This window comes from Ornithodoros turicata, chromosome 9 (assembly GCF_037126465.1).
Source record: "Ornithodoros turicata isolate Travis chromosome 9, ASM3712646v1, whole genome shotgun sequence".
Lineage (NCBI taxonomy): Eukaryota > Metazoa > Arthropoda > Arachnida > Ixodida > Argasidae > Ornithodoros > Ornithodoros turicata.
This window is the reverse complement of record NC_088209.1, coordinates 30172531-30297311: the sequence shown is the minus strand read 5'-3', so window position 1 is coordinate 30297311 and position 124781 is coordinate 30172531. Positions and strand designations below refer to the sequence as shown.

Here is a 124781-nt window from a genome sequence, read left to right as displayed (position 1 = left end):
ATGGGTATGATTGGGAAGTCGAATGTCTTACAATGCCTTGCATTTTTCGAGGGGACGAAGAAAGGTATTCGTCGAGTCAAGTGCTCCTAGCTACCATTTCTTTCGGCACTGGTTCAAATACAAGGTTGCCTCGTTATTTCGAGGTTCGTTAAGAAAGGAGAGACAGGGAATGCTTCCTCATTATACATTCATATATGTATAATGCGATTGCAGACTTAGAGAGTACGTCTGGAAGTCGAGATGTATGAAGGCCTATGCGGTGAAAATATTTAACAGCAGTAACGACAATGTTATGCAGGCAGACTTGTACGTATCTTGAATACGTACTCAAAATACAGTATTTTACATACTTTTTTCTGGTATTTTGGTAGTCTACCCAATACTTCTTGCGATGAGTATTTTGAAAGTATTGAAGATAGTTTCTACGGTATTTGCTACTCAGTACTCAAAACGTATTTCTTCCTCGTCAAACCGTATCCAGCACATTTCCTCTCAATGTCCAGATTTTCAGCTCACTGGAACTTGGCCCCCTTTTTTCTTCATTTTTTTGGGGGAATTCGCGCATCTGTCCTTTATCATCCTGTACAATTAATTGGCTGGGCCTTGCTTGTCAATAGCCCGACCCCTTCGTCAGAAAACGGTTCCTATTTATATTGGATCCTATTCTATTAGGCACAAGAGAATCCCGGCATTTATTTCCTTGGTCCCCAAAGCAATAAACACGCGCCAGAGGTCGAAAGACCCGCGCTGACATACAGGAGGGATTACGAAGTTCTGGGTCCGAACATATCACCAAAGTTCACCAAACATTAATTGACACCAAGAGCTTGCAAATAAGATATGCTTAAGTATGGCGATTGAAGTTTATTCCTTTCATTTGCACGGCCACGTTCAGAATACGCGTTTCACTTACTGCTAATACTAAAGTACTTTAGAGAGTATCTTAAATACTTCTTAGAGTATTTAGTAATCTAACACTAATTACTTTGAGCTTTGGATATTTTGTACTATATTTAAATACTTTTTACGAGGAGTATTTAGTATCTTATTTGAAATACTTTTGCGCAGCATTTTGTACATGTCTGAATGCAGGTACAGCCAATGTCGCCATGAAACAGCATATAGAAAACGGAAACTAAAAATGCAAGCAATATTAGTTAGTCTTCACTTCCCTGGGTAACACTTTCCTCAATCTGGGAAGTTATGCACAAAGGGAGACGCAAATGGACAAGACGAAGCTTATCGAGACTCACGAGAGTGAATATCGTCTGTTCGTGCATGTCTGTTCTTTATGTATGTCTCTCCAGACTCACATATATATTACCAACAGCTAAGCAGCTTATGCCATCATCATCATCATCATCGTGGTCGTGTGTCCAGTTGTCGCAGCTGGCTGCTTCGTGGGAGCCAAAGCGTGAGGGTTACAGAGAACAAGGATGGTAACATGAAGCAAAAGCCCCGTGCAGGCCGGGAGACGGCGATATACCGAATGTTCTTCTATATCTGGCCAGAGGCTTTTGCTTCAATTTACCTTCACCGACCCCTGGATCTTCTATTTTCGAAGCCTGGTAGCGGGTTTGTATCACACTGTGGAAACAAAACGCCCGACGCGAGCAGCATATCCGCGAGCTTGGGGAAATAGGCGAGGGAGCGTAAACAAGGAACGAACAGGACAAGACTCAAGCCCGTTCGACTTATGAACTTATCGTTCACACACGTATACGCAATGACAAAGGGGGAAAAGAAGAAAGAACATTTCGGAAAATGTTTGTGTGCGAGTGAAATTAACAGAGACTTTAAAAATTCAATTACTGGGGATAGGGGGGCTTACGCAAAGAGCTCGCGTACCCTAGTGACGCCACTGTGATGCACGCCACAGTTGTGTTGATGAAATTGTCTACAGGTTCGATATGTCACACACCTGCCTCCCCGTCGAAAAAGTTAAAAGGCGTTTTAAGCAGACGGCGTTAAGAGGGCCGGCACAACGGGCCTTGTGTCTGTACAACTGAGGCGGCGACTGATAAGCCGTTTTCATTTTATCTGGGTGCTTTGACGCGTTTAACACCCTGTATAGAATTATTGGTAATGAATACTTCAATCTGAGGGACTTAACACGATGTTATGTGAAGAATGTGGTCACAGCAACAACAAATCCTGTGGATAATAAGTCTGCGTTCTAGGCCGCGAGGTAATCAAAACCAAACTCCCGTACTCACCAGCAGATAGACTTGCTCATAGAGTCCAGTAAGACAGCAGTTATTTGCCATTTTGCTGTACCAGCTCACGATGTGGTCACTGGCATTCCAATCTGAGTTTACCGAACCCGCGCACAGAATGCAGGCCCAGGCGCGCAGTCAAACACACACAGCACTACATGAAATTCAAACGCATACACCTCCCGACAAGGACTGTACAAGTTACTCTGAGGCCTGTTTGCTTTACCACCACGCTCCATGTCACACCAACCGATAAAGCACAAATGGACGCACAGCTTCGAAAAAATATTTCTCCAATGTCTTTCAGTGTCGTGCGTCTGAGCACGCGTGCTTATCAGTCGGCACCACGTGATAGTAAAGTCATGTACAGGCTGGGTCATGATCGCGGCGAACGGAAACAGAAGCGGCAGCTACTGGTGAATGTTTTATCAGATGACGCAGAGAATTTTTAGGAGGTATATCGCCAACATGATAGCGTCTGGAAAATGAAAGGAAGATCGAGACAAAGTGCGCAGCGGCAGTATCTTTTCCCCTCTCTCTCTCTTTCTTTCTTTCATTCTTGAGTGGTTCTTTTGCCAACGGTCGCTTTTTCCCTCCACTATCAGAGCGGGATTACAGATGTACAGCTTGGTACAAAAGTTAACGGAACACCGGGGTGTCGCAATTCTCCACTGGAGCGACACCCTAGCAGCAAACAGGACCGGGAACAGACACGATACTGAGAGATGGAGAGCGCAGCCGGTCACCCTTCCCTATATATTTGATATTTTCCTGGTAGCTAGCAGGGGAGCGCTCCTATATGAAGAAATACGAGAGTGCCGTGCTTCGTAAACTTTTGTCCCAAGCTGTACTTCCAGCTCCATGTCAGTTGTTATGCGATCTGGAAATATCCGTTGACGATCCACCTTTATCGGGGATTTCCGTGCTACGGACGGCTGTTAATCAAAATGAAACAGTGTGCAGGTAAACATAACGGAGGTGTTTGTACACACATTCTCGATTTGGCATGTGAGACGCGCAACTGCATGACAGAAGGAAGGATACATTGAAATATTGAATGGTATCTAAAATGGGATGAATCACGAAACGTTATGCCCATTCAATGTAGTGCAGACAAACGCAGAGATGTACGCAGCCTGTACACTCGTCACTGTGACGTCATTACAGAAAGACAATGGAAGGATATAAAGTGACGGTGCACTGCTTTCCAAGAAGACATGGCTCGGCGAAGCGGTTTGTCACTGCGCTGAGCACAGCTAAATAAAAAATTTGGGAATTACTCTTGCCAGGCTCGCTATAATGCATCTAATTATGAACTCTTCAAAGCGGCCTTTCCAGGATGGTAATTATACTCGAATGTAACAATGGCGTCAGTAACATTCTGTCACTTTCTGGCATATCTTTACTTCTTCGTATGATCAAGAACAAAAGAATTTCAGTATTCTTTGTCTCTAAGCAGAAAGAAAGGGCGGTCTTGTGATTTCATTACGCGTCTACAGTAGGAGTAAAACGTTCACGTGCCTATCGTGGTCACGTGATCTTCCGTGACGTTGTGTATGTTCCGATGGTTATAGGCGAACTGAAACCTTGTAGACACAATGGCTAGGCTCAACACGTTGCGTTCAGAGGTGTGATTAAACTGTGGCAGAGGTCCTTGGAATAAATACTCTGCCACGTGCCAGGAGCGACTCTGTCCGTATAGAGCCGGGAAAGAAGTAGGATTGCAGGATCTTGTGCTGAGGGATTCCGCGTTTCTAGGGTGAGTACAGACACCCACGTTCAGACGTATAAAACTGTATGAAGCCAGCTATTTTGCAGTAATCTGCAACAACGCCAGCTACACTACACTCTATGGACATGCGCTTTTCGCTAAGTAGAAAGTGATTTGAGGTTTTGTAGCTGGGAGCCCCGCAACTCCGAAATGCCATTACTTTTTTCGTTCATTTCCAAAATGGAAATTTTCGGTTCCACTACCTTTCAAATCGATTTTAAAGCATTTTTCATCTTCAGATTGCGAGTTCGTGTAGACGTTTTATCCGCGTAGACTTTGTATCACCAATTTGGTCTAACGCCTTGGACACCTCAGGCTTCTGTTGGTCTCAGACTGTTAGCATGGAATTTGTATTATACCTTCAACTGAACGTAGTACTATGCTGGGCATCTAAAGCATAGAGCGTCAACGTGTGTCACTTAGATAGGAATAAGCTTTTGTTGACTAGTAGACTTGGTTTCCCCGGACGCTTTCTTTGCGGTAACATTCCAGGTTGAGTGTCCCATCGTTCTGTTCCATACCAACAGGCATCCGATTTGATTACATTCATTTGCATTTATGCAACAACATCTTCACTACTGACAATGAAGGGGTTTATGCGAGAATATCTCACACAAAACATACGAAAAAAAGATACGGACGTATTTTTTCCGCAATATACCACCGTTGATTTTCTGACTGTGATATGATACCTGCATATGTACCCTTCATTGCGGCGATATATATTTCACTTTGTCACAGGTGAAAAATTGCGTGAGGTTACTTCCATAAGAGGACGAGATGGTATCGAAACCGAGAGATTTTCGAGAATGATAAGTTGATAAGCAAATTTTTAAAAAATATTTGAAAATTTTCTGCTTCCTTAATCATTTCATATTGTGATATACAGACATTGGTAGTCAGAGGCGCATTACTCTACTACATGTTATGACCTTCTTATCAAGACCTGTTTAACACAAATTTACTAAGGAAATTAGATGGACAATTATATGATTATTAGTGTACACCGCCACACCAGGAACATTCATGCAAAATTCAAGCGAAGAAAATGCAAACGGTTGTCCTGGACAAATATGTTTGCATATAAGGAAACTCGTTACATGCAGTACAAGCAATAAACATTCCGTAACTATAAACTTGGATGCATTCAACTATCGGACCCATCGAATGAGCCCTCATACTTAGGTTTCCGAAACGGAGTACTATATACTTTTTTCTGTGATCGTCGATTATTTTTCTGAAAGTGGCCGGCATCAGCCCCATCTCATCATCATTTCTTTATGTATGTTTGTGTGTGTGTGTGTGTGTGTGTGTGTGTCCGAGCGTGGTAGTGAAATCGTATTCGAAGAAAACATTTCACGAGGTTGATATCCCCCCCAGATATGGTACTGTACATCTCTACCCCTGCCTCGACCTCCTTCTCCACAATTTAGCAAATATTTGCCGAACGTGACTGCCACCACGGCCTTCCCAGAAACCTTGGTATAAGCAGGGCGCTTCAGCCAAAGACAGTCAAACATTACAACACCACCTTTTATCATTTTTTAGTGCGAACTCGTGTAGAAAGGTTGAAGTCACGCAGACATATAAAATATTCCATCATCCCGATAGTACGAAGGGCATTATTATCCTTACTTCCTGACTTCCTGATTTCGGCGAATGACTGGCCAATTTATTTAACGCCTCTGAAGTTGAAACAGTTCCTTGAAAAGTGCGTGGAAGGAGCCCTTTTCTTTCTTTCTTTTTTTTTTCATCTCCCACACCCACCACACACCCAATGGACCTCTCCCTATTTACAAACAAATGACGTCAGATGACACAACAGCGCCGCCAACTTGGTAGACTGGAACTACTATAGCAAAAAAATGAGTACCAAGAATGCCACGTTTAAATATAGCTTTTGATATTGTAAGATTTTTATGTAATGGACCTTTTTTCACAACGGCTTATGCGCATGCACATGACCTTGAGGCGCCGGAGAGGGTTACCCCCGTCTTCATTAGATGGCGCAGTATAGGGACGACAGAAGTGGGGAACAGTGGGGAGACCGCACGAACGGCGCGAGCTCACCGGCCCCACTCTGGACCGATGTTGGTCCTTTGTGCTACCAACGCGTGTTTGTTTTGACGCGCTCCGAGCGTGGCTCGCTGGCGAGCCGCCAGGATAACACGCGTATGTGAAAAAGGCCAATTCCTCACATATTATTAGTTGTATGGCCTTGTTCTGCTCCATTCTAACGGCTAAAGATGGCTACCGGGTTCTTCCATCTTGAGGAGCCTGAAGGGCACGAGTTTCTCTTGGAGCACGCGTTGTAGCCTCTATACAAAGCAAGCGCGAGCTAAGTCGTAATAACAAGCCACATGCACGGAATTACAACATTGACTTTGAAGACGGTGCAACCCTTGGGTGGAGCAGTCATAGGCGGAGAGTTTTCGATTTGCCGGAGGGGGCCGGGACACAACGCCCCCCGTTTCATGAACAGTGGTTGGGCAGTGTGCCGGGAATTCCGTGTTGCGACGTTGTGAGGCAAATTTTTACCGGATTTTCATGTTCACTCGCATGAAACACGCGATTCTTAGGATATCTCTCGAAACTTTCATATTGAGTGCCAGCTGGGTAGACTTCCAGGAGGGGGCTTGGCCCTCCTGGGAAAGTTCCGGGCTTGGGGGCTCAGGCACCCCCTCCCGCAGTCAGCGCTATGGGTGGAGCCTTCTCTTCTTTCCGCGGGGGACTGAGAACGCGAGTGAAGACACCAAAGTATGAATGAATACGACTTTGTGAAACTACCACCGTCACGATTACGTCATGGCGACGTTTCTTCGGTAGAGGTCTATTCCACACTCCCCTTTAGGTTGCGCTTCTTCGCGTCGTATCCAGTGGGTTTAGTACCGACAAACGCGTAACCTTTAATTCGTCCGGGCTGTATTTACCAGTGCCTTGTATAATACACAACACGAGCAAACACATCACCGCTACCGCTCACGCACCGCATAACGATATAGTTCCCTGTGAGGTCTCCCGAGGTCGCAACAAGTATCATTAGCTCTCACATTTTCTTGAACCAGTTGTTGGACCGAAGTTAAAGCATGGCCATGCACATTTGGTGTCGATTCATGCATAAATAATACCGGATAATGCATGCAGTGAAGTCTGGAGGGGACATTCGGTGTTGAGACGCGAATGTCTTTTGTCATGCTTCCGGGCACCGCTGTGGCACGTATATCCGTACCATGATGAGCCGACCTCATCGTCCAGCATGAACATCCCTACGGCTTGGAGTACGAACATCTCCTTAGGAAAGAGCTGAGTTGATTTGCTACTTAGTGGCTCAAGGTAATGAGTCCAGAACATGCGTTTTGTTTGCAGCGCCGTCACGAACTGGTCTTGATCCTCAAATTTCTAAGGGACACTCGTCGTCTTTACACCTGGACACGTAGTGCGACTTTTGTACCCTTGTGCACTGACATTATATGACGATGAGAGCTTCGTGTCATAGGAAGGACAATGGTGTATTATTCACTCATCACCTCATCATTTCATATCTCATGTACTAGCTAGTGTGTCCTGCGGCGTAGTGAGCTTTGGCGAACCGAACTTCCTCACTCATCGCCACTACATGTACTGTATTTGTTATTGTTGCCGCTGTTGTTGCCTGTGAATATGTGCAATGAAATAAAGCATATAAACGCTGGGTATCTACTGCGTATTATGGGATAATTATATAAGAAATGCAACAAGAATCGTCGTAACAAAAATCTACGGGTCCCTCTTTTGTGCAACCTTAAAGGGACCTTCAAGCGATCCATGAAAATGTGAGTTCTCGGTCGAGAATGGCTTTCAAGCGTGACTGTACCCATTCGAGGATCATCTTCAATGTGCTAGTGACGCCCATTCCGGAGGAGGGGGGGGGGGGGGCGAGGATGTTGCGGAATGAGGACCTGACCGTGCTCGTTTTAGACATCCATTGATTGAACGACGATGATGTTGCTTGAACCTTTGGAATTTTTGTTTCTTTGTGTTGTAAGTCGTAAAAGACGAGGAAGAGATACTTTGTGTTTAAATCTTGGAACGGCTGTGTTGAGTCCTTCTTTAGCTCATCCAATGTCCTGTGTCACTGTGATCTAAACGAAATCCAATTAGCAGTTACCCATCTGACCATAACATATTAAGGAGATGGCATCACCAACAACATCATGGTGATGGCATCGCCATCACCAATGTATCGCCCCATTATATGAAACTCCCGATTCATCTTCTTAAAAACAAAGTCGTTGTTATCTGAAATATATCCGATTTTTGCGTTATCGAATTCAACATGGGAGCAGTTCACGCGCAACGCGTTCAGCAGTCGTGCGACACCCCCCTACACAACTGCCCTGACGTCACTTGCACCATTTGCTCGCTCCAGGGTTGCACCGAGCCAGTCCGCCCACGGGGAAGATCATCTGCTTGTAACGCGCATTTAGTTTCTCCGTCGCGCCAGCTACGGTAGGGGCGCAGCAGTCGCCTTTTTTGGCCCTGGGTTTTAGTCAATATCTCCGTTATTCTAACCAATACTTGGTTAATACTCCGCATGGTGAATGTATTAGCATCCAGGGATGCTTACAGAGGGTTGCAATATGGTTGCACCAAGGTTCCGGGAAAGGTGTTTACCGCAATGCAGTGGAAGAGTCGAGTATCATAAAAGTGTACCAAATAAGCAGCCTATTACACGTTCTATTTATAACTGCCGTTTACTTACTGCGCGATTATAAGACATTAAATAATCGTTACTGTATATCCTTTTCATTCGCAGTGCAGAAGATGCCCCCGCAGAGTCAGCACGATGTCCTCGAAAGGAGCCCTGATGCTGAAATAAAACCTCCAGAAGGAAGAGCGGTCATTGTTTGGGGAAACGTAGCATTGTTTGCGTTCCTGCACATTGGGGCACTCTACGGACTTTACATCGCATGCTTCTACGCAAAGTGGGGTAGCATCGTCTTCAGTAAGTGTTACTTGTGACGTGAGCGATGCATATAACGTGACCCTATAATAAAAGCCGTCAAACAACGCAGTTCTCATCGCCCTTGAGGTGAGTGGACTAGGAGTAACCGCTGGAGCACACAGGCTGTGGTGCCACAGAGCTTACAAGGCCAAGTTTCCTCTACGTGTCTTCCTCATGCTATGCAACAACATTGCGCTCCAGGTACGTACTTCATGGCTGCACACTTATTATCAGACTCAGGTTACCTATGGAAGGAAATACTGACACCCCTAAGCAACCACCCCCGAAAGGCTCAACAATCTTTGTGGCCACATAAAATTCCACTATGATTCTTTAAAAGGTCGTAGCCATTACTAACTAAAAGGTAAGCAAGTACTTGTCGCATATGTTACTAGGATCCATGATTCTCTCGAAAGTGTGTGGGGGGGCGGGTGGGGGGGGGGGGTAATGACAGAATGGACTCGCCCTTGTTGGCCACAGAGAAGTGGGCATCGTCACGACTATAGCACACAAAAAATATAACAACGGATGGATAATGAAGGGTGGAGATGCATAGAGGGTGCGTGAGTCCGTCCAGGAGTGCAAAGGGCTAGAGGGGTCATTGGGCAAGACCAGCCTCCTGCAGAAAGAGAACAAGGTTTCTTGTTTTAGCGGAACGTTCGGCATAAGAACCACCGGGGTCCAGGATGTCCGCTAGCGTGCCAGGGCTGGGGGGAGGGGGCTGGGATCTTAAATAGTTGTGAGTTGGTGAACGCAGATCCAGTGCGTAGTCATGGAGCCTATGAGCACACGTAACTGGGACGTACATCGCGAATAAGAAGTCAGCCAATGAATGAAATGGCTAGAATTGTGCCTATCATGTGACAACGCATGGTCATCCCATTTTCGAAAGTATATGTATAGATCGTCTCAGTGGGTTAGTCGATCACACCAAAGCATTAAACTGATCAAGAACTCACTCTCAACACATATGTAGATGGGGTAACTTCGCCGATAATGCCGGCGGTTACCTTGGTACAGGGAGCATCCCAATGAAGACTACTGAGGGATGCTCGGATGTTTTCTTTGGTGGGTAGTTCTCTTGGACTATACCCATCAGAGCAAGAGGGTTAGCACACCCCCTCCCTCTCCTGTGCCATCATCATCTCTCCCCTCCCTCTTTCACCCTCCCCTGGGTGCACCGACTCGCTTCTACAGAGCAGGCTAAGAAACCTTCCCCCTATACATCATAACCCCACCCACCACCCACCAACACATAATATAGAGGAGATCTCCATGCTCCGCGGAACCTCATGCTACTAGTACATTAGAGAGCAAAGTACCTGTATATCACAAATTGTTGCATCTCTTCGCCTTTCAGAACTCAGTGTATGAATGGTCAAGAGATCATCGTGTGCACCACAAGTTCTCTGAGACGGACGCCGATCCAACGAACATCAAACGTGGACTCTTCTTTTCCCACATTGGGTGGCTCATGAGCAAGAAGCACCCCGAAGTGATACGCAAAGGAAAAACAATTGACTGCTCCGACTTGCTTCAGGATCCCGTATTAATCTTCCAACGCAGGTAAGCTTCACCACAAAAACACAAATACTATGATACATAATTTGCAGTTAAAAGCGTCGTCGTCGTGTCAAGTTCGATTATATCAGCCATATCTTATAGGGACCTCATTTCTCAGCAGTATACAGTGACACAATTACAAAGATATAGTACCCACATAGACTGTAAGAAAAATATCCGTAATTTTACTGCATATGCGCCGTAACCTATATGCTGTACAAAATCCGTTAGGTGTGCACACTGCACAGTTCCGGACTGGGTTTTCGCAGTTGGATATCCCTTTAATATAAGTAGCTCTGTTTTCGCTTATCGAAGCTGTGCAGTGTGCACTCCAAACAATTATTTTTGCAATAACTACTTTATGGCACATATGCCGACAACACAGTTAGCAGTCACTTCTGTGTATAGTGTATGGGCATATGAGCACGCCAGCAAATCTTTTGCCTTTCATAACAAACATATCTGTGTGTCTCTTATAATTCAAGCTCAACACATGTGTAATGTAACTTTCTCTGACAAGCGTGTGGTGACAACAACCTCGTGATGATGTGTTTCATTTCATGTTTATGTTCGCTTATGATTTCGTGCACCACCCAGAAGGATATTTCCCTTCGTGTACACTTTGAAATAAATAAATAAACAAAAATACCCCTAATATGATAATGCGTTGATAACTCGTGACTTTACGTCACGGGACAACTCCCAATCATGAGCGCAGTCACGGGGGGGGGGGGGGCGTTGCCACTCTCCCCTGGCTTCCTGACCCGCAGGGTTTCTAAGCCAAGGCAATGTAGTTGCGAGCGCAGTTAACGTCCCCCCCCCCCCCCGTGGAAAAAATCCTGGCGACGCTCCTGCTCCCAATACGAGCACGTACAAAGATCGGCGATATATTATCACGGTGCGTCTGGTAGACATATTTGAAGCCTATATAGCTACACAAATGCATTACATTCGCAGGTACTACGTTCCACTTGCAACAACGTTCTGCTTCATTCTTCCCACTGTCATTCCTCACTGGCTTTTTGACGAATCCTATTGGAACGCGTTCTTCGCCTGTGCCATGTTTCGCTACGTGCTATCACTACATGTCACGTGGCTTGTCAACGGAGTGGCCCATCTGTGGGGCACCCGGCCGTACGACAAAAGTATAGCACCTGCAGAGAACATCCTCGTTTCTGCGGTAGCTGCTGGCGAAGGATTTCACAACTACCATCACGCGTTTCCTTGGGACTACTCGACGAGTGAAATGGGATGGAAGTGGAATATCACCACCATGTTCATAGACGCGATGGCTGCATTAGGTTTGGCCTACGACCTCAAGACTGCTTCCAAGAGTATGGTGCAGGACAGGATAAACAGGACGGGAGATGGAATGAAGAAGAACTGACTGGTGATAGGTTGGTTACAACCTGATTGTGATTACAGAGGCAGATAGACTCAGTGCCAGTGGAGGTGTAGAAAGCCGTGGAAAGCGTGTTCCTTGGGTGGCCCTCAATCTTCATTGTGTTCCGTCGCCTGTCACCCAGAGAAACGTCAAGAAGTAGGATTACAGAAGCATTGAACGTTTGGAAGGCATTTGGGGGAGGAGCCCTAGGAGACTGGTGGTCAAGAAGAACTTTCTTCCTTAGGCAAAATGTCCTCCAACCATAGGATATTAGCCTTGTTGTTAAGTATCGTTCACTACATGTTATATTACGTTTTCTGAAAAGAATTAAAAGCCTCAAATTTTGCCCTTTCTTCCTTTAAGCTACACATTGCCTGTCATCTAGAGCCAGTGCTAGTGTGTCAGTGATGCAAAGGCTCTGATTCAATGATGTAGACGTTTTGGAAAGATTCGTCCTGCCTTAACCTGCCCTAACCTTGTTGTGTCTCTCTTTCTTTCTCCTTTCGCTCGGATTTTTGTTTTATTTATCATGTGACGAAGATACGCTCTGCAGAGCACATTCTTTGCAAAAGAAAGACGAAGTGCCATAGTGGAGCTTTGGTTACTATTACCATGGGGGGGCGGGGGGGGGGGGGTTATTGAACAAAAAGAAAGGAAAGGTTGGTCCGGCGTAGGCCGACTTGTTAATTCCTTTAAAAAAAAGAAGAAAGGAAAGAAAAAAAAAACACACACACGCAAAAGGGGGCCTTAGAGGCCGGTCGAGAGGCCGGAATCACGAAGAAAACTCAAGACGGTGGGCGTAACCGCCTCCTGGTTGCCAATGCCGGCCATAGCGAAGCGTAGCGTGCGAAAGTCATGAGGTAAGGCGACGCGACGAAAAGCGAGGGCCCGCTTTCACGAACGTTGAGGAAATTCTTCAGTGGCGTCCTCAGTAGCTTTTCCTACGCTTTCCGCACGACCAGCGTTGAGGACTGTAGCGCGTGCCCGAAGCCCTACCGAAGCTACTGAGGATACCACCGAGGATTCTCCTCAACGTTCCTGAGAGAGGGTTCAGATGCTAAAGTACTGAGGCCATCCCTACTCCAGGAGTGTGAAAATACAAGAGAAAAGCAGACAAGAGGAGAGGTGCGAGGATGAAAAAATGGTGGGATGAAAAGTACTTTTTTTGATACGCCTCACTTAAACTCACCTCCTCTTCCAGGTGGACAACAGCGAATGTTATGACGTTTCCATGGTGTAAGCCTACAGCTTAAGTCTAATGTGCTGTTAAAGTTAATGAGTGCTGTCACCCCCTTCTCCTGCTGCTTCTGCGCTGACATTTTAATGCGAAAATCACCTACGTTATCCGTAAAGCTCCCCCAAATGTTCTCTTGAGTAGTAATGCGTCCCTCCAAGCGGGACACCGTACTGCGTCGCCGCTCTATCGGAGAACGCTGAGCAAACGTACTCGTCCCAGTTTCCACCTTCAGTTCAAGGCGAATCACTTGCTCCTCCGGAGCGTTACGTTATGATGTAATCTCTCTTTCAACGTTTCACTTATGTCAGCCTCGTTCGAACGGAACTCGCTAAGCAATACCACCTGGAGATGTTTGACTTGCGCGTAGGTGTCGCTAAACATATAGACGCCGCAGTGGTCGGTCTGTGGATTAATTTTACCCACCAGGAAAATACGGTAATTGAGAAAATACAAATTTTATTTAAAAAATATTTAATGCAGATCAGTGGCAGTGGCACCGCTGTCTTTCAGCTGCAAACAATGGTCCGCGCACCTGAGCGGTAATAAAAAAGAACGGGGTCCAGTCATATCGCTGCATGGGTTTATAAACGGCTGCCTTTTATTTTTATTTTTTATTTTTTCATCTTTCACAGGCGAATTGAACTGGATAGTATTTGCTTAGGCAGTGGAGGCCCGAGTATTCGGGTTTTCTATTCGTATGCTATCTTCTCCAGCTTGGTTGCTTTCGATTCGAGCAGAATTCGTTGCGTCCAATCCAATCCATGATGATGATGGTGACCATAAAAAGATTAGAAAAAGAGGGGACGTAAGTCAACATAATCCACTTTGAGCTGTTCTTCAGGATTACTTGTTTCCAGAAAGCGATTAAATCCTTCTTTGTTTTTTTCTTTGTTCATTTTTATTTATTTTTGTTTTTATTTTATTTTATTTCTTTCATTTTTTTTATCTTGTCCTTACAAAACGGACATTATGCGGACCAAATGCAGCGCTGTCTTCCCTGTTTATACGAAACTACGATTGTGACCGCACCCTCCTAGACCTATGTCGGACACGTTTACGCTGAGACCGATACTCGATTGCTTACGCAAATGAAATGTGTGCGATTGCAAAACTATCCACCAGCTACCGTGGCTAGTGGTTAGGATGATCGCTATCCACCCATTTTTTCTTCAATCACATCACACACCGAGACTGGGACGTGACGCAAATTCAAATCACGGCACCGGTTGTGCTGTCTGAGGTTTCCCCTGGGTTTTCCGACAGACTTCCCAGATGAATGTCGGCACAGTTCCTCCTGAAGTCGGCCCGGGACGCATACTGTCCCCCACTCCTTTCTGCTGTCCTCTCTCCATCTGTACACCGCCCATAGCCACAGTTGCCTCGCGGCCGCTAACACAGAATTAAAAAAACTCTCCCCTAATCGTATTGTCTTTTTTTATGCATTAATAAATGAAAGAACGTCATCACTGTGTTACGTCCACGACCTACTAGATTATAACGACCATGTCATAATCGGCATCCCCTATGAGGAGCCCGTCCGCACAATCCGCTAGGGGCGCTACTCATCGGCACGCGAGATCTGCATCACGATTGGACGATGGAAATTTGAATTCTGAACGCGCAGAAGCGTACGTACGACTACTGTAGCAGACGACAGCAATAGCTCCTATGAAAACGCTAGAATGATGCTGGTAATCAACCTCAGAATGAAACATCTTCTGCGTAATATCCACCGTTTGTACAGAAATACTAAGGTAAGCTGGAGTACAAAGTATTGTAGAAGTTGAGGAAGCAATAACTGGGACGATGAGTAGCGCCACCGCTAGCTTCCAAATGCGGCGCTGGGAAGGGGCGCCTATGACATGGTCGTTATAATCTAGTAGGTCGTGGTTACGTCGGCTGCCTGTTCTGCCAAGACACCAAGCGATTAGAGATTATAGGCGAACGCTTTACCCAAGGGCTGAAACCAGAAAGTCAAAAAGCCAGTCAAAAGCCAGCCAAAGCCAATTTGCGGTTGTGTCACGCATTAAGGGTGGCTAAATAAACAACGAAGTTGTGTACCGTCATTTGCCGCAGGGAAGATTGCAGTCATTCAACCCCGTTGTGTCGTGCGTTGGCCCACATCTTGGCAGTGGTTCAAGGCTTCTCTGCCGCTGCCGCCGCGTGGTGTTGCTTTCAGGTCGATGCTTTCAAACGGGAATTGAGCAACGGGACTTTCACTGTCTATCGATAATTTTCCAGGCGCACACCTGCTCTTATTTCCGAACGCCTGCCCTGCATGGCCCCGTGCGCCATTTCTTCTGGTCATTGCAGCATATTCTACAAATACGGTTCCACCGAAACGGTTCAGGGGAACGACACCGTATCAATGCGTGAGTGAAATGTCACAACGCGCAATGTCATAGGAAGTATGCCGTGAACTTACGACCTAAAGTGATAGTGCTCGGAGACGCACCGGGTTCCGCAAAGTGTAGGAAGGTGTGATTTCTGTGATCTACACTAAGTAAAACGCATTTCCTTTTCCGTGGAGTCCTTCTTCTTTATTTAGCTGCATGTTTGGTAACTGCTAAGCGTTCTAAGGTTGCTGGTCAGACGTATGATGAAGATTCATACCATTCAGTGTTCCCCTCCATATCAACAAAATCGACCAATAGCTAGCATATTAGACCAGGCACAATGAATCATAATTTTAAACGTGTTAAATTATTAGCACTCTCAAAGGTACATAGGCGGTATGTTTCCAGAAGGAGTCTGAACCACAGGAAACCTTTTCTTGTGAAATCAAGAAAAATTCAGCAAAAAGCAAAATTCAGTAGCACGACACTTCAAGTCCAATGAACCTAATAGTAGATACAAAAAAAAAAAAAAACGCGTACCGACCTTGCGCAGAGAGTATTGAAAAAAAAGCACACACACAACATCAGGTACATCAATGATCAGGACGAAATTCAATATACAGAAGTGTCCACCTAAAGAACTAGCAGCACAGACAGAAAACAGCACCAGCAATTCCGGAAAAACTAACAAATAGGTAAAATGGCACAAACACAAGCTAGGTGGTGGACGAAATTCATAATGTAACAAGCCTGAGTAATGGGCAACACGAATCAGACGAAAAAAGCCACGTCCCTACTAAAACAACTCCATATCCTGTTCGTCTGGCTTGAACTTTTTCCTGGTACTGCACAATCTTGTATCTACAAATTTGCATAGCTCTTAGCTTTATACACCCTTAACTGGATCAACGACATTTCAGACTGCATACCCATATATCTACTGCCAGATCAGCTAAGTGTGCATCTCAACTCCGCCGAGCATGAACAAGGTCTAGGACAAGCCGTGCGGTAGCTGTAGCAAGGACTCTTAAAAACAGAACCTTAACACCGAGACTGTATTCTTATGAAATGGTAATGTATTGTATCTCGCGTAAACATACGTCGCGATACCTCCATGATTCACAATCAGGACAGTCACTTGCAATTGTGTATACGGTGTATATACTGACACAAGGTGTAACACGGGCAACGTTTTTTTCTCGATTATCACTCCTCAGTTTTTCTTTTTTGTCTTTCAATACATGCGCAGAACAACCATTTGCGAGAACAACTTTCCACATTGCTATGCTCTAAACACACCTTATACATGTCACGGTTACAGCATTGAGTGTCATAAAGTATTGAAAACTACATTGCACTACATATTCATTTTCTAACGTTCTTAGACAGCGTATCTCTTCCACATCTTACCGAAAAATTTTCCAACAACAACGGCGGACATCACAACCAGCTTGTCACTATTTTTTCTATTTTAACAACGGCGGAGGAGGGGGGGGATTGTTTATTGAAAACAGAAAGGGAGGAAAGGTTAGTCAGGCTTAGGCCGACTTGCTATTCTTTAAAAAAAAAAAAAAAGAAGACAAACAACAAAAAACAAAAAAACTGGGCCTCACCTTGCTGGTACTTGAAACGTGACTTCCACACTCAATGCATGCCTACCAGCATAAATATATCCCACGGCATTTGCACGTTAGAAAGAGCAAGGCCTAACGTAATACGGATTCAAAATTTTATTTTTTTAAGCTCTGCTACGAAGACCTCCCAAAAGCAGGCCGGGACAGCATCCCAACACCATGATGCCGCATCATGTAAACGATCATGCTAGCATGTTCCAAGCTAATAACAGAGTAGTATACGCATAGCTAGACTTCCAATGAACTGACACAATGATAAGTGTGTCGCCGCATGTTGCACGAATTTCTGAGTGTGCAAAACTTCATATATAGATATACTCCGAAATCTAATTCCCCTCTGATATCAATATCACACAAGTACAACCCAAAAGAACGAAAAACAGCCCCCCCCCTCCGAGATACCTTTAGCAGCTCCATAACCACTTGTTTTCTTCTCCCCCAGCCATGTTGTCTGGGTAGATGAAGCTCGTTGACCCTATAAGTTCCGTAACGCTGACTAACGGATCCCGTATTACATAAGTACGCCGCTGGACAGACACACCTAAGAAAAAGAGACGGAGAGGGAAAGAACCTGCACGATGGAGGCGAAGGAAGCGACAAAGGTTCTCAATTTCTGGGGCATCGGGTCGAGGTCTTCGCTTCCCTCGCAAGTTTGGGCTGTCCCTACGTAGTGCATTAAACTGTGGGCTTTCGAAACAGAACCACACGGTGACTTTCGTGACGATTCTGCCGAGAAGGAGTTAGTGTTACGTAACTACACTTCACTTTCGCCGAGGAGGTCCTGGTGCGGGTCCTGGATTTTTTACCAGGGGAAAGGTGTTCGAATACCCTCTCGCCCTCTTTTTCGTATGGGTGTAAACGTGGTGTGACTCGGCGGCAGCTGCAAACGTCTGTTCAGTGTTACCGGAACTCGGAGGTGTACTTCGTTGAGCAACGACCTTCACAGTCGCAGGTAAGGTTTGCGAAGCTGACGTGTTGATGAAAGATGTCGGTGTACGCATGATACGTGTGATGTTGCGTATTACGTAAAGGTAGCTTCGGAACGAAATACGTTACGTGAGATCGGCTTGCCGTTGTTGGCCTCACTCGTGCGTTTTGTGAAAGTGTGTTTACAGCGCAGGTTTTTACCGAACGCGATATCGGCTCGGCTTTCCACGCTGTATCCTCCACGTAATTAACAGAATAGCTTCCTAGGCGAAAATTTTGGTTGTTTGAACGGCATAGATCTGTAACGTTCCAGTACAGAAAGCCGAGCTCGTCAGTCGCCGTGTCAAATAATTTACTCCGCGATGCCCTGTAGTTTGGCTGCTCGTCACCAGGAACAGCTCCAATGGAGCGGTGATGACTTCCTTGAGTCGGTCTTCTCGTTCACTTTCTATGTCTCTAACTACATGCGTGACCTTGTGTTTCGTTGCAACGAATTGAAGTGAGCGACAGCGAGGAATTAAGTATAAATGGTCGGGTTCAATTGTGGTACGAACGTGTATGCTTCCGAAATTAATTATTCGTTTATTTCTTTTTTTTTTCTCTACTAGATCTGGAGTAGCTTGTCCCACGGTGAGCGGGCTCATACCCCCCCTTTTTTTTTCTACTACCATCATCATCATCGCCATCATCGTTTATCTAGAATCCCACCAGGGCCCTGAAGCCAATCGTTTATGAAAAAAAACGTCGTAATAAGCTATAACGGCCTCTTATTTTTATTCGTGTAATTTTGTCTCTCAGTCTATTAGCTGGTGGACTAGGTGTTTCACTTTTCTTCTTTAGATTATTTTTTATTTGCTCCTCTTTTTTCTTTTTGTGTCCTTGTTCGCATGCGATACACACATCTCTTTTATTTATTGAACTGCTTGATCTGATATCTGCATTTTTTTTTCATATTCACAATAGTTAAACTTCGTCGTTTTTACATCTTTAACTCTTTAGCAAGGTCGTTTCGAACTTGAAAAATATTGAGATCACGTGCAGGGCGCGCATGTCACTGGGTGACAGGGTTATTTTCACGAAAAGAAATAAAAAAAAAAAAAGAGCGAAAGGTCAGGAACAAAGCGATGTCACTCGAGGAACGACTCCCATGGGTCGTGTCGCCTCCGTTCTCGAATAGCAGAAGAGACTAAACGCCCGTGCTGTGAGAATATAGCGACCGCCGTTGTGACGCAAATAAGCGTTCCCACACTCGAGTGAACGCCCGACTACACACCCGCGAGCGATCCGGCATGCCAGGGGTGTGGGTCTCGTTCAGAATGTTGCTTTTGTCACTTTACAACAAGAACTATTTTTTTTTGTGTGTGTGTGTGTGTGTGCAAAAATATAAAATAATGTGCCATATATAGGGGTAGAGACCTAAATAATTATCTTTCTTTCTGCACAGTTTTGTGCCAGTGACATACAGTGGGTCGCGACGTCGATATGTTCATTGAAGTGCATGGGGTCGAATTATCTCAATGTTGATGCCAATGATGATGATGATCATGATGACGATAGTCAAAAATGGTAATGCAAGCCCTACGTAACGTGAGACCGGTTACTGCGGAGCGAGCAATAGCACATTAATAAAAGATCTTATAAGGGACCGGGAGGGATGATGTTTTTCTCTCTTTATTTTTTCATCTCTTCATTTTTCTTTTTCCTTTCTGTTGGGGTTCATCCATTTATGGCTTCGTTATGGGGGTAGCAGTTTCTTCCCCTTTTTTTACATAAGCTCGACTCATCGTATAAGATATTTTTCTTCTTCATAATCGATCAATCAATCATCTTATAATGAAGTCTCCTTCTCGTGACATGAATTGACGTTGCGTAGCTTGTCGATAGTCTCTATGGTTAAAAAACCGATGTAAATGAAATTCAGGACACTGTGTACTTCTTCTTTCTTTTTCTTTTTTTTTTTTTTTTTTTGTCTTGCACTGGCCGATAGTTTCACCGTAATATTTCGACGTATCTTCTTGTTTTCTGTCTATACGCGATAAAAAAAATACCCACCGCCTACGTATCATGTCATTGGCTAGTAGCAAACTAGCAGGTAGCTGGTGGTTCAACACTGCTATTTTCACTTTATTTCTTCGTTCCCCTCGCAAACCGCAACGAATAGTTCGGCAGGCTCTCGCGACCTCATATGGATGAAATCTTCACGGTGTACGTGTGTCTGACATCGATTCCCACAGCGCATTACAAAAATCACTCCTGCTCAAACACGCGGAAATCGGGGCTACCTTCAAATCCACGTACTAATGCACCGCAATCGTCATCATCAGCCGCATCACAGGGTCAAGGTTAACCTTATTTTTTTCTTGTTTAGTACCCGGTACCGGAAGGAGTAGATGCATGTCAAGCGGTCAGGAGCTCAATGGACAACGGTACCATCCGTCCGTGCATTCCCAATAATATCTTTTCGCACCTGGAGGCATATCACGATGGCCTTCATTCAGGATGCATCTTGGTTATTTCTTTTGCTCTCTATGCCGTCTTCCGGTTTCAAGGCTACACATTCTGTTAGCCGGTCCTATCCTCCCTTGGGCCATTGTTTGGAAGGCCCGAAACTGGACCAGGCTGCGACTGACCCTTCCCTTACCCAAATCCAGGACCCGTTTTCAAACTGGTCACCGATAGGATGCCGGCTCGGAAGAGATGCAGCGGCGATAGCATCATTCTTCATTTAAGCGTTTTGTCCTTATTTGCTGTTCGCGTTTCAGGTTGGCTGATATGCCTGCGGGTGGTTACGTCAGGGGAAGCGTGATGTCAGACTACTGAGCGCCGCAATTGCTTATTTATTTTTGTTACCGTGTTTTATTTATGTTGTTTTATTCATATATGTTTATGTATGTGCTTTATTTATTTTACCCTCGCAGCTTTGTAGCGTTACAGAAGAGAGCGGGAATACAAGGATCAAGTAGAAAATAATAAACATTCCTGTAAATATACGCACAGAAAACCAGCACTGTTACAAGTAATGGTCAAGCTTCGCTAACACTCCTGGTGCAGCTGTGGTTCCCTTCATCGGACTGCACACATTCTATAGTCTGTTTGAGCGGATTGTGTGCGGGATTCTAAGACGTCGGTGCATATTCCAATTGAGGGCGGACTGACGTTTTATGTAAAGTGAACTTTAGGTCAACAAATGTCATCTGGTAATTGCGTATTATGTCTATTATTCTCTTATGTCATCACACTGGAGTTCATTTTATCCGAATGGGGTTCTTTAATGTGCGTTTATGTCTCAAGCATCTCTCTCTCTCTCTCTCTCTTTTTTTTTTCGTTTCAATCGTTCTTTTAAGGGAGTAGCAAGCCGAGTATATGTATGGCTAACATTTCCCTTCATTGTTCATTACTCATCAAATAAACGTACCCCCCTCCTCCTCGTGCCTAACGACCCTCCCTGAAGACAAAAATAGCCAGAGTGACATACCCTGAAAAGTAGACGAGGCGATCAATTGTTTCTTTCCTTTTTTTTTCTCTCGCTCGTGGGTGGCGCTAAACGACGAATACTTGTGACTACTGTTTCGACATATGTCATAACGCATATACACACAACTATCAGTAAAGTAAATTGTAAAAAATAATTGCACTTGTCAAAAAAATCGTAGTAGACCTTAGTGTAGTAATCTTAAATGCACCTTTTTAAAACAAATCTAAAGTTAGTCAATTTTAAACATTCTTCGATATGTTACATGTCTTACAGATATAAATCACTTACTTAGCAAACTGTAATATGCACGGTGGCAATACTGGCAACCCCGAAAACAAAGTAAAAGACAAAAAAAAAACGTCACACCACGGTTGCTTGTTTGGTTTTAAGGAAAAAATAAAATGGAGATTTTGGCTTCACTAATGTGAGGCCCGCAACTCCACATCACTTGCACCATGGCTTTGTCGCCAGTGTCCTTATTTCTAGGTGTTACTGTGGAAAGCACAAGCAAGCGCGCCTCTATTCACCTTGATCATTCGTGACCCCCTTTCTGTATGGTAATGAGGAGACAGGAGGAGGCACATTGCCTCTCAATGCATTGCTCAGTCTCGAGGTCAAGTTCGCACAAGACTGCATTGTTTCCACGCTTACTTCTGCTATAGAGCCCTTTGTTGAAATGGTACACTGGATATTTCGAGGATTTTAAGATAAGGTACACTCCTCGTATGAGGATATCCTCTCTCAACGCTTAAAAAGAAGATATCCAACTGGAAATAATATTACCTAGCTTCTCAAGCATAACACCGGATAGAGAAATAGGGCAGCATGAAAGGTCTGGATTCTGCACACAGCAACGGTATAGGTTAAAGAGACGTTATCCTTTTTTACTTTTTATTTTTTTGTGAGGCCAGTTCTGCTCCGACACATGCGGAGGGGTCATCGATCTGCGTTTCGTCGTGACCGCTTAACAAGACATCAATAGTTTTGATAAAAAATACTTCCTAAAGTTTACGAATATAAAAATAAAGCCTATGTGCCGGTATTTGATGGTATGTATAATGTAGACGCAGTAGCCCTCAAGGTTTGCAATACTGCAACTCACTTTCAGGTCACCGCAACTGCACTACTCAACTATACATACTTGCTCTCAGCTGTGTTTTCTTTTACGAAAATCACCCGCTTATTTCACTCTACAAGTAGCCGCCACGGACAGACGTCGCGACATTTGTATCTGCATGCATACGTATGACCTGTTTGCATAAGCTCTCCCATATGCATGCCGTTTTCACCGCTTCCGGTTTGGTGCCAAAACGACATCCGGTTTCACAGCAAACATGCTCTGCGCCAACCACTGTGCTGACTGATACAGTTATCGCCTCTGATTTGAGGAGAGAGATAGGGTCGTATACACCTTTTTGTTGCTATTCAAATTGCTACAAAGAGGCGTACGCCTCCAGTTTTCAACAAATCAGGAAAGCGAAAGATATATACTTCTGCATGGCGACTGGTTCCGAGCGTCCTTAGTCGCAGAAGGACCGGAAGTCTTCGTGGCACCAGAAGTCGTGGCGGGGGCTTGTTCACGTTTACCCGAGAATGTCATGTACATATCCTGAAGAACTAAACCGCCGTTTATCGTGCCATTGATCCTTGGAATGCACCAGTGAACCGTGATGGCGGAGTGAGTTGCGAATTTCAATAGAGCACAATAATTTATCAGTTATACTACATTTAGCGCATCAAACAAAATGACAAAATATGAGGTTCCCTTACACCCTTAAAAGAGAACTTCACCACATAGCACGCTGAAAGCCAACCGTCGTACAGAGTAACACCTTTATCATTCTTGATTTGTGCAAAGCACGGGGCGTACGGCTTTTTGTGACAACTAACACAACTGTATAACAGTCACAAAGAGGTGCAGCCCTCCCGCTTTCAACAAATCGGGAGAGAGGACGACGTTATTCTTGATGATCCTTGGCTAGCTGCGTGCTATGCGGTGAAGTTCTGTTTTGGTGTCGATTCCGACACGCGCTATTCAGTCCCAGGAAAAAGGACCCAGGTCAATGCGCGTGGCAATACATTGCTTTGCTTTAACTCCTCAACAACCACAACAATAAACGGTTCCCTCAGGCGGTTCCTAATTCGATTGTTTTTTGGTACCCACGTCGCCAACTTGTGCTTGTATTCGCTGACCTCCATTGTGATAACAACAATTTCGAGAAATCTTATTATCTGCCCTTTCCGCAAGAGCTCTTCAATTGTCTTCTTCAGCTGAAGCCACATAGACACAATATTCGTCAACTCTACTGCATCCTGGAATAACAGTTCCGGCTTGGATAATCTCACACTCGTGAGTCCTCACTTTGAGTTCAGATAAGTAGGGCAAAAAGTGGTACAACCGCTCGAGTCGCCGCAATTTGAACGTCGTTAAAGATGAATAGCGCAAGCCACTAAAATGCCTTCGGGAAGGGCAGACCTGACACGTGGTCTTCGTAAATAAAATTCAAGTCAAGAGAGGGCCATTGAGACCGAGCTCTCTGCACGACGAGATACATCTCGTAACTTCTAGCGAAATATGCCTTACCGACAACAACAACAGCAAATAAATCGTGACTATGACATGCATGGGGTGATTCACGGCTGGAGAGCAGTACATTACCCCATTACACGCGAAACATTAAATGTGAGATATAAGAATGAAGTTAAAGTTATGGACAAGCACAACAATTGAGCTGCCCCCCACCTGGCTGCGCTACACTCTTAAAAATGAACTTCACCGCATAACACGCTCCTAGCCAACCATCATCTCGAATGATATTGTTATCTGCTCTGATTTGTTGAAAACGGGAGACGTACGCCTTTTTTGTGTGACAGTTATAAACGGCATAGGTATCACAAAAAAGGCGTACGCCTCCCGTTTTCAACAAATCATGGCAGATAACGATATCATTCGAGATGACGGTTGGCTAGGAGCGTGTTATGCGGTGAAGTTCATTTTTAAGCGTGTGGAGCAAACTGGTAGACACGAGGACCTCCAAGAACATTAGAAGGCATCGACGGTGTCACACGTGGTTCTGACATGGGCCAATAATTGCAGCAAAGTTGAATGTCTTACTCAAGTTATTGGGTTGCCACCTAAAACAGCGCTCCATCCGCACAACCATGGTAAAGCAAGAAAATATGAAACGGTACAGTGAATAATAAAGAACACAAACTGGATATTGCAACGGCAAAAAGAAGAAAAAACATGGATGCCACCACAGTGCTGACATTTCGACACAAAAAAAAAAGTAAAAAAGAAATGGCACAAATTGTCGTGATTGTCCATCTGCACTGTGAGCCTAACTTCTGCTGTGATCATACCACGAAATGTGTCCAAAATTTTTATTTAATTAATTTTCTTTTTCAAGTCTAAGTTCACTTGGGCTGCTGTGTGAGTAAGAGAAGCCAAGAGCAGACAAAAGCCACACATTAAGTTACTGAGTTACTCGAGGCTACGTTAAAATTATTCTCATTGGCAACACACGCATTGCCGATAGCGTGCCTTGCTCCAAACAGGCTTCTTGTCCTTCTCGAACTGCATCTTCTAACTTTCACTTTCTACGTAATTCCTTGTCCTTCACACAACCGTGAGCATGCATAACGAAGTCAAGGAGAGCGTTCACCTTGTGCTTGATAGAGGCACGCGAATCACTCAGCCAAGATGCGGGAGCACGCGGTCCTTTGAAGTATTTCTCTTATTAGTGATGACCACGCCAAACGGTCTTGTGTAGTGCATATATTACAGATGTGAATCACCTTGACCTACACGGTGTGGTGACATAAAACAAAGGAACTGAGTCATAGCGAACTGCAATTAAAGTTAGACAGATGAGAAGACAGGAGCAAGGCTAATGTGCCACAATTGAAGACTTCATACCTGTGGTAAACGAACGGCAGGAAATTTAGTCCTTCAATCCTAAGCAAAATTATTCGGCCGGAGAAATTATACTACAAAGCAACCATCAGTTTCAGTGTCAACGCACCTCTTCGATGCGGCCAGCTATTGCAGGTTTTGCCTTGGTCGTTTTGTCGAGGCCTTGTTTTGTCTCCTTCATTTTGAATTGGAACGCAGTAATGTCTTTTCGATGTGTCTGTCCGCCCAAGCAAACCGAAAGGTGCCGCTTCACAATCATCCCACTCCATTAAAACAGAGCAGCAGCATTACGTCAGCTAGCCACGAAATCCGGGGAGACATGTTGCTTGGTTGCTTCTCCTGTTTACACTAAGTCAGTGCAGTGAAAGCACGCTTTACAGGAGAACGCCACGGACGGACAGACGGACGCTCCGTTTAACTTCCCTACCTAGCTGTAGAATGCATTTTCAACAAAAAGCTTCCGCGCCACCTGGAAGATGATTCTAGAGACTATGCCACGCACGGGTATCTTGGGCTTTCGGACTGTTGTTGAAGCGCGGTTATCGTACAAAGGGTATATTAGCGGGTGCGGAGTGGGGCATCGTAGTATAATTGACCTTTATCACAACGGCCTATGCGCATGCACATGACCTTGAGGTGCCGGAGAGGGTTATCTCTGTCTTCACTAGATGGCGCAGTATGACGCACAGCAGTTTACGGAAGACGATGCCAATGAACCTATTTGAATACTCCCAGGTTGATAATGTTAAAATAATTTAAATGTCTTTCTTTGTACAGGCTATACTTTCTATCTAACTGAATAGATAGACGAGTAGTCATTTCTAGTCTTGCCTTTCTGAAAAGCAACATAAACGCTTCAGCGGTCGCTCAATTGTAGCTATGTCTACCTTACATCTTGAAGAGTGCTTACTGCAAGAGCTTGCACTGTGATAAACCACCGTGGTTCACACATATCTGCAGTATCAATGCCCGGCACCAATCATTAGAACCCATGTTTTCTCCCCAACACATTAATTAGAACATAACTTTTTCTTAAGATTCACATTTTGTAAAAATATTTCATCGTTAACACTGTTATAAGGCCGTACTGTTTCAGCAGCAGAAAGTACGTTAGATTTCATCAAAGGAGAGAGCACTTTAACGTCACAGTTCAATTTACGTCTGTGTGAGTAGCCAGCAGAGAGTAATAGAAAGATGGAGCATTAGGAACTCGTTGGAAGCGCTTGCCGGAAACGCGAGAGCAGCGAACACTGACCGCGTTGGCCGTCACGCCTCTCTGACAGTTCGTTTTTTTCCCTCTCTCTGTCTCTCTCTCTCTCTCTCTCACCTCTCTTGCCATTGAGCTTTGTCATCGATAGATGGCGACTCATGAGTCTGATTCTATCAGTACGCACAGTTCGTACAGGAAGTAGTGCGGGAAAGTGACGGCAAGGACTCCCGCTGTTCGCAGTGGTCCCAAGAGAGGCCGCCACATTCGACGGTGGGGCCCTGCTGTCGTCTGCTATGTTCGCATTTCACCCGCTATCCTTTGATAGCCAGCGTAACAACATATGTATTCGTTTGTGGTGCTCCTTTGTGTGTCACAGGAAATATCGAAGTGTTCTCCTAGTTTTCAGGATAGCTATAGGCATATAATAATTTAAAATAATAATAATAAATAACATAATACTTATCATGCATAATTCTACGGATCGTCGGATCGGGACGCTGCCAGGAGTGTGTGCGTGTGCGCTTTTCCAGATAAGAACATCTACCGGAACGGCGTTTGTGCCCATTGACACATGATAATGGACATCCCTTCTTTTAGATATACTGGACTTATTTTCGAAAGAGATGATCGATCATCTCATTTCCCTCCAAAAAGGCGTAGCCTCGAACGCAGCTTACGTCGATGATGAGCAGATCTCGATTATTTAACACAAAAATGCCGATCTTTAAGGTTTTCATCAGTCGTTGAAATAGTTTCTAAACTTACAGGAGTCTTGTCGTGTCCAATACGAGTGATCATAAATTCAATAATCTCGATCTAAGGTCTTGGGGAATCCTGGGCGTCCGCTACGCACGCCAGCGTTGTTGTTGTTGTTAGTTGTGTTTTGCTTGCTTCGATCCTGCGTGTGCGTGTACATAGTTGAAGAACTGTGACTAATCGTGACTGTAATGAGTGACAATAGTCAAGCACCAAAATTTGCGAGCGTCTCCAAGAAGCCGCGAGTGCAGTGGCAAGAAAAGGATACGTGGGTTCTTATAAAGTCACGCGAAGACAATTTAGATGCCCTGCGTAGACAGAAACAGAACGGTGAAGTCTACGCCCGTATCGCCGAGGCACTGAGGAATTGCGGGGTTCGCTGAGAGAAACACTAAAGCGAGGTTGTCGAGCATTGTCGTCGTGTGTCAGTGACGCGAACTCCTTTCACTAAGGGGTCCTTCAAAGCTGTAAAGGGCCCCTACTTCAAAGGAAGTTCTATCCTGCCCGTGTTTCAGGGGTGCAAGAGACGGGCAAGTTTCGTCTCATTTCGAATACTCAGACAACGAAAGGGACAATTTGAAGGCGTTAAGGTGCAAGAAGAATCGTGTCGTGAAGAATGCTTCCCGAATTGTAAGGAGAAGAGCATGCATACCACAGAATCTTTCGTACTTATGCCGAAAGAGTCCTGCATTGTGGATAAAAGTGTGTGATGCTCACATTGACATATACACTGTTGCAGCTGCATCTTGTGTTGCACAAGAGTCTCAGTGCTTAGGACTCTGCGCACGGCTCTCACGGTACCACTTCGTCGTAACGTAGCGTCGGACGGCACTTGAAAAATGCTACTGATATAAGAGTAAACATTGTTTCGGTTTCGGTTTCCTCGCATATTGATTCCGAAACTATTCGCCATCCATGAAAACGGAACATTTTGCTTCGCGAACCGCGATAGATAAAAAGTGAGTAATATTTGGAAGGTGAACCCCTTAGGAGTTTATTTCAGTCACGTATCTCTTACGCGCTGACAAGAGAACATTCTCTAAAAGAGTCGGTGTGATTATATTCCATTTCAGTCCACCGTAAGAACTTCGCTCAACCTTCGTTTTTTTTTTCCCCCTTTTTCCTTCGGAATGGCAAGCCGGCTCTCTGCCTTGCTACAAGGCTCTTCCTTTGAACAAACATATATCCCTCCTCCTTGGATTAGGCTTCTGTGGGATGCCATACGCAACCTTAATCTACAAATTTAGATTGGGTTTTGGAATTGAAATTTGCAGTGCCCACGCGCAGTGGCGCTGCACCAATGATTTTTTTTTTCTTTCTTGTTGCACTCGCGATTTTTCAAGTTGTTCACCGTTCTTGACTCAGGAAGGCTGAGTTCGTTCAATGTAGAGGCAACTTGATGCGACGAGAAAAATAATCGGAACACGTCTACTGGACAGGGAGTAGCACCGTGAATAGCGCTGCCCAATAGGTGCGTTCCGATTGCTTATCTCGACGCATCAAGGTATCTCTACACTGAACGAACTCATCCTCCCAGGTTGTGTCGAAGCGCAGAAGCCTCTAGAGAACCAGTCCAACGAGACAATGGTTATTAGATATATTCTCGGAAGAAAGCTAGTCGGTCTGAGACCAGAAGACGCAAATAGGTTGATGTATATCTACGTGTATATTCTATATATTCCAATCGGAAGACACGGCCACGTATCCGGGGAAACAACATTTGCAGAGTTCTAGAGAACAATTATGACTGATGGCGCGTTTCCCCGCTTAGCCTGGCGGAACACTATACCCCAGAGCACGTGGGATGATATAAACTCGGGGACACTCCTATGTACGCTGACCCATCATCATTTTCTGAAAGCACGAAAACAACGATGCGAACGTAACCATTCATACTGATCGCCTTGTGAACATTAACGACGATACATAAGCGATGGACATTGTCTGCATTTCCTTTTACATACCTGTACCGACATTTCAAGGCTCCGATCAATCTGAGTATTACTGCAATGTTGTTATTACTGCATCTGCACGCGGAAACTGCGACGAATTATTCTGACCCTATAGACGTCCTTGGCATGAAAGAAAACGGCGAATCCCAACGTGATAACTGCCAGCCCCATGTTCGTTGAAAGTTACGCAAAGAACAATTTGTGTTCGTCGTTGAACATTTCAATGGAGCGTAAGCAGCGGCGCAAATTTCGCCTGTCATCTCAAGCATGTCTGATGACAAGCGTGACATGAAGGCAGACCTTGTAGCGCGTCAATATAGATTGAAATTATGTTGTTGTTGTTGTTTTTCGCTTCACTATGATAGGCTACAGATAATTGGCAAATTGCGAAACATACCCATAAGCTTGGCCCCAGTTTTGTTGCAATGGTGTTAGCAGTGGCATAGCCACGGGGGGGGGGGGGGGGGGCTAGGGGGGGGCTCGAGCCTCCCCTACCTGCCACGGACCGACCCACACAAATAGTGCAAATCCGAGAATATAATATATGGGGGGGGGGGGACCAGAGTGACGATGGCGAAAGTTCTTGCAGTTCATAGCGTCTATCTAAGAAACACTCTTGAATGGTTTTCAAAGTATGAGCTTTTCAGAATACTTCCAATCTCGTGACACCACCTGATTGGTCATGACAGCCTATACATGTAATCGTATTGTGAACGTCTAAATCAACTATTTTCGTTCCTTTTTTTAATCCTCAGTTTGCAGTGTGCACAAGTATGTGTGTGTTGTCGACACAGGATCAGCGGGTGGGGGGGGGGGCAAGTTTTCGTATCGAGCCCCCCCTACCTTGGAGGTCTGGCTACGCCACTGGGTGTTAGTCACCGTCTCTGTACGCGCACGTTGCTTGATGTGGCAAACAACCAGAATATTATCGTTTTGTTTCGATAATACGAGCAGTATGGTTATAACTTGGTGGACGTAACTTGCTTTCTGTATTAGGGTACATTTTGGAGGTGGACGGGTGAACCAACCTAAGCTGCACGAAGTACCTAAGGCCCAAGTGCACGTGAATCAGGGTCCTCCTGTCGCACCCCTGCTTTGCGAATTGATCAGCTCACAAAGCTGTAAGCATACTTGCTTATCACGTTGAGGAGGAGAAGGGAGAGTACCACCAACGTTAGGGGAATCATTTTATCATTTTACAACTTATTTTATGTCTGACGCGTTCTTGAGGCACTTTCAAAGCGCGCCGACAGTGCCCGGTATAGTTCATCTTGACGCTCGACTGTCAAGCGCACGACTATCGTCCTTGGTACCATACCATACAGTACAGGTACTTGGTACTTGGTACCATTCAGTACCATTAAAGCGCATCTAACGCCGCTATGGTTTGCATAAAAAAAATTCCTTCCCGTTGCAAGCCGAATATCTCTCATTATTGTCTCTGGAGCGCAATTCATTCATGCATACCAAGACGCCGTGGAGATCTGGTTAAATGACGACCTCATACCGTGAAGGAACAACGGCAATGTAGTGACCTGCGTCACTCTATGCACGTAAACTATACGTCCCGCAGTCTTACGTCAAAGTCGTATGATTTCTCCGTCAAAATGATTCCGGTCATTTCCTTGAAACGTCATCGTCGGTACCCATATTCAATTATTAATACTGACAATATGTCGTCCCCTGCGAGACTTTTTCCTCCACGTGAGTAACCGCGGGATCCGTTCTGCTCGTGTGCCTCAAAATTACGATAGGACGTCTAACTGATTTGCATAAAGTGCACATTGGGAACATCGTCTCTTATCCATCATACCTGCGACGAACAGATGTTAAGGTACGGTGATTCGGAGCCGAATACAATGTGTCATTAAGGGTTAAAGTATAAGTCTTTCCTTCTATGACTCGCATATAGGCATAGTAAAATGAGCCTAAGGAATGCTCTATGCTATATGGCAAGGGGTATAGGTACATCTCTTACACAAAGCTATGAGTAAGGAGATACGATAACATCCCTCCACACGTGGCACTAAGGAATGCCCATACGAGCTGGTACACAATCTCAGAAATTACTAGTACAACCAAAGTACTAAAATTGACTTAGATCTACCCACGTAAGAGCTTCGGTTTCTGCAACTTTCTGCCTGCCTTTGATTGCTTTGGTTGGCAGCCTTACCGGAGACAACGATATTCAACTCTCCCTTCCCCCCCCCTCACCCTGTTGTTCGCTTCTTCCCATTGTACCCTCTGCATTAAAGCTTCATTGCTGGTGCTTGAGTCTTGTGTTGTCCTCTTCGTCTTGTGTGTTCCTCAAACCCAAGAAAATGTTATCTCTTTCTCTAGTACGTAGCCTCGTCTTGCACCAGTCTAATTTACACTTCTATTTCTAGCGATAGCACGATAGAGGGTGATACACGAATGTTAAATACAGTGAAGGATAGGATAACTCCCCCTCTCCCTTGCTCGGGTTTCGGTACAAACGTCGCATGCCGACAAAGAAAGAAGATCGTTTGGCTAAAGACGTGCATCTCCGCAAGCTATACGTCATTTCATATTTCAGCATCGTCACGTCGGCCATTATTCTAGGGAAGCCCAGTCGCAAATCGAGTGATGCTAATAATCATACCAACCAAGGTCAAATTCGAATACATCAATCACACGTATACTTATGTCCTCACGTTCAAGCTGTCACCGTACACTGAAATAACTCCGGTGCATGACTAACTGCTGTAAATGTTCATTTTTTCCAAGAACTATCAAAGCTTGGAACTCACCCACGTTGACCCAAATGCGCTGAGTTCTATGATATCTATAATATATAGTAACACCGGATGTTATGGAAAGGCAACAACAACAACAACAAATAAATCGTGACTATGACATAAAGACGATTATGGTGATGACATGAGACTTTTGCAGTCAGTCTGTCAAACCTTTAGCTTTGCGTCTGCGATGTTGTAGCGCAATTCCTCCCGCTAGTTCCAATATGAAAACGTTGGTTTGCACTATACTTTCAAGATTACTTACAGTAGATTTCAGGTTCAATTGAGTTAATTTGAAGTTGTTTCATTCTTTTTCCTGGTTTATCATTTTGATATAGTCTTCTCGCTTTCTTACGCAGAGATCATGGCACCACAAGCAGACACAATGGTTCAACCCAGTCAGACAGTGCACGCTGCACCATCCCAACCTATCTCGAAGCCATACCCCATTAAGATATATTGGGGCAATGTGATCAAGATCGGCCTTATCCACCTTATGGCTGTCTACGGAGCGTACTTGTGGTTCTTCTGCAAATGGCAGACGCATGTGTTTGGTAAGTAGCGATGTCCCTTCGGTGGTGAGATTTACGTTTCGAACATCCGCTTACTTTACGCTTTGCCCTTGAAATGCCCTCGATCCTTCTTCTGAGTTAGCACCGTGTATGGTTACGGGAAAAGAGACCTGGCGAATCAGAAGGCGTATGGCAACGAATAGACCTTTCCCTGCTTGTAAACAAATGATGTCATAGTGTTCCACAGCGCCACCAATTTGGTAGAGCTGAACTACGCTTGAAGCTATAGGGGCGAACAAGGTCGTGCCCGAAAGTCACGCGAAAGGGACGCGACCTTCGGTACTACTTTTCTTTCAGTAGCAGGCAGCGAACAAGTTTCATTGGTGGAACCTCGCCCTCCTCTTCCGATTTGTTTCGGTTTCAGTCTGTCTGCCAACGTCATGATGACGTTTCTCGGGTAGAGGTCTATTGTCCAAGTACTGTTGGGGTTTTATGTGTATTAATGATTGACCGATTGGTTTAGAATTATAAGATATTATAAGGTTGGTAATTGCTTTGCTCGTGGCAATCCCAAGCAGCGAAACATCTTGGTTCAATATTGGCTGAATACTGGCAATATTTGTCTAATATTGGCCCAGTATTGCACCGGTATTGCCGATATTCAGCCAATATTGGGCCAAAATTTAGTGTTGCTTGAGATGCCAGTCGTGTGTACCTGTGTATATGTATCTATGCATTAAGACCAGAAAGGAAAATAAATATTTTTGGTCGCCGTGTTTCAGGTATCATCTATCTGGTGTCCTCAGGCATCAGCGTTACGGCGGGAGCTCACAGACTCTGGTGCCACAGAGCTTACAAAGCGAAACTGCCTTTGCGGATCGTCCTCATGATCTGGAACTGCATTGCTGCTCAGGTAGCATGACGTCTTTTAACTGGAGGTTTCCCCCAACAAACAACAACAGATAAATTGATGATGGTGACTGGGCAGACGCGATGTGGATTATTTAATCGCCATTGCGTGAGCGCCTGCTTTAAAGGAAGCTATTCCATAAGGGCTCTTACCTACGTTCTGGTTTCCCCCAATAGACGATTTCAGAAATTGCATGGGTGGCCCACCAGAGAGCGCCGTGTTGCGAAAGTCTCGCTGCATCTTGGGATATAGTTTTCATGAGTCAGAGAGAAGAAGAAGAGCGCAAACAGTTTCGGTTTTCTTTCTCCTTCACCTCCCGCAACCTCGAGCAACAGGCAGCAAGCACGAATGTAAACCATTTCCCACGACGCATTGCGCGATGCACGTGACTTGGGCGACGGAGGGCCCCCGTGCGGAGCACAAGGGCAGTATCTGAAATCGCCTATTGCGTTGGTTTTCTCGGTAAGATTGGGTCAGCGGGTCGCGCGTGCAGGATTGATTGATTGATTGGTAAAGGACGGTGATGGCGATGTGATAAAGAAAAAAATGGGGATTTGAGGCGCAACGAAGTCGAACTGGCTACCCAGGACATACACACACACAAAATACAAACAGATGAACGAGTTAAGGACTTGAAGATTGTTAAAAATTGAATTGGATTGGCCGTTTGTCGTAAAGAACCAACTAGCAGCTAATTTGCATCGATCAAGCTGCACTCCTGATGGGAAAAGTCAAAGGCTCTTGGTGCCGTGCAGTGAAGGACACTTTACTCGTGGAGATTACTTCAGTCATCTAGAGAGCTGCCGTATTCAAAGCACGGAGCGTACATAATATGCTGCTAGACGGACATAAAAATTTTTTTGGAGGGTGACGTGGAAATATTCGTGCGTCAAACTTATTCTAAAAGCTTTGACAAAAAAAAAAAAAAGGGGGCGGAATGAAAACCTGAGGGATGAGGACAATGACCTGGAGGATGGAACATCCCTATCTAGTACTATAAGAAGAAAAGAAGAGAACAAATTGTTGAGCAATAACAGCTTTTAGTCACCAAGATTGCAATCATTCCCATTTTAGTCATCTGACTCTAATAGTCCCAATAGTCCACTGCAAATAGTCCCATTTGTCCCACGTGCACTTACTCCCGAAAGGTCCTGATGGTTGCGGTAACCTGATTCCAAATCTTTTAAACCAACCCTATTTAAGCTAATATGAACAACCAGCTAGCGCGAACCATTTTACCGCTTATGTTGTTGTAAACGTGTGCGCACACAATAGTACAATTCTTTGTACCAGTTCTCGCTGACTTGGACGACGAGAAAAATGGAATCAATCGCACATGACTACCATCTCACGCTGGACCAAAAGCAACAGATTTCTGAAGCTGCTAAAACGCGTTTCGAACAGACCTCGAGCAATATGAAAGTGCTAATTGATTGGGACTGCTTGGCCCTGCTTGCCTCGCCACTTTCGTCCTCGATTTTACTTTCCTTCATCTGGTTTTTAATGCTTTGCGAAGGCAGCGAGAAACGCAGTAATCTGGCTATTGTTTCGTTCATTAGCACGAGGAAGGAAATAATCTATCGGCTTGACATATTCACCGTGGATCCTCATCAGTATCCCCGAATGAAGAGAGGATAGAGGCCTTCGGAGAAGATTATCAGGAAAAAAGTGACACATGACGCTGTTTCCATCTTAATGGGAGCCTTGTTATCCAGCCGAATGTATAACTTCCTCTTACTCCCCGTATATTCACAATTACCTATACACTTGACCTTGGCCAAGCGTTTCGTCCGCCATTGGACTGGATTTTGTTGTGTAGATTGACTGGACGTAAAAGAATCCGGTATCGTTCTTATGCAGATGCAAGCTAGTGACGTTTATGCGAGTTCAGCATCCAGCCTTATCAACAATGGCATTTATTATTATTATTATTGTTATTCTTGTTCGACCGATTGTTCTAAGCTTCGCCTCACTTCGTAATTTCGCATTAATGTTACACGGTCTGCGTTGCTGATGCACGCTATTCTTCTATGAAGTCTCCACGTTATTTCCTTCCCCGTATTAACTGAACATATTACATTACGAAATGGGGATTACTTAATCGCCATTGCGTGAACGCTGGCCTTAAAGGAAGTTATTCCTTATAGACCTTTTTAGTCTGCGCTCGAACCTTGTTTCCGTACCCTCGGCAACAGATGGGTTTTGTGCTGCTGCGAACGCTGTTGCTGCGGTGTTTGGCAGGGGTCGTGGGCTTAAGCTCTGCAGTTTTCGACTACGTGGAGTGCGGAGTGTAGGACGCGTCCAAAACTGTCCGCAACGCATAGCGTTCTCCGTGAAAAGCAGCGGATGGCACCCAGCGATCGATAGATGGCGCTAGAAAAGAGCAAGATGGCGGATACCATGGATTTAGGAAAATATTCGTCTAAATGCGCTCTTGGCTACGTTTTGCTTTGTTCAGTACTATCTCCTGTCTTTACTTTCTAGCGTTGTGTGTTACGTTTTTGATTTGTACTGAGCCTTGTAAGACCGTGAATTCTGAAGGCGAATTTCTTCCCGTTCCTTAACGTATCCAGTGCAATTCAGCATCCTCACCATTTTGTTTCTTTTCTCACCATCGCCTGGCGACATTAACAGCTAAAAGAAGACAGAATCTGCTCCAAAAAAGGTTCAGCAGGCTCTCTCCCTAGCATGACCGACACCTTAAAGGAACAATAAGGTGACGTCTAACATGGCTCGAAACCCTGCCTCATTCGTCAAGCTGTCCATCAGGACCCACCATGCAAAATATTTTCGCTGTGCGGTGCATTGTCACTGCGCAATCAATTTTACAAAAAAAAAAAAAACAGTTGGAAAAAGCAGCCACGGACGTCTCGCATGATGTAGAGAAGCCCCAGTGGCCTTTTTTTTTGTTTTTTCAATGTTTCTTTCTGCTCAGCTCACGCGCCGCTAATACCTACTTGAGCTGTGCCTCTCTATGTCGCGAGTCACGTGCTCGGGGGCCACATTACGTCACGACGTTCCCTCTCTCTCCGATACGCTCTTTTCGCGAGTGGAGTTTTTTTTTTTTTCCTTTAAAGGTGTGTAAAACAAAAGGCCTCGCGCGCTTTGTAGGCAACCTGCATTCGTCGTTCATTTGCAGGAACTCATTTTATTCGTTGCGGAGCACGACAGAGCAAATACACAAAAGCATTTTTTGGGGCCACCTCAGTACCGGCAATGGAGTGCTCCTTTAATGCAGTCATTCAGAAACATTAATGTAGAGCGCCGACTTTTCTTCTTATGCAACGCCCTTATATGTAACTTATTCCAGAATGACCTCTACGATTGGGTGCGAGATCACAGGGTGCATCACAAGTACTCGGAGACCGACGCCGACCCACACAATGTCAACCGTGGCTTCTTCTTTGCACACGTAGGATGGCTTTTGATCAACAAACATCCCGAGGTGACAAAGAAGGGAAAAGCCATTGACTGCTCCGACATCCTTGCTGATCCGGTTGTTCAGTTTCAGAGAAAGTGAGTTCAGTGAATGAATAATTCAGGCAATACTTGCTAGATGTTGGAATCTTGACCTCTGCAAGCTGCGGGTTTCCGGTTGGTGCGCCGCGTTCTTATTGGTGGCGCAACGCTGGCAACAGCTGGAATTGGACAAAATATATTCGCTCCCTACATTTCCCTTTATCTCGTTGAATTTTCCACGGCAGAATTTTACAAAGCGTTTCGTACCTCCCCTGCACCGTGTTGTCGTCGGACTTTGGTGTAATCTTCGATTATGGTGTACCGGCAGCTCCTTTTAGTCATTTTAGTCTTACGCGCACAATTTTCATCCCCAAGAAGACATAACCTTGTGGAGAGGCGTACACAGATATCGCCTCATTACTTCGACAAGTGTGAATTATAACATAATGGCGAAAATTATTACAGACCGACCGAATTACGTTATTACAGATATTGCGCGTGAGCACCAAGCATTATAATATTTACTCGTATTCACACGGCGCGCTCCATTGTGGAGTGTTGTTTAACAGCACTAAAAGGCCGACAGTCCGGAGCTGCCGACTCCGATTGCAAAAGAGGACGAGCTTCGCTGTAGCGTTCACATGACATTATGATGTCTTCCACATCCTCCACGGTGCCCCACGTTAGCAGTTTGGGGACGCTTTCAAGCGTTGCCCCGTAGCAGAGACTCCGCTAACAAAATGCACAGAGTATTGGTCACTTGCACCTCGAACACGCAGTACGAAAGGAAGCGGCAAGACAATCTGTTTCATTGTCTCTCGACTGGTGTCGCCATCTGGTGGTGTTCTGTGATGGTCTTTGGGTCAACATTATCGTACTAGAACATTCCCTCTGACCAGCTTTGCTGAACCTAACCTTATCCTTTCATCCCATCTTTCAGGTACTACATGCCCCTGGTCATGTTCTTCTCATTCTACCTGCCTACCGTCGCCCCCTACTACATATGCGGTGAATCTTACTGGAACGGCTTCTTCGTCGTGGCCATCCTGAGACTCGTGCTGTCACTCAACTTCACGTGGTCCGTTAACAGCTTCGCCCACATCTGGGGCGACAAGCCCTTCGACAAATACATTTCCCCAACAGAAACCAAGTGGGTGTCTTTCTTCGCCGTCGGCGAGGGATTCCACAACTTCCATCACACCTTTCCCTGGGACTACTCGACGAGTGAGCTGGGATGGAAGTTTAACACATCCACGATGTTCATCGACATCATGGCGTGGTTGGGACAAGCCTACGATCTCAAGACTGCACCTAAGGAACTGGTCGAGCAGAGAAAGTTGAGGACGGGAGATGGAAGCCGGATGCCCGAGAGCAGCAAGGCTGCTGTAAAGCTAGGTAGCCATCAGGGATAGGCTTAAGATGTAAAGTTTATGCAGCTCGTTACAGCGTGACGCACGCCTTGTCGTCATAGTCAATACAGGGAAAGCAACACGAGGCAGTCATGAAGGAATGGGCGTATACCTCCAGACATCTGCATGAGGAACAGATGTGCTTCCTCGTATATCTCATACAGAAAGGATCGAGAACAGTACGACATTCATTCTCGTGACGTAGGCAACTTATGTGGTTCCTCATGACGACACATGTGGTTCCATGGACTAGAATGTCTAAACACCTGCATGAAGTAGCCGTGATGACGGTTATCCGCCGACTAGGGCGCAGCACCGTGTCAGAAATAAATTCTAGTAAAATTCAATGAAATACGCGGATTCTTCTGGAATATATGTGCAGGTGTGCATACCGTGCTACACTGCAATGAAAGTGTTACATGCCTGCTTTCCGTCGTCGTCCATGAGGAAGCAAAGGTTTCATGTACGTGTCATGTGAGACGATGATATGAACACCAATTTGTTGCCTTTTTCATTTGTATGTTACGTTTCGCTACTAGATGATATTGTGATTGATGCTTCATGCGGTTGCATGTATGTGGTTTTCTCAGGCGGAAGCTATGGTTCGTACTGCGTCCGTAAGCTGAGCATTAGTATACCTGACAAGTGTGCATGATTGTGATGTTACATGTGAAGCGTGTGATTGTTTGAAATATTTCGTTGGTTGACTCTATGTAGAAAAGTCAGGAGAATTGAAACATGGTAGGCTATACCAATCAACGGTGTAAATAACAGCGAGCAACATTCCTATTTTAATGTGTATTATAGTGCATATTGCTGAAGAAGAATAAAGCGAATGTTTATAGTTTCAATAGTTGGTCAAGATAATTCAACGCCAGTATGAGTATTGAGATGTGCACGTCTCGAATAACTATATGTATACCAACGCCAGAGAAACATCTATCATTTTATTTACTTTCCTGGATATTTAATGGAACTGGAGTAGCCGGTGTTACTTCCGTCAAGACACTGAACTCTTCACGAGCGTCACATTCTCAATTTTATTTTTCCTTACACGAAACCCGCTGTACCCTTGGGCCTGCCTGCCTGCATGCAGCGACTACTGCAGGAACAGTCTTCGTCTATATTTCGGTATCGTTTTCTGTGTTTGTTTTTGTTTTTTCGGGAATAGCAAGCCTCATCCATGGCTAACCTTTCCTTTTCTGTCAACCATTAAACATACCCCCCTCCCCCCTGACCAGGAGAGGTTGAATGTCACTGTGGTCATGCTGAATTATTTCCACCTTGACGCCAATATAGCATGGGTCGCCGCTATTTGAGGAACGAAAGTCATATTAGCAAAGTTTTCCAGCTGATTCTGCCTGTAAGTGGCTTGTAGACTGACTTCCATAGTCATTTTGCACTAATAGTTTATCCGTTCAAAGCCTTCAGAAATCCCAGTCAGACTCGACCCAGTTCAAACTGCAGGCAGTAAGCAAGTCGGGAAAAAAGTTGAATATTCCTCCCTAAACAAAAATAAAGAAAGAAAAATAATCAGTAGGGTATCGCCGGGATACAATACAGTAACTGAACCAAATTAGTGAGAAATTGGCTCCCTTCAGACCAGTATTAACAGAATACAACCGGAAAGATGTACCACATTACAACCACATCCTACCACCGACTGTGCTGTCTGAGGTTTTCCCTGGGTGTTCCGAAGACTTTCCGGACGAATGTCGACACCGTTCTCCCCGAAGTCGGCCCAGGCGACTAACACGGAGCTAATTCGGGGCACTAGCACGGAAGTGAAAAAACAAACACACACAATTGATTTCCCAGAGTTCAAGCCCTACTGCACCCTCGAAGTCCGCGTTAGTTAAAATTGCAAAGTAATTCTGATTATCACTGACTATTTCAGTGGATCAGATTTGACCAGTGGTTTTGGCGGCAGTCGGCTTCGCTGGGTAACACCGTCGCTCAAACTAGTATACGCGCGGAAAAGTATTCCTTCACAGAGGGGGTGGGGGGGGGGGGTGATGTAGGGGGAAGGTGCGATCAGCCTGCTCTGACGTGGCGGCTCGGTGCATCCAAGGGAGGGAGAAGGGGGAGGGTGAAAGAGGGAGGGGAGAGATGATGGTAGCACATAGAAGAGGGAGGGGCGTGCTAACCCTCTTGCTCTGGGATTTGGGTAGTCCAATAGGACTACCCACCACCGAAAACATGCGAGCATCCCTCAGAAGTCTTCATTTGAAGGTCAATGTACCACGGTGACCGCCAGGATTATTGGCGAAGTTACCCCATGCCTTCACAGAACAATCTCTGTTGCTTTAGTCCCATTGGGTAGTATTTATCCGATAGGGCAATGCGCTTTAATAATCTCCCTCTCTTTCGTTTAATGCCAATATTATTAGCATTTTTGCCATATCATACGTTCCTCTACTCATTCCTTCCTCTTTCTGCTTGTGCAAACTCTGATCATACCCCGTGGTCACGTAATTATTAACTTCCTTTTGAACTTGACTAATATCGATCTTTCTTTATGCGCGTCTGTGTGACGGCTTTCAGAGAGCATTACTAAAATTTGTATCCTTTTTGTTCTCACTCTCTCTCTCTGCGTCACGTGTCGCAAAAAGATTATCAAAAGTATGCTCATTATGTTCGTCGATGCGCAGGGAGAAAATCTGATTTTTCGCCCGTGCAACACAAAGTAAGCGCCCGTTGCTCTCGACGCAAGAAAAGAGGTACATCTTTTCACAAATGGTCTCGGGTTACTGTGGTAGATGACAGGGTCTCTCTCATTCTGCGTCCCGTTAAGTTAGCTCGGCGTATTTACGTTGCCCTATTCAATTTGTCGGCTCTCATCTTTCTCCCCAGGAGACATAACAAATGCCTTGCATATTTGCATAGTTCTCGCTGTATATTCCACCGGAAAAATCACATCACCGTAAAGGTAATGTTTGAGCCCCCGAGCAGGTTAGCTCAGAACACAGTTCGACGAGAACGCGCCGTGATCATTCGTGTAACACAAACACACGCACATACATTGGATGATGATGATGATGTGGGCATTCGTGTAAACTATGCAACAACAGCAATAAATGATGGAGAAGTGATAATGACATGGGATGTTTCCCTGTGATAACCACAGGACCCTGCCCCACTTCACAGGGGTTAATATGAGAGGATGAATTAATGCTGAGCGCGAAGCGAAGACAGGTCGGAGTTCTGTTTAGAGCTCTTCGAGGAGACACCAAGGTAGTAGGTTAGAGATCTTCGAGGATAACTATGCAACGCTGGCCAGGAAACGTTAGGATAAACGTATTTCTTGAAAAATTTTCAAACCACGATCCATAATGTGGTTAACGCGCCCACAAGTTCATAATTAGCAGGCAGTTTTTAGTGTGTGTTTCCTAAGACATTGAGAAGGTAGGTCATAGGGCCCACCTGCACGAAAGATAGCGGTATAAAAGACCGCTTCTAAATTTCATCCCTTCCAATGTCATATTTTAACGCGCAAGAACAGGAGCTGCAGGCGTTCTTAGGGCAGCCACCTAGCTCCAATACACCATAACCCAGTTAAACTTAACTTATCTAATCTTATCTTGCACGCAAGTTGAGGAAGCTCCTTAGTGGGGATCCTCAGCAGCTTCGGGCACACGGCTATACAGTCCCCAACGCTGCGCTTTCGTAATGCATTGGGAAAGCTACTGAGGATGGCACTGAGGAATTTCCTCAGCGTTCGTGCAGCAAGCCCTTGGTTCTTATGAGAGGAGTGTAAAAGGACACCTCACTGAAGGTAAAGTAAATACTCTGGAGCGCTTTGTAGTTTAGAAAAGCTACAAAAGCAACACGTTGATGCAAGAGGTAACCATGGACAGTCTGCCGTGGCAAACGTATGAGCTCATCGCTACGTTGGACGATCGGCACGGTTTGTCAACGAGTCCTACAGAATACGACAGGAGAATTTAGCATGAGTTCCCGGCGTAGATGAATGATGAATTAATGTCTACGAAACCGGAGAAGAGCAGTATCTTAATCTCGTAGTACCGGGACGTGCCACTTTGTATAAAATCAGTCCCACAAACGCAACACATCCATATTGCGAATGGACATGCCCCGCAAAAACTCCGGTGGCGAAGAATTGCGACAGTTTCCTTGACAAACCACCATTTCTTTGTCCGAAAAGGTCTGCTTCCTGATAACCAGCCTTGATTTCAATGCCACCTTTCAACTGGCGGTTTCATGGACGCTGGCATGACACGCTGCTCATGTATAACACAACAAAAACATCTCAAAGGAAAAACTCTCGGATGCAGTATCGGCTGAAATGCGGAAAATACTTAATGCTACCGCGCTTGTCTCCTTGCTGGCGCGACAACAATAAAATATTCAAGGAATCTAGGGAACGTTAAGATTCCGGCGGTCTGCTTGAACGGGAAAATTATGTCACTTTTCCCGATACACAGACAAACCGGATGTCTTATCGCGAAGTCCTCGCTCGATATGACGCAAAAAAAAAAACGCAAACACAAATACCAACACTTCAGGGAAAGAGAAGCGGTGATGACACCCGGGTCATAAAAACATCGAATTCTACGCAGGAAAGATGCAAAGACGAAGGTGATTGACGAATGTCTGACTTTTTAATCGAACGCCACGTCCAAAATATCTAGTTACACTCCTGCACACCACTTTGTAGATTAGCAGCAGCTGAATGTGATCTCAAAATTGCTTGGTCCCTGGCCATATCCAGCACACCAAGGCTCTGCCCTCAAAACTTCGATCCTTATTGTGAAGGGGCTCATTATTACATCCCCCACATCACCACCACAATCATCATCCACTCATCCGTTTCCAATGTGCAATAGGGTAGTGTACCGCCTCAGCGGAGGTGAATCGCCGACCTCATCATCATCCAATGTATGTGTGGGTGGGGGGGGGGGGGGGTAGAGTATCGCCCTTAGCGATGAAACTTCCCATTCATCGTCTCACAATAAAGTTGTCTTTTACCGCAGCCGTAGAATACTGTCTCTGTGACCATCTTTCAAATATGTAACATGATGATAGATGAATAACCACCCATATATCAGTAGAATTTTGACATTAGGAATGCAAGTACGCGTATATACAGGGTGTTTGCTCTAACATGTCCAGAAATTATATTTAAAGCGAGTGATAAAAGAAAAGCAAGTGGTACTTTTCTGTTATACTTGAGTAAGAAACAGGTACTGCTTTACTAGTAGCACCTGTTTCTTAGTCAAGTAGCTGAAATGTAGCGCTTGTTTCTCTTTTATCGCTCGCTTTAAATAAAATTTCTGGACACGTTAGAGCAAACACCCTGTATACCTGAAGTCAGAAGTATTTATGAATGCAACGGATTTCTGTGATGGTTTCTGCATTTTAATGCACTTACGAATTGCGTGACGACCCTACATTTGAACTAATCATTTTTCTAAAAAAAAAAAAAGAAGCTGTCATCTAACATAATCAAATTAGCAACACATTAAGCGATTATTATAAGATGCGGTATTGTCAGTCTCGTGGGTAGTCCTTTGTGAGATATACACGGTGTCCGCAGTAACTACGCATATAATGGTATAAAATGGCGAAATATTCCTTTTTTTTTTTATTCCAAGAAATGAAATACTTGGGTTTACGAGACTATTGGAGAGATGGCAGCGTTGCGATTGAAAGAAACACAAATTTTGTCGAGGTTCTACTAAAACACACACACACACACACACACACACACACACAGACAGACAGATTATTCCAGATCACACACGAATGTTGTAGTGCCCATGGTTTGTGAGGCTGTGAAGTCAAGCGTATGAAGCAGACTGGTTCGTACGTATCCATGTTGCAAGCGACGACGAAGACGACAACATAATACCTTGAATATGCAGTGATGCTGAGTGAAGGAATTAGCCACTTAATTCGCAACTCACTACCCCATGGCACACTGGTCAGTGTGAGATATGAAATTATGAGGACGAGAGGTCGACAATATGACGACAGGAGAACAATGAGGAGAACGCAGCACAAGACGCACGTGCGGTGGACACATTGTGATCGGTACCAGCAGGAAGCCATTCAGCCTGAGTGCAATTATTGTAGGCCGTTATCAGAACCCTGTGCAACACCGTCAGATCTTCAAATGTTTATGAAGCACCTGACATCCAGTGGTATGCTGCAGACGCTTTCGTGTTATACTCTGCTTTTATACCTCTGCGCCTTTTTTTTTTTCGTCTTCCTTATTTCATCCTCATATTGTTCTGTGTAGCGCAGCCACTCGAGGACACCTCAGTTGTTCCGTCAAATGCCATCTTCCAGATCATGGCTTGGGCGTTGGTGAGGCATGTCGCGTTTCTCTGAATAGTCCGTTCAGCTTCTGCAATGCACGTCATCGCACTTCATCCTCATATCATTCATCTAATGTCTTATGCATGTAATGGACTATAGGGCACTGCACTTATGTCACCTTGATAACAGAAAAAGAATGGTGCCGTGATGTTATACGTAAGGTTTGTCTGCCTATATGTTGATAACAGAAGGCCTGAGCCAACACCTCCTAGATAGCAGAAGGCCTGCGCCCTACGTCATGCACGGAGTCCTGCATGGGCCTTGCGAGCTGCTTCGAACTTTTCTCTTGTTCGCTCTGGCTGCTGAAAGTTCCAACCTTTAGCCCCCTTTCTTTCTTTCTTCCTAATCTATATCTAATGTAATTTTGTTCGCTCTTTCATTCACGTCATAGCAGCACCAACTGTTGTAACAGCAAGCCTTCTGCTATCTAGGAGGTGTTGCCTGAGCACTTTTTCGATGACGTCACGCACCTGGACCGGCTGCCATACATTTTCAATGGGGGAGCTTTTCTCTTCTTTCGGTGACGTCACATCTATCTCCTGCCAACAGTGGCAGTGGGGTCAGCTGCGTGACGTCAACTGAAAGAGTGCAGAGGCCTTCTGTTACTAGGTGGCATACCATACGATGAAATACCCCACGTCACCGTCATAATCTATCACTTATTGTTGTTGTTATCATTTGCTCATTAATATATCGTGTGTTTATATTTAAATATGCATTGATGCCCACTCCTCGTGTAGCTTTTGACACACGAGCTTTGCATCACTCTTCCGTACCTCATTGAGAGCGAAAACCCATCAGTGACCTGTCTGCTAAATCTGCATACAGCCTTGCCTCGTTTTCTTCTTCGTTTCTCTCTTCTCTTTTTTTATACACTGGTTGGTGGTATGTTATTGCCAAGTGATCTGCCTGTCAACCGTCACCTGTCATGTCTGTGCATCCACGCCCACCCACTGGACAGCTGATGAAGAGAGCATTAAGCTCTTAGTCGCCACTTTCATAAGCAACAAACGAACACCGGCAGGCAGGTCTTGTCATTGTCCGACAATCTGTGCAGAACTACAGATTTACTCCAAAGAATGTTAGTTCTTTGAAGATATGTAGGACTGCCGAAGATGTTATTATCGGTAGTTAGTGATAATTTTTGATAATTTTGACAATATTATATTCGACAGTATTCGAGCATTCGACATTCCAATATTCGACAGTATGATACTTGATTATCGGTCATTACGAATATTACGCGAAAATTACTATTAGCGTCATTTCACATTTACCAATTTCCCGGAAAGTATTTCTTAAAGTCACTTTTCTCCTGTCAGCGAAGTGCATCAGTAACTGCATTAAATCATCTGAAAGAATGATTAAAAGGCAAGCGAGCTCGTGGCACACACACGCAAAGAAGAATCACGAGACGTCGTGAGCATTTTTTGTTGTTGTTGTTGTCCCCAGCCCCGTTCTTCTTTCTGTTTTTAATTTTTTTTTTTTTTTTTTTTTATAAATAACCCTGCTTCAGCACTACAAGCGGCGCTACATATCCCTGGTTCAAGGCAACTGAACAGGTTCTTTTTCGCTAACAAATACTGTTACAATGTTTCTTTGGACTTCCGGCGAATTCCGCTGTTTCTTTTCACGCAGCGCAGTGTAGATTGCCGGTGTGTGTTCAGTGTTGAAACGTACGAACGAAACGAGTAATGGAAACGAGACGCACATTGCCGGAAGCGCCCAGTGTAATGTGCCGCACTCAAGCCTGTTCTATGCACTATAACGACCACTGGAAGCCGCCTTTACACTCTTAACTAAAGGTATCGAGTAGGACTGAGTGATCAGCATGCACTGCACAGACACAAATGTGCTACAGGAAACACGGACAAAAAGGTTGGAGCGTGCGCCCTAAATAACCGTGAACAGCATTTTGCCAGTGCCACTATTTCGGGATAACTCTAGCACCGCCTCAGATCAGGATTAGATAACATTGCTAAGAACAACAAATAGAAAGTAGGTGCACAACCCCTGCAAAGATTGCGTGGATTACACTGACATCAGAGAAGAGAAAACACAAGAGAGCCCGGAGGAGAATGTTATATATAAAGCTTGACGCTTGGCGTTTCCCGCAATTCAAAAGTGCAACGTAGTGGAGACCTGTTCTGTTGTATCAGCATTACATGTGGCACGACTGCCAACGAGGATGAAATATTTGCAACGTAACGCGGGGTGATCAGCCGGGATCCTAAGGTTCCGCGAAAAACACGCGGAAAAATGTGGTTTTTGGGTCTGGTCACGAGAAAGAAAAAAAAAGAAGAAAAGAGAACGGGTTTGGAATTTCGAAATGGAAATTCGCATTATTTTTCGGCTGCTGAAAGACATGAATTCTATTTCTCCTGGGGGACGGAAATAGCGTTACACATTTCGCTATGACTTTTTGGCCATTCTTTCGCTATACAGTTTCGGCACCTTGAGATCGTAAAACTAATTCTCCAAATCACAGTTTTCGAGTCGGCTGACACGGAGCGCGGATTCAGCAAATTAGAAATTTTTCCGCTCAGAACGCCAGCGCTGAAGGAGGAAAATGTAGCCGTCGACAATAGCAATGTCGCATTGTAGAGAAGTTACGTTTCGATACGAATTGTGAGAACACGATAGCGCAATAGTTTTGTGTGTTTTATGACAACTCTGTAAACGTTTTTGTCGCAATCATCACAATCATCACCATCGTCATCGTCATCGTCATCATCGTTTCCAATCCCGGGGTGACTGGGGGTGACACAAACCTGCCATGTTGTCACTACCCCCAAGCGGGTGCTTTTGGCAAAACTGCCATCTTGTCCTGGTCGCACGTGATAGGAAAAGTCATTTTGATGTCATGTGACTTTGTTTACATGTCGTTTTGCCGCTTACCGACATATTTCTGTCATCATAAAGCCAAGAGATGAACATATTTTGCCACAGTAAACTATGCTGTGCTTCTTCCGCAACATGGTAGCCAATTTCTCCTTAGTTTAAGTACATCGCATCGGCGCGGTCGTCATGACATCTTTAGAAGTCGTCAACAGTACGTGGCCTTATGTGCAAAACTGCGCATTTTACTGCGAGATTATCGGATAAAAATAATTACCATGATCGAAAGACATCCAAAACGCCGTGCAGAGACAACAACCGCATTGTTTACAAACGGTTTGGTCGCCGATCACGGACGCCGCCATCTTTAAGGTCACGTGTGCCTTGACGTTTGCTGTGACGTGAAATCAGGACCTGTCCAGGATGCATTGCGTTCGCCCAGCACGCTTTCGTCTACGGAGCAATACATTGGATGCCACCCCTGTGTTTCCAATAGTTTTTCACCCATGTAACTGGTGCAAGTGATGCGGAGTTGCTGGTCTCACACGAATGAAGCCCGAAATCTCCATTTTATTTTCCCTTCAAATCAATCAATCAGTCAATCAATATTTTTGTGCTTTCCAGGGATGAGTCTCACTTCGAGAGGCATGGCAATGAGGCATATGGAGCCTAAAAACACATAATCGCGTCACATTGGAGCAAGAGTTTGTTTCGAGAAACGGCCACGTAACGTTTCAAATTCTACCTACCGTTCGCATGGAAAGTCGCGACATGGCGAATATGCTGGCGTGGGACTAGTATTGCGTGTAATTTTTGTGTTTGTGGAGAAACGAAAAAATTACAATATTTTACCACGGAATTGGGACATTTTTGCCGTGGAAAGCTATAGCATTCCTGATGATAATCCACCGGCCGGGTTTCCTGCACTCGGATATTCCGTCCCTTCTGTCCTATACGTATACGTTTCAACTTGCTGTTATGTAAAGGATCGCTCTAGCACTCCCTGTCACATGATTAATTTTGGATAACTCCTCTAGAATAATTGATAATTAATTAATTACATATATGTTTCTTTCTTTCTTTTTTTTTTTTTTTTTGCTTTCTCCCGAAAATGCGCCATATTACGATGAACATGTTGGAAGGGTGCAAGCGAGCTGGTGGAAGTAAGGCAAGGGTAGCATTTCCTTTCGCCTGAGGAGAACACAGAACTCGTTCTGTGTTGTTCTGTGCGCAAGGAAATCCTGCCCTTGGCGCCATATTAACTGTCAGTTGGCGTTCTTCATCCGGCTTTCTGTTTGACATGCAACAACACGGTCAGAACCTATGGAGTCAGAACCAAACCATGATAAGAAAGATAGAAGAACCCAACCTTTCCAGTAAGATAACAACGGATGGATTAGATTTGATTACACGGATGAAAGAAAAAAAAAGATAATAACGGACGACACGGGTTGTGTACCCAAGAAAATGCACGTATTGCGATATATCAGCATATATACCTTCTTATATGTCAGCAAGAGATTATGTCGCCAGTCTAAGGTTGAGTAGAAGCAGAAAGCGGCTTTCCACAGCTAACATCAACAACGTATTCCAAAGGACGTCTGCTCGCCCTACTTCTTTACGCTGTGTAAGCGCGGTTCACGCCGTTCATCGTGAGATACGGTGAAGTGTTGGAGCTATAGAGGGGCATTAGATACGATCCTGCAAAGCGGAGACGACGGAAACCTCGGTGTTTTATGTCACTGCCCCCTTTCACTTCATTCTGCCCTTTGTTATGCACGGGGGGGGGGGGATATATTTATTAGAACAGAGGGGGGAAGAAGGAAAGGTTATATGCACGATATCAAAGCACAATGAGTCTGAATATACGAGCCATGTAAAAGAAAGGAGAAAAAAGGGCGTTAGAGTCTGTAAAATGTACATTACATAAGAATAATAAAAACTAAATATGTTGCGCTAATTAGTTAATTAGTCACTGTCTCAATTAGTCTCATGCACATTGGATCAAACCAAGTGGTCCACTTATATTTCGAGACAAGTCAACTACGCTCACAAATCTAAAGACGCGCAGAAGACAAAGACTGACACGGACAGCGTTCACGAATGCTGTCCTTTGAAAGTGTTTGTACAAATCACCCAGGCCTTTTTTTTTTTTTTTTTTTTTTGTAAGTGCGCTACTAGTGAACTAACTTGTGTTATATTTGACCTGCACACGTATAACTCTATTCAAGATTATTGAACTTACTGCTGAAAGTGCTGAATTTTGGGGGGCTTGGAACCTCGTCAGGCCTAATGGCCTTTTGTACTATAGTCCATCAGTATATACTGTGAATAAATTCAGTTCAATTGAATTCAAAGAAAAGTTAAGAGATGTCCAAAGAAGTTAATGCACCGCATTAACTAACTAACTAATTGGCTAATTAGCTAATTAACTAATTGTCTAAACGCCATATAAACAGACACACTAAACAACAACACTAATAATGCCCTTTTGTATCGTGGATGGGACGGCGGAAGACCTCTGACCCCGCATCGCCTGACTCTAGCTACCCCAGGAATTTGGCTACCCACTCAGGAATTGTTTTGCAAGGGGTAGCAAGCCGTCCTTTCTGGCTGACTTTTCGTGCCAAAATAAATAGATTCCCCCTTTATTATTTTTTTTTTCCTGTCGCCCTGCATCATGTACAATAAATGGTTCCTGTTAATAATAATGATGTCCATTATTCCGAATATGTTCCCAGCAGCCAATACATGCGTCACTCCGTGACAGCACGTGAAACAGCTTTCAACCTGCTCGCAGAGACAGGAGGTGAAAAAACGAGCAACACACAAGCGGCCACCTCTCAGAACCACGTGTCCTGCCGTGTACGGCTGAGTGACCTTCAGTTGTTTCTTTGTTGCCCTCGACGCTTCCGTGTAATTGAAGATCATTACCGTACGACATTACTCCGCTGGATTGACCATGCAGCTTCACGTGCGAACCAGACAGCGTGAACAGTAAATGTCCTCCTTCCAAGTCCTCTTAAATGCAGAATGTTGAATCATGAATGATGCAGAATGAAAATGCAGAATGTTGAATGTTGAATGTTTTACGTAATGTTTTCCTCTATGCGGCTGAAGGCCTTATTAATTGCTGTAGGTTTTCGATATGTCCTCGTGCGCGCCGCTTGAAGCCTAATTACGTGGCCAGTCGATGGTTATACGTGTTCGCAGTTTTTTCGGGAGGTCAAGGATACTGCTCCATAGAGGATGCGGAGTTCAGTTGTGTGTTTTAGTTATATTTTTGTTTCTTCTTTTTTCTTTGTTTGTGTGTGTGGAATTTATTGGACGAAAAAGGGAAAGAAGGAGGGAAAGGTCAGTCAAACAGAGTGTCGGCTTGCTATTCCGCAAGTAAATAAGAGACACTAAATTAAAAAATCGGGAACAAAATAAGAATGAAAGAGCTATTAAAAAAAACAGATAAGAGTAATGTGCGTTGGGTTCAGATGAGAGGGCTGCGCACTGACGAGTAAGATGACATAAGACTTGATGTCACAGGCGCTGTGCATGAGACCTGTGTCACTGAGAAAGGGCAGAACTGCTTTGGTTACAGACCGCTGTGTCCGATGTGTCGTACTGGGCCGTGTAGAGTGGCCAGAGAAAAGTCTGTGCATCGTAAGTCGACAAGGCGTCGTCTGAGGGTGGCTCGAGGGGTATCGAATCTGCGGCAGTCGAGGAGAAGATGTGGGATATCAGTCTCAACAGCGCAAGTAGGACATTTCGACGAGGGGAGAAGACCCATCTTATAGAGAAGCAGAGTGGTTCTGGCGACATTAAGACGTAGACGGTGTAAAATCGACGCTTCTCTACGCGAGCAGTGTTGTGTGGCAACAAAGTCCATCGTCGGTTCGATGGACCGGAGGAGATCGTTGAATCGGACAGCGCACTCTTGAAACTGTCGAGTGCCGCTGTGGTGGACCCGCTGCAATCGACATGCTGAGGCCGAAAGTGGTAGTAGACAGCTAGTCAAGGTGGTATCCCCACGTGCACGACGTGCTAAGGTGTCTGCGCGGTCGTTTCTGTGCAGGCCGGTGACTGGGTACCGATTGGAAGCGTAGGCTATGGCGCGAGGACAGAAGCTGGCTGTATATTGCGATCATCATGGTGTCTAGACCGCCGATGTTCTGGTACAATAATTTGTCAAAACCTCTAGCGCCGCCTTACTGTCCGTGAACACAGTCCACGCTCCAGGCGCTGACCCCGCCATGTGGTTCAACGCAGTCAGTATGGCCGATTCGGTAGATGACGTTTTTAGGGAAGTTTCTGCGCCACTTCGAAGTTTTCATGTGGGATGTAGAAGGCTGCTGTTGATTCTTCAAAATAAAGTTGTTATTGTTCTTGTTGTTGCTGTTGATCCGTTCCGACACACTGATCCATTGGTGTACACTGGGAGTCATTGATGGTAACCTGAGCTGAGGTGTACTCCAGCGTAAGTTGATGAACAATAGCGGGAGGGACAGAGCTCTTCTTCAAAAGACCAGGGACGCCGGTCACATACAGGAGGCCTGCGAAGAGTCCTCATTGGCGAGGCATAGGAGCGCTCTGATGCCGGGGTTGGGGAGGCAGACTTTTAGGTGGCCAACAACGCTGCCAAAGCTAGAGTCCTACAGTCTAGCTCGATGAGCCGAAGATAATGGTAAGGGTGGCCGCATGGGATACCGCGCATAGAGTCGGAGTGTTTCCACGTCCCGTTGGACGCCTGCTGGCGTTTCGCGCGCCTATGCCAGGACAGAGTAGGTCTCTGTCATTTTTGGAGCTCCCAAGCAGACGCTTCCCCCTGGACGCTGGACTCTCGCACCCCCTCTCTCTCTCTCGAGACTGTTTGGTCCCTGGCCACATCCAGCCCACCAACGCTCTGTCCTCAAAGCTCTCTTCACCTTTCTGGATACCATAGGACTTCTATCCTTATTGTGAAGGGGCTCATTATTTCATTCCCCACATCACCACCAGCAATGTGGTAGAGTATAGCCCCTGGCGATGAAACTCCCATCATCTCCCATTCATCATCTCAAAATAAAGTTGTTGTTGTTGTTACTACCGTGGCTTAGTGGCTAAGATGATCGCCTTCCACATCGAAACTAGGAGGTCACTTGGCTGCGCTGTCTGGGTGTTTTCCCAGGGTTCCCCTGAGATGTCTGTATGGTTCCCTATGAAGTTGGCCCACGGCGCACGGTTCCCCAGGGCAACATGCGTGATTTCCGTCGCACCGGCAGGCAGAACACTCGCACGCCACCAACCAACAAATACGCCTATTCGATTGCTCGTGGGACATTGTGTTGTTTTTGCTGTGTTCATCTCTCATTGAGTGATTTCACTGCCTCGACGAGCAACAGCGACCACAGGGGCCTTGAAATCATCCTCACAGCCAGCCTCAGCGTAGCGATAGGACCTCGCACGATCGTGACGCAGAGCTTGCGGCTTCTAAATGAACAGACCGATAGGAGCTGTAATAAAACATCTGGTTGAAAAAAAAAACAGCACATAAAAATTAATGAACTGAAGTGTCTCGAAATATAATAGACAGACACTGCAAGATATTTTTTTCTTACTCTCAATGGACAAATTACAAAACCGCACGCATATTGTTAATGAAGGAATGTGAAAAAACATGCGAGCTGGTGACAAAGATATAGTACGAAATAGTTCACCAAGTGATTCACCATGTGATTCACCATGATTCATAATGGGCCATTGGGCATTCCCTCATCTTGTAAATATGTCCTTTTCCCCCATACCCAGGTCGCAGAAAAGCTCCTACTCCTTTCTCAGCTCTTTCTCATATCTCCTTACCCAGCTTGCCGAAAGGAATTGACCTTCGCCCTTACAGATAACCCGCTTTTTCGGCAAACCGGGATTCGGCTGATTGGGATGTGCCCGTGTTCGGTACGACGTTCGCCTAATTTTTTTCGGATTGTTGCGAATAACCTGTGTTGAATTTGGCCGCATAATGTTGTGGTCAGCTATCAAACGTACTTAATCACCACCACCAAGTGTCAAACAAAAAGCAGGGAAGGCAGTGGGAACGTCTGACAGTGTCCTATTCAGTTTCTGCTGTACCCATGCACTTACTCTATATACCCAGTAGCATTCGCACATCGTTTGCTTTACAGAACAAAAAGAAAAAAAAATAGAGCTATTCTGGGGCTCAGTGTGAGTGTTCTCATTACAATGTAGTTTCAGCTCGCATTGAAAACGAGAGTGAAATGTTATCTAGCGCTCGACAGCTGAAAACATAAAAACCGTTTCGTGAAATTCCTAACCCCAGCTTGTACAGAACGACTATGTGGAAAATAATTGACCTGAGGAGTAACTTTCAAATCTAGCACAACTCCTTAGCAGTGAAACTTGTTGGATAGGTTTTCGTACAAGAAGGACTCGTCCGTCAAGTAGTTGAAGGCACTGCATATAACATAAAATGCATATAACATAAAGTATAGGAAGTGAAGTCTAGATGCTTAATTCCATAATGGAACCCATACAGAGGTGTATTCTTAATATGCATACGGGTTTTGGCAAGGTTAAGCCGATAACGTGAAATAACACGCCGACGTGTAGTTCTCAGCGTCGTTGCTTCGCTTGGCAGTTCATCAAAATAACAAACAAGTACACTTCCGCGTTTGCACGTGACCGCTGTCAGGGAGGTGAAACAAGCAGTTACCAATGTACGTCTGTCTGACCCTCCGGACGTCACTTCACAGCCGAGGCCGGTCGGTTATTTCGAAACGGAGCCGATGGCGCGTTCAAAGAATGGTTCTGTATCCCCATTGACCATGACGGGCGGATAATTTCGGTTTAAGCAACCGATCTATGCGTATGTATTGCCGCATTTATTAACCTTCTGGAATGGTAAGGCATTCACCTAATACATCGAGGAAGACGAGTTCGCCAGCGTGGTTACGTACCGGATATGGTCAGTCAAGTGAGGTCAGCGGAACGTTTTTTTTAAGTTCCGTGTTAGCGCCGCGAAGCAACTGTGGCTATGAGCGGCGTACAGACGTGTACAGATGGAGAGAGGACAACAGGAAGGAGTGGGAGAGAGGATGGTTATTATGCGTCCTGGGCCGACAGGAAGGTTTTGTTCATTGTTAAGTAAACGGATTCATTCGCGTAGCTGTCACGGCATATATACGAGATATAATGAGGGAAAAAAGCCATTAAAGCCATAATTCACTGGCTTGCACTGTGGCTTTGAGGAGTGCTCAGGCACCCTCCCAAGTGTATATCGCTCGCTGAGCGACTCCTGGTTTGCCAATTCCGAACGATGCGCAGCTACCCAGAGCTGACGAGCCGCAAACACGGCGAAACACGTGTCCTCTAGCGGTGCTGTCGCATCGTTCCATGAGTATATATATATATATATATATATATATTTACAATTCAAGCGTGCCACAATCCCAGCTGTGGACGGCCGTTTCGAGCTTCTTGGCTCTCATCGGCACAACGTAGGGATGTGACACGCTCTTGGGTCGGCACAAACACTGTGTCTCTGCAAGACATCAATGTTCCAGGGAACACCCTGGAACATTGATGTCTTGCAGAGACACAGTGTTTGTGCCGACCCAAGAGCGTGTCACATCCCTATACGCTGTGCCGATGAGAGCCAAGAAGCTCGAAACGGCCGTTCACAGCTGGGATTGTGGCACGCTTGAATTGTAAACATGTGCCTCACGTGCAGCCAGGGAGCATTTGCTCATTTTTATATTTGTATATATATATATATATGTATGTATACTCTTTGTCCTGACGATATACTTTTTGTCCTGACGATGTCGAATCGTCGACCATTCTTTTTTAATATATGTGTTAAGTTACTCATTAAATAAATTAGTTTTTGTTGACGTTCCTGTAATCTGTAGTCCACGTCCTATTATTTCACTTTTATTCAACTTCGTAGCCGTCTGATATATTAACCTCTTTGTCCTATACATATACATATATATATATAAAGTTTTTTGTAAGTGTGGGATTGTTGGTTGAGTTTTTAACATTCCCCCACCCCCAGAACGTCAGTTGCAGTGTCTTTTTCCGCACATTCTCGTTACAATAAGTCCTTAAGTTATTTTTTTTTTTTTCCTCTGTGCCATAGTATATCAACATCCTCAAATTGTTGATCGTGCTATACACTCCGAGCCACGTGCGTTAGTCACTTTCCTTTAGTTGAAAAATTATAATAAGCGAGCAATGATAATGACATAGCCCTTCCTGTAAAAGAAATGTGCGACGGAATATACGTTCTCCTTCCTTGCACGTGTGTCAGTACTCAGCAGGAAACTACCATTTAAATGTGCAATTATAGGAAATCGGCATTAAGGTTATAACAAAGCGCGCATAACAAGCCAGAGCATGAGTAACACGAACTAGGCGAATATACGCACTGTATCGGTCAAAAGACCTACGGGAATGCAGCCTTGGCTCCTCCTTCCCACGTCATATAGTACCTCATCAGCTTTCCTACGACTCATTTACGTTCATTATGAGGGGAGCAATAGGGAAAAAGCGGGCGATGAAACCTATTTTATCCTCCTTTATTTCACCTTGCTTCTCGGTACCACTATTGTGTAATCAAGGACAAAGCGGTAAGTGACGCAACCGCAGGAACAGCGCGCCTTAAATTGAAAGTCATTACTGACAACTATACAATCCGGTCAGTGCGTATGACACGTTAATTGCCACACTGTTCCCTCCAGAGCGATCCGCGCGAGGCACGTGTTCACCTGTTCATGGCAACACCGCGTCAAGTACACCGGAGGAACCTAGAATGGGGAAGGAACAAATTTGGATCTCCTCCTCTCCTTCATTTTGCTGTACAGTCTAGGTTGCCGAAAGTAGACGGTGGCGTGTAAGAAGGTAATGCGGACGTCAAATAGGACGTAGTGCGGACATTGGAGAAGAATGTGCTCTTCCACATCACCGCAGAGACGGAATCTTGGTGATTCAGCTTTTCGCAAGCGGTAACGCCCAGCGGCGTAGAGAGAAAAATATTTCGGGATGGGTTCTGTGGGAATTTTACCCGAGAGCGGAGGGTTTCCCATCGTTACCCTCTCCCAGATGCGCTACCAAAGGTTCCATTCCGGGGGCGGGTGAACCCCCAGGACCCCCCCCCCCCTTCCTCCTCTGGCTATGGTTATACGGCCTAGACACTGTACCAGTGGAACACACCGTTTCAGTTACAAGCATGGCACTTCGTGTTGTGCTGTGGCATTCTTCTTGGTGACCACGCAAGATATACTGCCTGGCTTTCCCAAGCTTCTTGACTCTTCAAATATTCTATTCAAGACCACCGAAGCGCAACTGCGTTCACGGCTATTACGTAACTTCCATCTTATTTTTCTATTGTGCACTCGAGACGAATGAGTGCGCTAGTAATACATCTGCAAGCCCATAATCGTTGACCACAATGATCAATTTCGAAGCTCCGAGGTACCTTGTCTTCGCTTCGCGCTCACATTAATTCGTCATCTCATATTAACCCCTGTGAAGTGGTGTAATAGGGTCCAGTGGCAACCACGGGGAAACATCCCGCATGTCATCACCGCTTTTCCATCATTTATTGTTGTTGTTGTCGTTCCAAGCTTCGAGAGAGACTGGTGCGCGAGAACCGTCACCGGTGAAATCAAGATTAACTAGGCTGCTGTTGTCACCACATGATAGAACACTTCCGTCAGGATTGTATAAGGAATTATACTTGTCTTCGCTGGCGAAATGCACCAGGCCATTTATGTGACCAGAGTGCATCGTTTCAAAACACTGAAGAATGTGCCTACTTTTGGACCCTGCGGAAGTTGGACGGAATATAGAGAGGTGAGGTGACGTGCATTACAATCACATTGCCTACAGCGAGTGGGCATATACGGCTCATCATGTGTATGGTAGGGTAGCGCGTTCACCGGTCGACTTCGTAGCATGTGTGTGGCTACCGAACGCATAGCAGACCATGGAACACCGGAAGTTGTTCAAAACAGCGCAGGATTCGAAAAAGTTAACAGGACAGATCGTCCTTACTTCAAATGTTATACGTATGTCACTAGTTCACTATTTGAAGAGTTTCTCTGAACCACGAATGTCGTAGTTGCATTCAAAAATGCGTGTCAAAATTTGAGATAGGGAATACAAATAAGAACTCGGGCAGCACAAGATGTTGCAAATATGTTGGGTCAATGTTACCGGAATGTTGAAGTGTTGCAGCGATGCTTCATGTCCACATTCATCGTTGCAGCAACATATTTGCTTCAATGTTCATGCTGTGTTTCAAAGATTGCGTAAAGCTAACATTGCGATGATGTTACTGAATCAATGTGGAATATGTTACACTGAGGCAATGTGTCGTTTACATTGTTGATGCAATGTTTTGCAAGCTATGCCAATGCTATGTGTTAAATTCAATTTCTTCCAAAACGCCTAATCAGCAACGTAAATTAAACGTTGGTGTAACATCTTTATTTCAAAAGATGCGTGGAGGCTAACAGTGTGATTGTTTTGCCGAAGCAATGCTGCGTGTGCTTCACACTCGCAGCTCAATGTCGCAGTTACATTGCTGATGTGGTGTTTGGCAAGCACTTTTAATGAAATGCTGCAATAGCATTGCTCACAATACACTGCATCAGCTACGTAATACTAACGTTGCAGCACTATATCATTGTAGCAATGTGTCTGCTGTATTTCGAACGATGCGGAGAGCTAACATTGTGATTCTGTTGCGGGAGCACTGTTGCACATGGTGCATTGAGGAAACGTCGCAGTTACACTGTGTAATAGAGATGTTACCTCTAGGCAACATCTGAAACATTGCAGCAACATTGAAACAGACTTTTTGTATGTAACATTGCCGAGGCGCTTCATTGTTTCAGTAACACAATGTTTGCACTATCTTGCTCTATCTGTTAACGTCGTCCAATTAACAATGAAATGACATTTTCGGAGACGTTCACCCGACATTTATCGGTTTGTCTTTGACGATGTGTTCAAATGTTAGCGCAACGTTTCATGCACTGTTTCAACGTTGGTGCAGCATATCAGATGTTGCATTTTTAGAAAGATTACGACTATGCTGCTGATGCAATGTTTCACGTGCTGCAGTAAGGGAACACTGCGGTTAGATTGCTGATGCAATGCTATTGAAGCAATATCGTAGCAACCTATATATACGTTTCCGCTCTTTTTTTTTCTTTTTTTTTGACAGACCTTCAGTGGGAACCGAGAACTAAATTTAAGAAAAAACTAAATGCAGGCAATATGCCAAAGAGAAAGAAAATATAACATGTCTGAGAATGTTTAGTGTGACCATTATGGGCAGATTTAATGCAGACGGTGAGAGACATTATATTCTGGAACAACACTGCGGACGCACGATGGGAGACGACTATGGACGAAAGGATCGAGACGAGGACAACGTACGCTCAAAGAAAATCAATCTAACCCAGAACTTGAAATTCATGACAATCCATTCTTATGCACATGCGAATGCGTGCTTAGAACCTCGATATGGCGTTATTTCATAGCGCCAGGGCGACCAGAGCCCTTGAAACTTCGCGTGACATAGAGGTTAGAATGATCGCCTTCCGCGCCAAGACTGGGAGGTAACAGGTTCGAATCCTGGCTGTGCTGCCAGCGGTTTTCCCAGGGTTCTCCTGTATAGGCTTTCCATCCCATGTCATCATCACTTCTCCTTCATTTATTGTTGTTGTTGTTGTTGTTTCCAGACGAATGTCGGTACAGTTCCCACTAAGTCTGCCCAGGATGATTGCTGAATATGTAAGCATACTGTGCTACACAGCACATATATCACCATGACAACATTGCAGTGCTCCTCGAGTGTTGCTTTTGTAACGTTGCTGCAATGTAAAAAAAGCTGCTATGTTGCATCAACATTGACTGTTGCAACATTGCAATGTGTTACAACAACATTGCAATGTCACATTTTTACAATGTTGTTCCATGTAACATTGTTGCAAAATAACGAAGGCGGTCATTAGGAATGCCTCATCAGCATTGCAATGTCACGTTTTTGCAATGTTGTTTCCATAACATTGTTGCGGCATAACGAAGGCGGTCATTAGCAACACAACATCAATATTGCGTGGCAACATTGGTGCGATGTCAGTGCAACAATTTGTGCTGACTGGGGCACGGGTTAACGTACAGTATTCCTTGACATTTGCACGATTCCATTTCCGAAGTAGTACCTGGAATGCGCCTTATTTGCCTTGTGTTGACATCTCCCAGGACTGTGGAACTGTGCTCATTCTTTTATGTCACGCAAGCACATTTCACATGAAATGTGTTGTATGAACGTATTACGAATTATCACAAGATTAACAACTACCGCTACACTAGTAGAACCATTGGAAGATCCTTTACACGGATTTAACGCTTGTTTTGGCATGGTAGCATCCTATGGCGGCCAGAGTCTGATAACGCTAAAATTAGTCATAACCGGTTCGAATTTTTAATACAGCCGAGCGTTTCACAACGTCCAAACTGTGTCCGGCCACGAAGACATTGCCTCCTGATTCTTCTGGGCTAGGCAATGCGACTTTGTCCACCTGAGCTGACTATGACATTCATTCTGATGGCATACCTATGCAAGTAGAAAAGACGTCTTGCAAGACTGATTCTTCAAGTGTGCTTTTATTTCCTGCACTCGTACTCATGGAGAATCCTGCGCACCTACGCTACGACAAACAGACTTCAGCTCCCTCTTCATCGTTTTAAAACTTATGGTGATGGTGATGTGATAAAGAAAAAAAAATGCTGAAATGATTTTTTTTTTAACTGTTGGCACACAGTCAGACTGATTCACTGACATGTTTTTACGTTTTGATCCGTATTGGCAGGAGCAAAATGTAGAAAACATTCGGTTTGATAGAAAACAAATTCCAATCTCCCCATTATATTTTTGCCAACATCAACATCAAATTTCAATCAATCAATCAATCAATCAGTCAATCAATCAGATTCGAGTAATGCAGTTCAACTTCCTTCGATTTTGATTTCCTTCCTTGACTTCAGTAAAAGTCCAGATGCACATTTCCTGTCCATGGTTGCCGCCATTCATCCATAAGCAAATGATAGTCCATCAGACCAATATTGACGCTATCTACGTCCATCAAATCATGCAACCATGTACGCCGTCGAGGTACGTCGCTCAGCGGCGCCATTGATTCTTCAAACACTATAGTTGTCACTTCTACTCGCCCACGGTTTGAGCATGAAAGCCCGAACGTGTTTCCGCCTTAGCCAAAGGAACACTTTGAGCGAATAAAAAGAATCGCCCGTCAAGAGGCTGCTGAAGCACTCCAGTGTGAGGTGTAGGGCAAGCGGAAGAAATATCGGAGTTGTAGGGCACTATACCTTAAAGTGACCTCGATATCATCTTTACATAAGCGTCGCTACTGAAGTGTCACGTGATCATAGGAATTCCTACTACGCGCCAATGTAGATGTGCCATTTGTCCGATCCAGTGTGGTCTAACCAATGTGGCTGTACCAACGGACTGTGCCAATGTGATCTGACCATTTGTCACCAGAGTTTATCGATATTTTTTTTTCTTGCATCTCAATCGGTTTAAACAACAAGATGGGGAGGAACTCATTCACGATCTCCTCGATTTTTTATTTATTACTTAGTCAATTTGGTGGCGTTGAATTTCATTTCTTTCGAAAATAAAGGAACATTTAGGCAGATTATTTTTTTTTTAATTAGCAAAGACCACGTGTGACGTGCAGTTGAACATAAACCGCGGCATATATCACTATCAAACTTACATATTACGGTGCTGTTCTACACTCCAAGAAAAACAGTAGTAAACTGGGAAGCAGTTACAGCTTCTCCTCCCTTATGTGGCAATTACTCCCCGCTTTTAGTCCTCTGTCCCAAAAATTTACTACCCCAGCATTGCAAATATAGTCTCAAAGTTTCGCCGTGCTTTTAGTCCCAAAAGGAACCAGTGCTTGTGGCGACGCATCTACAGTCCTCAACAGGACTAAAATTGCCTCTTTTTTTTTTTTTTTCGTTAGACTACTATCTTCCACGTCTTTCTATACCATGTTTCGTGCCGGTGACAACATTCGTCCCGTCCTCAATATCCTTTATCAACGTTTTGCATTCTAATCCTTATTGCAAACGGTCCAACAACAGCGCGTCCTCAAGCAGCTTTCCAGTTTCTATTTCTCTGCGGTTTAATTCCCGTTCGCCCCAGGCCCACGCACGACCCCCGGAATTTCCACGCTTTTCTGGTTCGTACCCATTGTACGGGCGACAAACAATTATCTGGGTTACCGAACTATACTTGTTGAAAAATTGAGGAATCCTCCACAATGACCCTTCCGGGACACACGAGTATTACAAAACTCGTTCCCTCGAATATTATTACGCCCGCTCCCACTTTTACCAAGTGCTCAACCTTACGCGCGCATAATAACAAAAACTCAGGGACAATCACGAAGAAAGTCCTTCCCCCCTCCCCCACCATCCTCTGTCTTTCCTTCCCCCGCCTGTGTTACCTGCACGATCAGAGCATCCTTTCTTTGAATGACGCGCCGCAGTCCCTTTCCCTTTCCGACCGACTACTTTTACGATATGTTCTTTTCTCCTCCATTGGTACACATGCAAGTGTGTGGATATCCTCCTTTCCTCTTTACGCGTTCGTCATCCAGTGTAAGTATTTAAACTCGGAATAGGAAGTATGTCACCTGCATACATGCCGGCTTACATCCACACTAACAACCTCATAGGAATACGTGCTTCGAAAAAAGTTGGGTGGTGAAAGTGTCCCCAGACGACGGTCAACTCGGTGTCTCTTGTGATGTACGACGCGCACGGGTCTTCGAGAGCTGGCGCTTCGGATTTTTGAAAAGCGGAAGACTCTGTGGTTACTTATTTGCCCAACCGTTGTGGGTTAGTGCATCCCCCGTCGTGGGCTGACCTTTGAATTCTTCGAAGGAACTCGTTTGCAGCTCAAAAGGGTAAGTTCAGTTTTTCTAATTTTTCATTTTTTTTTTTTTTTTTTGCTGAGTTCAGTTTTTCAGTTATGATGCCCGTGATGCTGTGCACTCGTATATGTTTCACATTAAAGTATTTGTTGTAGCAGCATAATTCGAACTTAGTAACTGTGTCACTGTAGGCCCGAGCTGCACTAAGTACGTTTCGAGGACTATTTTAGCGTGGTTTCTGGTATTGGGCGTAATTTCGCGTATGTCAAATCGATCTGTGCCAGATTTTTTACCAAATATTATTGCGTTGCCAAATTTACTATGATATCGCACAACTCCGCGGAAGCTTCATTCTGATGATAGGAACAATAAAAATATTCATTCTGAGCTTCAAGGTATCATGGGACTTCATGTGTCACGTCTATTGAATGCTTGTTTGTTTACATTGCTTAGGGGCAGCAAAAGTACATGACTGCGCATTAGCAGCTCCCGTGCATTAGGTTTTCAAAAAAAGAAAAAGGACCAGGTCCCGTGGCTCGTATATGACCCGGGTTCGAATGCGTTTTCCTCAGACGCTGTAAGACAAATATCGACACAGTTCCTTGCGAAGCAGGCCTAGGAAACAATCCCTCCTTGCGATAGCCGGGTGACGTTGCCCGCTCGAGCGTGACTGACCACACCATGCAATTCCACCACTACGTGAGCGTGACATTCGAGTCATTTCATTTAATTTTCATCAACTGTATTTTACTTATGGCATCTTCGACTGGCAATCACACCGATCGCTCCATCTTCGCTCTGACAACAGCTTCGGCAGCTGGTTCTTTCTTCCATCTTCCAGCACGGAGCGATACCATTACAATGCCACTTCACCAATTGACTAACGCGAATGTATTCGCGAACGAAAATTTATTTGCCGCACGGCGCAATGATATCTCGTAAACCAATGAAGCACTTATTTTGTCATTCTTGGAATTCTATTTCGCCTACCCTAATTCTGTACAATCAATCACCAGAAAATCAAAATTGCCAAGTACATCCCTTCCGCCGGTGTCACTTCACACTTGCGCGAATTTCCCACAAGGGTAATGCTGCATGCACCAGGGGCCACCAAATGGAGCCCTAGCAGAATGACCGTGCAAGCTCCGTTCAAGGTCCTTCCGAGAGCGTTCAAAGGAATGAATGAAACCCATTTCTATCAACACCGTTTGTGATCGTCCTGAGATCATTCCGGGAAGCGCACACTGAACACAAAATGAGTCTTCTCTCTCTTTCTTCCTTTTTTTCTTTTTACAAAGTAAAAGTATAAGTATCAAGACGAAGGATATGGATATCTGATACAATCAGCTCCAGCGAAACATCGTTAGCCGAACATCCTTCCGAGCAGCCCCATCTTATCATCTTCTCTTTAGGTGCGTGCGTGTGTGTTTCCAGTACAGCTCGCTTTCGTCTTTGGAGCAGAATCCACTTAGATCCTGCTCCAGCTTCCCTGGGTGAGCGTTTGGTGGCCGTAACCTGTGTTCGAATCTCAACAGCAGCTGTGCTCTCTGCTGTGTCCCCTGTTGTGGGTTTGCATATTGCTGACCAATACTCCTCTCTGCGCAGCACGCCGCATCCTACCGGCATGCATAGCGCTCGGTACCAATACAGACCAATACAATAGAGAGTTTTAGTGCATCGTACGCTATCGCCTTTGCGTACGTAAGGGATAGCGTAGGTGGTTCTGCGCACGCCTAAAACGTAAAGAAAGCTCCGCGCATTGCGCAGAACCACCAACGCCATCCCTTGCGTACGCAAAGGCGATAGCGTACGACGCACTATAACTTCACTAATATCCACCCGTTTCCGGTCGACGTGAGGTAGCAACCTCTAGTCTATTGAAAAGTGGAATGTGATTGGTTCATAACAAACTAAGCCAGTTCTTTTTCTTTTTTTCTGCCATTTTGAGGCTGTAGCGGAAATAAACTTTCGTCGTCGGAGCCTGAACAGAGTCATGACTTTTGCACAGGTCATCTGTCTGAATCAGATACTAAAACATCACGTTCACCCTTCTCCGCACATTTTCCTCTATCGTTCGCACTGAGACGACCAATTTGACCTCACATAAGATACTCGGTGAACCGGTAAAAAAAAATCGCCTCTCAAAACCAACGCCATTCACGCGAAAACGCCTTCGCAAATCATATCCACTTCCTATTATACGCCAGTAAGTCCCACAGTTCGTTGAACTATTCACTTTTCCTCTCGACGCCTTGGATCGTCTCCAATCGTTACAATTGTATCCCCGTAATACCGGAGGCTCACCCATAGTGCAGGGAGATTATCGCGCGATTTATCTTCATTCCGGAAGATTATTGGCGTTACGTGGATTCGTATCGCAAAGATCGCGCCCGTCGAGCCCCGGAGAGCAGTGTTTGACCTCGTTCTTTAGAAAGGTATAGCGATGGCAATCGGTTGGAACGCCACCGAGGATGTCTATTCCTGAGCGCGGCACTTATCTAAGGCTGCTATTTTCGCAGTTCGGTTGGAATCGATTGCTTTAAATTCGTACGTCGTGTCTAATGGTGTCGTCATGCTTCCTTAACCGATACGGTGGTCTACTATATACTCAGTAGATAATAGATAAAGAAGTTATTGCGGGGGATTCCTGTAGTACATACTGTTCTGACATCACGAGAAACATCATTACATTACATTACATCATATAATCAATTTGGCCGGCAGGAAGCCGATTTCCTTCCTTCAGCATGTCGTTACCTCAGGCTGGCAAGCGAATTGTTAATTACACCACTATTAAGCGATTATTACTTGAGCTGTGAGCTGCCTTGCTTTGCGCAAAACGTTGTCATAATAAAATGTTGTATTGGAGACTGCCTGCGTACAGGGGTTAACTAAGTTGAGCAGAGAAAGACATCGCGCAGGACCTACTAACATTTTTTTAGAGTACACCATTCCAGTGCGCTGTGTGGCGCGAGAGAAAGTAAAAAACTTAGAACATGGAATCGAGATGCAAGAAAGCTGTTGTACGCTAGTTGTTGGCAACACTTCCATGAGTCTCGGAAGGTACATGCACACAGACTCGTCTCATCCGTTTGTATGTGTCCGTCCTTTCTGCATGCCACCCCAGGCAAAGAGAAATGTTGCCGATAACTTACGAAAAACTTTAGGAGGGCTCTCTCCTTTGGAGAAGGCTTTCCAGGTTTCGGTCGTAAAATTTACGCTACTGATTTCTAATTGAATTTTGTAAACGAATTTTATTTTGCTGGCTAAATAGTAATTAGCTAATTACATGGGCACGAAACAACAATTAGTAATTACAAGTTTGATTGATTGCAAAAGAAAAAGTTAAAGATATTAAAAGTTTATCTGGGCAATATAAGCTCTACACCGTAACGCCAAAAGTAAAATTTGGAAAGAAATTCTACGTAAAAAGGAATATTTTGCAAAAAGCTCCCTGACGATGATGTAAAAAATGTCGTGCGCTTATGCAACAACAACAATAACAACTTTATTTTAATGGTGAACACTTATTATCTCTAAGTAACCAGTGCATCGAGCATCCGGTACAATATTGCTGCTTATGTCATAACGTGCGACGCTTCTTCTTTTTTTTTTCTTACAGATTTGCAATGGCTCCACGTACAGAAGTGATCACGGAAACTAGGCATGCCGAGCCACAACAACATGAGACGGAGAAGCCGTACGAAATTGAGATGATCTGGTCCAACGTGTTCAAGATTGCTCTCATCCACGCCATGGCATTGTACGGAGCATACGTAGCTCTTGTGCATGCTCAGTGGTCGACTATTTTCTTCAGTGAGTACATCGCTTTTGTTTTGTTCTCATGTGGAAACTTTACTACAGAAAGCAAGCGGAAATTATTGAATGTGAGTGTTACCTCGACGTCGTTTTCGACATCAAAGGGCGTGTAACATTTTTATGGTTAGTGGCATCATGTACCCACTGTACTTCCACCGCATCGAGCCGGTATCGGAAGAGCCCAAGCCACAACCATTTCTATTGAACCTCAGAACCACGTAGCCTCTGCAAAGTTGAATGGTGGTAGTTGAAGAAAAGGTACCAGCAGTGAGATTCGAACCCACACCCTCTGATTGCCGTTTAGAGATGGTACCACGTTACATGAGACATCCACAAAGATCGGCTGTTCAAAAAGAGTACGGCTTCGGTTTAATATTGTAGCGTTATTACTTAGTCACATTATCGCAAATAGTACTGTTTTTTTTTTCTTCTTGCTTAAAGGGATGGTCGCGTCCCTTTAGTCGATTTCGAAACTATAGCGACATTTTGTTCCCCGTGGACCACTGATCACGGTGTCAAAAATCCCACGCGAAATACTGGCGTAATTTCACTGTTATTCGACGGAATACATGACAAGAGCAGACGCCGGATGTTGAGAGTATTCCGGAATTCTCTCTCTGGAAAAACGAGATAACGTCACTTCCTAAGAACCAATGAGGGTGCGACCTTGGGAAAAGGAATGCCGCGGCCGTGAGGGCGTCTCATAGAGTTACGGGGCGTCTGGACGGCGCCATTCCTCCTCTGAATGCCGCGCTCGCATTCCTCCGCTTAGGGAGTGACGTCAAGCACCACGTGCTTCTGCGGCCGCGGAAGCAGCGCTGATGTTTAAGATTCGTTTATTAATGAGTGAGCATTGTCTGATTCACATTACAGCGTCTACGGCTGCGTACAGCGTATTGCGTGTACCTTCGTTCTATCCTGAAGGAGGTTTCGTTGCAATGATTCGCTCTTAGCTCAACGTCGCTGGCACGCAGCCGCACGCACGCATTGAAACGCAATAGTATGAACCGGGCTTCAGAGTCCTCGCTACAGAAGAATCGCGGCGTGGTCTGTCTGTAGCTACGGCGCGGTGCGCATGCGCGGCGAGTGGAGAGAGTAGGGGATGGATGCGTGGAGAGCGTGGCGCGGCGCCGGCCCGTCGGCAGTGCAACTGTGGTGGTCGACAGCTTCAGACGTGTCTGCCTGAGCGCGCCATGAGTTATGAAAGCTGTGCGAAGGAGCGGCGGCGAAAAAAGGCTGAGGCTGCGAGACGGCGCCGCCGAGCTGAATTGGAGGGAATCCCAAAACGCTCGCTGGGCTGCGGATGCTGTCTTGCGTTAGCGTTGTGAAGGGTTGTGTAGCGTTTGTGGGTCGTTGAAGGGCTCTGTAGCGTTGTGAAGCGGCAACATTGAGGCTTTGTGTGTATTTGTCCTTTCTATCTGTTCGAGCCTCAGAACATCAATTCCCATGATGTTCTTTCGTCTTCTTTCAACACGCCATGAGGCCCCGGATTGGTCCACTCAAACCATCTCCCGCTATGATTGGACGAATCGCTTCAAGAGACTAATGACAACCCGCTGCGTAGTGCCGGCACAGAGAGTTCATCCTGTCTTTATTTCGGCACGCAATCTTTTCCTTGTGTGTACCTTTGTGCGCCATATATATATATATATAGGCTACAAAGCTGAGAGCCGCTCAGCTGAGTAAACACCGGACGGCCTTTACTTCAGAATAGTGTACGTTTTTGCTTCAGCAAAGCCCGTATTTGTCAAATAACTCACGCGAGGGGATCTCAAGAGTCGCGGTCTTACGCAATGTGACCTCGACATTCGAACAGGTTCTGAGCTCACCCTGTTTTCGACAGGGCGCGGGGGGACCCATCGAATTGTCTTGCGTGTAATATGGCATTCCACGCCGAGACTCAGACGTGACGCGAGTTCGAATCCGTGCACCGGCTGTGCTATCTGCCTGTTTTTCCTGGGTTTTTCTCAGACCGGAGGAGAGGGGGGGGGGCTTTATGACAAATGCCGGCACAATTATTCCGCGCTAGCGCCGCGAAGCAACTGTGGCTACGAGCGCGTCCAGTGGCTGTACGAGCGGCGTACAGACGGGGTTAGTGTGCATCCTGGGCCGACATTCGCCTGGAAAGTCTGTCGGAAAATCCTAGGGAAAACCTCAGGCAGTACAGCCGGTGGTAGGATTCGAACCCACCAACTCATTGTCTACAGCACGACCTTGGCTACCACCAAGGAGCGGATATACGCTGCTACCACTCGGCCATGCCGCTGTTAATAACAGCTTGTGTCCCGTGTCACACAGCACGTCTCGGTATATGCGTCACTCCAAAGCTGATGTAACGTTTGTATTATTGTCTCACAGCTGTCCTTGGAGTTAAGCAAGGTCCCAATTTCACTTCACATGTCGAATCCCTTCACATATGGAAGAAAATGGAGGCACCCGAATAGGAACCTTGGATAATGCTGAGTGAGGAAAATATGTGTGTGCTCGGGACGGGCAGCAGGCATTTGCACTCGCCAATAGTGTACGTAAGCATGTAACTCACATAATCACGAGGTCTCTAGGATGAAGAGACACAAAAACGTGTTCGTGAAGCCGCTCGAACCGACGGTGGTGGTGGTTGCAACGTCTCCAGCACAGATTCCCCATAACCAGTCATGGAGACCCAAAGTCATCGTGCACACATACGGAAGAATAGAACACAAGGCTCAAGGCGCCTGAGGACATCAAATTTTGGATCATGATTGCATTTCGAAGTGAGGGACGCGACGAACGCGCTCCCTTATCAATACCGCAGTAATCTTATCGCGCCTCGTGATCACGAAACGCCGTTGTCATGAACGTCTAGACTTACCAATGATTGAAGGGGGATCCAGTCTATCTGGATTTCGGTTTCTCTTCCGACTCTGGGCATGGATGGACGCGAAATAGGGAAGCATGTTCAAATATGGGATGGGTTGGTGTATTTCATCTTATAGTAAGCTACATTACGAAATTCATGGTGCCCGGTTTGTCATCTGTACTGGGTGCCAACTCCCTTTTGTAGGTTCATACCGACTATGCGTGAATGGCCACCCAGTATAAGAGCAAACGAAAATCATTCGCTTTATTGCAAGATTTTTTTTTTTGCCCATTTTTGTTATTGGGTTGTTGACGACCAGGGAAGGGTAACTGACGTATTTTCGCTATCGTTTCTATTTCCTTTACTGTTATATTTTCGTTTCCATTATCCGTTTCTGATACCAGCCTTTCAATTTCGTTTCCGTTACGTTTCCGTTACTGTTTCCGGTAATGGAAAGGCTCTTACAGAGCTGCGGGACGACAGCCAGTCCGGCTCTCTCAGCACCCTGTTTTGTCCAAGTGCTGCTTCGGTGTCACGCGTACACATTACACAAAATAATTTGACGTCATTAGGATGCGCACATCTTGCAAGTTTTTCTTTAAAGAATGTAGGAACATGTCTTCAGTATTCACTCACTCTGAGTCCAGCAACTCAAGATGGGCGTAACCTTCATCCAATGTCGCATTCGTAAGCGGACGTCCTCAGTAGTAAATAAGCCACTGCACTGTGAAATGAAAAAAAGTAAAAAATAAATAACTAAAAATCGTAGGCTGTCATCCTCGTGCTATGGTGGAGTATAGTCATGTGTTGGTGTCATGGAGTTATGAGGACTAGGACGGAGGTTAGCGAGGGATGCACCCTCGAGAACCAATACTGCGCTTTGTTTCCATGGTCACCTGTTGTATTTAGAGCGTTACAGGGAATGAAGTCATCAAAGTACAAAAAAAAAAAATTAATAGTCACTGAAATGTCATCGCACAACAGGAATAGCCATTATCCGAATTCAATACCTGACAATAATTTTCGTTTCCATTTCTGTTTCCGGTAATGGAGGACCGTGGTATGCGTTTCCGTTTCCGCTATCGTTACCATCTCCAATTTCGGTAATATACCGTTTCTGTTTCCGTTACCGTTACCGTTCCCTGTATATGACGACTTGCACAGTGCGTGATTTCTCTCGTCAAGACATCCGCTTGACTTCTCGTATGTTACAATTCCCATTCTTGCACCTACCGTCTCTCCGCAACGCATACGAAGGGAACTCCGACCGACGACCATCGTTTCCCAAAGGGAGCAGGTGATCTCTACGACACCGACTTGACTCGTGAAGCAACGTGCGCGTACTCTCTCCTCCGTCCATTTCTGTAGCACTTCAACTGTTTGAGATGCGAACAAAATGATGACGGCTCGGAAAACTTCTGAAATAGATTTCCGTCCGAGTGATATGTCGGTCAAAAGGCCTCACATCCGGGTTTGGTCCACTCCCGGGATGCTCTTCTTTGTCTATAATGCTTTTGCCGAGTACAAGATTGATGTCACGGCTTGAAAGTGTCACATTCAATGTTCCCAATAGAGCGTGTTAGGTGACGCTTTTTTTCTCGCAGCCATCTTCTATCTGATCTGTTCCGGACTGAGCGTGACAGCTGGATCTCACCGGCTGTGGAGTCACAGGGCGTACAAAGCGAAACTGCCACTGAGGGTTCTGCTCATGCTGTTCAACTGCATGGCTGGACAGGTGAGATACTAAAATCAAATAATCCTATGTACACAGCAGTAGGAAATGATCCACATAGGGGTGTATCCAATAAAGGGAGTCTTTCAACGTACAAAGTAAAAAAAAGTACAGGTACAGCTCTCATCAGAGTTAACTTGAACGCCCTTGTGGTGCTTTGAAGAAATAACGACGGAGGGTGTTTGGGTCATCCCCATTCCAGTTAGACGGGTGACCCTCGTTACAAAGGCGTTCTTTTCTGCTAGGCACTGCTAGGGTGGCTTTCTTCCCGCTTCGCAGGCTGGAGCGGTGTTCAAGTTAACCCTGACGCGAGCCGTACGCAAGTGCGCTGTCTTCGGACAAGTTAACTTCTATAGATAAACTCAGCCCATAGGTTTAAAGACGTCGGTGATAGACGATTTTAAAAAGATGCGCGCGCCACCAAGCGCGCGGCGCAATGCAGCATGGGAACTTTCAGGGACACTGCTGTGTCTTCTGCTTCGGTTATGGTTTACCATAACCGAATGGTGGTTATGGTTATGGTCTTGGATGACGCCTCCGAGTCACAACGTAGTGCGCCTGGCGGCTTCAGACTGTTGCTTGTACATTGGTCATGATGCGTCAGAAACGACACGCTTTCAAAGCAAACGCGTAAATTATTCGCGTTAACGAAACATGTAAATCGGCTTCCCTGCTCGACACCATCGTATCGTGTGCCCCAACCCAATGTGTGCGTCCGCGCCAAATTTGCGGACTGTACATTCTTCGGTAGCTGAAATATATCCCTGTGAGTGTAGCCCTTACGTTGTTTCGGAGTGTAGTCCAGCCGGTCAGAACATAACCGAAATATTGCATGAAACCTTGGGAAAATTTTGCTGAAAATGTGGGCTCATGTAGGTGTTCTGGAGCTACAGAAGTTATGTATGCAGCAAACATGTCTGACAATCAAAATCAATTGGCATCCACGAAAACAATGCAACGCTACAAAAGTGCAGAGGTCAGTGCTATGGTTGTTACCGTGCAACAAACCAGGTTCAAATAATCAAGTACATTTGTCGATGCACGTTAAATTACGGGCTTTTGCTATAGATTAACTTTTTAAAACAGGAAAAGCGTTTGAGGCTCAGTTCCTCATGGGTTTCGCTGCAAGAGTGCGTAAGTCTCGAATTGTCGTCCGGTTTGGAGGATTTTTAGGAAATGAATGGCAAACACCCTGCAGGTATATGTCTGCTTTCTAGGCGTGTATTGCCTGCATTCTGAAAATGCAAATATTGACTACAAAAAGAGGCCGTCCGTGCTCGCTCCAATGCCATAGCTATTTCTGCATATGAAGGTGAAACGTGTTTGCTTTTCTTTACCGGAAACCCTCTGTATGACTTGCCCTGTACAATCCTTACATATACAGGGTGTTTTTTTTTAATTCGTTGCAGAATTTTTATTTCAAAAACTAGCAGCGCAAAATAGACGCCGTTTTTGCTTTTGAGTTATATGGGCAGGCGAACGTTCTCTCGAAAAAAGTACTGTAAACGTATTTTTATTCCCGATGTACTAATTTTCGCGAATTTCGCGACCGCTAAAAAATCGCGAAAATTGTACTCGCGAACACAGCTTGACACTGATCCCGCGGAAGGAAACAGACCTGGAATCGCGAAATTAAATACTCGCGAATAACTTCCCAAACGCGATTCGCGAAAATTAATACATCGCGAATAAAAATACGTTTACAGCATATAATTACAAGACCGCTAATTACCTAAAATCCATTAATTAATTCTTTAATTAGGGGTTTTCGCGCAAAAGCGGGATAGCAAACGGGAGATATTCCTTGTTGAAAGCCATTCCATGCTTAAAAAAACCCTTAAACGCGCACGTATGTTGAAATATCCATCGCAGGATTTCGCTATGCGAATATGAGCCCAAACAAGAATCACGCACTTTTCGAGCGCAGAAAGACCGACAGGCAATCCACGTGAGAGCGCCACGTACTATGGAGCGATGGAGCTGATTGGTGTAGGAGCTAATGTGTTGGCTAGATAGACCGCTCTCCGACCCAGATAAGGCGCGAAGGTCGCGTCATTTCTGCGCTCGAAAGGTGCGTACTTCTTGTTTCGGTTCATTTGCATTTGAGCAGAAGTCATCCCCATATCATCGTCATCATGTATTTCTCTCTCTCTCTCTCATTTGCATAGCGAAATTCAGCAACGGATATTTCAACACACGTCCGCGTTTAAGGGTTTTTTAAAACACAGAATGGCTTTCAACGAGGAATATCTCACGTCCTGCTATCTCGCTTTTGCGAGAAATCCCCGAGAAATTAATTAATGAATTTTAGATAATTAGTGGTCTTGTATAGCTACATACTTTCTTCGAGAGAATGTTCGCCTGGCCATATAACTCAACTGCAAAAAACGGCATCTATTTTGCTCTGCTAGTTTTTGAAATTAAAATTTTGTAACTAGTAAAAAAAACACCCTATATACTATAAAGTTGACTGCGGCTTTCTTGTCATTAGCGAAGTCTTGTCTTGTTTATTGTCTTGTCGAAGGCAGGAACCGAGCACGCTTACTACCCTTTTCATGTCTCTTTTTCTGTCGTCTAGCCTGGCCCGCACACAAATCTATAAAAGCCAGCGCGCGCGAGTGATCTTTTCTCTTTACTCGGTGAAGTGCGTTTCGTTTAGTTGAAGATACCGTAAACCAGCTGAGGCACAATCTCATAAAATGGGTTTATTGAATAGCCTAGACCTTCACGAGTCACAAAGTTCGTTCCAATCACGCTCATAATTTTTTTTTAGAAAATCGAAGTTGAAAATTGCCGGCAGCACTGTGCCGGAGTAGACACAAACTTCGCTTTGTCCGTCATGTATACGGCGGCGAAACTATCGCATGCGCATAACACTGGGTTTAACGAGGCGACCTGCCCCCCCCCCCCCCCCCCGTCCCGCGTGGAAGCCAAAATTACAACAAACGAATGCTGGATACATATGAGCGCCAGTGCTGCGTGCTAAAATCATGGTTGTTCCACGCCAGGCGTCGCCTCGACGTATTTTATCGCAATTTTGACAGCGGATGAAAAACCTTCAGAGCTTTGTCCCGGAGCTGCTGCACTACAAGAGGTCAGGGCACTTCAGTCATTGACCAAACAACAACAACAACTACTACTACATGAATCACGATGGGGTGAGGTAATTCACCGCTACAATTGCGATACCAAGTCATTCACCAGATTTATAAGTGGGCTACTGTTCTTCAGTGGAATGCAAGGAGGCTACGATCTAAGTTAGCGGACCTCGATTTATTTCTACTTAAGCATCCAATTCCTCTTTTGGCTATCAGTGAAGCATATGTGCAACCTGACTTCCGCCCGACCCCAACCCAACCCAGCCCAGCGCATCAGCTACGAGCTCTTCATGCCCTGATCACCTTTTTAGTAGCAACAGGGCTCCTGCGTGAACTCTGAACATTCCTCATCATTCACCATCTGCTCTCCCTCAAGCAATGGGATAGGATGCCGCCTCAGCGGCGAAACATCCCACTGCATCGTCATCACTTATTTGTTGTTGTTGTTGTTCAGAGCGTCATATCACGTGTGCTATGTTGCGAGCTGTTTATCAGCAAAAGTATCTTAAATGGCACCAAAAACATGCAAGCTTTTTCATGAGCACCCTGCCACTTGGTGGCCAGAGGAAACTTGGTCGCAGCATCGCAGGGACACAGCGTTCTGAAGACGTCATCGCTTACTCGTCTATAGAACTAACGAGGGCCGGAGCACACTTGTCAATAAAGACACATGATGGGGGGTATATGATACGTGAAAGGCGCGTCATACACTCTTATTAAAACACACACACGGGTAAATTGCGGAGCGATTACAGCTTCATGCCCGTGTTCAACTTCGGAACGGCACGAAATGTAGTTCGTCAACCGTAGCAGAGTTACTGTGCCGGGGAAATTTCCCTGTAGCCTCACGAGGTAGTATTGGCGCCGAGAAGTTTGGGAGTCGTCCCCTGGTGTTCACTGAACGAACCGTGTCGTGGGGATACTCCCGGGCACTATCCGCAAATTGCGTTGTGTATCAAGGCATTGCACGTGTGAGAGGCTGTCCAGCGTTGATCCTTCCTGGTAATGCATGACGAAAAGGACATATGTGTTCCAAGTAAGTCGCATTTTCGTTCCAATATGACAGCTTTTACTGTAAGTAACAAAAACGAGACAGAAACGGGGTCCCCACCAAGAGCCGGCACAGTGGCGCCCCTAGTGAGGGTCTCGCGACGTAGTGATGCGGCTAGCTATTGCAGTCAATATGAACAAGCGTAAGGCGGGGCTTAAACGTGCCGTTCTTAGGTTCGACACGAGTATAAACCCCGAGGTTGCAATTACTCCACGTTCCCGACTCTGAAATTTACTCCCTGACGTCGTAAATAGTCCCTAAACTTTACGTAAACTTCCGCGTATTTAGTCCCGAAAGGGACTAATGTTCGTGGCAATGTGTCTAGCTCCGGTTTAAAGTTACTCTTCCTTTTCTCCCCTCAGGGCCACGTACGGCATTGTACGTCATGTGCAATGCACCTCGTGCCTGTCTTAATGAGTGCACCTCCCCTCGTTAGCTCGTTACACGTGTAAGCAGGATGTCACGTCGTTGTGGGGCGGTTTCTTGTCGTTTTCCACTGTCATTCCTGTTGCCGATATGGCGGCATATTGCTCGGCATCGTGCGCCTAGGGCCAACTTCACAGAGAATAATGTCGACACGTCCACGTACAGCGTATGAGGCAAGCACCGGAAAAACACCCGGCAGCAAAACAATGCACGGGGACGCAAAAATCGAGTGACCTCCCATACAGCGTCAGCGTCGAAGGCGATAACTGGCGACTGTGTTGCGGAAATTGAGAAAATGGCGTACCTCGAAGTAGCCGTGGGCCATTCAATGACGTTGGCTCGGGGCGGTCAGGAATTACCGTGCTGTCATATGGAACAACGCTGATGACTGTTACCACACGTTGCCGCGAAAGCTGTACAGCCTTGAGACTTTCTGACGGTTCGCATTAATCAGGAGAACAAGTCATCCCGATCGTCCTTCCACATGTATGACGTACCTTGAGACATCCATTTCCTCTACCTGCCTATGCAGCCGCGCACGGCGACGGACGTTCTTGTCTAGTGGCAGCGATTTTTTGCTGGTCAATTGTTAAAAGTGCGTACGCGGTGTACGTTCAAGTGAAGCCTGTACACACATCGTAGCTTCTGGCTCCAGATGCTTGTTCGGCGTTGTGTAAAGGGAATATATGTAAGACGTTATTGCGTTATAGCGTGAGAATTATAGTTGCCGTACAGACCTACCTGAATGGGGAACACGGGGAAACTTGCTGATATTTAATAATTCGTGGCTTTACGTCGTGAGACAACTGCGATCATGGGTGACGCTGTAGTGGGTCGGTCTGTGGTTTAATTTTGCCCATCTCGGTTTCCTTTATTATTATTATTTTTTTAGCGTGCGTTGAAATCTCAGCACACGGTACACCGCAGAAGATGGCGTTCAAAGCAACTTATACACCCTGTCACCAAGCCATGCCCGTGTAGCTCCAACTCGTATATCTAAATTACAATATACATATAATGTAGTACAGACAGCGAGGACTGCCGGACACTTTCTTCAAACGTATTCCGTCTTCTTCGTGTCTAATCGAGAACCAAAAAATTCGCAAAAGTGGCATATTTGCAATAATTAGCCAATGTTGGATACTTTAAAAAGGTAATGCCATAAATTAGCAGATATACAGCAACAACAACTTTAGTTGACGAATGGGGAGAGCATACCTACAAATTTGTGAAAACGGATTGCACTTAGTGTTGGGAATCACGGGTCATTTTTCCAGGACTTCGGAATATCCCAGACGAATCCCGGGATCGCTGTTTGGTGCCCCCCGCCAAAAAAAAGTGCAGTCATTGCGCATGCCATAAAAGCCCAAGCAGACCGCCGGCAAGTCGGCATTAGCTTGGCTGACATTTCCTTTTTTTTTTTTCATTCCATTAAACATATTCCCCTTCCAAGCAGTATTTCGTGCAATAGTCACTACTCTTATCTTTTGGGGGGCCGCAAAGCCCTTGGCTACGTTTATAGGAGTTTCTATTGAACTGCACAGCTTCAGAGTCTTATCAGTACATAGTACTGTGCAACGTAATTTGTCATTAACATGCACAATAGTAACGCATACACTTTCACGCATAGTGGAAAACGTTATCTATAAAACCATTTGATATCTGCACCATTCCTGCTGCACCTGACGAGATAAGTCAACTGTGGGTGTTCATTTCCAGAATGACATCTACGACTGGGTACGAGACCATCGGGTACATCACAAGTACTCAGAAACCGATGCTGATCCACACAATGTTAACCGTGGATTCTTCTTCGCTCACGTCGGATGGTTGATGTGCAAAAAGCATCCCGAGGTCACGCGAAAAGGGAAAGAGATTGACTGCTCGGACGTTTACAACGACCCCGTGGTCAGGTTTCAAATCAGGTAAGCCTTTTGCTTACACAAACAGTGACGTCACCAATATGGCGTACCATTGCTGGGGATAGATAAAAGAAACTTCAAAGCAACGTCTTTCATATTGTTTGTTCTGTCACGGAAGGCAGGCTTTATTTATCAGTGCGTTGTAGTGTCTTATTTGTATATTTCCGTAAAGTACGACAAGGGCGTGATAAATATTAATCCCAGCTGCACGAGGCTGGGGTAGTTGGTAAGCTGACACTATTGAACTCGAGAGCAGTCATAGCGCCAACTTCTTGTCTTTTTGTCCGTGTCCTTTGTTGCTTCGAGTGCTATAATGTTAATCCCAGCTGCCACGCGGCACTGCATATAATTATTGTCCGGGTAATTTATTAGCCATACTGACAAGAAGCAACGAATTACACGAATGATTAGGTAAGCAACTAGCTAATAGCCTATCTTAGACTGCACAATATGAACAATCCGGAATAGTTTGTATAGGTTCATGATTGCGAATAGCTGCAAGAAGACATAAGGACGTAGGTAAAAGTAGACAGGACAACTGCAGACTCTCAACAGAGGTTCAATCAATTCAGTCCAGTCAACTGATTAAACCTCAGTTGAGAGTCTGCAGTTGTCCTGTCTACTTCTACCTATGTTCTTGTCTTCTTGCCACTATTCGCCATCATGAGCCTATCTTATAGCCCTAGAAATTGGGTCCACTAACGTCTACGGCAGTGTAGGTCCGTCCGTAACAGTTGTGGGGAGAGAAAAAGAGAGGGAAGGAAGAAGTTTTTTCACTGCAACCGAAACGAGTGCAGACGCAGGGAGTTCAGGATCGGAAGATGGCACCGCATTTAAACGTGCAAAGCTACTGTCCTGCCCATGTACCGCACCTTCCAGCGCGATGTCCACGTGACAGTGGGTGGGACAGCGGAAGACATCTGACCCCACATCGCCTGACTCTGACTACCCACTAAGGAATTATCTACCAAGGAATACCCTTTCTGGCTGACTTTTCCTACCAAATCAAATAGATCCCCCCCCCCCCACACACACACTACTGCACGTAAACGTGTTTGGCAGGATGCTGAAACGTGCTGTCATTCTTTTATTATTATTATTATTATTATTCGCCACATGAACGTGTAATTAAAATGCATAAGAAGGTTTCTGACGTCGATTTCCGACTTCACACGGACGCACATTGTCTTCTCGGTGACAACGTCACAAATACACGTCCATACTTCCAATATCTCCTTATCTCTCATTCCCGATAGGAAAAACTCAGCAAACATCTTCCATTTGCTACGTACCCTGCCTTTTGCCCACGGAATGTGTGTAGATGTCGAAACTAGCGTATCAGCCGAAACTGTACCTTGTACATGTCCCTCTTTGCAGATATCACATCCCGATGACCGTCCTCCTGTGCTTCATCGTCCCGACTTACATCCCGTACCGCTTGTTCGGCGAGAGTCGCTGGAACGCTTTCTTCGTCGCCGCTATCCTTCGATGGGTGTTCCAGTTGAACGGCACGTGGCTAGTGAACAGTGCAGCTCACCTCTGGGGCCAGAAACCCTACGACAAGGCCATCTCCCCTGCCGAGAACATCTTTGTCTCTTTCTTGGCCATCGGAGAGGGCTTCCACAACTTCCACCACACCTTTCCTTGGGACTACTCCACCAGCGAATTAGGCTGGAAGATGAATGTCTCAACGATGTTTATAGATTTGATGGCCAAGATTGGCTGGGCGTACGACCTCAAGAAGCCCACCGAAGAGATGATACTCCAACGAGCCAAACGTACAGGCGACGGAAGTCACGATGAATATGTACAGCCCTGGTACTGAGCATGTACTCCGTAGAACGGAGTACACAAGGAAGTTTTAGATCGTGCGTTCGTAAAGTATGTATCACTTGTTTCAGCTCGCGTTTTGAAGAAAAGAAATGGGGAAACGATCTCATACGTTCTGCACAGTATAGGCTTATGTTCCATTTTTAGGCGATAGAGTATAGCATCTTCGAATTTGTCGGGGCGAGTGCTGCACGCATAACGGCAAGTGATGTCATTTATGCCAGCCCAGTGAGGACACCGGTCCCAAGGACGTCCGTCTGTTCATTGCGCGAGCTTAAGTGATGTCACCAGTCGTACACCGGACTCATTCTGCAACGGTTCGAGAGCCACGTCGAAACATGATACTTGTGTTCAGTTGCCAAAAGTTATTCGCTGCTTATGGTTGTCAATGAGGCCGGCATGCTGTCGGTGTCTCTAATGGCATCGTGAGAACGTTCAGTGTTAATACATGTAGGAAGCTGCATAGTGAAAACTACGACGGATTAAAAGATGGTGCCACAGGGCGAAGACCATCGCACGATTATGAACCATATTTTCTTTCGATGCACATTACTATACAGTCGATCACTATTATTAACGTGACTCACAGTCGAACCGAAATTATCAGTCAATCTTGCTGTGAACTACACATTGGCCATCAAGAAAGTCCCTGCTGGTATGGACAGTTTTCAAATGCAGCCACTACTCTACTCCAGCATGACCCTTTACATGCTTCCTCTGCGAGCGAAACAATGCCCACATGACAGCGAAACGCTCTTCCATCAAGTCGGATTCATCATGACTTGCAAATGGCTAAAGAACGTGCTGTAGTCGTCCGCATGTGAAATGCATGCGAGAGCGGCGCAATTGTGCGTTGCAAGAACAAAAAGTTTCGTCATTTCTGAAGCACGACGTTGTTGTTGTTGTTGTTGTTGTTATTATTATTGTTGTTAAAGACAAAGGAAACAAAAAACAAACAAACAAACTGTTTGACTGCCGCAAGGGAGCTTCTCATAAAAATGAATATCTTCTGAAAAAGAGAACTTTGAAAACACTTTATTATTCTTTCGCTTTCGGTTTCTCTTGTTGACATTGAAAAACAAAAATCACCGCGAAGAAGGAGGGATGTGCAATGGACTGACAGATACACTCCCTTGCTCCGTTGGCCTCGCGTTTCTTAACCCAGACTGTCTTTGTGTCATAGCAACAAGTTGCTCATGTTTCGTATGTTTTTTTTTTTCGTCCAACCAGTGCATAATATCACGATGTACTCTTGTGTCAGTGTTTTGGATCGAATTTCAGTTGGGCATGATGTCTCCCGCCATCTAAGTCATACTCCAAAGGGAAGCCGTGATTGTAGTTGTTGACCTTACAGTGCACATTCTTTATTTCAGTTCAATACTCACGTATGTACATAGCGTCTTATATTGTGTTATGTGATTTTAGCCTGTCATGATTTTCAATAAACATTATAATAACTCGCGTGCTGGAAGCACTTTATTGTTTACAAATGAATATTTGTATATTCTCTTGATAAACACGCCATGTACGGCAGTAGTTTTGGATGTTTTATAGCAACGCGCGAAAAACTGTTTCTCCTGCATGTATAAGCGTATGAGTTAATTAAACATTAATTTGACATATTTTACGCATATTTCTTGAATAAAGAAAAGGACACGTGTAAAACGTAATTTTCTCCTGCATAAAAGAACGATGGATGTCGCCGATCGAACCACTCTGATGGAATGGCCCTGCGGGCAAATGTGTGTGGCCTCACGCTAGGACGGTGCCGGTAGAATTGGCTCCCAGGCGCAGTGCCTTTAAAGGTGTCGTGCTTCCACCACCGGTGATAACAGCTTCCAACAGCTTTGTACAGTTAATGACATATTCAGAGAGGACGGTACCGAAGTGCGTGGAACGTAAATTTACAAAATCTCTCAGCGACACACATTCGTTAGGTTCATTTGTTCATTTCGAAACACACGTACAGAAAACTGTATCATACACATTGCAGCTTTAGACATAGCTCTAAATCGTCACTTCAATACCACACTTAGGAGCCCCTGTATGAAGGCAATTCAACTATGAACGTACGGATCTGCATCGGTGTAAGAACGATGCTCCAGCCCGACTTCACTTTCACCGGAACAAGGTCATCCAATGCGTTTCCTGCACAACGAAAAAAACCTTAAAGCCAACGCAACTCTACCGAAAAAAACATCGTAAAAACCTACCTCCGTCCAATATTATTTCATTCCTAAACAGCGCGATACCTTTGTTCTTCTGCGGCTTCGTAACGGCCAGGTTCATTTCATAAACGTCCATAATAGTTTCCGTAAAGAGCGACTGAAAACGAGAGAATTTACAAAGTCTGCAACAGCATGGTCATATTCTTCGAAACTTTTGAACTACATGTTCAAGTCCATCATCATCTCTGTTCATCATATCTTTGTTTTCTCATCATCTCATCACCTGTTTGTACTTTCTGTGTGTAAGCGTACCGGGGTACAGCCAGTTCGACTTCGTCGAAACTCAAATCCCCGTTTTTTTTTTTTTTTTTCTTTATCACATCACATCATCGTCATATTCTATTGTACCTGCAGCGAGACCGTGGCGGGGGCGGACAGGCTACCAGCGTTGTCTCCTTTCTCGTAGAAGTGTTCCAGACGCAAGAGAACCAGCCCTTCCTTCCATTGCTCGAACGACAAAAGGTGGACATTGGGAGGCAAAGGAGATGACGTTCCAGAGAACTATTAAGAAACAAACATGTTTAAACAAATATGTAGGAGTGGAGGCCAAACGCTCATAAGCCACGGCTTATACCACGACCTACTAGCGACCACGTCATTTGCACCACTCCACAGCGCCGCAATTTGGAGGCTTGCTGCGGCGGCACTGGTCATCGACCGGTTTATTGCTTCTTCAATTGCTATAATAGGGTTGATTCACATGACGTCATCCGCAGGAGATCGCCACTGTCGCTAGCAGGCAGATTTGCTGCCATCGGCCAACATATTGTAAGTCCCATCCAAGCCGTTACCCATATCGCCCTCACCGGATATTTGGTGTTTCGAAGTTATTGTGCTGTGTGATTTGTAGCATACTCAAGCAAGTTCCATGTTTTCGACGTTAACAGTCATCCCAAAAGCATATGGCAGCGAACGAATGCGGGAACAGAACTTCGAGGGACCTACAGTATGGCGGCGAGGGTAACGTCAGTGAATAAACCCTATGACAATATATGTTTCAGCACACGAGAGGAGGTAAAGTGTGATTGTGCTGGTGGTGGTAACGGGTAAAGTGTGAAGAAACCACGTGGTGAAACGTCTGTCCACTCAGAGCAGCAAGAAGCTGGTGCTCGTAGGGCTCGCTAGAAGAGGCTTTTCACAGCAAAAGCCACGTGTATCTCACAATGGGCCGTTATCCCGTTATTTCCGAGAAGGTCCAATGAGGTCGCTCCTCAGGTACGTGGGGAAGGAGAAACTGCAGAGCTATGCCTTGTATGGGTGGATGGGTATGATAGAAAAGAAAAAAAAATGGAGATGTAGGTCGCGCCGGTGCGACCAGCTGCCCCTAGACGCTTGCTGTGTGTTAGTACTGAACGCTTCGCAGCGAGTGTCGAGCAGTGAACTCGACTTAACAGATGGCTTCAGCTCGTATGTCCTTGATGCAGCTCGCCAGGGCATTTAGCGGAGGTTATGGTGCTGCTCGGGCCAACTCCCCAGTACCTTTACGACGCTGGAGGGCCCATGGTCTAGTTCCTTGGTCATGCCCTCCACGATTAGGCGAGCGAACGACAAGGGCATCATCATTCATAATTTAACTGTTGTTCTTGTTGTTGTTGTTGTAGTATGCAGCAATGCTGCTGTTAACGGGACATCGCGTCGTAGGCGATGAATTATTGGCTCTAAAGGCCGTGGCATCCTAGTTGGAAAGCAATATAGGTCGAGTTTGGGTGAATTCGTGCGAGGAACGAGGGTTGCATGACGTCAACAAGCCACACGGTCTGAGATAACCGATTTCGTAATGAGGTAAGCAAATAGTTTGCGTCAGATTTCGTGAAGTAAATTTCCTGTGTAGATCTTTTATGGTGCGCATTCCGAGAGGTCATGTCCGCCTGCTCGTTTCCACTGATACGGCAGTGTCTCAGATGCTATGCCTTGATGATGTGCTATGATGGTATGCCTTGTACTCAGGCTTACATTACGATTATTCTGCAAGCAGTGCATGTCCCACGGAGAATATGTGTTCTTGCAAAAAAATATAACTTGATAATCGTCATCATTTTACATACTTTGATAGATATGGTACCCCCACTGTCATCTGCTACGACAGAGTCCTTGCTTCTGCCGTGCAAAACTGAACTATAATTTTCAAGTATCCAATCATAAGGAAGATCCCGCCGGTGGTTGTGCTGCGCCCCTGGCGGATTATGTTGACGGGACCCTCCAAAAGAGTTCCATATATTATAACCTGGCCGGCGTAACCTAGTAGGTCGTAGTTGAAACTCAGTTTTTCGAATGTATGCCTATACTAAGGCGCTGCTTCGACAAGAAACCCTATTTCCAGCGAAAACTGGATCGATGCCTCAGGTGCACAAAAGAAAATCACGACAGAGGTACAAGGACATGTTATGCTCACCGAAGCCTTGTACTTGGACAAGTAGGACTTCACTGACTCGATCCGAGCAAAGGCTGGAACGGGCGCCATGTACAGTTTTTGTGCGAGTTGCCGGTGCAGTTGTGCAGCTTCGTCGATGGTGCTGAGAAGGACACGGTGTCTACCCCGTACTACAATTCCTTTGCCATTGTAGTACGTCTCGTTCAAAGCCTCGCCAACGCCGAAAGCATCATCGTACAGCAACCGTCTGTGGACCTGTTCAGTAACCGGATAAGCAGGATACAGGCGGCATGCAGGAACACGCGGCACACTATAGGACGTGATGAGGAAGATGAAGCGTAGTAGGGGATCGGGAATGTTTACGGCTTCAAGCAACACACGCGGATTGTTTATATTAAGGGGTTTGAATCAATGTTATCATGGTTCGTTCTGCTTTTGTTTCCTCTGTACCAAACGCGTTATTACTAGGGCAAGGAGTTTTAGGCATTTACCTATAAATGCAAGGAAGATACCTATAAACGCCTAGATGCGGCATTTTCGGGGTTGCCTGCCTTTCTAGCGACTATATTGGATTGTAGCCTTTTCTAACGTTTTTCGGCGCCATAACAGCCTTTTTTAGAGGTGCAAGTGCGAGTGTGCGTATCAGGCTCATGCTGAGCTGCATTTTACTTTTCGTTTCTGCGTGTTTGCGCCTTTTTCTTTTCCTTTTTTTTTTGCGTTTTTTTTTTAGCACCTTGGTTTGCTGGAAGCTGTTCATGCATATTTGATCACAAGATTTGGCCTTGCTTGGCCTTTCAATATCTTCAAGGGCGGAGAACTAAAAGTATTATTCAATATAGTGTGGTTTTTGGCCGCCTCAGCATTCGTGTACCAGAAGTCAAAGATTGTACGGTACTGTAACCTTTAAACGAGCAAGTTTTCCCGGAAGGAGCATTCTGAAACACCAACACAGGAAAAGAGCGTACCAGATTAACTTGCCTATTCTTGCGTTTTATTGCCTATTTTGGTGCTTTTGAGGGCCTAAAACGCCTGCCTATTTCCGTCGTTTTTAGTGCCTAAGTTTCCGGGCCCTACTTATTACATATAGTTCGTGGAGTGACCGAGCTACGCTTAGCTAGGGAGAGGTAAGTTTGTCATCGTCGGATTTCTTATTATTTTCTCTACAATCATATAACACCTACTTTCTTTTTCTTCTTCAGCGCTGCACACTTACCATGAGTTCGACCGATCCGTTTCGAAGGCTGCTGCCACCGTGAGAACGATCCGTCAGAACTGTGAACTGTACTTTCTTTTCTTCGTCCTAAGGAAGCGAAGTCGTGGCCTTTGCTATCAGCGGCCAGTAATACTTTCTTCGTAGCAATGTCCTATCCTATCCAATCCTAAAATCTACAGTAGGTAATGTTACCTCACCTTGAGGAAAATTCTACTGTTGACGGGATAGTAATTTCCCGCTACGGGTTCGTGCAGTTTAACTTGCCAAGTGGGACGACTGTCTTTCCTGCAAACCAAATTAAAATAATACATAGCACAAACCGCGTGGGGATGACTCAGTATGACCGTTCATTGATAACTGGATCGGGATTAAACCGATGATTTTGCGTACTTTCTTTTGAGTATTTCCCTTCCGTTGGAGTCCGTGTAGAAGACACCGTCGGTGCTGAGATCCGTATCGAATCGCGTGATGACTTCCTTCCCGATGCCATCTCTGGAAACGAAACGAAACAACGGAATGCCTGAAATATAATCCGTCACTCTCACAAAGAAACATATAGCAACAAATAACTTTTTAACGGATACTGAGGAATGGTACAGCAATTGTTGCGGTGAATCACCTCATCGCATCGTCGTACACGTAGTAGTTGTTGTTGTTGTTGTTCACGGAGATTTTCACATTCTATGAAATTTAAGCTCAGTTTGTTGTGAAAAAATGCACTGCGAAAAGTACAGCAACAACACTGAAGAAGTGAGGCTGCATCAACGTGGATGCCGATGGCTGCTCCATATCGCATATAGCAGCGTGCTGTACGCAAATGAGAGGTAAGCAATTAGCGTAGAATGCGACTCTGTTAGCAGACTGACTTGACTACCAGCTCGAGTGGCTGAGTGGTTAGCCAGAGTTAGGGCCCTGTCACGTCGAGACTGTGAGGTACCAGGGTTCGAACCCCGGCTGTGATGTCGGGAGTTTTTCCTAGACTTTCCTCAGACGCTGTCAGACATATGTCGGCACAGTTAATTCCCTTAGAAGCCTGCCAAGGACGCACATTCCAACAGAGCGTTAGTCGTGATGTTGGCCACCTTAGTGAGGCCGACAACAGCGAGCTCTTTCAGTAGCGCCACCACCACTGATAAAAAGTCACTCAAGGAAGAGAGAACCCAAGGTCCGTCAAAATTCACTGTCCGCCCCGGTATCTTGAAGAAAGGATATCGGGACACCCGGAGCATGCCGCATATGGGATGACAGCCAAGCGCCTAAACCCTCGCCGATTTATCGAGGTCGTGGTTTCTAGCATGAGAGCCACGTCGAACAACCGCCTTTATACGAATTATGTTCAAGTTTTAAAAAAAAAATTTTTTTTGTACGGCTCAAGGAAAGCGATCAACAAGAGCAAATAAATTCAGACTTTTCCTCACCCGATGGGAATAGATCCAACGACCCAATCGAATTCGACGAAATCTTCGTCTTCGTACACGCGAATGACTTGAGTTAGCCAATCAGAAAAGGTCTGTCGGACTTCCTTCACGAGGCTTCCAGATGCCTGCATTTAGTGGAAAAGTAAACAAACCGTAGGTATCGTTTGTGGAATGGGTTTCAACGTATGAACTACACGGGTTATGAGACTCACCTCTGACACATCCAGCTCTACTTTCTGACCAACTGGAATCGGCTCTGTTCCGTTTGGTCTGAAAATGTATGCCCCAGACGCTCGTCGATCGAAGTTCTCGTTGTCACCAGCCATTCCTTTGTAGTAGTAGAACGACTGTTTTACGTTCACGCTAACGGAACCGTACTGTAGCTGCTTCAGAAGTCCAGTTGTACCGTCAATAATGGCCGCTACTTTCTGAATTAAAAAGAAAAAAAGGCATAATGGTCTCTGTAAAATCAGGAAAGTAATTATGATAGTAATGGTAGTGACACGACAACACGCAGTAAAGACACATGTGCACAAGACAACATGCATTACTACTGCATTAAACATGCGGTATAGTTTTCAAGTGTTTGTACCATTTGAATGATTCTAAATGTCAAACAAACAAGTAAAGAATATTTTGTTGATTGTGGCGTATGGTTCTTGCGAATCAACGTTAACACACTCGGATAATGTCGTATAGATTTTGGGCACTTTCGGGGAACAGGATATCAGGCATGGGCAGTATTTAAATCCATTGTAATTAAAATAGCATTTAAAATATAAATACATGTATTTATATTTTTTATTTAAATATAGACTCGAAAAATGTCTGTATAATTATATTTAAATACCAATTTTTAGGTATTTATTTTTGTAAATACTTTAGATATACTCCTAAATACGCAAGATACTGACTCATATCTTAAAGTTACCCTGCATTTGACTTTTCGGTAAGAAGGGCAAAGCAGAGTTTGGAGAGCCCCGCAGTTACGCCGTGTTTTCGCAAGCACGCACATGCGACAAACCATTTTAGATGGCGAGTTTTTCCCTGTTCTTGCGGGCAACGGTCGGGACTGCCCGACTACCTTGTTGTACGAAGCATCTTCGTCAAATATAATACGAGCCTTTCTTCATCGGCGCCTGTGGAGAGCTGTTCTCCTTTGCGAATCCGGCCCAACAGAAAATACCTAGAAGATGCAGTCTTCGAGAAACTTCTAATATTAAAATCGCCATGATAATCTAACAAGTAAATACTATTCTTCCTTGCTGATTTGTTGTTATGATCATCATTATTTCTGTAATTCCAGATGATATCTTCCTCACAGTATTTATGGCAGTAGTCATGGTATCTAAATAATTTGTATTTAAATCCTCATATTGAAAAGTATTTATGCAGAGTATTTAAATAGCTCTTTCAAAGTATTTTGTATGTATATATTTAAATACTAAATAATGTATTTATGCCCATCCCGGCATATATAGTGCCCTGAAATGGCGTGTAATCCACTGTGACACTTCATAAGATACCCATCTACAGCTTCTTTAATGCCCAACAGAAACGGCCTGTCCCCTAACTGTCCTTTAGTGTACTGTCCAATACTAACCTTTCCCTTGAGTACAACATCATCGCCGGCACTGTTCAACCTCCGTAGTGTAGTCTCGTGCCTGCTTGAACTGCCTGGAGATTCACAGAAGTACGTAAAATTTACGATACTTTGTCTTTCCTATCCTTTTAACGAGCGTTGCTTACTTACCATGGTCTGCCTTCACACTCTCGTTCATTTCAACAAAGTAGGTCTGGAACCCGAGAGGTGGCAAGGAAGCCTTGAAAGTGATTTCGTAGTTCGCGGACGATGCTCTTTCTGGAATATTCTTCACACCTTTGGGAATGGTCAGCGCCTATGAACAGCGGAGGAGCAGGCTTTTAGCCATCACCCCATTCACAACATTCACTTTCTCTTTTCCCTAATCTTGAATTGAGAAATATACAGACTGGAAATATCTCACCTGTGAGTCGACTATATTACCCTTTGCGTCGTGGACAGTCGGCAGTGAAGTGACCGTTGGAATGGTTACATACGCATCTACTGGCTTGGCTTGTGGGTTGTACACGATTACTGCAACCTGGGGGAGGGGAGACAAATGGAGAAGACCAGTGAACCCTATACGCTATGCAAGTAAGTCAACTCTCTGCGCAGCCCCACAGTGTCTCTCTTTCCCATGAGCCCAGGGAGCGACTTCATTTGTCCTTCTCCCATGCTTCAGTGTGAGTCGACACGCTCTTCGTCACGTGGTCTCTCCACACTTTACCTCCTTCTCACGCGCAGAGACACACTGTCATAGCCTATTGTCGTTGTGTTTTTACGTGAACGAGCGAGATCACCAGGCAACTTACCGTATCTCCAGTTTCTGTTACTGTACATGCGCTGATGTTCAGCGTGTGGCAGAATGTGAAACGGGGCGCCACTGTTTCCTTGCCCTGTCCTGTGAGGTTTTGAAGCGCGGTGTAAACCGTTTCCTGTTGAAATCAAATCGGTTGGTGTTACAAAGGGTCACGAAGGCAACAGCCCGTTCCGATTTTGCCATCCCAAGCGCGTTAAAATCTGCAAAATTCCAATTTGTTCGATGCGGATAGCACACAAAAATGGAGAGCTGTCGTATAATGCAAAATAATGTTTATATAGTATACATATCATCGATCAATGACGCACATTTAAGAACCATGTAGTTACAAGTAAAGTATAGATGAATAAATGTAAATTTATTCAATATTTATTTGCGCCGAGTAGAATTCAAAGCCCGATGAAAAAGCCTTCCACCGGATTTCCTGTCGACAGGCGAGCCTACATGCCGTCTACTATCACAAGCGTACATCATGTAAGCTGTACTACTGCACAAAACAGAAAAAAAAATAGAACAAATACTTCACGATACCTTAATGTCGACCAGACCCCTATAGAGATGTTTCACGTAGTCATCGTTGACGGCTTGCTTCGCTGTGCCACTGTGCCAAATGATAATCAACGACGAATCAGAGAAGCACAATAACATACCCTCTTTCAAAAGCATGTGTCTGCAATGAAGAACGCTAAACTCCTTTAAAGGAAGCATGTGAAAAATAATGAAGACGTTGTCCGCAGATTGATGACTGGTAGATGATGCGATGAATTCAATTTCTCCTTTTTTTAACATTAACTGGTAGAAAATTGAGTGACAATACCTGACAGCATCGTGATGTTGAGCAACTGAAAGGGACTCCCCTGAAAATAAATACAGCAAATATCAACAGCTGTACACGGAGATAAGTAGCGTAAGACCCAGAATGCTGAATAATATAAGGCCCTGACAGAATTCATTCTACACTATGTATACAACTACACTATGAACAAATACCGTCCTCTTCTTTTTTTTTTTTTTTTTTCGAATACCGTACGTCATCTACTTACTCAGTAGGCCCATTTTATTCAGCTCAGCAGCGTCTAGGTGAGCCAGAACTGCCAGTTGTTTCACTGCCTGTTGGAAACCACAAAGCTGCTCTTAACGATTCCCAACAGCGAGCGGCCTTTCCAATAAAGACCACGCTGTCTCAGCCACATAAACCTTCGCACCTGAAATATGTTGTTTCCATAACGGTCGAAAAACTTGAAGGCCGGCCGACTGGTGAAATAGCCCGACCAATAGGCATGCGGGTCGCTCGCGTAGGGAAAGAAATCGTCGGACTTCGTGGGCCACGTTGCTCCAGACTCGCGCAGCGCTTTCAAGTAGCACGATGGGGTAGAATAAAGAAGGTTCACCTTGCTTCCGGAAGCTTGCTGGAAGATAAATGGAACATTACGGCTTTGTACAGGTTCGCGATACATCGAAAAAAGGCGTATAGCTAGCGCAATAAACGAAGCACAACGTCGCTCCTGTAAAGCGTGCTCTGCCACTATACCAGGATGCATTGTGGGAAAGACGAACAATGGCGTGCGAGAAGGGGTTCACTAATGCGTTCTTCTTTCTTTCTTTCTTTTCTGTCTTTCTTCTTTCTTTTACTCCTTCTTCTTTTTCTTTTTTTTTTTTTTACACTGTCACGGACACCATATCGATTTCGCTTCCTGACCACGTTGTCATCTACACTTCGAAAGAGGAACTAGCGTTTACCGACCATCGAGAAGGCAACTCCGTAAGGAACAAGAAAAGTAGAGCATATTTTTTTACACGTACAGCTCCGGACAACCTTAATGATAATAGTCGGGAAAAAATGTGGTCTCGTTCCCGAGCGCGATTGTAGCAACACTTGGGGTCATTAGGATATCCTAATTGAACAAAATTATTCTGTTAGTTTAACGCGAGGATTTTGGTCACTTAACATTTCCCTAGTGCCCCCAGGGTGCCTGTCATCGCGCTGAAAAATGATACAGAATTTTTTCCAGTGTTATTATTAAGGTTGACTAGAGCTGTACAGCACGTGGTGCACGTCGGGGCTAGCCTTTTGTGTACCAATCGTTTACCTTACGTGCGACGCTTTTTACTTCTGACGCAGCGTATTCCTTTCTTCATTTTTTTTCTTTTTTTGTTACACACAGCAACTTTTATGGCGGCAAAATCAGATACAACACGCCTAAGACGTGAGAGTATAATTGCACTTAAAGAAGGAGTGGCGTAATTCTTTAAGCGAGGGCCCAGAATATAACTCGAGCAACAATTCCATACCTTTGCGTTTACATAACGAATCAGCTTGTCCAGATTGTCAAACCAATGAGGAGCGCTTTGGTAATTGAAGTCGTTGCCCATGGTGACGGGGATGTTATTTGTCTTGTAGAAGGCAGACTTAAAAAAGAGGAAAGTCACGACTTTAATATGTCACCTTTCATAACTCGCACGGCACGTAGATGTACTACCCATTTAAAGGCGCAATAAATGTCAAAACGAAATGAACATGAATACTTACTTCATTCTTGGCATAGTCAAGAAACTGCGCGACTCTGGCGTCTACGTTGTACTCTGCAGTATGTGGGTCGTCCTGAAATGGAAGTGCCGATCGAGAACCTGCATATGCTATGCTTGGGGATGTGACAGGATCACAATATACAGAAGCTGTCTCTACGAACGATAATGGGTTCGTCGTCGCAGAAAATGTCGAAGCAGAATCCAGGGGGCGGACTGTACGTGTTCGGAAGTATCCCTGTAAGAATCTCCGCGGCTTTTCCTGAAATGTGAGCAGAGCTGATCTGAAAGCTGTAACGGCTTAATGTAGAACGAAGGAGAAGGCATGACCCTACCGAGGTTTGCACTTGCTTGCCAAATAAACTCCATTTCTTTGTTTGTTTCACGATGGTCCTTGTCCTGGTAGTCGAGACGTCCAAAGAAGTAGCCATCCATATCCATCTGGGGTATACCGCAAGCATAAGTTATCCTTATAGGTTATAGGTTATATAGGTTATAGCATCCTTCTATTATTCCGTTTCAAGTTCGTTTGTTCTTTATGGAGCTGAATGTGTAGCATTTACCTGCGCCAGTAGTGAAGCGTATTCCCTGGAATGTCCGAAGGGATCTATCTGCCACCCTATCCTGGGAATACCGCAGTCTCCGAAAACGTCCTTAAGCCTTCGCAAGCCGTAAGTCATCTGGTCAATGGTGTTTGAATAATGGGAGCAGGCTTCGTCACTCATCACCCAACCACCACTGATGAACTCCATCTGACCTGGTCGGGCACACCGAACGTTACCAGAAGGGCACACACCATGAGTAACGCATACATTTTTCAGGAATCTCATAAATTTCGTTGCCATTTGTTAGATGATTATACGTATAACGGTTATGATGATTATTACGATTACATATATTATAACGATTACATGCAGGGTGTCCAACGGGATATTAATAATATATCTGAACAAAGTTTTGAAAACAATACCGAATGAAACCGCAGCATATGTTACTTGCAGCCGTCTTGCGCGAGTCAGGGTATCTTTGTATTGGCCCTAATAAATTATGGCTTTTAATATTCATTTTAGCGTCGGAGTATCAATTTGAAGTTGTAAAGAGCTCAATCGAGGAGAGATAACTCCTAGATTCATCTTTTTGTGCCCTGTCGCGCGTTTCCTCTTCGTTTCTTTTTTATTTTTCACGTTCCAAAGAAACCCCGCAAATACGAAAAAGTGTCACGTGACCACCTGCCTGCATTGCTACACTGCAGCGTTCTCAAGCGTGCAAGGAACGAGCTAAGTCTGCTCCTGCATTTCGCTTCCATGGGTCCGGGCAACGCACGCCTGAAAGCTCAAATAAGGGCGCTTTTAAACGTTTTCAAAGAATATCGTATAACTAAGTGTTACTTTCTTCCGCTTCTTTGTTCTGAGCTTTACTTTTTCTTTCTTTTTGGAGCTTCGAAAAAAGAACCACGTCTCGCTGTACAACGCTGTCAACGGCTGAATTCATGATTTTTGAGGTCACGCTACAACTTCAAATTCGCACTCGAGCGTTAAAACTGACAATTAGCTGACATAAGTTGGTCGAATAAGAAAATGCGCTGAATTGCGACACAATATGCCGCAGGTTTCTTTCATGCACCGCACAAGTTCTGTGGTGAACGACAGTGGGTGAACTACGTGAACCGTATACAAGTTCTTCCTCTTCTTCTTTTTCTTGTTTTACGTGGAACACCCTGTATATTGTATGTATACATAAAAGTAAGCCATATTACAAGATACGAACAACAGTCGTAGGGCAAATTATGTTAACAAGTGCTCGACAGAAACTTCCTCCCAGAAGCTGCTTTTGTAGCTTTTATTCTCGAGCGCTCGTCTGGATGCAACGTTAAAAATACGCCACTATCTTAACTTATCTAACTCTTTCTTAGTGACACTGAATGAAACTATCAGACCCCCTGTTAGTCATCGCTTCCAAGTCTCTCCTTATCGCATCGGGTGTTGAGTCCAAGATTGGGCAACCTTCAAAGAGGGGTTTTCCCCCCACACCCCAACACATGTTGTTTTAGGCCCATTTCACACCACCGTTTTTCGCGTCCGTGTTTTTCACGCAGGCAAAACGGACCCATTGGAATCTACGAAGCACGATAGCCTCTCGGTTCTATTTTTGAAGCATACGGAAGACAAAAAACGGTAATGTGAAATGGGCCTTTAGGCCGCTATCACATTACCGTACTATTCGTCGAGCCCTGTAGGTTCCAATGGGTCCGTTTCGCCTCCGTAAAAAACACGGACGAAAAAAAAAATAATAACGGTAGTCTGAAACCGGCCTTAGTGTGATTGGTATGTTACCCTCTAACCCACGATGACGCTCTCTCCACTATAAACGCTTCACAGTGGCGCCGCATAGTTTTCAGACACGTTGCCCGACACATCTTCCCATCTTCAAAATAGTTGCATCAGAAATGAGAAAGAAACTTAATACAAAAATGTTTGTGTGGCCTCGATAGCTGTTGTCAGCCTCCGCCGTCCGTCTTGCCGCTATTGCTTGAATTTCCCCTGACAGTTCTAGCCAGAGCAAAGACACAAAACCAAGAAAGCGGAGTGACTGCCCATTATTACAGCATGTTCGATTCGTGGTACACATTTCTTGAGGCCGACTGCGAGAGACGAATCTTTCGAACAATATTGCTTGTACGGATAAGACAGCATAAAGGTATGCAAGCGAATGGACGAGATTGGTACTAAGAATGGCCATGGACACAAACAGAAAAACTACACGACACGAATGCTCAATAGCTTGTACCCTCGTACAACAGACCTCTGCCCGTGAAACGTCATCGTGACGTTCGTAGACAGACTGAAACCGAAACAAATCTGAAGGTGAGGGCTGGGTTCCACGAATGGGCACTTGATCGCTGCCTTCTATTTAAAGACAAGTAGGACTGGGGGTCGCGTCCCCCCAAGACCGTGGTTTTCGGGCGCGACCTTATTCGCCCCCTTGCTTCTAGCGTAGTTACACTCTACCAAATTGGTGGCGCTGTCGAACACTATGACATCATTTGTTTACAAGCAGGGAAAGGTCTATTGCCTTGACATACGTCTACAGACAGAGGTGACTTCGTCGTGACTCACATCCCCCGCCCCCCCTTTTTTTTTCTTTATCACATCACCATTATCACAGAGTCACGAGGAAAATATTGATTAGAGAGGTCAGCTTGTTGTCGCCGCAGATTGCTATTCTATAACACTGTCCCCTCGATACATTTCCACAAATCATATCTGTAACAGCGTCACCCTCCGATAAAGCAGCACCAAGGGCAGCTTCATACGCGGCAAAAGTGCATCGCGTATCAGGTACGGAACAATAGACAAGCACGAATCGTCATTGCGTCACCTGACGCTATATGCGGTGTACACCGAGTCTGTTTACCTGACTGGACGAGCTTGTTGAAGCGCGATCGGGTTGTCTCGTTCCGATGTGTCCACCACTTGTCGAAGAAACCAGTCTCGACGAAAATAAAACGTTTGCTAGGATCGTCTTCGAGTGGGACGAGAACAGAGTCGAATATGTACTGTACGCCGGCATTAGCGATGTAATTCTTGCCTGAAAAACGGAAAGAGCACTTGTTGCAGTGATATCACAGAGCCAGTAATCGATAGGCAGTGAGACCGAGTCATCTTTAATAAAATACGAATGTAAAGAAAAGTTCTCAACACACAGCGGCCTTGTTTGACATACGAATTCACAGGAAGAAGATAATGCGGCCGCTCTACAAGTCGGCTTTACGTGTTTACGTTGGCATTGTACGCAAACTGCGTTCAACTTTTACGTACCCTTTAAGGAGAAATAGTGATGCCTCTCACATCATTATGATTCTGTGTGTCTCTCATTATTGTCTTCGTTGAGTATAACACCGACGTTTATCTTTCAGGTGTCACGGATCATCTTTGTAACTTCCCCTGTTGCCCATACGTATAGCAAGAAGTACAACACTTGACTAACAACATATGCCCCCACTAGGGAAGTTTCGTTACCGGTTCTAGAGTTTACGTGTTTTTTCTCCCCGCCTCTTTTTTCACGTGACCACTTCGTATGTTACATGTAGATGTCAGCTCTTTACAACTTTTGCACCTGACGAAAGGCAGACTACTGCAAGAAAGCTCGTACGTTAATAAACAACAGTTTCAGTGTTTTTATCTTTTTATCATTCTTATTGACCGCACAAGATTATTGACCGCACAAGAGCTATTTACAAGATTTCTACATTCCTCGGTTGCTAACAACAACATTGTACAGACAAAAGCGAAAGAGCTCTACGCATTTTTGAACGAGTTCCATGTATTGCGAATATTAGACTCACTGCCGAAGTAGTATTGGTCGACAGTCTTCAACCAGCCAAGATCCATGTGCGTGTGAGCCAAAATGTGCACATTGAGCATTCCCGGTTTCGTGGCCGGACAGCTCTGTAAGGAAGCACGGGGCAGAAAGAGGAGGGAGGGGGATATGTATTTATTAGAAAAGATTTAAAAAAAAGAGGAGGAAAAGCATCAGAGGAACAAGAAGCAATGAAAAAAATAGACCGAAGCTCTTTGGCTACACGTAGTGCAAGAGTTAAAAACTCACGCGTCACTGTATTTCGGCCGGAAGGCTGTGACTGACGGACAGCTGTTTAGACCGGGACAGCTGTCCAGTGCTGGGTATATGGCCGCGTTTGAATAGTAAAACAATAATAACCGTGTGATCACCGGAGAAACTGCCAAGAGAAACGTGACTGTATGGACACAGGCGTCCGTACAGTCGCTGCAGAGAGTTTCATTCTACCTCTCTTCATTCCTTTCTCACGTTTCGTTCTTTTTTTTTTTTTTTTTGCTAGCCTTTATTATTCGTGCATGTTATGCCAATATGCGATGCCAAAAACTAAAAACAAAAAATGCGGCCGTACAATCTCCTAAATCAGCGTTTCTCAACCGGGATTCCTTGTCCTGAGGTTCCGCGAACAGGGTACGGTGAAACTTGATCGCCTACCAAGGCCTGCTCTCGGACGACCTTTATGTCGGACCGTGCTTGCTGTTTCATCGTTGGGCATTGGGATTGACATTGAGATCGCAGGATGAGGTTGCCGCGGCTGACGGTCATTGTAAAAAGTAGTGCCGGACGCTGCACCGGACATCACGCGACGAAACCAAAAGCAACTAAATAAATTATAATTAAACAATTTAATAATCAGTTGTACAGACTAAATAATTTGCCGTATGTACGACATCAAGTTCGCCTCAGCGACTTACAGACAGATGTCCCAATGTAGTAGGTTCCTTGAGATCGTCCTAGCGCGATCACGGTTTCCCATATAACATACGTTGAGAACCACTGTTCTAAATAATTGTGCTGGAAGTTAGACATCTGATGTTTTCAATGTTTCAATGATTTAGATGTTTGAAATTGAGCTTGCAGAATATTCTGCAATATTGCATATTCTGCATATTGTGCATGCATGGGAAAGGAATGTGTTTTCGATTGAGCTTGCAGAATATTCCGCAAGCTCAATCTAAAACATATTCCTTTCCCATGCACGCACAACGGGGTATTTCGTAAAACCGGGATGACATACAATGCAGCACTCGTCACGCGAAAGGTACGCGTCTATAAAAGCAGTTGATGAAGATGTGCAGCTGGCTCCGATCGTCGCTTTGATCAATAATACTAACACTAATAGCTACGAATGAGCAATGATGTCGATAGATCCCGCTGCCATATTCGAAAAAGAACGTAGAAGAGCGCCGCCTACATATGCACAGACATACTTACCCCATACCCGCATTTACTTGCAGAAACAGTTGGGGCGCCCCAAGCTGACTTCAACAGAACGCAGAACAACAGCAGTGCTCGTGGGCTGCACATAGCAACGCCGTGCAAAGTTCGTTACTGCTCAGCTCTTGAACGGCACACGAACTTACGGCGACTGACGGAGAGGCGGTCTCAGCAAACACTCGCAGGGCAGAAAGCTCGATTGGCGACCGCACAGGAAATCCGATAGGCGAAATTTCATCACAGGGATGGCATGACGCATTCACAGTTTGGGAGATAACGCATAAGTCGCAAGTGGTGACAGACAGACGACACAACACCGCGTCTACAACTTCAGATTCACTGACCGTTCGTCGACGGAAAGGGGGCCTTGGCTGCTGTGGCAGCCAGCTGTTGGCACTTAACCGATTACCGGTTAAAAAAGCCAGTTGTCTCGTGACGTAAAGTCACGAATTATTAGTAGGCAAGCACTTCGTCAATTTCGGTTTTGCTATGCATGTATCCAGCAGATTTATAAGCGCGTTAATGTTGCGATGTTTTAACGTGTGTACAGCATTATTTCTGTACGCGTACATTATTTCAATACAATATTTTCCATCCTGCTTCCACAATTTAATTTTGTAAAGAAGTACGCTAACAGGTACTTTCAGAAAAAAAAGAAAAAAAAAACAAGTCGGACTGCGGATAACCTCCAAACATTTCTTGCAGCACGTGCAAGTTCGAACCACAACTGCACATATCACTGCATAAACATCAGTAAAGGACAAATAGGTGTAAATCTTTGCGCAAATATTCCCAGGTATCTTGCGAGGAAAATATGAAACTCCGACAAGCATCGGTGCGGAGGGTGGAAAAAGCTTCACCACTGAACATTGCTGCTCACCACAGAAAAGACTTTCGCATGCAAGGAAACTACAGATTCATTAGACGTGTCAAACTAAACGTATACTATATTTTTTCTTTTTTTTCTTTTTCACTTTTGATTCCTGCTATGAAACTTCTGACGTGCGGACGTGATACATGTTCCCCGTTATGCGAGGTCAGTTTCATTTGTCTTCTGGACAGCGCATATGGTGGACAGCTTCCGTGCCTCCTGTGTACGTATCGCATAACCCGCCCACTAGTGGTAGATAATCTGTGTTCGTTTTGGTTTATCGCGACGGAGGGGAAGAATGCTATACAAGTTGAGATTACTTGCGGTGATTAACGTGATTATTTTTTGTAGACCCAGTGACGGCTATGATAGCCCTGTGGAGATAGTTCTTCCAATATCTCTACCAGAAGGTTCAGACGAAGTTAACAACGACCAGGTAAGTAATCCCAAGCAGAACACATCTTGGCGCGATATTGGCTGGATATTTGCAATGTTGGTCAAATAGGGTCCAATACTGCGCTGCTTGGGAGCGTAGTGAAGTAGCGCACCTGCAAAATTACTTATGTTCAAATGCTTTCCAACTCATCTATACGATCGATTTCTCCCTCAACTACACATTTAGAATGGATCAGGTCACAATAAGGAGGTTTCCGTGAGACCATAGTAACCTTTCGCCACTACACGTTCAGCGTCTCAAAATCAGCTAGATACTCTCCGACAAAATTACTTGAATCATGGTCGAATCGGACCCACCAACGTTGTGACCTAACAGCTACTAGCGTTTTTGGATAATGTAGGACTTCGGTTCTCCCTGTGAGACTCGTCATGATATTTTCACCGCGATATCATCGTATCACCATAAATTATATCGTAATATCATCGTACATTACCGCGAACAGTGTGGTACAGTATCGCCTGTGACGATGAAACACTCCACTGTCATCATCAAAATAAAGTGGTTATCGTATAAGAACAACCGCCTCCCCAACCTCAGTTCAAAAAAAAAAAAAAAAAAGAATGGGGATGCGAGTTTCGACGAAGTCCAACTGGCAAAAGTACAAACAGATCATGAGATGATGAGAAAACAAAGAGATGATGACCAGAGAAGAACAGAGATGATGACGGAGTTCAACCTGTAGTTCAAAAGCTTCGACCAAGTGAGTGTAAAATGTCGGAGTCGCTCGGGGCCCGCACAGCACACACTCAGCGAGTCATAGAATGTCCATAAGCGCGGTTGTATGCACAAAGTGCCCTCAGCGCCTTGTCGGACGACGGAGGACCAACAGTTTCGCGATGTCGAAGGCTCGGAAGCCCACACGAGAGAGGCTCGTCTCTAATACGCTTCGAGCATCATTAACGTATTTCCGACACCTAAGAAGAATGTGTTCTACGTCCTCTACTGCTGTGGCACATTCCCTTTGAAGCCCATTGGTCACGAGTTGTTTGTTTAAAATTACGCAGACATTTGCTTGTCGAAAGGGTGGAAGACATACGTTGAGAACGAATACCAGGGGAAATGGGTTAAAAACTGGGCACTGGGCACTGCATACGAATTGAAGCGAATACGGGATTTTAGTATTTTATTCGATGACGTACAGGAAAGTAAAGACTCAATCCAGCATATTAGAGAAGTAAAATAATGTTGAACATAAAAGTAGTATGCAAGTAGCGCAAGCGAGCTGGTGACAATATGGATGACATTCCTTGAGACTGAGGGAGGAGAACGACGAACAAGAAGCAACATGAGACTTGTCCTGTTGTTTCTTGTTTGTCGTTGTCTTCCCTCAAGGAATGTCATCACTTCATCATCTGCAAGTAAAATAAGTTGCCATTTTATTTCATTTCATTTATTCACCTTATACGTCATTTCTTAAGTGGAAATTACCCACCATTGTACCGCTCCTTCCACGTGGAAGATAAACTTTAAAGTGTTCTAGACGATCGACTCATCAGCCAGATAGCGAGTGAAAACCAGAGAGGACACAAAGTGACCGTTTGTCCTCAACATTTCATCTGTGTTTTGGTGTGTTACCAGAGAGCAAGGACTCTCTAAACAACTGACACACTCGTCTGTGGAATATATTGCCGCTAACGAAGGCCATGTTTTTGTTTATCTTATCAGGACTCTCAGCCAATAGACCCAGTTGCTGCACGAGAAGTCGCGGGTGTGTATTGTTTTATCTTATCTGTATGCATTGATTGTTCCTTCCAGTCCGTTTAGACAAAGGCAGAATTCGGGTGGAATGTTCAAAATGCTAGATATCATTGTTATCGCTCACAATGCCCCACTTGCAATAAAGCTGATACTGATCACGAAAACAAGAACTATGAATGCTTATTAAAGCGCTTATGATGTTCGAGCTGAATCGAATGCGTCATGGAAACTTTTGTTTTTCAGGGGATCCATTGAACACGGTGGACTTTGAGACTGCTAAGCAGCTAACAGGTAAACAAGGATCACAATAATGAGACGACATTGTACTTCGCGTAGCTTTTTCGTGTATGTTTGAAGTAGAGAAAAAATAGGTTCACTCAAAAAGAACAGGGGGGGGGGATACGTTTTTTAAAGAAAAAAAGAAGAAAAAGAAAGGTCAGTCAGACGGAGGTTGGCTTGCTATTCAAAAAAAAAAAAAAAGCCGAAAAGGGAAGGTAAAGAAAAAGAACGGACAAAAACACACAAAAATTAAAACTGAAAAATCACGTACACGGTCACACAACCACAAGGCGTTCACAAGGACAAGAAGAACAGGACAATTTGTGGTGCCGCAGCTTACGATATAATAAACACGAAGACGAGAAACATAAACGACATAAATCTTTCAAAAGAAAGACAAGACGTTAGCCGTCGCGAGCATATTGTTGAATTCAAATTCAGTGATAAGTTGACATGACACACATTTGTACTGCTACTCCGAGATACAAGTACTTGGAGAACAATCTCAGAATTGCGTTCCCTTCGAAAGCATCAAATTCCCAGAAAGTTATTTGCGCCAATACGTGTGCATCGTTACCCGGTACGGATTCATGAAAGATCAAGCTAGTCAGATATTTCTTTTTTAAAAAAGCAGAGAATTAAGAAGAGGAAATCCAGGGTCACTTATCATGGTAGAACGCACTGGACAGTGGACACTGACACGAACCGAGTCCTCAGTGCGTTTTGCCATCATTATATAGTAGTTTCAGCCAACGTGTTTTACCCCTTCTAGCACTGCTGGTCACCGTCTCACTGGCCAAAGGTTTTCTTCTGTTGGTTTCTTTCTTTCTTTTTCAAAGCTTTTATTAAAGCTAATATTCTTGAGAGATTATCTCAGAGTGTTTAGAAATCACGGCTTGATCATTTTCGGTTTGCAAGTGAAGCCTTGCACAAGTTTTGTTATCCTAATAGGGACTTCTGTGAAAGAAGCGCGTGGGAACGAAAGGGTGGGTCGGAAGAGAGTGCGGAAATCAAGGTTCTTTGCCCCTGTCAGAGTCGCCAACCCTGATTTCCGGAGCTCAAGGACCTTCCAGGGTGCGCTTTGGGCGAGGTCTTTGCTCTTCCCTTTTAGTCCCGCACGTCACGTTCATTCCATCATTATACTGGCATCATGTATCGACACAAAGGGCCTTGCGGTCATCTCCGCGGTGCGCATCAAATCTCAGAGAGTGGACCGTACGTACACGTCGCTTACGTACGTTCCACTCTCTGAGATTTGACACGATTATACGTAACTCCACTCTCTGAGATTACGTAAACGACATGTACGTATCTTGAGTACCGCGCTCAAATTACTGTATTTCAAATACTTTTCTTAGTATTTCCGTATTTCACTCGGTATTTTTCCCGAAAGGGATGTACACTCTATTTAAAATACCTCTTTGAGTATTTTCTGCACAATACTATAATTACTTTTCGTTCAGCTTCATACATATTCAGATTCGCAACAAGGTACCCTTGCTTCCGTGGTCTTTCTCTTCTTTTCACTCTGTGGTGGAGGAAGACGATAACTTATTGCCCAACTAGATTATTTTTCAAAGAAAGAGAACAAGGTTGGATGACGGACACTGTGAAATAAAAATTCTACAACAGCTAATAATGCCTATCCTTAAATTTATATAAAAAAAAACGGTATAGACTTTCGTGGTCAATACTCAAGCATCTTAAATGTACAGGTATCATACATTTTGAAGCATCCAGTACTATACTGTAATTACTTTCTTTTCCAAGTATTTGTACAGTATCTAGAGTACGTTATCCCTTCAGAATTTAGTATCGCATCTTAAAAATGCATCTTTATAGCATCTTGTATATGCCTGGTTTACAGCTATCGTAGGTTTTTAATGGACATATATATGGGCGATGGATATAATGGACGTTTATACAGGTATCGCTACAGTTTTTAATGGACGAAATACGTGATGTCAAATAAAAGTGATGTAAATCACCCCGTTGCATAGAACGTTAGAACGCGAGAGCTACGAAAGGACAAAAGGGGTAGGTCCTGCTGTCGGGAAGATTGGATACGTGCCCCCAACACATACGCTCTGTAACATTTACGGTCCTTTGTAATGAATTGTATCGTTGGAGTTTTCCAATGACTCAGCAGATAAAAAGGGAAGAAAATCGCGCATTTTTGCTTCGTCGTTTTGACATTTACATCTGTCATTAATTACTTTTTACTAGCGTTACTTTTTCGTGGTTGAGCTGCGTTTGTTGACATAAACAATGGTCTCATTATTACACTTCCTAGATATCGCAAGCTTGCAAAATTAGCACGGCCTGTCGCTGCGGCATGTCTTTAGCTTATTCCGCATGGTGTTTTTCTTGTTACTATCTCGAAAATGAATTTCACTAGCGCTCTAGTGATTTGCTCATGAGCTCTGACTCAAACTGAAATGTATCGTATCTATGCAATGCAGTCGAAGAACTATCCCGACGAAATGACAGCGCGGCCACGGAGTTGGGAGGAACGTTTGAAGGAGACATGAACGGGATCGTCAAGGTAACGCTTGATATAATTGCGTATTTACGGCCTTATTCTTTTTCCGATAAGGAATCACCACACACGAGAATACCGTAAATATTATACCGGGTGTTTCAGTTAAATCCCCGGGCTAAATAATTCGCGAACGGGTGCACCAATCCACGAACTTTCTTTTTTACAAGTATCTGTCCGATACCATCTACAAGCTGCACACCGTGTGAATGAGTGGGAGGCGCTCATTATTAAAATAAAAATGCAAATGAGTTTCGTAAAAAAGCGTCACTTCTGAAGCAGGGCGCTGTCGGCATTAAAATGGGTACTACCCCTTTTGAGACCTTCAATGGACAACTTTTAGAGAAAAATCTGCCACCGAAGCGGGTCATTTGCTGCAGTAATTAATTGGTTTCGGTTTACGTATTTTTCTCGCGGCTGGTCGCGGCGCAGCGCAAAAGGACGCTCTTTCACTCCCTTATCCATCAATAAATTACGTCCTTACATTAATGAATTACACCAATGAATTACACCAATGAAATACGCCCTTTTGCGCTTCGCCGCGACCAGCCGCGACAAAAATACGTTAACCGAAACCAATTAATTACTGCAACAAATGACCCGCTTCGGTGGCAGATTTTTCTCTAAAAGGTGTCCACTGAAGGTCCTAAAAGGGGTAGTACCCATTTTAATGCCGACAGCGCCCTGCTTTAGAAGATACGCTTTTTGACGAAACTCATTTGCATTTTTATTTTAATAATGAGCGCCTCCCACTCATTCACACGGTGTGCAGCTTGTAGGTGGTATCGGACAGATACTTGTAAAAAAGAAAGTTCGTGGATTGGTGCACCCGTTCGCGAATTATTTAGCCCGGGGATTTAACTGAAACACCCGGTATAAGGATTATACAAGCAACGTTTTAATCCCGGCGCTGCGCCTATGCTGTCTGAGGTTTTCCCTGGGTTTTTCCCGGCAGATTTTCCAGAGAAATGTCGTCACAGTTCCCTCTGAAGTTGGCCCAGGGCGCATACTAAGCCCCCTGTCCCCCACTCATTCCTGCTGTCCTCTCTCCATCTGTCCAAGTCTGTACGCCGCTCATAGCCACAGTTGCTTCGCGGCGCCAACACGGAATAAAAAACGAATGTAAAAAAAAAGCGCTTTAAAGGGAATCAGCTCTTGAAATGCAGCGCAAGCGATTTTATGTCGTTCCAGGCCCTTTGCAGTCGTAGATGGGACCACATCTGTTGTTGATGTTGATGTTTGCGGGGAAAAAAAATCACACGTACCGGCTATCCCACCGGCTATCCCACGCTACCGGCAGTACAGCAGAGTGTTCGGCAGTCTGTATTCTTGCAGTTTATGAGACGATTGCTGCATATTTCAGGTTATTACAAGGGCGTTCCAGGAGATCACCAGGGGCAATGACGTTGGTAGCACGTGCGAGGGAGGAAGTGCAATATGGCGCATTTGAATCAATTTTCCTCTACAGAAGCAGGACACAGAATTATTTTAGAAAATTCATTCATTGTCCTATTCTTTCATATAATAGCCCTCGCAGTACAATATGTACGTGATGATGGATACAGGATGAGAGCAGCTCTTCTTTGTGTTTCCGATGAAATGCTATGAGAAATATTTAGTAATTACCTCCAGCGAAACCAGTTATCTTCCAATTTGATGCCAGTTGTCTGTCTTTGTAGGGAAGAAACGCTATCATCGATACCCGCCAGCTTTGGACAAATGGGGAGGTACCTTACTACATATCGGACAGTTTCGGTAAGTATATACCCATGCACCACTCAGGACCATACGACCGCTGTGACTAAAAAATTACTCTCGGACGATTACGTAATTACGTGCGATTATGGGCATTAGGAAATGTTAAAAAGGTTCTTTTAAAAGTGAATGTGCAGTATAGAAGGTTATTATCTTGAAAAGTAGTCTATAAAACGTTTTGATAGCGTTGTAGGAATAACAGTAAGAATAATATCAGCAAAATGCCGTTTGTAATCCACTCAGGTGCGTGTCATGCCTTATTTCTAACCTTATCTATATTCTATTGCACGTACACAAAATAACGTGAATTCCTGAGCGACCTTAACGAATATGTCACTTGATTATGCAGTTTTGCGCACACAGATTGAGTAACGCAAAGTACGGTGAAGTAATTGTAAAGTAGCTCTGAAGCACCCTAATTTTCAGCGGCAACTAAAACCTTTCTCTCTCTCTCTCTCTTTATTTGGCAACACATTTGGATAAGCCTTCACACCTATTGTACGTACATGATATGATATGCTCCACCACGCTAAGGCAACGACACCCTGCGATCAGTTACCAACAATGTGTCTCAATTATAAACGGATAAATGTGCTAATTGACCCCTTTATCCCAGACGGCATCCGGGACCCTCTCACGCAGCTGCATGCACTCTGTGGCAACGACCAAATACCCGCATTGTTTACAACATGTATACACGTATCAAATGCTCCGGTCTTGATGGAACGGAAAGCCCGCAGCAAAACAGCGAGATCAATATCCTAAGCTGCCTCGACACAACACGCTCATCCTGTAGGGCGTTGGTTCTTACACCCAAATACATATAGGACGTGTATGCGTTCTGGTGGGAGTGCGTGAAACGAAAATATAATGGGCAGTATAGCGATTAACGCGCGTGATCAGTATACAATATGCAGGACGTACAAACACAGGAGGTGGGTCTCGCGAAGCGAGCGTTGATGCCCAGAACGACAGAAGCATCTCCACTTCATAAGCATTAACGTTTATTTAATGCTTTCGCGGAAATGAGAGACGGCAGGATTGAAGTCAGTCATTATTTAAAGCCGCCCGCTTTTCTAGATTATCCTGAAATGGGCCACTCCGAAACCGAAACAAGCGCGTCGCGAGCACAGGAAGAACAGCGCTCTTCCCACTTGGGAGGGTCACGTGCTTTGAAGCCATGCGCTGATTGGAGCCGCGGCGCTGATCTTCTGGTCAGATTGCAGGGTTCCCTTAGAAGTCGGCCCAGGACGCAAATTCCCCCAGGGCGTCAGTCGTGACGTTGCCCACCTACGTGAGGCCGACAACGGCAAGCCCTTTCACCACCCACCACCACCACCACCACCACCACCTTGTACTTGGTCACTTCTGAGAGACACCTGACCAGCTCCGGTGACCTATTGTGGTTATGGTGAACGCATTCCACGCAAAGACTGCATGGGAGGTGACTCGGGTTCTAATTCGGGCACCGACTGTGCTGTCTGGATGTTTTCCCGTGGATGCGTTATAGGATAAATGTTGGTACAGTTCCCTGTGAAGTCGGCCCAGGACACACGGTCCCACACCCCTGCGATAGTCGTGATAGTGACCGCAAGCGGTTCTATCATCAGGAGCAGTAACACCACCTTAGAAAGAGGGCACAGCTAACAGTTCATGGTGAGGCGCATGTGGTCTCTAGACCCATGCAGCGAACCATGCGGGTCTACAGATTAGAGATGTCGTATTGTCACAGCACAAAGGTGAGGTCATTTTGCGGCCCAAATACGCCGTCGACGCCGATGGTCGTGTCCTTACTGCGCTCCTGATGCGCTTGGTGTCGGTTTGGCTCACTTGCATAGCAAAATTTGGTGGTGGATACCTCAAAGTACGCGCTTGTTTTAAGATTTAAAAGGACAAGGTGGGTTTAAATATGACTGGCTCCAATTCTGCTACCTCACATTTTCCCGAAAACATTTAGTTAGTAGATTAGTAAAATAAGATAAACCTTGGAGCTTTCAGCAACCCACCATGGGTGCTACCTGTTCCATTGCAAAAGCTGTATTGCTATTGCAAACTCCGTCAAAACTCAAAAACTTTGACTGAAAAACCTTAAATTGAAAAGTTAACTACTAGGTACTTACCCATCTATAGTATAGTTACATGCTACCTTCGACAGAACGTCCTTCTGACCGTAGAAGCCACCTGTAAAAACGGCATCTATGTTGTTCTCACCCCTGTATCGAAAACACAACAAAAACACCCTGTACAACCAAGTTGCGTTTTCATGTCTAGCTAACGGTATCAAAATTAACAGCGCAAAGACGAAGGTTGTCTCGTTCACACGCAAGACAAATATCTCTGTGTTTTGATACTACTCCGACATTGAAATATGTCGTGTTGACAGTACCGAGATTTAGGAGTTATTTTTGATGCCAAGCTGCTATTCCATGAACATGTCACAGCGGTTCGTTCTTCCGCTCTTCGCACGCTGGGCCTCCTGTCATATACATGCAAGGAGTTTCAGACTCCTGCTGTCTTCGTTAAACTTTACAAGTCCTATGTTCTTCCCAGGCTTGAATATGCCTCTGTTGCTTGGAACGCACTTTCAGGTACTGATACAAAGCGTCTCGAGGCTGTACAAAAACGAGGCTTTATACACAATGGCTTTTTACGGAAGAAGTTATCATATGACTATGACACACTATTGCAATATTTTCACCTTCACCCACTGGCCACACGTCGCTCTATCGCCGACGCCCTATTTCTGTACAAATGTGTCCATGCCCGTGTTGATTCGCCACTCCTGCTGAGCCTCCTAAACTTTTGTATTCCTCGCGCGGCTTTTCGCAATCCACCAGTCTTCTACGTTAAACGCTTCTGCCTCAGCGATCCAATTACCCGATGCCAGTTGCTTCTGAACTCGCTTCCCCCCCCCCCCCCCCATGTGATATTTTCCAAGCCTCCAGCGCATCCCTTAAAGGCGACGTTATTTCTTTCCTTCATTAGTGAAATTTCAATCGTGATTCTTTCCTTTGTTTTGTACCGTATATCGTCTCATTCCATCTTATGACTTATGTGCTGCGCGTAATCTATGTATTGTAGTTTTGTTGCTGACGTTTCATCGCGTGTACTGCGTGGTATATTTGCCTGTAAATATGTATGTACGTATGCCTGTTATGTTTGTAATGTACCTCTGTTAGTATCCCACCGTATATGTATTATATATATATATATGTCTGTATATAATTATTTGTGCGTTTACGGCTGTATTGTATCCACTGTGAGTTATGTGTATTGTGTGCGCCAACACCATGGCCTTAGCGGCCGTTCTTGGGCACTAATAAAAATAATAATAATAATAATAAGTCCAAAGTCCATGCAGCAATTATTATTATTATTATTATTATTATTATTCTGGTCCATTACTTAATTACGACGTTCTACCAAACACCAAGTTAGCTTACCACAGCAGTACCGCCCTGAACCTGGAAGCTAAACTTAGTCGGTGCTACCCTCCACTGCTATTGTGTCACCCGTTCTGAAGCACCTTCACAAGCGCTGTAGACCTTACTGTCCTCACACAGCGGTTGACTAACCCGTTCTTCGCACGTTAATAATGCAGGCCGTTACGAACGTAGCGTCATTGCTAGGGCGGTCATGGAATATCACGAGAAGACCTGCATTCGTTGGAAACCTCGAACCTACGAGAGGGATTTTGTCTTCATCGTCAGAGGAGTGGGGTGAGCTCATGACTGCCATATAAAGTTAGATTCCACCCCTCTTTATGTAAGCAGCAGTATACAAGGTACATTTTGCCCCGAAGCTTTGTAGGCCGCTCTTCATCCTTACATTTGTAATGTATAGGATTCAACAAAACGTTCAACGTGTCTACCACAGGTGCTACTCCAATGTTGGGCGCACCGGAGGGCAGCAATACTTGTCTCTTGGAAATGGCTGCGTCTACCATGGAACTGTCTTGCACGAGATGATGCATGCAGTTGGCTTCTACCATGAACAGAGTCGCGCTGATCGCGATCGTTACGTTACCGTTTTCTGGCACAACATTCAACAAGGTGCGTGGTTAGTGACGTAGCTACGTAAAAAAAAAAAAAAAAACTTTGGCTACAGAGTCTGTAATACCCTAGTCAGACGGCAAACCTAAGTTCGTTAGCGGAACGCCCGTTACTTCGCCTGTAGTCCAACCATCATTTCGAATGACATTGTTCTCTGCCCTGATTTGTTGAAAATGGGAGGCGTACACCTTTTTTGTGACAATTATGCAGTTCATAACTGCCACAAAAAAGGCGTACGCCTCCTGCTTTCAACACCCCCCCCCCCCCCCCCTGTATGTTGAGCTGTGTGAGCTGTATGTTGCTCTACACTCTTAAAAATGAACTTCACCGCATAGCACGCTCCTAGCCAACCATTATCTCGAATGATATCGTTATCTGCCCTGATTTGTTGAAAACCGGAGGCGTACGCCTTTTCTGTGACAATTATGAACAGCATAAGTGTCACAGAAAAGGCGTACGCCTCCCGTTTTCAACAAATTAGGGCATATAACGATATCATTCGAGATGATGGTTGGCTAGGAGCGTGCTATGCGGTGAAGTTCATTTTTAAGAGTGTACGCGGTTTTTTTCTCTTGAAGCTGTGTATGATAATGGATGGACTTTGAAGAAGATTGTTCGAAAAAGCCTTCTTAATGGCTCCTCTCACTATGGCAAACTATTAACCACTACGTCATGTTTGTTGGTGGTGTAGGTGGAACCAGACGTTTATCCAGAACCCCCCAAATACCCCCAGAACCCCCAAAAGTTTCGATACACCCCCCTGTCTTCCGTTCTTGTGCTTCCCTACAGGGGACATTTGGTATGTCAACCTTAGAAACATTTCAGCGGTGACACATTTCTTCTTCTTTTTTTTTCGTTCTGATTCCGTGTTAGCGCCCCGAAGCAGCTGTGGCTATGAGCGGCGTACAGATGTGAACAGATGGAGAGAGGACAGCAGGAAGGAGTGGGGGACAGGGGGTTAGTATGCGTCCTGCACTCTTAAAAATGGACTTCACCTCATAGCACGCTCCTAGCCAACCATATCTCGAATGATATCGTTATCTGCCCTGATTTGTTGAAAACGGGGGGCGTACGCCATTTCTGTGGCACTTATGCTCTTCATAATTGTCACAGAAAAGGCGTACGCCCCGTGTTTTCAACAAATCAGGGCAGATAACGATATCATTCGAGATAATGGTTGGCTCGGAGCGTGCTATGTGGTGAAGTTCATTTTTAAGAGTGTGGGCCGACATTCGTCTCGAAGCTCAGTACACTGTTAAAACAGAACTTCACCACATAGCACGCTCCTAACCAACCATCATACCGAATGATATCATTCTGTGTCATGATTTATTCAAAACAGGCGGGAGGCGCCTATCTGGGACAGATTATCTTGTCCCAGATAGGCGCCTCCCCCTGTTTTGAACAAATCATGACACAGAATGATATCATTCAGTATGATGGTTGGTTAGGAGCGTGCTATGTGGTGAAGGTCTGTTTTAACAGTGTAGGATACGAGCCCACCACATCCCACTTATCAGCACGACCTTCGCTGCCACCAATGGGCGGGACGCGCCCAAGCAGCACAACATCTTGGCCCTATATTGGACCACGATTGGACCAATATTGGCAATGTCGGCCCAATATTTGTTCAATACTGGGCCAAGATGTTGTGCTGCTTGGGCAATAACCCGCTCGGCCATGTCGCTGCACTGTTAAAACAGAACTTCACCACATATAGCACGCTCCTGACCAACCATCATACTGAATGATATCATTCTGTGTCATGATTTGTTCAAAATAGGGGGAGGCGCCTATGTGGGACAAGATAATCTGTCCCAGATAGGCGCCACCTCACATTTTCAACAAATCAATGCACAGAATGATATCATTCGGAATGACGGTTGGTCAGGAGCGTGCTATGCGGTGAAGTTCTGTTTTAACAGTGTGGTTTTCACTTATTACTTTACTCATAATCCATAAGGGGTTTTACATCGCGCTGTTACAAACGTAACCGGAATAGTGACCACACCCCGTTCTTTTGTAATTCTGGGTAAACCACTGGGTGGAGCCTAACATCTTATTCCAATCAAGACTGAGTCTGGTCGAATGATAGTATTAATTCGCAAAAGCGTGGTTCGCGTAAAACGATATTTTGGAAGAAACCATTGTGCCGCGCCGTTTTAAACTTTCCTTTCGATATGCAGGTATGAGCTTCAATTTCGCCAGGTACAGCCTGGAAGATATCCAGCACCTCGGGGAGCGTTACGACTACGATTCCATCATGCACTATGGACCTTCAGCATTTGCGAGAAGTCGAGGTCTCAATACCATCGTACCGAATGACCCGTATGCCCAAATTGGACAAAGGACTAGGTTCAGTCCAACGGATATTCGAAAAATACAGAAACTGTACCAGTGTAACGAGTACGAAGACGGAAACAAGCCAGTAACAACTACGGAAGGTACGCGTGCTATAGGTTGGTGACAAAATGACGTATATGCAGGCCAGCTGCTGGATGAACTCCAAAATGTAAAAGCCTCAGTCTGTCGTCCCTCTGTGTGCTCAGACTCAGGCTTTTACACAGGTTGGTGTTGCGCGAAATTCCCGAAGACGCTTACACCTCCAAGTGCAACAAACCCCCATACGTTTGCATGCATTTCAGGCTCCATTACATAGTGCCCACAAACTTCGTCGCTAAACTGAAAACAACTCAACGTAACAAGAACGTAAACTGGATATGAATTTTTGTTCATGTTATGTGCAACAAATTACAAAGTTCATATACCAGTATTCTTCTAACGCGGTTTTTAACAAACAAAAAAATCGTCAACTAAGAAGCCATAATGTTATTATATGGATGACGGTGTTATGGTATGGCTCCATGCTTTTAATTTGCGTTGGATTTGGAGTGACATAAGATTATCCTACTAACTTAAATCAATATGGATTCATTTTGTGTGTGCAAAGCGTGAAGCGTGACTGAGAGTCGTGTCTGCTGCAGGCACAAACGCCTGCAAGGATAAAGATATGCAGTGCAAATCTTGGGCGAGGTATTACGGCTGCTTCGATGTCGAAGACGAAGAAAGAACAAAGTATATGGAAGAGCACTGCACGAAGACATGTGAGCTTTGCGATGACAATGGAGCAACTCGGAGCCCTCCAGGTAAAGGAGTTTCGTTCTTAGCAACAAGACGTGAGCGACCTTCGAAAGGACTCTATCTGAACGACTAAAAACGGATTGTCTCTTTCTTTTTTTTTTTCTTTTTTTTTAACAAAAAAAATTTTTTTTTCCCGACGCGCGCCCCTTTTTGTTGCGAAAGTAGGCCTCTGTCGTTGTTCACCTATGTTTATATACACGAGAAGTCAAGCGTGTCATTTATCTTTCCCCTTTAACGTACCGCGCTAACGGTTGTTTTAAGTTTTCGTTTCCCAACAGACCGGGCGTTCCGGGTCAAGCGTCACGACACTCTGACGTTGTACATTTAGAGTGATGATCTATTCTCAATGCACATCCTGGCATCACCTTTTTTTATGCTTGTCTTTGGTAAACGGCTAAAGTACACGCTGTGTGCACTTGACGCAGAGAAGTGTTTGCTAGCGTTATTGCTGTGCGAACCGCTATTTTGAATATTCAGTCGTACACTCTAAAAACAGAGTTTCACCTCATAGAACACTGTGCGCCAACCGTCGCCGCGAATGATAGGATTATCACTTCCGATTCGAGGAGAGAAGGGGGCGTACGCCTTTTTGTGGCAATTTGGGTATATGGTAATTGCCACAAAAAGTCATACGCCTCCCTCTCTCCTCGAATCAAAAGCCATAACCCTATCGTTCGCGGCAGTGATTGGCGCACTACGTGCTATGCGGTGAAGTTCTGTTTTTAGAGTGTACACTCTTAAAAATGAACTTCGCCGCATGGCACGCTCCTAACCAACGATCGTCTCGAATGATACCGTTATCTGTCCTGATTTGTTAGAAACTGCAGGCGTAAGCCTTTTTGGTGACACTTACGCCGTTCATAATTGTCACACACACGAAAAAAAGCGTACGCCTCCTGTTTTCAACAAATCAAGGCTGATAACGATATCATTCGAGATCATGTTTGGCTACACTCTTAAAAATGGACTTCACCGCATAGCACGCTCCTAGCCAACCATAACCTCGAATGATATCGTTATCTGCCCTGATTTGTTGAAAACGGTAGGCGTATGCCTCTTTTGTGACAATTATGAACAGCATAAGTGTCACAAAAAAGGCGTACGCCTCCCGTTTTCAACAAATCAGGGCAGATAACGATATCATTCGAGATTATGGGTGGCTAGGAGTGTGCTATGCGGTGAAGTTCGTTTTTAAGAGTGTAGGAGAGTGCTATGCGGTGAAGTTCATTTTTAAGCGTGTACACTCATTTTGCCTGAAATGTTACATATATTTTAAGCGCTAGCTGTTGTTCCTGATGACAACATACATAGAGAGTGTTTTGATTCGATCCGATTTAGTTTGATTTACTGATCTGAATAAAATACAAAACAATGTCAAGGTGGGGGGGGGGGGGATATGGTTATTTCAAAAAAAGAAAGGGGAAGGAGAAAAAAGGGAGTAACTGGGAGGTGGGACTGCGAGATAAAGTATCCCGGAACACGTACTTGTATGGACCAATGCGTGTGCAAGAAGCTCGCTTGGAAACTTGGAAACTGCAGTACTCTGTCGCTGTTGATTCTTGGAAAAGGAAAACGGTCTTGTGGTTTCAGGACAACTTCCACTAGCTGACGACTGAAAGAAAGTTTGTACTAATTGGGAAGGGCCCATATGTGGCGCATCTTTTGACGCGGCAAACAACAAGGGCATCAAGTATTGTTCTCTATTGTTCTCTCCTATGGTGCCACTTTAAATGTACCGCCGTGCGAAAAGTAACGCAAAACTTACCGAGTGTCAAGTGCTCCAGCGTCTGAGAAGGTCATGCAAGTATATCCCATTGTAGAAGGCAGATTACTGTCTTCTACATTGCAAAGAGAAATTGGAGTTGACGTTAATCTGACAACGTGAACTGGCATTTTGAAAGCATTCACTTGTACAGCGTGTATGCTCTAAACGTACTGGAAGAAAGCGTCACAGGGATGGAGCTCTCTGCATTTAAACTGAGGTTTAAACCGGAAGTTGCACGCGAACAAAAAAAAAAGAAAAAGAGGGCAAGAGAAGTTCGCGTGCGCATTCAGTACCTGCGTCGTAGCTGCTATCCACAAATAATGGGAGGTCCCAATTTTGCTTTTCACTGGGGACTCCGTTCTAACACGGGCTGTTAATATCTGTCAACTTAACAGAATAAGAACTTATTGCTGCATTGCTAGTAATCTTAATATTATGCACGCTACACATTATTTCTATTGAGATATGTGTCATATATTAAAAAGTTGAAATCGTAGCATGTTTGACGCCTTGAAACGCAAAAAGCAGCGTGCTCCACTGCAATGACCTGCAACAGAGCACTGTTATATACCGGATGTTTCAGTTAAATCCCCGGGCTAAATAATTCGCGAACGGGTGCACCAATCGACGAACTTTCTTTTTTACAAGTATCTGTCCGATACCACCTACAAGCTGCGTACCGCGTGAATGAGTGGGAGGCGCTCATTATTTAAATAAAAATTCAAATGAGTTTCGTAAAAAAAAACGTAACTTCTAAAGCAGGGCGCTGTCGGCATTATAAGGGTACTACCTCTTTTGGGACCTTCAGTGGACACCTTTTAGAGAAAAATTTGCCACCGAAGCGGGTCATTTGTTGCTGTCATTAATTGGTTTCGGTTTACATATTTTGTCGCGGTTGGCCGCGGTGAAGCGCAAAACGACGTAATTCATTGGTGTAAGGACATAATTCATTGGTGGATAAGGGAGTGGAAGAGCGTCCTTTTCCGCTTCACTGCGACCAGCCGCGACAAAAATATGTAAACCGAAACCAATTAATTACTGCAACAAATGACCCGCTTCAGTGGCAGATTTTTCTCTAAAAGGTGTCCACTGAATGTCCCAAAAGGGGTAGTACCCCTTTTAATGCCGACAGCGCCCCGCTTTAGGAATTATGTTTTTTTACAAAACGCATTTGAATTTTTATTTAAATAATGGGCGCCTCCCACTCATTCACACGGTGCGCCGCTTGTAGGTGGTATCTGACAGATACTTGTAAAAAAGAAAGTTCGTCGATTCGTCGAAAGTTCGTCGAGTACCCGTTCGAGATTCGAACGGGTGCACCCGTTCGCGAATTATTTAGCCCGGGGATTTAACTGCAACACCTGGTATAGTGAATGAATATACAACTTACTATTTAAATTTTTTGAATTTGTGAATGACCGATGAAGGGAATGATGAAGAACGAATCAAATACGGATTGATAGGCAAACGAGCCGAGGCGAGCTTGACTTTCAGTGCTTGGTATTGGCCTTTTCGTGAGTTGCTTGTTGAAATATGGATTACACAAAGAACACGTGGTATTTACATAAAGCGGTGATGCATACCAGCGGTGTAATCAGACTTCATTCTCCTCATTGATTTTCTCTCTCTCTCTCTCTCTCTTCATTTTTATCTACCACAGTGAGGACGACACCAGAGGGCGTTTCTCGTAATTGTGTGGATAGCGCAGCCGACTGTGAAGTTTGGCGTAGCCACGGTTACTGTACCGCATATCAACATTTCATGAAGATGAATTGCCGAAGGACTTGTCATTTCTGCTGACTAAAAGTTGCTGCCGCTTTCCCACCCATTGCGGATAGCATTTGTTTTGGAAATCTAAAAGACCCCTTATGGACTTCGTAGGGTGGCTCGGCCCTGTCAGGTACCCACGTGCCTCCCGAAGACGTCCTGTCTTTAACAAATAAAAACATTTAAAAAATATTATTTGTGTAGCGGTGTCCGTTCTTATGGCATGATTCGTGTTGGTGAAAGCAACAATAAACTTGTACTTAAAAAATATGTACTTGCACTTCAATACTACGCGCAAAGTAAGTTAATTGCAAAGTTATTTACCTTTACTGTAAGGTGCAAAGCGTGACACAAGTACCTATGAAGTTTCTGAATCGTTTACTTGCATGAGCTTGTTTTAAAAAACAAACAAACAAATTCAAAATCGGATAATTTCTGTAAGACAACACAGTGAACACAGACATCTAAAGCTCCCCTCTCCTACACTTTTCTTTCTGTCTTCCAATAAGAAACAACAAAGAAAGACTGGAAAAAGTACCGTTTGCAGTTTACTAGTAGCGTATTTTTTAGGAGCACCTCGTAATGAGCTACGAAAGCAAGGCAGCACTATACCTGTAGACTGTAACAAAAATTTCCGTAATTTTACTGTACAAGTAACTGCTAACTTTGTTGCCGTAACCTATATATGCTGCACAAAATCCGTTTGCTGTGCACGTTGCACAGTTACGGATGGGCTTTCGCAGTTTAATATCCTTTTTATGTAAGTGGCTCTCTTTTCGCTTGTGGGAGCTGTGCAGTGTGCACTCAAGACGAAGTTTCTTTGCAATAACTACTTTGCGGCACACATGCCGGCAACACAGTTAGCAGTCACTTTTGTGTAAAATTACGCGTTCTTTTTTTATTTTTTACAGTGTAAGTGGAACTATTTTGCTGTTGTTGAAGGACTGAGAAGAAATGTTTATAGTTTCCTGCTTGGTGTATTTTTAGGAATACTGCGTAAAAGTTCAAAGTAGTAGAACCAAATGGAAATGAATCTACGCTGCAGGCCGCTACTTAACGTTGTTTAACGAGTCTCCGTATGTTTCAGTGAACACCGATCAGACCTTAATCGGGATTCGTGCCAGTAAGGAGAAAAATTAGTGCGAGGATGCACTGAGTGAATCTATACTCCGATTTCGATCGCCAATTTAGCCTCGTTAAAACGGCTCCCAAATGACAACACTGCGACTTCGTCGATGCATGAAATGGCATTAAGGTCCATTGAGGATTAATGGGATTAATTAATTTGTACTTCGTTAGTAACTAGAACGCAAATCAGTTCTCCGAGTCCCGGTCCTGTTAATACAATCACAAAATTTTTGCGAGAAGGTTTATCAAAGACTACCGGCATACACATCTTGGACATTTTTTTTTTTTTACCTCTAGTAGTCCTGTCGTACGTCGACAGTCGTCTAGTAGGTCCGTCCATAACAGTTGTGGAGAGGGAAGAAGCAGTTACAGTGGCACTGAGTCGAGTGCGGGCGCTTGAAGATCAGGATCGGAAGATGGCCCACGAGACCATCGGATGTAAACGCGTTTGCCAAAAGATACTGCAACCATCATCTCGAATGATATCGTTATCTGCCATGATTTGTTGAAAACGGGAGGCGTACGCCTTTTTGTGAAACTTATGCCGCTCATAGCTGTCACAAAAATGCGTACGCCTCCCGTTTTCAACAAATCAGGGAAAATAACGATATCATTGGAGATAATGGTTGGCTAGGAGCGTGCTATGCGGTGAAGTTCATTTCTACGAGCGCAGAAGTAATATTTTGCGAGAGAACAACGTCAGCCACGTAGATTGCACTGCATAAATCATGCACGATTATCGAGACACGAGATTTAGTCGGGAGTGTCATTTTAAACGCAATTACCGTGCACCTTCAATCTTATTTCATCTCCATCAATCTTCCGAAGAGGTATGCTCATTACCGCACGTCGATTTTGGATTGACGGATCGGGTGATCTTGTTGGATCAGGAAGGTTTCAGGTCGTTCCTCGTAGAAACGCGTTACCTTGACCTCTTCGCAGACCAGACCATGTTCCTGCCACGGTCTCCGCCTCTCTTGAATTTTCTTCACAGCGATCGCTCTTGTGAACTACCTGTATCAGAGGGCCTGTGCGAATAGTCGTTATTATTTATTTATTTAGTCATACTACTGGCATATGCAGGCCTAAATAGAAGTGAGTGTACAGGGTGGCAAGATGGAAAAGAAAAACATAATAAAAAATAAAAAGTGTACCCAATGAGATTTGATTTCATTTTATGTCCTCGGCTATGTAATATGAGATAACTTGGACACGAATAAATCCACCGCCGGAGAATGAACTACATCCTGAGGGAGTGCGAGTGCATACCATTGAGATATCGTCCGCGGGAAAAAAACTTTGTTACACTACATTGTTATATTAAATGGTTTGAACTGCCGTGAGTGAGATTGTCGCGTGTCCTCATCGCTGAAATGCCGCAGGTAAGCCGAAACATTTTATAAAACAAGAGCGAATACGATGCCAATAGACAGGTAGCTAAAGCAAACAGGAAGCTAATAGTTACATAACATAACCCAATACGAAGCGTTCCTTTCCCCCCTTTTTTTTTTCTTCTTTAATAAATCTTCATATCCCCCCCAATACGAAGGGAACAGTTACATAACCGAACCGAATACATGTACGGATATAAATATATGTACGGCATGTATACTCGATATGTACATGAACACTACATACGATACGATATGTACGATATGTACACTTTGTTTAACACGCGCTCTATTCTGGCGCTTTCAGTCTGGCAAGTACGGGCTTCGCAACTATTCGAGTATATTCAGTCCGGAAGCAATATCAATACCATCGAAATATTCGAATATCAAATTCCATATTCGAGCGGAATTCCAATATACAGGTGTTCGCAGGTATATACAGGTATTCGCTTCAATATTCGAAGAATTCGAATATTCACACAGACTCAGTTTTTTTCTTACGGAGCAGGCGTTCTTCCCTTTCCTTGCGTTCGTTTAGTGTGAGCGTATGTGTGAACGTGGATATCATTTTGATACGAGACGGTTCGGAAATCATGTGTAGTCAAATGTAATTCAGGACCCGAGTACCACGTGTCGATAATGCACTCTAAGAAAAAAGGGCGTGAAAAGGTGGTAACTTCTATAGTTACCACCTAGGTCAACATAGCGTCTGATAAAGGGTGGTAAAAGTGTGCTAAAGGCAATTATCATATATCCAAATTGCTACAAAAAGGCGTACGCCCCTCTCCCTTTTTTCTAATAGTGTGGGTCGTTTGGCCCTGGTGTACTGCGACTGGGGAAGCTAAGAAGAATATTAACGTTACAGCGGAGGCTCTTCATGCTCCGGCACCTTTACGTCCCTGTTTGGGTATGCAGGATAGTAAAAGAAGATGAAGTTCGGTGGCTTCCCGCCCGCAGTGTATTTGTGTTTGCTTACACCGCGGAGTATCGATATCTCCTCGAAACACCTCGTTCGAGCCAACCCTAAAGCCTTCCTTGCGCTGTACAGAAGAGGCCCAATTAGGGAGGAAAAGACGACCGGAGCGCATCGCATAGTGGCACGCTCAATAAGCAACAAGCCCCCAGTGCTCCACAAAGAGATGGAAACGAAAAAGAAAAAAAGAGCAGCGAAAAATTATGATTCCATACAAATAAAATATAGTAATACTCTAATAAAAATGCTTTACATGCACCTAAAGTTACGTAAGGGCAGTGCACACTCTAAGGAAAAAAGGTAGGATTTCCTACTCAATCCACGCATTCTCCTCCGCGGGTACGAGCGGCGCCGTCCCTTTCCCTTGCTTCTCTCTCTCACTTGTGCTCTAAGAAAAAAGAGGGCTGAATTTCCTAACCGAGCTAGTAGAACGATAGTTTCCACTCCGCAGTTATACCCAAAAGGTAAAATTGGCTTGAGTAGAAATGTGGTTGCAATACCGCTCTACTGAGATGGGTAGATTATTCTACCGTTTTTTTTTGTTGTTTTTTTGTTGTTTTTTTTTTTTGCTTAGAGTTTAGTCTTATTCCTATTTCAACTCTTTTGTTGGTTGCTTTTCTCTCTCTTTTTCTGTTGTTGTCTATCGATCTCTCTACTAATATTAGGCTTTGGCGAAGGGAGGACATACCCCAATACCTCATTCGTGATTCTGACAACGACCTTATAATAGTCGCTGAAAAAACACGGGATTCTCTCGCGAAGAGTTCTTGTTACATAATTAAGTGACGCCACGATTCGGATGTTCAAATATATATAATTATCCAGCCACTTCAGCCATTATTTTTGTTTCCAGATAATTTGTGAACACGAACAAATGACACTGTACAACACGTTTCACGCCAGCTGATTACAGGCCAAAGCGCCAGCAATTGTGGCGGAAGATTGATGCAACGGCTGAGGAAGTATTTTCAGCGGCATCACAGAGGCGTTGGAAGGCGCAATGCCATTATGACCACGGTGGGTGGATCCCATGGAGACATGAAGGGTACTGGTGGGAATAGAACCGGCGTAGGAGACGTCCTTACTGAGGGTGCCGTGTGCGACCCTTTGAAAGTGAAGCCGTGGACAGCAGCTGAGGATCAGCTGGCGGAGATCCACCTAAAGGTAGTGGTATAGGGCAGAGAGGATAGAACAGGGAAGGATGTAGAGAGACAGGATAAGAAGAAAGAGATGGAAAACGAAGCGTGTCAGTGATATATGAACAAAGACGGAGAGTGTAAAGAAGGAAGCACGCAGAGAGAACGAGAGGAGCCGGCTCGCTCAGGCGTTAAAGTCCCACTACACTACACCCTTAGAAATGAACTTCGCCGCATATCTCTTAAATGTCAACTTAATGCTCGATCAAAGGCCATTCAACATCTGCAAACGTCTCGGCCCATGGAGGAGCCCTGCACATCAGTGCCGTGCACTTGGCGCTTTTCTTTCCTTTCTGAGGGCCACCGGCCTCCTTCAAGAACTGTAGGGGTTTCCTTCCCTCGTCATCCTTTCATGTGAACCTTTTTGGAATGGGGTAAGGTCCTGCACTCAACGCAGGGAAACATCCCACATCATCATCATCATCCTTTCATCTATGTTGTTGTTTTTGGTCGAAGAGAAAACGGGGCGTACACGTTTTTGTGTGAATTTGGCTATACGATGATTGACCACAAAAAGGCGTACGCCGCCCACTCTCTTCGAATGAGAAGCGATAACCCTATCATTCGTGGCAATGGTTGGCGCACAGCATGCTCTGCGGTGAAGCTCTGTTTTTAGAGTGTAAGGGCTATTTTTCTGTTTTTTTTTCAACCTCCTTGTCATCAAGTCTTCCTTTCGCAGACACGAAAGGGCCGCCTTTGGATATACACTCTTAAAAATGAACTTCACCGCATAGCACGCTCCTAGCCAACAATCAACTCGAATGATATCGTTATCTGCCCTGATTTGTTGAAAACGGGAGGCGTACGCCTTTTTTGTGGCAATTATGAACAGCATAAGTGTCGCAAAAAAGGCGTACGCCTCCCGTTTTCAACAAATCAGGGCAGATAACGATATCATTCGACATTATGGTTGGCTAGGAGCGTGCTATGAGGTAAAGTTCATATTTAAGAGTGTACACTCTTAAAAATGAACTTCGCCGCATAGCACGCTCCACGCTCCTGGCATGCTGGAGAAAAACGGGACTCTCACCCTAAAGTTGTCACTCATGAAGCAATAGATGATTGGGTTGACGAAGCTGTTGGCCATGGAAAACCAATGGCAAGTGAAGAAAGCAGCGTAGTACACATACTCCTGGACGTCTGAGTCGAAAGACATGGCGTCCCGGTCAAAGTACAGAATCAGGTTGAGCAGGTGAATGGGTAGCCAACAGATGGCGAACATCACAACCACAGTTGCAAGCATCTTCACCACCTATAGGGTATAATAAATTACGTCGTGAGAACTAAATCACGAGAGTGTCTTTCTTGCGGAGAAAAACAGAAAGTAAACATCAAATGGAGCGTAGTAATTATTTTTCTTTCTTCTTTCTTATTTTTTTTTTTTTTTTTTCGAATGTGTCTTCTCCAGTAAGACGGTACTGACCGTTTGAATTAATATTCTTTAAGGAGCACTAAAGAGCACAAATATCTCCTCGCGTAATGACAGATGCTGTTACCTTAACAGTAATACAAAAGGAACGATATTCGTCCATCTCTCCTCTTCTTCACAAGAGGTTCAACATGGATAGGATACCGGTAATCCAGAAGATGTGGGTTCGAATCCTACAGCTGGATAACCTTTTCAGTGACTTTCATCTTTCAACGTGTAACATGTTGAGTTGCTGAGCTCAAGAACGCGGGTTCGGTCCCGGCTGAGGACGTTAGCAGTGTGGGGGAGGAAAACATTGCTTCCAGACACGACCTACTAGATTATAACAACGGCCATGTCAAACTCGGCAACCCCTATGAGGAGCCCGTCCGCACGATCCGCTGGCGGCGCTACTCATCGGCCCGCGAGATCTGCATAATGATTGGACAATGGAAATTTGAATTTTGAGCGCGCAGAAGCGAACGTACTACTATACCGTAGCAGACGACAGCAACAGCTCAAGTGAAAACGCGTAGAATGGTGATGATAATTAGCTTCAGAAAGAAGTATCTTCCGTGGGACATCCACTTCTTGTACAAAATTACTAAGGCAAGCTGAAGTACAAAGTATTGTAGAAATTGAGGAAGCAATAAACGGGCCGATGAGTAGCGCCACCGCTAGCCTCAAAATGCGGCGCTGGGCAAGGGTGCCTATGACATGGTCACTATAATCTAATACGTCGTCCTTCCAGTACATCTCCGACACACGTCAAAAGAACCCCAGGTGATCAGAACTACCAGCAGTCCTACCCTACGGTACGTGCAGCTTGTCACCACACTAGGCTGACGCACCTTACGTGTAAATGTACTCCAGTTACCTTATCAACACAATCTATTCCAAATACCTTATTAACAAAATATACTCCAATTATCTTATTAATAAAATATACTCCAATTGCCTTATTTACAAAATCTACTCCAATTACTAACAAAATCTACTGCAATTAAATTATCATCAAAATTTTGCTAAAAATAGCGGCGTAGCATGGAACGGTGAAGGGAAATTTTCATAACATTTCCATGAGTATCTTGGTAAATATCTTGGAAACCACCTCTAAATTACTCTCCAGTATCGATGTTTACGTGAAAAGAATATACAGGTTGTTCCACGAGATAGAGGATGTCATTAAATTCCTATAAAAATAGGTTTTACCTCAGAAAATTATGAAAATACTTGGAATACGCTCGTACCACCCGCCCACACCCACAAACGCGTTTTGGAGTAGCGCGTCCTGACTGGGTCGCGACTAACCTCTCCACCATTTTTCTTTCATATCCAATCTAACCTCAACACTCGTACAGGCTTTTGCCACACGCACTATTTTTCTTCTCCTTTTTTTTTTTTGCAAGATTTCTACAAAAATTTGACAGCCGAAAATCCGTCAATCCGTTCCTTTGTATTGCTGTCAAAATAATACCGCGACGGGAATATTTTAGTATACTTGAGTGTCGCCTATGAGTGACATACATTCTCATCAAAAGTGATCGCGCTACAAGCGTTACTCAAACGTACTTCGCCTGGCATGTTCGTGTAGTAAACATGACCATGCCAACCCCATCCGAAACCAACTCTCACCACTCTTCCTCAGAGTGTATCGCGCTTCACGCAGGGCATCATGCTAAATGACTCGCCTTCATTTTCGCGGAGAACTGTTGCTGGTCTCGCTGAGCGTCAGCGTTGCCAGGCGACGTGTGCCGCCACATCTTCCACGCTATCGACGTGTACGTAAACGTAAGGACCAACATGGGAGTCACGAATGTCACCGTAAAGATGGCAGCTGTGTATACCTAAGGAAAAACAGGATTCAAAAGGTAAATAAAATGAACAAATCACTACGCACCACGTAACCCTCAGGATATGAAGTGAATCCACAAAACAATTACAAATGGTAATACCGAAGGGATTGATCGCTTTTTTTTTCTTTTTTTTTTATGGAATAAGTCTGGGGGGGGGGATATGTTTACTAACAAAACAGAAATGAAAGGTCAGCCAGACGGAGGTCGGCTTGCTATTCAAAAAAAAAAAAAAAAGAAAGAAAATGGGGGAAGAAAAGAAAAGAAAAGAAACTGAAGAAAAGAAAAGGGAAAGACAAAGAGAAAAGAAAGGGAAAAGACAAAGAAGAAAAGAAAAGGAAAAACAGAACACAAAACTAAAACTGAAAAGGTGACTGCGGAAGGAAGAGCGCCCATTGCCACTTTCTGTTCGCTCCTCAGACGTTGCCACTCATAGACCTGTTGAGGGCCTCTCTCTCACCCGTATTTGGGTATTGAATGCAATTGCAATTGTATCTGTTCCATTGGGTGTCGACGTTTTTCTCGCCCCCCCCCCCCCAAGAAAAAAAAACCTAAATCGAGAGCTAGTTTTACAATTCGAAATATATTATACTTGTGGTCCTTCATTACCTTTCCTGACTCTTCGCTCCAGTGCTCTTTGCATTCGTAGTATGTGTTTCCGGCCCAAGTAAACTGTGTCGCGCGACCGTGAATTATCTGTGTTGAAGACAGTAGGGCAGCCACTGCCCAGATACAGAGGATGGTATAAGATCCGTGCCGTCGAGTCCATCGGAAACTCAGCGGGTACATAATGGCGTAGTACCTGCAAGAGGAGGAAGCGCGGGAAAACAGTTTAAGCTACCTTCTATGACAGAACATTTATGCATGATGTCATTCGTTTTCTGTTTCTTTCTGTTTTTTTTTTTTTTTTTTTTCAAAGGTAGACGTGACGAGGCAAGAAGGCAGCCATAAGCGAGTAGATAGCCATAACAAAAAGAAAGAAAAGGTTAACAAGATTTCGACACTTTTGCTATCTTTTGCTGTCTTGGATCTTTTTCCCTTCCTTTCATTTGTTCACTGTAACTTCCTCAATACCAAGCGATCACAGAGGGGTCCGCGGCCAGCTTCAGGTGCCCCGGAGCAACTGGCTTCACATTTCTGGAGCCGCACTTCTCTTTTTTTAATAAACAATCCCATATACGTAGAACATAGTAACAACGCAAGAGCTACAGCTGGTACGTGTAATACCGAAGACGGTGGAATCTCCTTGAGTTCGAGGAGAACGCCGAGATCAGGCGTAGG

At 44.7% G+C, this 124781-nt stretch overlaps 6 protein-coding genes across 8 annotated transcripts in view; 4 read left to right on the top strand and 2 right to left on the bottom strand.

The window, feature by feature from the left end:
- The first annotated feature begins 3801 nt into the window (after positions 1-3801).
- LOC135368591 (acyl-CoA Delta-9 desaturase-like) lies at positions 3802-12264 on the top strand. The gene is made up of 5 exons (XM_064601978.1): positions 3802-3975; positions 8783-8971; positions 9042-9172; positions 10332-10537; positions 11492-12264. Exons 2-5 carry the CDS (start codon positions 8791-8793, stop codon positions 11919-11921), a joined length of 948 nt encoding a protein of 315 aa, XP_064458048.1. The 5' UTR covers positions 3802-3975; positions 8783-8790; the 3' UTR covers positions 11922-12264.
- Positions 12265-17722: 5458 nt separating this feature from the next.
- On the top strand, positions 17723-38652 carry LOC135368590 (stearoyl-CoA desaturase 5-like). 2 transcript variants are annotated; one of them, XM_064601976.1, is made up of 5 exons: positions 17723-18077; positions 32480-32674; positions 33415-33545; positions 36853-37058; positions 37942-38652. In XM_064601976.1, the coding sequence occupies exons 2-5, from the start codon at positions 32485-32487 to the stop codon at positions 38411-38413; spliced, it is 999 nt and encodes a 332-aa protein (XP_064458046.1). In that variant the 5' UTR covers positions 17723-18077; positions 32480-32484; the 3' UTR covers positions 38414-38652. The 2 variants fall into 2 exon arrangements, with proteins under 2 accessions (XP_064458046.1, XP_064458047.1); XM_064601977.1 differs by lacking the exon at positions 17723-18077 and adding an exon at positions 27498-28368.
- A 23662-nt stretch (positions 38653-62314) lies between these two features.
- On the top strand, positions 62315-80737 carry LOC135368589 (acyl-CoA Delta-9 desaturase-like). The gene is made up of 5 exons (XM_064601975.1): positions 62315-62592; positions 66182-66375; positions 70822-70952; positions 77244-77449; positions 78824-80737. The coding sequence occupies exons 2-5, from the start codon at positions 66189-66191 to the stop codon at positions 79269-79271; spliced, it is 972 nt and encodes a 323-aa protein (XP_064458045.1). The 5' UTR covers positions 62315-62592; positions 66182-66188; the 3' UTR covers positions 79272-80737.
- Positions 80294-97544, bottom strand: LOC135368588 (lysosomal alpha-mannosidase-like). Of its 2 annotated transcripts, none has more exons than XM_064601974.1 (25): positions 97225-97544; positions 95780-95882; positions 94849-95022; positions 91998-92191; positions 91770-91875; positions 91599-91696; positions 91439-91510; positions 91201-91317; positions 90114-90317; positions 89952-90018; positions 89726-89765; positions 89440-89509; positions 88901-89023; positions 88513-88629; positions 88260-88404; positions 88110-88183; positions 86719-86934; positions 86507-86631; positions 85479-85580; positions 85286-85373; positions 85089-85175; positions 83897-84130; positions 81853-82005; positions 81529-81601; positions 80294-81424 (listed from the first exon to the last, which is right to left on the bottom strand). In XM_064601974.1, the coding sequence occupies exons 1-25, from the start codon at positions 97315-97317 to the stop codon at positions 81309-81311; spliced, it is 2991 nt and encodes a 996-aa protein (XP_064458044.1). In that variant the 5' UTR covers positions 97318-97544; the 3' UTR covers positions 80294-81308. The 2 variants fall into 2 exon arrangements, with proteins under 2 accessions (XP_064458044.1, XP_064458043.1); XM_064601973.1 differs by having other exon boundaries at positions 81490-81601; positions 97225-97543.
- An 821-nt stretch (positions 97545-98365) lies between these two features.
- On the top strand, positions 98366-112347 carry LOC135369455 (zinc metalloproteinase nas-4-like). Its single transcript, XM_064603044.1, has 10 exons — positions 98366-98534; positions 100221-100263; positions 100497-100544; positions 102995-103077; positions 104751-104826; positions 108428-108545; positions 108703-108878; positions 111065-111322; positions 111863-112024; positions 112298-112347. Exons 1-10 carry the CDS (start codon positions 98397-98399, stop codon positions 112345-112347), a joined length of 1152 nt encoding a protein of 383 aa, XP_064459114.1. The 5' UTR covers positions 98366-98396.
- Positions 112348-119631: 7284 nt separating this feature from the next.
- The window catches only part of LOC135369454 (RYamide receptor-like), a 9734-nt gene continuing 4584 nt past the window's right edge, over positions 119632-124781 (bottom strand). The window contains exons 2-5 of the mRNA XM_064603043.1: positions 124110-124302; positions 123339-123494; positions 121270-121491; positions 119632-120201 (exon numbers count right to left, since the gene is read on the bottom strand). Of these exons, the coding sequence (XP_064459113.1) occupies positions 119938-120201; positions 121270-121491; positions 123339-123494; positions 124110-124302 (835 nt within the window). The 3' untranslated portion in view covers positions 119632-119937. The remainder of the gene's footprint in view (positions 120202-121269; positions 121492-123338; positions 123495-124109; positions 124303-124781) is intronic.

Excerpts from the sequence above, each read along its gene's own strand:
- LOC135368590 (XM_064601976.1), top strand. The coding sequence starts at position 32,485 with ATGGCACCACAAGCAGACACAATGGTTCAACCCAGTCAGACAGTGCAC. Across the intron at positions 33,546-36,852 it reads GGAACTGCATTGCTGCTCAG|AATGACCTCTACGATTGGGT; the intron begins GTAGCATGACGT and ends AACTTATTCCAG. Across the intron at positions 37,059-37,941 it reads GTTGTTCAGTTTCAGAGAAA|GTACTACATGCCCCTGGTCA; the intron begins GTGAGTTCAGTG and ends CCCATCTTTCAG.
- LOC135368591 (XM_064601978.1), top strand. The coding sequence starts at position 8,791 with ATGCCCCCGCAGAGTCAGCACGATGTCCTCGAAAGGAGCCCTGATGCT. Across the intron at positions 8,972-9,041 it reads GTGGGGTAGCATCGTCTTCA|TTCTCATCGCCCTTGAGGTG; the intron begins GTAAGTGTTACT and ends CAAACAACGCAG. Across the intron at positions 10,538-11,491 it reads GTATTAATCTTCCAACGCAG|GTACTACGTTCCACTTGCAA; the intron begins GTAAGCTTCACC and ends TTACATTCGCAG.
- LOC135368588 (XM_064601973.1), bottom strand. The coding sequence starts at position 97,317 with ATGTGCAGCCCACGAGCACTGCTGTTGTTCTGCGTTCTGTTGAAGTCA. Across the intron at positions 86,632-86,718 it reads TAGAGCTGGATGTGTCAGAG|GCATCTGGAAGCCTCGTGAA; the intron begins GTGAGTCTCATA and ends CACTAAATGCAG. Across the intron at positions 84,131-85,088 it reads ACGGATCGGTCGAACTCATG|GTCCACAGACGGTTGCTGTA; the intron begins GTAAGTGTGCAG and ends GTTACTGAACAG.
- LOC135369455 (XM_064603044.1), top strand. The coding sequence starts at position 98,397 with ATGCTATACAAGTTGAGATTACTTGCGGTGATTAACGTGATTATTTTT. Across the intron at positions 98,535-100,220 it reads ACGAAGTTAACAACGACCAG|GACTCTCAGCCAATAGACCC; the intron begins GTAAGTAATCCC and ends TTATCTTATCAG. Across the intron at positions 108,879-111,064 it reads CTGGCACAACATTCAACAAG|GTATGAGCTTCAATTTCGCC; the intron begins GTGCGTGGTTAG and ends TTCGATATGCAG.
- LOC135368589 (XM_064601975.1), top strand. The coding sequence starts at position 66,189 with ATGGCTCCACGTACAGAAGTGATCACGGAAACTAGGCATGCCGAGCCA. Across the intron at positions 66,376-70,821 it reads GTGGTCGACTATTTTCTTCA|CCATCTTCTATCTGATCTGT; the intron begins GTGAGTACATCG and ends TTTTTCTCGCAG. Across the intron at positions 70,953-77,243 it reads TCAACTGCATGGCTGGACAG|AATGACATCTACGACTGGGT; the intron begins GTGAGATACTAA and ends GTTCATTTCCAG.